This window comes from Typopeltis vanoorti, chromosome 5, assembly GCF_054136105.1.
Source record: "Typopeltis vanoorti isolate ZY-2024b chromosome 5, IOZ_Tvanoo_1.0, whole genome shotgun sequence".
In the NCBI taxonomy this organism is placed as follows: domain Eukaryota; kingdom Metazoa; phylum Arthropoda; class Arachnida; order Uropygi; family Thelyphonidae; genus Typopeltis; species Typopeltis vanoorti.
Genome location: NC_143553.1, coordinates 15,681,070 through 15,815,448, shown reverse-complemented (window position 1 = coordinate 15,815,448; position 134,379 = coordinate 15,681,070). Strand labels below are relative to the sequence as shown.

General features: G+C 36.3%; 1 protein-coding gene across 1 annotated transcript; it reads left to right on the top strand.

Moving 5' to 3' along the window:
- Window positions 1–16,414: 16,414 nt before the first annotated feature.
- On the top strand, window positions 16,415–75,127 carry LOC150106239 (uncharacterized). The gene is made up of 5 exons (XM_090392259.1): window positions 16,415–16,507; window positions 55,696–55,825; window positions 66,154–66,296; window positions 68,711–68,855; window positions 73,592–75,127. The coding sequence occupies exons 1-5, from the start codon at window positions 16,465–16,467 to the stop codon at window positions 73,812–73,814; spliced, it is 684 nt and encodes a 227-aa protein (XP_090248385.1). The 5' UTR covers window positions 16,415–16,464; the 3' UTR covers window positions 73,815–75,127.
- Window positions 75,128–134,379: the final 59,252 nt, after the last annotated feature.

Sequence of the window (134,379 nt, the reverse complement as noted above, 5' to 3'; positions counted from 1 at the left end):
CTAGTCAACTTCAGTTGCCAGATCTCGATATTTAGTAATTCTTTCCAGTTCTTTGTTGTTAATACTGTTATCACTGGGTTCTGCGATGTTAATAATTGAAACTTGTCGATGTTCAATAATTGTGATGTCAGGTCGATTGTGTTTCAAAGACCGATTGAAACACAATCGTATTTTAAAATCCCAGAGAATTTTTGCTGTATTGTTTTCCAATACCGTCTCTATTTTATGCTGCCACCAGTTATCAGATGTAGGAAGCCATATATTTTGCATACATGCCAATGAATTATTTTGGCTACTTGATCATGGCAGTATTTATAGCCAGTTTGGGCTAACTTACTGCAGGTACTGATCAAATGTTCTACAGTTTCATCTTTCTGATAGCATAAACTGCATTGACTGTTATTATTGATGTTATCAATTTTTGCTTTGATTGCATTAGTTTGAAATGCATGTTCTTGAGCTGCTAGAATAAATTCTTCTGTTTCTTTTTTAATATATATCCTTATTTGTAGACATCAGTATCTCGAAGAAACTGGTCATACAAGGATTTATTTTTCCAACGCACATATCGATTATTTTGCTATTCCTGTTTTTTTTTTGTTTTTTTTCAAATCGACTTTATTTCGTATTACTTTCAGAAGGCCTTCTTGTGAAATAGCTTGAAGAATCTGCTCAGTGCTGTTGTCGATGTAATTGTTTAAACTACTTTCTTCTTCTTCAACTGTTGGTCTCACTTGTGGCAGACCTCGTCCACTTATTCTTCTTCATATAGACAGCTAGTCAACATCGCTTCGTGAATGTAATGCATGATATATAGTCATTAATTTTCTAATTTTTTGGCCCAATTTGCCAACATCTTATTTTGTCCAACCTATTATATTGTCTGAAGAGTTCATTGCTCGAATTGTGTTCAACCCATTAAGTTCTGTACTCAGAATGCCCCTTACTTTATTGATATATTCTACAGCTGCTGCTTGCTGTTTAACTTTTGAGTGGAGAATATCACTGGTGTCTGTATTGTGATCTTTAGTTGAAATTGCTTTTATATATTTCTTCTAGTCAAAATTAAAAATTCTAGCTTCATTAATTTTTCCTCATTTGATTGATAAAATTGCGCATTTTTCCCAACCAAATTCCATTTTGATGTTGTGACTGAAAATACGAACTGTCTTAAGTATTGAGTCCATTTGCTCTGCCGATTTTCCATATAACTTCAAGTCATCCATATACAACAGATGGGAGATTTTAATATTATTTTTAGGAATTTCATATCCAAGTTTTGTTTTCTTCAAAATTATAGACCAAGGTATCAAAGAAATGTTAAAGATTAACGGTGACGGAATCACCTTGGAAAATTCCACGTCTAATACTAATATCTCCGAATTGTTCATTATTAACTATTGAAGTTGTTTTCCATGATTTCTTGGCAGCAGCTAGTCCGGGTAGAACTTGCCCTAGCAATGACAGAAGTACTACAAAAACACCCAAAACAAGTTGGAGGAGAAAGGAAGGATTCACTAAGCATCATTCTCTAGTCTAAGGACCTCAAGTAAATACTTCATTTCTGTACCTATATCAAATGGAAAAAATTGTCTTAATCGAGGTCGTAAACAGATTGCCGTATTCGAAGTTTCTATACACAAGTTTTTTGCTCAGTCTGGAGTGATTCTTCTAGCCGTGTAAGTTTCAAACCTAGCACGTTTCACGTGCTAGGTTTGAAACTTACACGGCTGGAAGACACGTGAAACGTTGATTCTGTTTAACAATAACATCATTTTTGGTCAGAATCTCCTACTCGGACAATGGCAAGAGAGCACTGTCGTATGTTCATCTTTTTTCAAAATGATTCATAATGATCCAAATGTGATTCTGATCGATTAGCTACTCAGTAATTTCTATTTTCATAAATGAGTTCCTTGATCAAGATTGATTTCATCTGTCTCGTTCATCGATACAGTTTCCCAAAGTGAAATATCATCAGGAGAAGTTCCTACATTTCTAAATTCGGAAAATCAATCAAATATTGAATTTTTCTTTTGTTTTTATTCCAAAAAACATATTTTAATTTTAACATCCTTAAATTTTTTGCAGTGTTTCTATGTTTAATTAGAAACTTCAGATATGTGAGCTGTTCTTTGAAATTCGCTACTTTTTTTTTTTTTTGGTACCAGATTGTAATTTCCAAATGGCATAGCACATTTCTATTTTCCTCCACCTAATAGAGAAGTTTTTTCACTATCTTTTAATCCTATTGTAATAAGCGAGTGATTGGAAGCCACTCTGGAATTTTTGATCACTCCTAGTACTGTTACCGATCTCCTGATTTTTTTTAAGTCGCTGCTTTGAATCAGTGAAACACAGTGAATATGCCTCCAGCAACAAACAGTAACAAAAAAGTGGTATAAATTGCTAACCATTTGTGAGTAAGATAGTACATATTATTAGTAGACATGCTATACCTTTCAGTGGCTTGGTAACACAACATATCAAGATATCGGCAAGACGAATGTTGGTTTGTTAAAGGTTTTCACATTTTTTTTTTTAGGTTAAAAGGTTATTGTTGTTGCTGTTTTGAATTACAGCCGAAGCAACTCAGAATACGATGCCAGTGAGTTATGTCTAAGGTAAGCATGTTCTCTGGGGCAGATTTGACTATTTCTGTGGATGAAAACTCATCCACCTCCATATCACACCGACTAACTTACTTTCGTCTGAAAATTCCTTACGAAGTTCTTCAGGTTCTAAACCAGTTCCAATCCATGTCTTTACAACCGAAGTATATCACAGCTATCAACTGATCTAAGCTGTACACGTAGGCTTAGAGGGAAACAGAGCGACTATGGACAAAAGAGCCAGCTCATTTGAAAAAATTCATAGGCAGAAACTGCCCATCGGAGTGATCACGACCGGAGTGAGCGTTAAAGAGAACAGTTATCGAATATACCAGTTTGCTCTCACATCGAAGATTTTAGACTTCTGATACCTTCATTTAATTTTGGTTTTGTAAAAGCAAGTGTTTTTTCTCAGGCAAAGGTGAGTTAGCTAGTCTTATGCGAAGTTTTCAAAGATTTTCTTCCAGAAAATCTCATTCCGATAAACAGGCGAATCTTGGGGCTCATAGGTTTAGTCGCTTCGCTCATAATTCAAATCAAACTGCTCACAATAGAAGCAGCGAAGAAGAAGAATGTGAGTGCTTTGGAAGTGAATTTTTTTAACGGGTGCGTAACTTGTCATATATATATACTTGTACAAATATATATAAATGTATAGGGCTCTACAAATAACACTCACCCCATGACGAGTAGATTTTGCCAACTGGCGAGTAGCTGCACCCTACAGAAAGCAGACATTTTATTTAATAAAAAAATAACTTGCTAAGCAAAATCTTTTTAACGTTAAAGAAACAGTTACACCATCACAAAGACTAAGCACTTTATAGAATTCCTGTTAACTTAGTGGGACATGTCATTTAAAAAAATGGAGGCATCTTACAAATGTAACACATTTATTTTAAAATATTCTTAATATACAACAGTGTAGAACACGCAGCTGCGTACAAAATCATGTTAAGACTTGTCGAAACATGATTTTGTACGAATCACAAAAGATCCCGAAGAATTTGGGAACAGGAACACCGCAATTGGACAAACGAGGATTGGGCTTGTTTACTTTTTTAGTGAGGAATCCAGGTTCAGTCTGCAACCAGATAACCGACGTATCTTGATATGTCGTGAAAGTGGAACAAGAAATAAACCACAGTTTGTTCGTGAAAGACCCAGCATCAAGGTGGGAGTTTGATAGTATGGGCTGGAATAAGTATAGGTGGCCATACTGATCTCGATTTTATCCGAAACGGTTCCTTTACAGCCGAAAGGTATCGCGATGAGATTTTAGAACTTATAGTTCGTCCATATGCTGCTGCAATTGACCAAGAATTCCTTTTTATGGATGACAATGCTCGTCCACACCGTGCAAATTTGGTACAAGAGTGGTTTGAGGAAGAAGGTATTGAACGAATGAACTGGGTTGCCTGTTCACCGGATTGTAATCCAATCAAACATGCCTGGTGTTATATACTCTTTTTCTATATTTTCCCTTTTAGCCTTTTAAGGTTAGTCTATACTTAACTCGTTGTTCTCTTAAATCTTTCCCCTTTTTAAACAAACAAAATCTTTGGCCACTCTTAAGTTTAATCACTTGTAGGATACTTAATGATTAGGGCTTTGTCCTAGAATGAGACGCGGCCATTAAACATATCTTCTGAGACAGTCCACCTGATAAGCATTGACAAATTTATTTTTTAACTGCGCCAGCCCAATACCGAAGATAGATGAGACTCTTATCCAGGATGGCTCTCTCAGAGTGATACACAGTAACTAAACTACAATAAATATCTAACTTCTGTTCACTATATTCTTGTATGCAGTTGTGGTCCGCTTCATGAAATTATACACGTGGGTTCTTCCCGCTAAGTTCGATAATATTTTTTTATGAGTTGCTGTTTGAATTCATATACTAAACCAGATCAGGCAGGCACTAAGAAACATATTTACTAATCAAAGAAATGATACATGAAAGTCTTACTACTAGGTAATCTGAATCAAATTTTAGTAAGACCTCTGGTTCATTACTACTACATGAACAAATTTGCTTGGACCACCTCTATATGTAACTTAACATTATCTCATCACAAGTTATCACACATTCTACACTCACGTGGTCACTAGGTATATCACTTAACACAACACAATTAATTCATACAAAATAAATAGAGCCCTTCTAGGCAGACAGTTCTCAAACAAAGATTGGTCTATACCAAGTTGGAGACAGTTCCCAAAGTTCCATATAATAAGTCCACTACACAAATGTTCTTTGGAAAACACACAATTCCTTAACTGGAAAATATAACACAAGGGTCTACATTACCGTCTCTGAAATGATACTCGTTCCTTTCTTCTGCTTTATCTGGGCATCAAGGCTTTTTCTCAGTCTGCTGCTCATCTGGTCACCTTCGACAACTGTACGGCCCAGATTCTCAGTGGGAAAGGCGATATGGCTCAGGAACTTAGCCAGAACAGATGGCATCTACCTGGTTCTTCCGTGGCATGATGTAGCATAGCTATCCTAGTCTAAGGAAATAGCTAGCCCTATTCCGTATGCTGCGGCAGACGACTCATACCTTCCACGGCCAGCCTGGAACTTCTCCGTAGGGGCGGACTGGACCAACGTCCGAGAGGTCAGGAAACAGGAACAAAAAAGCCTTGAGTGGGAGTTACTTGACCTTTTTGTTTTCATGCTCTTCCCAGCATTTCTCGTATATCGCGATGCCCGCCAACGCGGTCACGTGGGTCTTCGTCACGGCGTCCAGCTCCTTCCACTACATCGCACGTGCCTTTGGCGTGTTTTCTTAGAAAACACTTTAGTTTCTCTTTATCATAATTCCCCCCCCCCTCGGCACATGTAACACTGGACTGTCAAAAGGTGACCCTTGGACTCGGCTTACAGACTTTACTATCTTTTAACACATAAAGTGGGGTTCTTAAATTAATTCAATACATTAAATAATTTCTCTATCAGACCCTTATATATAACAGGTTAGGTCTTACAATTTTCTTTCATTTGTAATATACTTTCTTACTCCTATCTTAGTGTTATATACATATATATATACATTTCCAGTTTATGGCCAACACACCACATTCTCTGCCTGTTTTCAAAGAGAGTTGTTCCTGAATAATTAAATGGTAATTCCTTTCTTGGTTTATTCAGGAGACAACACTGGGATGCTTTAGGTAGGTGCGTATCTGCTCGACTGCTGCCACCACGATCACTTCAAGAGATCGAAATTGCTCTCACAGAAGAGTGGGGAAATATCCCACAAGAACTGTTTGATCATTTTATCCGGTCCATGCAATCAGATGTAGCGCTGTTTTGGGTGTTAATGGAGACCATACGCCCTACTAAAAATTAACAAAAGCGTTTTTGGCTATTCTTGTTAAAATTATTTCACGCTAAAATGTATAATTTGTTAAATTTGTAATAAATATCGATTATTTAAACAATATATCATCATTTACATCCTATCCGTAAGTAAGAAATATTTATTCATGTACAAAGTACCCAATAGTTATAATTATTTGCAGAAATTTATAATTATCCGACAGAATCAGATATTCTGAAACATTTATTATCACCGATAAATTCAAACAGACCGTTTACAGGCCTCATATAATTTTAACAACTCTGGGGGTCCTCCTAATTCACTTGCAAGGCTCTTCTCAGCAAATAATGAGAACACGTGATATAAATAATGAGATCTGTACAAATCGCACATTTCGTAACTAGCTCTCCTTGAATTTAGTTTTCTTTTTCTTTCTTTTTATTTATTTACTTTTTACCTATATTAAACGTCCAATATCTTCCAAGATATTATAATACAGAGTGTCCCAAAATTCACGCAAGATTTAAATTTAGCGCCATTTGTGCGGTGAAGTGTTGCCAACGAGAAAAAAAAAAGACAGCATGACAGCTGACAGTTCAGGGTTATTAAGAATGGAGCGCTACACGAAAGAACAACGCATTTTCATTGTTGAGCAATATTTTAAAAATAATGAAGGTTTGGCAGCTACAGTTCGTAATTTTCGTACAAAATATGGTCGGAATAGTGATTTAACTTCATCAACTGTGAAAATATTAATTAAAAAATTCAAGGAAACTGGATCAATTAGTGATCTTATACACTCTGGCCGTCCTTCAACAAGTAGTTCAACAGAAAACATCGAAGCAGTTCGTGAGAGTGTTGCTGAGAGTCCAGGAATATCAATTCGGCACCGTGGTCTTGAATTGGGCATTTCGAGAAGCTCTCACGAAAAATTTGTATCTTTATGCTTACAAAGTTCAATTGACTCAAGAACTGAAGCCTACTGACCACACACAGCGAAGAGAGTTCGTTGAATGGATTATGGAACAACAATAAGTGGATGCTTATTTTTCGAACAAAATCATCTTCAGCGATGAGGCTCATTTTCATCTTAACGGCTTCGTTAATCGACAAAATTGTCGCATTTGGCGTTCAGAAAATCCACGAGTGATTGTTGAGAAACAAATGCATCCACAACGTGTCACTGTTTGGTGCGGAGTTTGGACTGGAGGCATCATCAGTCCATTCTTCTTCGAAAATGCGGCTAGTAAGGCAATAACAGTAACAGTTAATGGTGCTCGCTATCGCGACATGATAATCCAGTTTTTTGTGCCTAAATTGCAAGATATGGATGTGGACGACATGTGGTTTCAACAAGACGGTGCCACATGCCATACAGCCCGAGAAACAATTCAATTACTGCATGAGTCATTTCCTGGTCGTGTAATTTACCGTTTTGGTGATCAGAATTGGCCGCGCAGATCACGTGACTTAACGCCGTTGTACTTTTTTCTTTGGGGTTTTTTGAAGTCTAAGGTTTATGCCAACAAGCTCACGACCACCCACGCCTTGAAGGAGGAAATTGGGCGCTGTATCAACGAAATTCAGCCACATTTATGCAAAACGGTCATGGAAAATCTCGACAAAAGAGTGCGTATGTGCCAGCAAAGCCGTGGAGGCCATTTACCCGATATGCTATTCCATGCATAACCCTATACTGTATACTTTATGAATCAATAAGAAATTACAATTTTTAATTAAAAACCTGTGTTTTCTATCAAAATTACTTCTTGTGTGAATTTTGGGACATCCTGTATAAGTAAACTTTGAAAAAAGTCTAAAAACAAGAAGATTGTAAATGCTGTATATAGATGCAGCAGAGAACTAAACATGTGTTTAGTTCTCTGCTAAACACCTTAAGCATTTTGAACATTCATTTGAATTGTTTCTGTAACCTATGGTCTAACAATATTATTTACATAGAAATTTAACCTTCTGTCCTGTTAGGATTTACCCCAAATATCAGTAATGGTATTACCATTCCAAACACGCAACGTCCGATGTCCCTTTGAATTTTAGCCAGCGAGGAGTAAAGAATCATGACAATTGTGATATCAGAATGCATGCGCCTCATTAAATGTTTCTAATTGTCATAAACGGCTGTGCTCGCTTTTATTCCACTTTAATTATTCCATGGCTTGTAAATGGCCCGTGATCATCGCATTCCATAGAAGAGAGATTATTATTTTCCATCAATTAATTCCTCTCACTTCGCTCCTATATAAATCCATTAAGACGTTACCTTGACATCTCTGAACTAATAAATGATTATTTTAGAATAAATTCTAATTCATCTTCGTTAATCTCTTCGCTTTCTATTTTCTGAAAAAAAAAATATACCGTTTACAAGCATTCAGATCAAGTGTTAATAAATTACGTCTTCCTTCTGGATCCTCCACTCATCCACAGAGAATGAGCGCCTCTCTGGATCAACAAGGGGGATCACCATTGAACAAAATATTTAGTTGCAGAGAGCACACTTCAGGAAGAGGAACGAAAATGAAATATCACAGTGCATAAAATTCAATGCTTCAAGGAGCGAAATTATGACGATGTTAATAATAGATAATGTAATTTTCATTACGTACTACAGCTATCGTACAGGAACACAAACCTGCACTTCGCTACTAACTATATTATGTTCAAGATATGGATGATGACTCGAGCACTCAGCAAGACCTGTACCACTCCTATTGACCCTCCCTCATCAGACATTCCAAAACTTAACCATTTTATGACACATCTGCTAAAATACAAGCCCAGTCGCCATTCTTGCCTCACCCACGCATAACAAGAAGCACGTAAGTGTCTAAATTACGAATTAACGTCATGCAAGCATATTCTGAACAAATGATAGTTTTCGGTGTTCAGTGGCTTCACTGCCGTACAACGAACCCTCCCATTACGGAACTTTGAGAGTTCAATCAGTAGAAAGACAATCGGAAAAAAAAAAGTTGCCCAGAGATTGCCAAAAATCCTATTACGCTGCTGTCTCTGTGTCAGTTACATTTGAAATATCCACGCACAAACTCGTGAAATATTGTAATCATATATCGAGATCAAGTACATATTCTTTTCAGGCAGTGTCTTTCTTTCCACTTAATTTCTTTCTTTCTTTCTTTGGACTTTTTATCCTCTCTCTCTCTCTCTCTCTCTCTCTCTCTCTCTCTTACTTATTTTCATATAGCTATTTTGAATAATGTTACAACAGTATTAATGTTATATTCCTACCCTCGTTTTTACGATGGCTTTTTTTTTTTTGTATTTCAATGATATGCAGTATTGTCTCTATTAACAGCGAAGTAGTCTTGATCGCATGGTGTATATAGAGAAGAATCTTCTAAGATGCACATCAATAGAAGACCTTCTCACATTTCTAAGCAGTTAAGGTGTTTAATCACTCCTCAGCTTCATCGAACATCCCCCGCTACCCACCCATCCGCACAAACACACACATACACAGAGACGTCGTAAGAATGGCACAGGAGAAGAAGTAAATTTGGTTTATTGTTTGCACAGACTTCATCAGAGTTAGGACTACTTTTATTAGTTTGTCGCAGTCGTCCATATGAAGAAGACGGGCGACATAAAAAACAGAATTTGTATCCTAACTCCCCTCTGATCTGATTTTCCCTTTCAGTCGTTTCCGATTATGGGTGACTCTGTAGGCATTGCCCACAAAGTATTCCTGGCGAGATTTTTACAGGGTAGTTCACCATTGCTTTCCCCAACCTCCAATTTTTTTTTCGGGCTCAGGACCGGATTATGGCTGGGAAGTATTCATGACTGTAATCCGTGTGTTTACGGAACCGGTTTGTCTGTTCTAGGGGAAGAAAAACCCGAGTTTCCGGGTGAAAAAAAACCCTACCTCCGTATGAGACCGGTTAACTCACCTTTAGTCGAAAGATATTAGATAAAGGTTCCTCACGTCACGTGACGGACGGGAATCGAACCCAGGTCTTTCCGACCAAAACGCTTCGTCTATACTGACTGAGCTACAGAAGCTCTTCGTAACTCCCCTTTACGTAATAAATGTTAAAACTTAGTAGGCCTCGGCAGAACCTAATGATTCAGCGCAGAATATAATTTGGAACTCTGTCCTAAATTATAATGTTTTCCTGCCTCATACATGCGCCTCTCTGTGGCGCCCTGTTGTTAAAAATGAAACCGAGCCGTATCTCCGCCTCTCACCCCTGTTCAATTCCGTTACATCTCAGTTTGCCCGTTCTTCTTTCGAAGATACTTTTGCCAATTGGTTCGAGAGAAAACTCCATTGCTATGAAAGTGCTATTTGTTACTTATTTTAGAAACATTGTCATCTAAAAGTTTCTAAGGAATGGGCAACAAAGTTTCCTTGGGAAAGGATAGTAAGTCTAATAATAATAAGAAGAATAAGAAGAAAATAAATGTTATTAAATAAATAAATATCTCCCAGTTACTAAGAATTTAAACTTTGAATTCTTAGTAACCATCAGGTTTTTAAATGTTGAAATGATGAAGGGTTCTCTAGTGAAACTACTTACTGTTCATTGGACTAGGATTGCATATACCTTGGGTATGTTGTACCAGTTGAGTGCAATTGCCGTATTACCGGTTTGCAAGACAATTGCATCAAGTCCTCTACTATCAATTTTCAAAAGACTGCTTCAGATGCGTTTTCTGGCATGGCGGTGTGAAGCTCAAACTCGATAATGTCCATGGGTCCAGTTTGGTTCCAATATTCCAGTGTAGGTACCGAATAGGCTAAGCGCCATGTGAGGTTTGAGAATATCTCCTCCGGCTCTCACACTCCTCAACTCCATGAAGGATAGAAAGGGGGAGGGGAGGCCGCTTGTCTGTGGTGGGACTTCTTATGCTGTTGTGGATAAGACTCATTGTTCCTCCCTTATGCTATTGAGGGAGGAACAATGAGTATTTCAAGAAGTGAGGTTACCTTTCGACCACATCCGCTGCTGTCGTTCTTAAGATAGTAGAAAGGGAGAGACCTCTCTAATGGTTGAAAAGAAGATTTGGTTGTGTTATGTTTATGTGGTTTTTCATGATGTTAACTATTGAAGATGAACAGGCTCCTGACCGCCCTTCGAAAAGTGAGACAAAGCTTGATGTATGGCATCCAGTTGGTTTTATTCCATACGAGTCGGTAGATATCTGATTGTATTTTTTGATGAATCTTTTCTGGGAGAGCTAGAATCTTTAGTGTATGCCAGAGCATCTCAGAAGGTATTTGACTGACGATTATTACTCTCCTTCGGATTAATAATGGCTCGTACTTCGGCACATTATACCAGTAATTGAATCTTTGCATTAGTATGTCCCAGTTTCTGTTGGCATATAAATGTGTATTTTCCAAGGTAGAGTCCAAAATATTTGTTCCCAAAATGGGACCAGTTTCCATATGTAGAGGAGTTCTGTTTTGCCTTCTGTAATGCTGCGCTACAGCCTGATGGTTTTGTATGGATTTTGTTTCGTTCCTGAATGTGCCTGATACAGTTGATAATGATGATGTGCTGTTTGTATGTGTGAGAAGTCTTCGGCCTGAGGGACTACAATAGTCAAGGTCAGCTTGGTAGGAATGTGTGTGTAACGAATAGGATTGGTAAACAAATCCCCCCCCCCAGAAAGAAATTGCCAACCCTATTCGATCCTATACTATGATCTCCTGGTGTATTAAAGGGCATTAAAGACTGGCATGTATCTAGTAGTAACAATACACTTATTGCCAGATATTACCTCCATTCTTGTTCGTAGTTAGTAGTAACTGATACGAACATCAAGGTTGTTTTCCGCAACCAAAAATTAGCGTGAGTTCAATGTCTGTGTTGAGATTAGTCACAACTTACTAATTTTTACGTTCATTTTTGATAGATGTTTTTCCCCATTTTATAGTCAGAAGTTAAAATAGAAAAATATAGCAAAAAAATAAAAATAAAATAAAATAAAAAACTTCTGATGTATTAGGCACGTATTGGTTTTCATAAATGAATTTTTAACTTGCCTGATTTTGTATAATAATAATAATAATAATAATAATAATAATATATTATTATTATTATTATTATTATTATTATTATTTATTGACATAATTGATATACAGTCAAAACAAGATTCAAACAACATTATTTAAACAACAATTTGTGATATAGAACAATTTAGATTCTACCCAAGAATCTAAGAATAGTCTGTCCGACAGCGTCGTAAAATATGGACTGTATCAAGTAATGTTGTTTTTATAGGTCATATGGGGTCACTTCGTTGATGTTTAATTGCTGTAAATAGTTGGAAAGCTTCTTTGAAATTGCGTCAAGTGCACCGATAACTATTGGGATAACTTTCTTGTGTTTAAGCCACAGCCTGCTAACTTCGATTGTCATATCTCGATATTTAGTAATTTTTTTCCAGCTCTTTGTTGTTATCACTGGGTGCTGCGATATCGATAATCCAAACCTGTTGATGTTCGATAATTGTGATGTCAGGTCTATCGTGTTCCAAATTCCGATCAGTTTGTATTCTAATGTCCCAGAGAATTTTTGCTGTTTCGTTTTCCAATACAGTCTCTGTTTTATGCTACCACCAGTTATCACATACAGGAAAGATATATTTTTTGCATACATGCCAATGAATTATTTTGGCCACTTGATCATGGCGGTATTTATAGTCAGTTTGAGCTATCTTACTGCAGGCACTGCTTAGATGTTCTACAGTCTCATCTTTCTGACCGCATGATCTGCATTTACTGTTATTATTGATGTTCAAAATTTTTGCTTTGATTGCATTAGTTTGTAATGCCTGTTCTTGAGCTGCTAGAATAAATCCTTCTGTTTCTTTTTGAATGTATCCGTATTGTAGCTATTGCCACGTCATGTTCACGTCAATTTTGTCCTCAGCACCAGCGCACATATCAGTTATTTTGCTGTTCCTTTTGGTAATCGCATTTGTTTCCTGTTGCTTTCAGAAGACGTCTTGTACAAATGCTTGAAGCATTTGCTCAGAGCTATTGTCGATGTAACTTTTTAAGCTAATTTTAATTTCTCTTCTTCCACAGTCTCTCTCACTTGCTGTAGACCCCGTCCACCTATTCTCCTCGGTAGGTACAACCGGTCAACATCACTTCGTGGATGTAATGCATGATGCATAGTCATTAGTTTTCTAGTTTTGCGGTCTAATTTGTCCAGGTGTTCTTTTGTCCAATCTATTATGCCAGCTGTGTATTGAATCACTAGTATAACCCACGAATTCATTGGTCTAATTGTATTTAATCCATTTAGTTTTGTTTTTCAGAATATTTCTAACTCTTTTTGTGTATTCTGCTGCCGCCTTTTGTTGAACTTTCGAGTGGCGAATGTAATATTCCTAGGTATTTATATTGTTCGTCAGCTGAAATGCTTTTATATATTTCTCTTGATCAAAATTAAAATTGCCAGTGTTATTAAGTTTTCCTCGTTTAATAGATAACATTGCGCTTTATGTAAACCAAATTCCATTTTGATATCCTGACTGAAAATTCGAACTGTATTCAGTAAAGAGTCTATTTGCTGGGCCGATTTTCCATATAACTTCAAGTCATCCATATACAATAGACGGGAAATTTTAATATTACATTTATTATTATTATTATTATTATTATTATTATTATTATTATTATTATTATTATTATTGTTATTATTATTATTATTATTATCTGAGACCTCCAGATAATCAAGTTCCCATCGACGGAGGCTATAAACACCCAAACCAGCTATCATACCGTCCCTTAAATTCATTCACACTGGATGCACTCACTACCCCTAAGGACAAATTATTCCACTGACTCACTGCTCTCTGGGAGAAAAACCTAGCTCTTACCCCTTTCTTGACTGAAAAAACTTAACTTCCATGGATGCCACTGTGTTCTCTCCCCACCTTCCATATAACGAAAAATTTCATCAGAGTCCAATCCACATACTCGCAATCTGTCCTAATAATCTAAATCCCATAATCCAGATATAATCTGTGTAACTGTTCTGTGCGCACCTTTTCCACAGATTCTTTATCCTCTTGGAACGCTGGAGACCAAATCTGCGCACAATAATCCAAGTGTGGTCTTATCAAAGCCTTATAAAGAGGAAAAATGACTTCTTTATCCTTATCCATGGTTCGCTTCAACATCGCAGTTATCCTCTGAGTGGTATTTGCAACTTTTACTATGAGACCTTTGAATTTTAAATTCTTATCCACCGATACGCCAAGATTTTTTGCATCTTCAGTTTCTTGTAGCATAATCCCAGCTAATATAACATGTCGCTGGAACTCTAATCACGCCCAAGTTCATAAATTTACACTTACTAACATTAAATTGACAGCTATTTTCGTTTTTTCCAAATTTCCAGTCTATTCAAATCATTTTGTAATTGCTGAATATCAGTAGCATCCCTGATTGCTCTGCCTATCTTCGCATCATCGGCAAACAATTACACATCTTATGTTAGATCCTTCCTGATGTCATTAATGTATAGATTGAACAATAATGACCCATGGACTGAACCCTGAGGTACACCAGTACCTGGCAGATTCACACCCTTATACCACTTTTTGATATCTGTCTGTCAATCATCCCCTGATCCAAATGAAGAATTTATATTATAATCTCATATTCTCCAGTTTATGTAACAGCCTTTCGTGTGGTATCATATGAAATGCCTTAGAAAAATCCAACATCATCATAGTGCATCCATCCCCTTTATCCAACTCGGCCATGACATTGTTATAAAATATGGGCAAATTGCTAAAACATGACCTTCCTTTAGTTAACCCAAGCTGTTCCTTGCAGAGTATAGCATGTTTGTCTACCCATTTCTATATGCGAGTTCTTACCAGCTTCTCTAAAATCTTCACTAGCACAGCAGAGATACTGATAGGTCGATAGTTAGACACATCAGTTTTTTGCCTTATCCTTGTACAATGGAACTATCATACATTCTTTCCGTTCCTGTGGTATCATTCATGAGCTGAGACTCAAGTTATATAAACATGTGAAAGGCGTAGCCAATTCGACTGAACATTCCTTTAGCAAACAGGCTGATATTCCATCTGTCCCTATAGACAAATTCTTATCCAAGTTATGCAACAGCTCTTCAACCTCATTTCATGAACCTCTAACTCTTCATCCACTGTAGCAGTAGCACTGTGCACCATGTTGCATACACCTGGTTGATATATCTTGCAAAGTGAGCACTCATTAACTGAGCAATCTCATTAGCTTCCGACACTCGAGTACCATTGGCATTCAAGTTAAATAAAATTCTTTTGGATTGTCTTTAGCTTGCATGGCCAATTTCTTTTCATACTCCGTTTTAGCTTTTCTCACAATACTTGTTACTTTTCTGGCTTGAGCTTTATATATTTCATAAATCCTCTCACTGTTATTCTCACGATATTCTTTCCACATCATCTTCTTCTTGTGGATTTCTAGCTTAATTAGGTTGCACATCCATTTCACACCCAACCTATTTACTCTTCGAACACTAGGGATACATTCAGATACCGCCTCATTCAAGCACTTTTTCAAAGATTCCCATGCATTGCTGACATTTTCCCCATTCAGTAACTGATACCATGGGACCAAAGATGGTATTCTCCTAAGTTGATCATAATTTCCAGCTTTGTAGTTAAGCATGTAGCCTGTTTAAATCGGGGCATCAATACAATCAGATACTTCCCAAGAAAGCATGATCACTGTCATCAATTGGTGGTAAAACAGCCATATTCACAATTAAAAGTTACAAGATTCACTTATTAAGATTTTTGGCAAACTCGTTAAAATGAACAAATAACAAAGAACGAAACAAACAAACGAAAAAAGAACCAAAGAAAAGTTCTCCTTCACTGCCTATAGATCCCTTTTATATCATCAACAATCTAAACCATTATGGCAGTATATTTTTTCCATCAATTCATTAGAATGCCTTTTCAAATCGCTTTTCTATTAGATCGTCTTCTTTAGGAAAGTGTGAGCTGTCATTCTAAATAAATTAAAATTTGATTTCAGATTTTGTGAAGAATTAACGAGATTTAGAGTCAAATCCCTAATAAAACTGTGAGCATCCTTCCAGGTCGTAAGTATTAAATACCAAGTAATTCATGTTTAATCTCGGGAGGTTACGTAATCTGGCTTAACATTATCAGTTAAAAGCGCGAAGGTTTAACGCCAACGTCTGTTTTGCCGACTTCATTAAAAAACAAAACAAAAAAAAAAACAACCATTTCATTATTTTGTATTTACGTACGTGTGTAGTGGAGGAGAGTGATTTAATTTATTTCCAAGCGTCATATTGTGGTTTTGTAATAACTGCTCGTTCTTCATAAATATTCCAAAACGTGTTGTGCACGTGTAGTTGATGCGTCATGAATTTCGTCATCATAGCACATACACATGCTAGTAGTTAGGGCATGTTCCAGTTGGCTTTCTCATTCTTAAAGGAGTTGGTTGTCGGCACAGGAAAAGCAACATGGATGTATCACTTCCATTCTTAATTCTGCTATCCTTAGCGGGTGAGTTTGATCTTGTTTGAGTTCATATGTTGCATGGTCACTTAATTTTACATAATATAACAGGTGAAATACGTATGAGTTTAGTTTCGTACTTATGTTGAAGGTCTCGGGAACTACTTTCCCAGTTAAACAGCCATCCATTGTGACCTGGCAACGTTCCAGGCGAACACTGGTTTATCAGCGTAGCCGTGATTTGAGACCTTCGAATGAGATTAAGCCTGCTTCAAGAACTAAAGCTTTAACTTACTGGCAGTCACTTTAATAAATGTTTCATTTCGTCAAACATTTATTGAAAGTGTTTTTGGGACGTAAAACGTCGATTTAAAAAAAAAATTGACCTTCTTATTAACGAAAATTATAACTGTGTGCATTACTTTCTGTAATTTATGAGAACTATATTTTCTAGGACTCCCTGCTTGGCACAGCAAAATGTATTCATATAAGTTGCAATTTTGGCTGCTGGTTCCTTTTGTGGAATGTATGTATAGGCAGTAAAATAACTGTAAAATAAAAATTTTTGCGCCTGCAGAAAAATGCAAATTATGCTAAATGACCTTCTTCCAGTCGAGGAAGGTCATTTAGCTTTAATTTTTCTATTTTATTTTATTTATTGTTTTATTCGTTTATGTATTCTAGTATAAATTGTTTCGATCCTGAATTTTTGTCTCCGCCCTAGTTACTGCATTGGCTTTGCAACATATGTAAGAAGAGATCGACAGTGAATGTTGATTCGGTTCAAATGGAGGTTGATTCGAATAGAGCTCACAGGATGTATTTTAAAAAAGTACGATTAAAGTATACTAGAAGTTTAAAAAAAAATCAAATAGCATACCCAGGCGCGCGCGATTGTCTCCATATCATTTCGATTAAAATTCGATTTTATACTTCGTCTTAAATTATCATAATGCAAGCGAATTCTTCAAGTAATATATTAAAGTAAATTAAACTCCGACAGTGCTAGTTTGAAATAAATCTTTTTTAAATGATATTTAAGCATGTTTTGAATATAATACATGTGGGATATAATATTTACGACCAAAATGAACGCACACGAATAACAAATAGACACACCACACACACACACACACAGAGAGAGAGAGAGAGAGAGAGAGAGAGAGATAAATGTGCATAATAACTTGACTTTCCTGGACACGAGCTTAATCAACGCATTTGCAAATTAATTGCCGTGCTTTCCACACAGTGATGACGTACATAATGGTTTACAACCTGTTTTCATGTAACTTCTTGAAATGTTTTTCTGTAATTTGAGCGCGCAGACCAATCCACCCACTCACCCACCGTTTAATGAATAAGTGATAACAACATCATGTGACGAAGGATTTTTACGAAGGACCTTTCATGCATCTACTTGTTCAGCAAAGTACCTTTGCACATGGTTTCATCAAGATTTCTTTTACATGTGTAGGAAAAATCGGCCTGTTTATTAATTCTGCAATTCACAAACTAAATATGCCACATTGAAATCCAGTTTACATTCTGTTAATGCTATGACATTAGATGTTTTCTTTTAATTTCATATTCATTTGATCTAAGATTGTGAGTTGGCACTTAATAAAACAACATAAGATGTTCGCAATTAATACACTTTTGTTTTAGTACATGTTATTCTTATAAACAAAATAAGAAAATGTTAAGAAGAAATATGAATTAAAGTAAAATAACTTCAGTAAAAAAGCATCGCTTCGTGTGACCTCTGCTTATTATTGGACACATTGAAGCGGCTTGAAAAAAGTTTTATCATTTGTCGCCGTAAGAAAAAAAATCACATCAACTGTGCTTATTACTTAAAATTTAGACTTGAGAAAACAAAGTTGCGTTTGACGCAGAAGGAGGCGAAACGATTACTGTCAAAGGTGGGGGAGAATTAATTTAATCGTAGGACCTTAGTTACTGTTCAATTAATATACCGTATGCGAAACGAATAGTCAATGACTCTCTAGAATAACTGGCTTAAGGGTCATTTGTCGAAGTTTTACTAGAATGGCGCGTAGTTTAATGAAAGCCTTTTGGTATGCACTGGAAACAGGAAACGGAATTAATTTTCAGTGAGCTTTTCTTTTGCGCTCTAAATCGAGGCATACATGAGATGAGATGACGGGAATTAAAATGAATATTGCTCACTGCGATAGCGGGGATACGAGAAGAGACTCCCTGCGTCCACTGCATACAAGTGCGAATTATTTAAGATTAAATTAACTAAACATAATAATAATGCAATGCTGCTGTTGCGCTTTTTTATTTGCCCCAATAAAAATAATCATTTTTATGAAATAATAAAAACTAAATAATAAAAATTATTTTTATAAAATGGAGCAACAAAATGTTGGGGGGGAAGCAAACGTCATAAAGGCACCACTTATAAATTAGTGTTTTTTAATCTTTTTTGTGCCTTTACTCACTCACTTTAAAGGACACGAGGATAGAGAAAAAATATATAAAAATCTTTAATGCAAAGATTCTTTAAATTAAAGGAATTTAAGTCTAAAATGAAAATTCCTGTTGTAAATTTCAGTATTTTCTTTCACAAACTATCGCTGATGTAATAATTGAATGCTGTCCACACAGAAACACACTTAATTTAAGACGCAATTTTGGCAAACCTCCCATTCTGTATTTCAAGAAAACCTTGAAGAAACCTTCCTGCACTCAACCGCATTCACTCTCGAATCCACCAGCTTTTACTTTAGTGGCGCCGCTTCCCAAGGGATCCTGTAGTATCGCTAATCAATAGTATCACTGCATGTGGTTATGCATTATCCTTGCACACGTATGAAGCTTATCCCATAATCCGGTGTTTTCAGATTTCCTTTAGGTGAAATTCCAGCTGAGACCGAACTTTCACTGCGGCCTTGGAAGGATTAAAACTGTTCTAAGTTAAACTTCTCAGTGCAGTGAAATAGAAACAGCATTCAATAAATTTAGAGCAGTATAAGAGGAAAGACGTCCATGAAATGCTCTTCCTTATTGAATCATGTGTATGAACAGGGATATTTATAAAGAACTGTTCACTCATTGGGATGAAGACTATTAAATGAAAGTAAGCCAGGCTCTGTTCTGTTTCCTTATATAAAAAAAAAAACACTTTAAAGAAATGCCCTGATGCGATTTTTATCGCATTAAAAAAGAATTACGCGATGATGTGCCAGGAAGTTAATGAAGGGATATAATGAAAACTCCCTCGATGAGTCTCGACTGCAGGTGTTTGTAATAATAACAAAAATAAAACTTTTTTTTTCTTCGCTTCTTATTTTCTCACGAGTAAATAGAAACTCCATCGATAAGGGTAGCGTCCAATTTCTACTTCAAATTATGTACATTTCCAGAGGTATATTTGGAAGATACTCAGAATGGCTATTGCCCCTGTCTCGTGTTAATTAAGAAGAAAACTGAAAATCAAATAAAAATTTGGACATTGGCAATTTGGCTAACAGTTGAGATGCTTATTCATTGATAGGATAAAGGCAAAGTGAGTGTTTCCAGTCGCTTTACTTGTTTTGCTAATTCACCAAACGAAGGTGAATTAGCCAGCCTCATACGGAAGTGTGATCGGCTTTTCATCCCGGATACCTTACAGTGAAAAGAAGTAATCATTAAAAATAACACATTGGCCAAATAGCTAATTTCTAACCCCCAAATCAACTGTTTTGCAGGACGAAAAATTCTGAATTACTAGGAGGAAGGTCTGCCACAACAGCAATCGAGCTCGCATTCGGTTCAAATGTTCAACTGAAGTTTCTAAAGTCCTAGACAGGATTTGAATCCAGATCACTTTAAATGTTAAGACAACGGTATGGAGGTACTTTACGTGAATCCCACCCACAAGAGGCTGTCAGCCTATAGTACAATAGATTTTACCGATTGTAAAATCAGAAAATCCTGGTCGAAAGACCAAACATGAAACTTTTTAAAACCACTTCAGACCAGCATTAAGCAGGGTCAACGTGGTCTGGCATCAGTCGATGGTATTCATCTGCCATTCTAAAGATATTTAGATTGGCAGATTTGGCAGAGTGGGATTTGAATCCACAGTCTGTTGGTTCAAAGTGAGAACAGTAATTATACAACGAGCCGGGTCTGCAATTTTTCTGCAGTGCAGACAGAAATAGAAATCTTTCCTTCCAAGAACTTCAACTACGACCACTTAACTTCTGTTGTTTTCTTCTCTTCTAGACCGGAAGTTTTTCACTGCTCAGTTCTTTCAATTCAAATGCTTCATCTCCTTGCTAAGATCACTTGATTGATGTCGTTGGTGGGTAATATGTAAATGTGTTCCCTACTAGGTTCAATTCGTCTTAGCGTGTGTTCTAGCGGGATATTTACCGACCCTGCTTTAGTCTAAAGCGCTCAACATTAGGACTGCCTAGTTTGGGAGAAGTTTTTGTAAGTTTGTACGTTATAATCCATCTCATTCTATATCTTGGCGACTCTTCGAACAGATCTTACTTTGTCTAAGCAAATTTTGTACTCTGATACCTTCAGAAATGCTCTACACTTCCGACACTACAATTCTCTTTACTTTCTTTATGAAAAGCGAAGTTTTAGCTTTAAAACCGATTCCGCGAATGTTAAATTTGATCTTCAGCGAAAAGTGTTAGTGAATACAAATCAAGTCTTGGTACTTTTCTACGGAGATCGAGTCACCAGAAAATAGCCAAATGTTTGGTGAGACAGTCGTGTTGCGAGAATTTTAAGATTGAGAATGAAGAACAATTGCAATCGCTTGTTGGGATATATACAAAAAAAGTACGTAATCATAAAAAGTTCCTCTCTCTAGCGCTAAGTCTTGGAGGAGGGGCTTTCTTCTGCTCGCTCTTTACTAAGCCTCTGCTGTGAATCCCAGTTGTCGCATTCGAAACAGTGGAATAGTATTATTAACAGTAGTAGTAGTAGTAGTAAAAAAGTTAATGGCTGAAAGCTAGTTTTCCTACAACACTACTACGTCAGTGAAAAAGCACTCACATTTATACCAAAAAAAAGTTATCACTCAATAGATCACGTTCGTGTAAGTCTATAGAAACAGTGCGAGAAAATGAACCTCCGTGATATTTTACAAAGATCCGTAAAGAAACCTTTAGGAAACATTGATAAATTTTGAATGAGATAGCTGCACTTTTCTTGTATGTTATTCTTTCCTTCCTTTTTTTCTTCCACTTCACTCATCAAGAAATTGATTTTGTCTACTTGCGATCCTCTGAATATAACAGGATTTCCAAGAAGTATGCATATTTCTTGACTGCTTTAGTCTACATTAAGAGAATACATTTTTCTCTTACTTATAAAAATAATGAAATAAAACACAAAATTCCTTTCCAATAGTCTTGAATTACTTCATGTATATCTGAACAATTATTTGTTCATCCGTTGATCCGCTTTCAACTTATTGTAACCCAAAGGCTTTCAGAACTGATTCTTAAGCACATTACATTTCTTTCTCTCTTTCTTTTTCTCATTTCTTTCTCTCTTTCTTTTTCTCATTTCTTTCTTTCTTTTTTTTTAGAGTAGGTCTCAACCACAGAAGGTTTTAAACTTTATAGAACATCAGATAACCTGGGAGCCCGCCTCTAGATACTAAGCGCGGTCTTTTTTATGCACTTCCGGCATTTCATAAAGATCCACACTGCAGTGCGATTCAAACGCCGCCGTTTGTTACAAAGCGGCGACGTTATTCACTCGGCCACTCATCAAACTTTGAGCCCATTAATGTATCGTTTACGGGTTCTGCAGCTAAAAAGTGCTCTGCTTACTGTTAATTAAGCATACCCCAAAACAAAATGAAGATTATCGTTAGAGAAAATCTGTCAGTGTTCGTTTCATTTTACGGCAATAAGACTACAGGAATAATACGTTGTCTGTTTATTGCAGATGGTTCTCTGGCCAGTTAAAAAAAAGTCACATGGTATATTAGACCAACTAACTCACCTTTAAATAGAGCCTTCGTAGCTTAGTCGGTTTCAACTATTCACTTTGGTCGAAAAGAACTAGGTTCGAATCCCGTCTAGCAAGCGAAGAACTTTCATCAGTGCTTTCAATTGAACACGAGTTAGCCAGTCTCATAGGGGGATGAACAGATTTTCCTCCCGGAAACTCGGGTTTTTCATCTCAAAAACAGGCAAATCGCTCAGTAAAACACACGTAATTTCCATATAAAATACACTAGAGGCAAATGGCTAACTCCGCCTATCCTGGAATAATGGTTAAGAAATCTAAGGGAGCTTGGAAGGCTAGGAGCGCTTAAGGGCCTTTAGAAAAAAACCATAGGAAGAAGAAACTCACCTTTAATTGAAAACATATTATAAATGTTCCCCGCTTTCTAGACTACTTGAATTCGAACTGAAGTCTTATAAGAAATGGTATTGTTAAGACTTTTCAGGAACTTCTTTACTTCTGTTGCTTTTTCCTTTCCATATATTCTAATAGGATGCAGAAGAGAAGATATGACTACTGATATGACACCTTTTAAAAATAGATTGCAAATTTCTTCTCCAGACGTTCACTGCATGCCATAATGAATTTCCTTTCTTCAGATTTCCCCACCAATTTCAGACTATACTAAGGATCTGTACTTTTTTTTCCCCAACGTCCTTTTCCCATTCATAAATGTTTATCACCACTCAAATTTCATCCATAGATTGGCTGATAACAATGTATACTCCGTTCGTCTTTATTATTCTGCAGACATAGCAATGTATCCCAAGTTACAAGATCTTCCATAATTGATTTCCTAAAACACTTATTTCTGGCTACATTTCAGAGAGAAATGAGGACAACCTTGTTAATTTCAATGCCGCTAAAACACACAATTTTCCGTTAATTCATGCAAGAAAGCTGTACTTCATCTCTCTCTCTCTCTCTCTCTCTCTCTCTCTCTCTTCTTGTACCAAAATGTACCTGAAGACTGTCCCAAGTATAATGCACATCACATGCAATGCCTTTTTTTGTATCCGAAAAATATTAGGTGCGCTTTTCATTTCAACATTATTTCTCAACTGTGGCCACTACTCTATGTGCCTCTTCTACAGATATTTTCATGAGAGCTCTGTCCCAGAATTGACTGACACCATTACTCCACTTCCCTCAAAACCATAAACACACGCGCATCTTCTGGTCATCATTCATTCATTCATTCGTTCACTGTTCAGCTTGCAAATCGAATCAACTTCTTATCTTCCTCTTTCATACCTTCTATTCTCTGGAATTTTCACAATGGGTTACAACATTCAGTTAATTGGAAACATATCAAGACGTTCCTTCTTTCTTTTTGACCATTGGTTCGCACTGCTATACTACTCTGTTGTAGTATACATTTCACAGCCTTTAGTGTGATATATATCACTATGACTATAATCATTATCGAACCCTACTAGATGAACACCTATTCAAGATGACTCCAGGAATGTCTGTCAATGGCTTTTCTGTCCCATTCCTGTAAATCTGATGATTTCATGAGATCATCGTGATTTTGGTCGGCACTGTGTTCGTTTTTTTCCCGTGGAATGTAATCCAGTGTTTCTTTTGTCCACTGTTGGTCTTGTCTTCTAGTAATATATCTAGCCCATTGCCATTTCAGACGTTTCACGCTTTTTATAATGTCAGAGACTTTTGGTTGATTTCCTGTGCAAGTATTCCTTTTGCGATTTAGTTCTGTGATACAACACGTACATCTCTCCATACTATACTATGCTGTTCTTAATTTTTGAGTTTCTTTGCATTGAATGTCCATGTTTTGCAGCCATATGTCAACATAGGGAAATGCACTGGTTTACACTTTCCTTTTTGGGCATAGCTGTAATCGGCATTTCAATACAGACTGTAATTTTCGAAATGCTTTCGGGACAAGTATGCTTCAAATTTTGATTTCTTCAATGCTATTTTGGTTCATTGATATCCGTTGTCTTAAGAATATATAATGATTAACTTCTTCGATTTCATCACCATTGATTTTTTTTTTGTTTAGATTTCTTGTTGCACATAACCTATTATTATTATTCCTCCCCTTCTCTTTTTATCTTGCGGTATGGAGGATTTTTCTACATTTAACCTCTACCGTATCGAGGATAAGGTGGTTGGCCCTATACCTCCAGTGTGTGTGTCATATGTCTGTATATTCGTGCATTCACGGGTCAGTTTGCCTGTTCTGGGGAACGAAAAACCCAAGTTTCCGGGAGAACCCCCCCCCCCTTCCGCATGAGACCGGCTAACTTACCTTTCATCGATAGAGACCAGATTAAGGTTCCATGCGTCATTGACCGGAATCGAGCCCAGGTCTTTGCCATTAAAGGGCTTCGTCTATACTGTGACTGAGCTACGGAGGCTCCTGTTGCAAATGACTATTGAACATAAATTGGATATTTTTTTATAAGCTAGCTGTTTTTCTAGCAGTTGCCATGTTGCTGTTGCATTGGTGTGTGCTGATCTGATGGTACTTACATATGGTTCTTTAAAATGTTGATTCCGTAGTGCTTAAATACTGCACAAGTTTTACCAAATCAAAGGCTTTTTCAGAATCAGTAAAACCAAAACATAATCGTAGTTGATATTCATTACCGTTCGATAATCTTTTGTACAGCTTGAATATATTGAATGTGCTTAAGAAGACAGTTAGAAACCTTAACTATTCTTTTGGCTATTCTAGGTCGAGTTGTATAAAGCTTCTGAACTAAGACGTTTGTTAACATTTTGTAAATCACAGATAATACTCTGATCGGTCAAAAGTTCATGAAGTCTTCTAATTGAAGACTTGTGATACACCTTTTTTTTACATATCACAGTAAAGGGAGCTTTTTTTCATGCTCTTGGAACGTCATTTTTATTCACACATAGAGCGAAAAGTTTGGCCAACATTTGTAGATTACTCACTCACCTGCAGCATTTCCGTTTTGCTCGCTGTTTCCCATAACCTCTTCTGGTAGAATTTGTGGCTATTCAATTATTCAATACTTTGTTTTCATTTATTTTTCATCATATATATATATATATACAGGCTGATCAAAATTAAAGTCCTGTTTAAGACTTTGTGGAGCGATACCCAGTGATCCATATGTTGCGAAACTTTGCAGGAATACTCGTGAGGCATGTGGAAGCAATATCTAAAAGATTAAAACTAGTTCCGAAATTCACCACTAGGAGCGGTGTGTAATGTACCGAATATAGAAGTAGTAGTTTTTCTGTGTGTGGGTAAGAAGGAGAAAAGCGACATGAGTATAAATAACTCATTTTTTTTCACTTCCATTATGCATTCATGGGCTGTACTGTTCAATGTGCTGCCTTTCTCGGTACGCCACAAACTGCATCCTTTGAGCAGCGTGTTAACGGCAGAATGCAGCTAGTCGGGACTGATGTTGCACGCATGCTGCGTTATACTGTCTTTCAGAGATGGAAAAATGAAAACTTTCATTTCATTTCATTTTCATTTCGCTCTGAGGATTTCCCGAGAAATCCTCAGAGCCAGAAGTCATAGGGAGTCAGATTAGGTGAACGAGGCGGCCGTGCAGTGAGAAACGCACGGCTGATCACTCTGGCTTCCGTTAAATGTTACCGAAGAACCTGTGTATGGATCGACCGATATTTACAGGGGCCCCACCTGCATGAAGATGACTGAATGCATGCACAGAAGCTGAAGCAGCTGTGGCTCAACAAAATTGTTTATCATAATGTTGCGATACCTCGGCAGTAACTGAGCAGGTCACAGAATCCAATTTGCGAATGTCCTCAAAGAAGAATGGTCCAATGATAAACGAAGCTGTAAACCAGCACCAGACAATAACTTTGGGTGAATGCAAAGGAATTTGTTGGATTGTATACGAGTTTTGCATAGGTCATACCAGGCAACTGTAGATATTCACAGCTCTGTTCAGGTGAAAGTGAGCCTTATCTCCCCCACAAAATCATCCACGGCAACGCAACGTCCACTCCACTTTAGCACGGAATGTTAAAGTGAATGTCAGTCGACGCTCAAAGTTCTGCGGGCGCTACTTCTGTGGTGCCAGGGTTATCTTAAATTGGTAGAAATGCAGAATCTTCCGTAGAATTTTCCAGATTTGTCTAAGGCACATCCATGTGCCTTACACAATACTGTATACTTGATACAGCAGGAACCAACTCATGGCCTATCCACAGTAGCAGCTTCCAACTTCATTCACTTCTTGTGAACTGATTGGTTTGCGACCTCTGCCAGGTCTAACTCCCAACGATTCTGTTTCTTCAAAACAACTAATAATTCTTCGCAGAGCACGTGGAGATAGTGGACCTCGCCGACATTTGTTCAGGCGATGAAATTCGCGGAGGGCAGCAATAGCATTGCAATTGTTTAGGTAGTATAGCTTCACGAGCAACGTTGGAGCAAGGTTAGTGCATCACTGGGGAAGGTATTATCAACCAGAATGAATGAAAAAAATCCGGTGTCCATATTTTTAAACACTCCTGGAATCTGCCGAGTTCCGTAATATGCAAATTCCGTGCATTTGGTGTTCACAACGCCCCCCCCCCCCCGCCTTGCGTTGATTGAAACTACTTTTTTTTTTTCTTTCTCAGATATCGCTTCCTCATGAAGCATAATGTATTCCTACAAAGTTTGGCAGCATTTGGATTACTGGATGGCGCTCAACAAGGCCATGAATAGGGATACTTTAATTTTGCTCACCCTGAGCGTCTGTGTGTGTGTATATATAATCAAAATCCTCGATAATAATACATTTCTTTACTTGCCCATTCTAATATTTAAATTTTCCACTACTGTTATTTCCTGTTATATATATATTAGTTCTCCCCATCTTTATCATTTTCCAAATCGAAACTCATAATCATAGTCTCAACCTTGGGATTTGCAAGAGAGTATAATCTTGAGAGTTACTTCCTTTTAATAGTAGTGTCACTCGGCTTTTATTCTAATTCACTAGTTTTTCTTGTATTCTTCATCTCGCCGAACTCTAGGCGTGCATCAAGGATGACAGCATGTTTCTAACATTTGATGCAAATAGAGCTTAATTTGACCTGGACTTTACCATATAAATCATTTAAACAGTAGCGTCATAAATGTTAACTGGCACTGCCAGTTAACATTTATGAATCGCGCCTTTTAATAAATTGCCAAAAAATAAACGCGATGGTAGTATTTTTTTTTAACCCTTTAATATTCCGGAGTTTTGACCTGGTAACCTAGAACCAGTGACCGATCTCAAAATTTGTACAAATAGATTAAATTTTGGTCATGTATTTCTAGGTTGGGTTTCCTAAAATTTGAGGACGTGTTTCACGGGACTTCCGGATTTTAAATTATTTTCGGAAGTATGAAGGGAAATCCCTCATCCGTTTGAGTAAGTGTGAAACGGACATGAATACTGGGGTTGTCGTATTCAAATTGATTGACACGACTACTTTTTCCCTTCCCCGTGAAACAAACTGCTACGCACCATCAAAAGAACGGATCAGAATACTCATATAAGAATAAAGATTCCGCTACCCTCAAGATTAACATCAAGCTGCTTGTATTTCTGCCAGCCGTCACAGTAACCGACATTTCTGTTCTATTTCCGGCAATGTTTTTATTTGCTTGGCCGAATGCCAGCAATGCTTACCACATCAGGGAGAGTTAAGATGGTGTACCGAGTCTTTAGTTTTATAGGGTAGCGTGCACACGTTCACTATTTTCGGAAGAAGGTTAGTGTAACTCTGGAAGATTTTTTCGAAGTCGTGGAAATAGCGGATTGTCGCACAGATTTTTGCCAACATTAGAAAAATAAAATATGATATATGAAATAAATTGCGAAACCATTGCCGAAATGACTCGAAAAAACTGACACAAAATTAATCTTTCCTAACAAAAATAAATAAATTACATTTCATAAAAAAATTATGATTTACAAGAATAAATCCATTCGGATGTTTTATCTTGGAAACTTATTTTTATACTCCACAGTTTCTTCAGTACTGTTTTTATCCACACGTAATGTACAATGAAATTTTTCAAATTGCCAACCGCCTTTGAAATAACCATCATTTCACTAAAACAGTGGTGGTACTAGGAGAAATTTACTGTGAGGTTTCCTACTTCTAATGGGCATAGAAAAATTACGATGATAGCAACTTGTACACTGCCCAACTTAGGTGGTAAACTTGAATCCTTCACTTTTTTACCGCTTCAATATTTAGGATGATTTTAGAAACTCATTTAGGACGCGAGAAACATTTACGACATTTCAACAGAACGTGAATTAGCCGGTTTGATAGCGTTGATACTTTATGAGAATGGCTAATAATTCACTCACTTGCAAAATACTCAAACTGACCTTAGAACACACGAAGTTGACTGACAGTGCATTCGCTTCGTGGCTCTATCTGCTCCGATCTGATGTTAAATAGAAACAACAAAAGCTGCACTTTGATTAAACTCTTGGCAAAGCAACTTTTGGTGACGGGCTGCATGTCCCTTGTTTTAGATCGAATTAATTGCCATTAGGGGAAATTTTGATGCCAATATTCGCTTTTAATCGAGTCTTTCGTAGATTATGTAATTAGAAGTACTAGTCCACGCACGCTCTTCTAAACTGTCAAAAAGTTTCTGTTATAATTAACTTTTTTTTTTTTTGCTTTTTTTAAATAAGTATTGGAATTCCGATTTAAGACTTCATGTTTCATTTGGTACGGTTCTTGGGGGAGGGGAGTGTTTCTAATTAACATTTCACTCGAATCTTAATACAGGTAAACGTTACTGGCGTTTTTGTTCTATATTTTAGGGAGGGAAAAAAATGCTGAGCATACAAAAGAATAACATAAGGACTATTCACTCCCAAATTTTGCATACTATAAATTAACAGAGCAGTCTTAAAAGGTCTTGCAGTTTAGCTTTTGTGTCGACTTGACCCCACCCTCTTGCTGAATGAATGCAATAAACAGGTAGAGTCGTTCTGAAACTCTAACAAGTGAGCTTCTTGACTCATAGACTGTATGATACTATCCTTTCTCAACTCCCACGCAGATTGTTTGCATTCGGTTTTCTTTATTTTCTTTAGCCAACAGTCGATTTCCTATTTAGGCAAATAAGGAAGTGCGTTAGCAAACGACCTGACGGTGGGTGTCGGCCTTGATTATAACCGGAGGCAAAAGAGAATACTCGCAATATCTTAAAAGAGTTAAAACTGTGAGGGGGATGCAGCAGTCAGGTTTCTACAAGAAAAGTTTAGCGTCCTTGGCCGAGAGGCTGTGCGATTGCCTGCAGTAATGCTTATCTGCTTCGCCCACCTATTGTCATGAGGACAATTCTTAACATAACAACACAATAAAACGTGGAGAATCACTAAGCTCTTCTGATGATGTTAATTAATTTGCTACACTGTCAGGTGTAAAATGAGCTGGGAGGCTTTTGTACTTCTGTCATCGATGTCTCAAACATAATCTGAGAAAACAGCTTAATTACAGAACATCTGGCACTCTTTTTTTTTTTTCTCAAAGAATATAACAAAACAAGTTTCAAAAAAAATGCAAAGAAATATTCGCGAGCATTTTTAGAACTTCTTGATAAGAGCAGCGTTGATGAAAGAAGGAATTTATTTAACATTTACTTTGATGTGGGATTAAACAAACTCATATTTGTTGCTTCCATATCTTACAGGCATTTATTAATTTATCGCACTGTGATTGGGGATCGTACTGTGATTCTATCAAATAAAATTAAAACGCCGAAAAGATAGACAGTAACGTCGACAGGGTGTAGCATAGAGGCAGCCTGCCTCACGACGCGGCTTAATAAGGGCGCTCGTTCAGCCATATTGCGGTAGGCGCCGTCGCTGCTAACCATTCCTGTTAGCGTAGCAAGTGCGGAAAGAAGTTTTTCCAAGCTTAAACTGATTAAAAATCATTTGCTAACAGTAATGACCCGAGAAAGATTGGTTGGTCTAGCATCTATATCGATAAAGGCGGACATAGCTTATAATTTAAATTTAAGAGCTTATAAACAGTTTTATTGCGCGATATCCCCGCAGAGCAAACATCTAATTAATATTATTATGTAATCGTTTTGCATTAATGTTTCTCTTGTAATAAAAGAATAGCAATTCGAGATTTTCTTATAGTTTTGTCCTATAATCCATCAGGGGCGATTATAACTGTTTGCCTCAGGGCGCGATCTAATCTGGCGACGCTGAAGATAACCCACGTGTCATCGACTTTTTAAGAAATGAATGTCCAAAAGGCTAAAGAATGTGCATTGCTATTAGAAAATCATGAAATACTGATTTGTTTACTCCTTAAGCTTTTCTAAATTCATAAAATAAACACGAAGAATCTAATTGACTTTTCATTGATGTTCAGAATTGGGTTGTTTGGACAACTAAGGCTATGAGACCAAAGTATTGTGTCTATTAATTGCATGCGTTCTTCTGGCCGGTTTGCCTGTTTTGCGCGATGGACAATCAGACTTTTCGGAAGGAAAAACTGCCCCACCTATATGAGACCTACTAAAGATATAAAATATAATCTTCAAAACTGGATTTTTATCATGTGACAGTCTTCTGTTTGTTTTCACATAGTTCGACCTCGAGTCAGTTTCCTTATCTGATGTTTTGTGAGGAACAAAGGAGACGACATCCAAGTGGCCATTAGCTCAATGGTCAGACAGTCAATGCAATACCAAAGGGCAAACAGACCAACGGATCGACAGAAATAAAAAGTTTGGCAATTTCACTGTAGAGCAGTAAAATGCAAAGAGTTTAGTTTCAAACAGAAAGTTTTATAAACATTTTATTTAATTTTTTAAAAAAATGTGCGTGTGTGTGCGTGTGCGCGCGCGCTTTGTGTCATACTAATTATAGTCATTAGTTGGATTGGATACGTGAATCGCATAATTAAGATATGGAACGTGCGATTTCTAAAATTAGGCAACATCATAACTTTTTCAAGTTATAAAAAAAATGTAATAACACTTAATTATTTGATTTTTTTTTTTTTCTGTGGTCATGGAAAACGTTCAGTATATACGTACTTTAAAACCTGTTTAAATGCTTCATGTTATTTGTGAGTTGAATGATTATCGGTTGTATTATATTTCGCTGCCTTAATATAAGTACAGTATAATATTAAAAACGGTATTTAAAATTAAGGGGATATTAAATCCCACATAGTTTTAAAACCGAATAAGAAACTCAAAGATTGGAATCAGAGAGTTACTATATTCGGCAAGAAACTCTCTGATTCCAATCTTTGAGTTTCTTATTCAGTTTTAAAACTATGTGGGATTTAATATCCCCTTAATTTTAGTAATGTTTTCATTGCCGAAATGAAGCTTATTAGCTCTTTATATTTAAGTAAAAACGGTATATTATTTAGCTAAGCGGGAAAAATAAAACAGATGTCTATTTTTCTTGAATACTTCGTACCGGCGACAAATTACAAATCACCATGCAACTAAGCGAAGGGAGCTCACAAATGCTAGTCAATGAGCACAAATACTAGTACTGGAAATGGGTGTGGTATATAGTTAACTGATCAGCAGAGAAATTATTTTCGCAGACTGACATGTTAGTCGTCAGTCAGTTCAAGCAGTTTAGAGCTTTCTGGATTAACAGTGTTGACCTCATTAAAATATAGATGTGCTGTGTTGAAAAGAACATTAAATAGCCAAGCAGAGAATAAACCAGCTCAGGGAGTCCACAGCTGTAAAAAGAAAAAAAAAAGTGTCGGAGCATTATGCAATGAACTTCATACTTAACCGCTTTGATTTCGATATGTACTGCTGCGTAAAAGCCAAACATCACCACTAAGCACAGTTAAATACAAGTTTCAATTCGGTGCAGTTAAATTAAATACCACCGCTGACTGAGCTTCCCTAACTCAGTTGGTAACGATTATACCCTTTAGTTCGAAAGACTTCAGATTGGAATCTATCCCGGATGTGAAGAATTTCTTCTTAAAGCTTTTCACCGGAAAGTGATTTAGACGTAGCAGCAGGGTTTTTCTCCCACTAAACAAGCCAGAGAAAGCACAGTTATCAGACAAAACACATTTGCGAGGTAGATTAGTGTGGGACTGCATGAGGGAAATTAGATAGATGCGGAACTGTGTTGTGTAAAGGGTTATCCCACGATATACTAGGATCATCACATTGGATGCGGCGTGTAATAATAATAATATAATAAATGAAAAATAAAAAGGAACAGAAAACCTTAAGCATACATGTGATAAAAATGGCAGCTGTTTTATGTGCTTTCTGTTGTTTTTAATAAATTACTCTTTTAATAAACGAAGTCTAATATTTCTATGGTTTAGAAAACGTTCATGTAACTTCCGTTACGGATATCCCATGTTTGCTAACGAGAAGTGGATTTTATGAAACTAAACAATACAACCCGATAAGTTTCGTAATTCGGACTTACATCATCAAGAATACAAAACTTGTTAAAAAACTACAAGAAATAATTGCATAAGAGATTTATCACGAACTCCGACAGTCTAGTAACACATAAGCGTATAATACTTATCAATAGCGTTCTTTTCTTTTCGAAGTTTTCCATACATAGATTTGTAAGCACTGGTGAAAAGGGGAAAAATCCATGCCTAGTAGCTCTACTCACATACATATAAAAAACGGCATTAGATGCCGTTTTTTATGTGTGTGTGGAGCTACTAGACTTCTCAGATATTTTGCTAAGCTGGAGGTTGGGAAATCTCTCGCATCAACAATACGATGCAATGGAACATCTGGTTTAGGATTTTTGACGCTCCATAAATTTAAGCATTGATGTCTGTTTTATGTGCTTGAGTTCATCACCACTGTTGCATTTTCTTTATCTGTTTTGACTATAACGAATGTTTTTGTAGTTTCGTAATTCTTTGAGAGTCTTCAATTCTGATTTGGGAATATTTCTCGGTGGTATCGAGATATCTGTTGGAAACAGGCTCGATAGGGATGAGAGAAAATTGACTGGAAGCAATGAAAGATCGAGAGCAAAGTCTAAATATACCCTCCTATGCTTATACACCAATACAAGAGGTATAAGAGAGTACTTTTAAAACTACTGTTTGTTAAGGTAAAAATAGAAAAGGTTATCATAAAGGGGAACTTTAACTTTCCCTATATACACTGGAAGGAAGAAATAGTACATGCGAAAAAGGAAGGATACTGTATGCGTTGTTAAGGGATCAATATCTCATACGCTCAGTGATGGAGGGAACTCGTAGCCTAAATATATTAGCTTTGGCAATGAAGTCGTATGATGTCATTGTAGACAATTTATTAACTTGCTACCAGTTGGAGACAGTGATCATAGTCTTGACCTGGAGGATACGAAGCGTGGCGAAAGGTGCCAACGTTTCCGGAATGAGAGAGAGAGAGAGAGAGAGTACATGTGGAACTATACGGCAGGAAATTAGGATAGGTTAAAAACAGCTTAAAACTTGAATGGACGAGAAAAGCATTTTTTGTAGGTGCTCTACTTGGATAACCGTTTGGACAGCCGGAGAGAGAGTGGGCTCCCCATCAGGGTCCCTTCAACTTTGTAAATTCTGTTTTGATCAATAAAATAGAATAAGTGAATAACAAAGTCGAACAATTTGACTATATCGGTAGGAAAGGTCTGTGAGAGCAGCCGGGAGCAATCTTCCAGAGGCAGATTAATCAATAAGTACTCATTATCGAAGCAAACCATTACATCTGTCGGAAGAAGATAGAGAGATTTCTCACTTTAACTAGGAAATCTGGGGAATTATTAATGTAAGAACGCGAGTTGCCAATTTGGTACTGTAATAGATGGGGTAAACATTTAGCCTATGCGATAAGAGGAGAATCTATACAATCCACGATTGGATGTAGAAGTTGTAAAAGATGTGTTGCATAAGAGAGCGAGGAGTGACTTTTTAGCTTGGAGAGCGGTTGTACTGTGAGCAGTACAGTAACGAGGATATGAAGCGCCTGTGTCTAACTTGCACCCCCCCTTACCCAAAAATGACAAAAATTTAAATGTAACAAGTTAAATTTTACTAAATGCAATATGTTAAATACTTACTATTAACCCCATCAAAATGAGTTGCAGAATTTGTGTGTCTAAAGCGGCGTATTGCCGAAATTTAAAAATACAATAAAAAATAGCGTGCTTAAGGGTCAAAGCTGTATAACTGAGAGGAGACCTCCACATAGCCTTTAAAGGAATGGCGAGAACCGACCAGGGCTTCTGACCTAATGTCCAATCCTCACCGTCTCGTGGTGCACCCTGTTGGGTATCTACTTTGATACTGAACGAACGAGGATGGGCTGGCAATTTGGGATTTAGCCGACCAAATTGTATTCTTATTGGTTAAACCAAAATAAAAAATGATGGTACAACATGACAAAATTTCATGCCGGCTGGGGCGTCGCCCGGTTAAACAAGGCCCCCGTTGTTTTCGCCAGGGAACCAAGGCGAACAGCGAAAAGTCAGCTACTGGAACAAATCTGAAAACAAACCCCAACTCAACATCACCAGAGTTAAAGATCGGTACTATCAACGTAAGAAGCCTGAATGGCAAAGAAATGGAGCTAGCTGAGTAATTAGATAAGTACCAGATCAACATAATAGGGGTGACTGAAACAAAAAAGACCAAAACTGGTGAGATCTTTCTGAGCAATAAATACAAAATGTTATATTCAGGCAATGACAATCAAGGAAAAGGAGTAGCCACAGTATTCAACACAAAATACGAGGCTAATCTTCTTGAATGGCAGTCAGTCTCAAGTAGAGTAATGTGGGCAAATATGAGAATGGGAAACTGGACAATGAGACTTATTTGTGCCTATGGTCCCACAGAAGGTTCTACTAAGGTAGAAGTGGAGGAATTTTTTGACGCTTTAGAAAAAGCAACTGACACAATGAAAATGGAAAAGTTGGTCCTTGTTGGGGATCTAAACAGCAGAGTAGGAAGTGATTGTCAGACATACAAAAATATTTTGGGAAAATTTGGAGAAAAGAGCAAAGCTAATAATAATGGCAAATATCTGTTGGATTTCTGCTCAGGACATGGACTGGTTATTACTAACACCATGTTCCAACATAAAAATGTGCACAAATTCACATGGAGAGAAGAGGCTAGGAATAAGAAAAGTCTCATTGACTATGTTATTGTTGATAGTGATGTTTTCTCCCTGTTGCAGGACACCAGAGTGTACAGAGGATTTGAAATTGGAAGTGATCACCATTTAGTCTTGAGCAGGATAAAATTGAATTTCATATTGAAAAGAATAACATGTAAGAAAGTTTTAAAGCGAATAAAAGTTGAGCAGCTCTCAGATGTGAACTGTAGACTAAAATACAGAAAGATTATTGAAAAGAAATTGAAAGAGTTTGAGAACAGGAATCCAACCTTGGAGATTCAGTGGCAAACTCGAAGAAAACATTGATTGATTCTGCCAGAGAGGCATGTGGTGAGGTTGCGTGCAAGGATAAAAAAATCAGAACTCCCTGGTGGACACAGGAAGTTAATGAGGAAGTGAAGCAAAAGAAGAAAGCATATCAAAAGGTCCTGGAAAATAAGTCAGCTTTTACTCTTACAGAATACAGAGACAAATGTAAGAAAGCTAAACAGTGTGTAAAACTAGCTAAACAAAAGTCATGGGAGGACTTCGCAAGAATATAGAAAATAAATATCAAGAAGGTGGCAAAATATTCTGGAGGTTGTTGAAGAAGCTTAGGAATGGAGGAAAGAGTGCTGTAAAAGGAGTTAGAGATGATAAAGGTGACATGAAAACGGTAGAAAAAGATATCCTTGAAGTATGGAGTAATTACTTTGAAAAACTTCTAAATGATACAAGCAGTGATAACAGCACAGTGATAAAAACATTGACCAGGCATGCAGTCAGGAATACATATCCATACTTGAAGTAGAAAAAGTCATCAAAGGTTTGAAATGTGGAAAGGCAGCAGGAATAGATGATATTCGACCAGAAATGCTGAAGTATGGTGGTATAAGAGTCTTACAGTGGCTCCACTGCATAGTTCAGAAGGCCTGGACAGAGGGACGAATTCCCGATAATTGGAGTAGAGCTCTCATAGTACCCATATATAAAAAGGGAAATAAAACTGCATGTGAGAATTACAGAGGTATTTCCCTACTGAGTGTTCCTGGCAAGATCTATGCAAGTATACTTGAGAAACGGTTGAGAAGAATTGTGGAAGAAACGCTTGGTGAAGAACAAGCTGGATTTAGGCCAAATAGAGACTGTCAGGATCAGATCTTCACTTTACGACAAATAGTCGAGAAAGCATAGGAATATAACAATGATCTGTATTTAAGTTTTGTCGATTTTGGAAAAGGCATATGACAAGGTGCCAAGAGAGAAGCTATTCAATACGCTGCAGATATATGGTGTTAATGGGGCATTATATCAAGCTATACTTCGTCTTTATTTGAGTTGTAAGTCCGCAGTTAGAATTGAAGGAAGTACGGGAAGATGGTTTAATGTTAAATCTGGTGTGAGACAAGGATGTACATTATCCCTTCTGTTATTCATTATCTATATGGATCACATTATGAAGGAAAGTGGTATTAAACCTGATATCAAAATTGTAGATGTTAATGTCAGCTCTTTGCTTTATGCGGATGACGTTATACTTCTAAATAAATCCGCTACAAGTCTGCAAGATTCTCTGACTAAGTTCAATTGCTGTTGTAATAGATATGGTATGAAGGTTAGCAATAAAAAGACAAAGACAATGAAAATAGGCAGAATCATTGATAATGTAAACTGTGTTGTGAATGGAGAACCTGTGGAACAAGTAAAACATTTCAGCTACTTAGGCACGATTTTTACTGAAGATGGTAAATTAAATATAGAAATAGACAACAGAATCAGCAAAGCTGGTATGGTGGGAAGTCAATTAAATAAATTCATATGGAATAAGAGAAAAATTAGTCGGAACACTAAATTAGCTGTATACAAGACAGTGTTCAAACCAGTTTTAACTTATGGATCTGAGAGCTGGGTCAGAAGTAAAATTCTTGAACAAAGACTAGAGACCGCAGATATGAGAGTCCTGAGAATGATTAGAGGCGTGAACAGATGGCATCAATGGCAATATCATATTAAAAATGATGATATTAGGAAAGAACTTGACGTTGTCAGCATCCAGGAATGCGTTAACAGAGTTAATCTCAGGTGGTGTGTTCACTTAAATAGAATGGGAGAGGAAAGATTAGCAAAACAAGTGTTCTCTGCCAGGTTGGCAGGAAAACGACCCAGAGGAAGACCAAGATATAGGTGGAGTGATACAGTACAAAGTGCTTTAGACGATAGAAATATAAGATCTGATAATGTTGGAGTCTTGACAAGTAACAGACTGATTTGGAGGAAAATTGTAGATAGGAAGTTAGTAATGATGTAATTTTTCATGTAGTACTGTCATATCCTGTACACCCCTTGAGGTTACATGGCAGGAATTTGATGATGATGATGATGATGATGATAAAAAATAGCGGACTTTTATATCTATTTATTTATTTTTATTTTTTACGTTTTGCGCCCCAAATCCAGTTGCGCCCGTGGCGGGCGCTTCTTTCGCCACTACCACGTTACGGCACTGTTGGTGATTGACATGCTTTGCCGAATGAGGTGATTGAGATATATAAATTGTTGAGAGGAACTTACCAGATAGATATCCGTGATATTTTTGAAATGGTTGAAGGAGGGAAGGGGGAGAGGGAAAAGAGGTTATTCTTGGAACTTGTACGAAGGTGTGTTGCATAAGAGAGTGAAGGATGACTTTTTTGCGTATATAGTGATTAGTGAGTGGCATGCTTTGTAGAATGAGGTAGTGAATGCACAAGCATTGAATCAATTTAAGAGAAGGTATTATAGATATTGTGTCTGTTGGTTGCATCTTACCACTACCTTCTTTGATGGGTCTTAATTCCAGGAGGTGTTTGAAATAATAATAATAATGATTTTAACAGTGAAATTCATAAAAAAATTTCCTGTTGAATAAGATTCAAATTTTTTACAGTACAGGAAAATCTCGCTTAACGCGAATTCGATATGCGCGATTGAGTGAAATGATACCATTTCTTGCTTTAAGCGAGTGATTAATCAGTTAACGCAATTTTTTCACGTTATGCGAAATTTGCCGTTACGCGAAATTTTTTGTCGCCAATCTGCAGGAGCGGAAATGCTGGAAGTCATTAAGATACATGAAAGTGGCGCTAGTAATACAATGATTGTGCCAGAGCTGGGATACAACGAGTCTACAGTTTGAAGTATATTAAATAAGAGCAAAGAATATAAAAAAACAAGGAAAAGTTGCTACTGCTTCTTTAAGCATGAAGATCACCCGAAATAGAAGCCATTTAATGATCGAGATGGAGCGTCTTCTATCACTCTTTATTGAGGATTGTAACCGAAAAAGAATACCTCTTAGTACAGGGAATATTGAGGCAAAAGCTCTCAATATTTTTACCTCATTGAAAGAGACCAAATTTCAAGAGGAATGTGAAAGCTGTACTGCGAGTTTAGGATGGTTTGGCCGTTTTAAAAATCGTTTTAAAAATCGAAGATTTTCCTTTATTTATACAATAACAATATATTACATATATTGTTATTGTATAAAGCGCGGTAACTACAACACATAATATAATATAATATATATATATATATATATATATATATATATATATATATATATATATATATATATTGTGCTGATCTCGGTTGAGATGTAATGCCTCAGCTTGCATCATCGAAGCTTTTTTAGTAAGCTTATCTGAGGATGACACCAGTTAGTTAGTGGTTTGATTGCTGTGTTGGAAGTAGGCTGATATTTGATAGGTCTGTTATTCACAACTGCTGTAGGATAAGAAACACACACACACACACACACACACACACACACACACACACACACACACACACACACACACACACACACACACACGCAATAATTGGGAATATCATAACGCATCACTGAAAAGCCTGAACTAATATATTGTGATTCATTAAGTTTGTATGGTATTTTGGGTGCGTGTTTCTTGTTCGTAGTATGTCCTTAAAGTTCTTTTCAGGCTATTGTAGTTTGTAAGGTTCCTGTTCAAAAGGTAGTTTATTTAACATGTATGTTATTTAACTAGAATTTAGAAGCTTTGAGTGGTCTTTCCGAAGTGATTATTGTGATTTATATGTGATATATTTCTGACTGTGCTGTTGGCATCGAAATAATGTTTTAGCAAAGCTGCATAGTGACATAAATGTTTTGCTGTCAGTATTTTGTTCTGCCATTACAGTGTGTATAAAGTCGATATTGTTTATTTGTTCCCAAAAGATCAGTTTTGTCATTTTGTACTGTAGCGACATTAATCTATTTAGTTTTTAGGGTGCACAGAAAGCAGTTGTTATGACGTATCTTGGTATATTTTGGCATAGTGCCTTGTATATTAGTGTTTTTTGGTGTGTGGGAACTATGTCTTTTAATCTGTAGTGTTTGCCACTTATTGTTCGGAGTTTGTTGTGTAGATGTTTTATATGGCTATTCCAGTTCATATCTGCATCGAGGTAAATTCCAAGGTATCGTATTGTTTCAACCTGAGTGATTGTAGTGGTTTTGCTGTTCTGTGTGTTTTGTATGTTGGAAAGTGGATGTTGGATGGTTATATATTTGTTATCAACTGGTCGAGTCAGTGGATTTCTGAATATCATTAATTTTGTCTTTTCTGAGTTTAAGTGTATGGAGTTTTTCGTGAGCCAGTCTATGATCAGATTTATATCATGTTGCATATTTGTTTAGGCTATGCTTGCGTTATTATGGATGGATATTATAGCTGAATCGTGCAGTTTAGCAACCGAATTTTATTATCTTTGATGATTTTGTACTCTACTGCAAAGTGCGGTTTGGTCTGATACGTGTGATCTGTTTTTATTTTAAAGCTGGTTTCTAAACCACCTGTTCAGAAGCCCATCTATTCCAACATGTCTTAGCTTTTTTTAAGATAATGTTTGATGCGTGAGTGTGTCGAATGCTTCAGTCAGATCGATTAATAATTTTTAATAATAAGGGACATTATTTTCTCTCAAGTAAATTACATGTTATTACATGCATATACCCTGTACAATTTAGACAACAATTCTACATTTTAATACTTGTGGTTCAGTACAAACTTTAAATAATATTTTGCATAACGTGCAATTCGTATAAACTAATTATCCATGTATTGTTATTATTAATGACTATCACAGTGATAATTACCAAATATAATTCACAGTTACACAAGTTAATTAATAATATACATTGCAGTTACCATCTTTTTCTTTAAAAATTTGAGAAAGTTTGATTGTACACTGTATTTACATTTACAATTAAAATATATTTCCTACTCTTTCGTACAATCATACAATACAAAGTAACTTAATTATTTACAAAGATTTTAGTAATATTAATTTGATTTAATTTGATTTGTTTATTGCATTATATTTTCATATATTACATATTATATTATGCAAAGTAATATTGATGTATTAAATAAACAGATTATTACGTTACTACATTACTTTTAGTCATTTTAATATTAGTATTAATATAATTATGTTTATGCAATAAATACTTCGTTTTTTGTTTCATTTAAAATAAGGTTTATGAAAGGCTAAGAACATTATTTGAATAATAAAATATATTGGAGTATGTGTGTGTGTGTGTGTGTGTGTGTCTTATGTCAAGTAAAGGAATGGAAATGATATATTAATGAAAGGAGTTCCTTCCACTTGGCTCCAATGTTAATAATTTTAGATTAGGTTACATGCATCATAGGATAATGTGATTTACGGAACCGAAATGATATATTTATGAAAATGAGTTCGATGCCAATATTCGCAGTAATTAGTTCGGCTTTTAATATTCCGTTAATATTCGCAGTAAATTTCGAAGTCAATATCCATTGACTTCGAAACTTGAGTTAGCTTTTCTAAAGCCAGTGGGATTAACGATTAAATAACCTTTTTTCTTTTTATTAGCGTTTGTTACTGTGGTTAACATGTTTTATGTGAAACGTGTGGTAACCGTTGCAGTTCTAAGTGTGCTGATACAATTTCCATAGTTCGGCTTTTAATATTCCGTAACTGTTCACATGTTTTACCTTATATGGCAAGTTATTGAGTAATGTGTGTATAAGATGCTCCCTCACGGATGGTCCATAAAAATTGTTATAACACCTGGTTGTATAGAGGTTGTGTTTGGTCTGGTTATGCAATACATTTTTTTGTTATTATGGTGTGTCATTGAAATAGTGTGCTTAGTAATTGTTGAAATAGTGTAGTGCCTTATGTTCTTTATACTCAGGATTTTGTGTTTTAACCTTAGGGGTTCGGTTATTTCTTGGTGTGTATTGGGTCTCCAAAGCACCGTTGAAACGATTCTTCGGCGAAGTTTTTGTGAATTTGATAAGTGTCTGTTTACTATGTTTGCGTAGACAGTTATACCATACCGTACTATGGTATAACAAATTTCACAAATTCTATGATATATGATTATTTTTCCCCGTTGGCTGGTATTAAATCCTTTTCTTCGAAGAGTTTTGCAGCTAGCGTGCATAGTTTTTTTATGAATGTATTCTATGTTTAGTCCATTTAAGGTGGTTGTCAATGTGTAAACCGAGGTATTTAGTGTGAGTTGCAGGTGTGATTTCAGAAGAGTGGCAGCTTCCATGGTAAATGCAATGGTATGTGTGACTTTATCGTTAATCGTTCAGGGTGCATAATTCTTGTGTTCTTTATTAACAGCATTTGCGTTTTAGCGTTGTTTACTATAATAGAACTGTGGCAGAAGTAGACAGTTATTCTGTTTAGGTCATGTTGTGCTTTGGAGAGAGAGCAGTGGTATTTGTCTGCGTGTACTGTTAGTAGTGCTGTGTCGTCTGCGTACTGATATATTTGGCTTTGTATGGCCAAGATTGCTATTTGAGAGCTGTATTTCTATTTTCGGTTGTAGTGTGTGCTTAATTTTGTTATTTGCATTCTGTCTCTGAGATAATTCCTAAATCAGTTATGCAATGTCCCTCTTATTCCAGCTGATTTCCAACAGTAGTTCATGGTCAAGTGTATCAAAAGCTTTGGTAAGATCAAGGAGTATGAGGATAAGAAATTTGTTTTAATCAAAAGCTTTATTTAGTTCGTTTGTAATGTCCTTATATTCGGGTTCATGTTGTAATGGCTTAATAAGTCAAGATATGTGTTAGTGGTTGTAGAGCCACGGTCAAGGGTGTTAATGCTAATATTACCTATTAGGATAAGTCTCTCTGTTGCGTAAGTTGTGATGTTATTTAGCCATATGTTCTAATTCTTGTAGGAAACTGAGAAGGTTTCTATCTGCGGATCTGCATATCGTGTTTATCGTATATTTGTGGTTGTAGTTAGTCATGATTTCTAAATGTAATGTTGTTGCATGTTCGAAAGTGGTTATGGTTTCGGTCATATTGTGCTTTTCTCTTAGAAATGCGATTATGCCTCCTCCTCTTTTTTGTGGCCTGCATAATGTGTAACGTTGGTAATGTTTAATGGTATACGCAGATGCTTTTGTATCACATGTAGCAACTTCGGTCAAGATTAGAACATCGATATGTGTCAGGAGGTTGTTGAGCAGGGTTGATAGCTTAAGCCAGTATTTCTTTATGCTTCTTATATTTGTGTGTGGTATGGTGAGTTCAGAATTTATATAAAAGTTATATATCCAATTATTTAAAGATTCGAATACAGCACAGTTAACGTTTTCCTTTTGAATATGTTCGGCGGCATTTATTGTAGCCAAATTACTGTGAGACGATAGTGTAAAGCTTGCTCTATATAGTGTGGAAGGGAGGAGGGGAATAAAGCATTACATTGAGATACTCGTTAAATCGATGTGTGACACGAACAGCGACACGAGATTACATGAATGCCAGTATTTTTGTTCTTTCACATAAAGACCTGGGAATCCTTAATCCATAGAAACTTATAGATTTTTCTATTTTTGTTCTCTTGCTTGGTACAATAGATTTTTATAGTACACGATCCAGTGTTCTGTTGTGTAGATTGGAATTGAGGGTTGCCTTGCCTGTTATTGAGAACTGATATTGTTTATTTTGCCTTCTTGCACGCAGCTAGAATGCGCTCTCTCAAGCTTTTTCTGGTGAAGCCTGCGATTACAGGAGTTGGTCTCTCTTTATTTTGTCGTGGTCCTCGATTTACAGAGCGATGCCAGTGATTGTGACCGGTACTCCGATTGCTGCGCCAAGTGATTGTATTAGAGAGTTCAGATCTTCTGACTCTGCTTTGGTGTCCCATATATTTACAGTTCTTTTCTTCATTCTTTCTGCAAGACATTTTCCATTTGAGGATTTCACCTCTTTTCTCAACTTATCGTTCTCGCACTTAAGAAGTTGCTGCTCTTCCATTACTGCTAAGAGATCAGATTTAATAGCGCGCACACTTCCAAGCATTTCTTCCACATGTCGTTGTTGTATTATAAATAGTTTTCGTAATCCTTAAATTTTTGGTTGATTTACTCCATGTGGGAATTAAGTATTTCTTTCACCATGAATAATAATAATAATAATAATAATAATAATAATAAATAATAATAATAATAATAATAATTCGGTTTAAGTAAAATTCCGAAGTTTGATTGCGAATGAGATCTGTAGAATCTCCAGGAAAATGCGTAATAGCTACTAGGTGTGATATGATGTTCACTTTTCAGATTACCTGGAGTTAAACAAAGTTAAACGGTTATTTTTCATACGAGATAAAATATGAGAAAACAGACTGATTACACATATCGCGTGATCTAGTTGTTTTTGTGTCTTTCTTTTTTTTCCATTGTAGACAATTGCACTTGTTTCAATAAAAAGAAATACTGTAGGCGCTATTTCTTTTTATTGAAAAACGATAAGACTTTGCTGGATGTAAGTGTGTCTACAATGTCCCATAAATTCTGCTGTTAGAAACGTTGCTAATTCCGTGTGCGCGGAGAGTATTCGAGATCAATATTCGAAAGTTCCAATCTTATAGCTGAGATTCTTACTTTTAAAATGATGGCCTGGTTGTCCGAGTGGATAGAATAAGCAGACAAGGTGTTCGAATCTTCACTCTATCCATGCCCATGCGGGGGGGGGGGGTGATTCGAACCCCTTGTCTGCTTATTCTATCCACTCGGACAACCAGGCCATCATTTTAAAAGTAAGAATCTCAGCTATAAGATTGGAACTTTCGAATATTGATCTCGAATACTCTCCGCGCACACGGAATTAGCAACGTTTCTAACAGCAGAATTTATGGGACATTGTAGATACACTTACATCCAGCAAAGTCTTATCGTTTTTCAATAAAAAGAAATAGCGCCTACAGTATTTCTTTTTATTGAAACAAGTGCAATTGTCTACAATGGAAAAAAAAGAAAGACACAAAAACAACTAGATCACGCGATATGTGTAATCAGTCTGTTTTCTCATATTTTATCTCGTATGAAAAATAACCGTTTAACTTTGTTTAACTCCAGGTAATCTGAAAAGTGAACATCATATCACACCGAGTAGCTATTACGCATTTTCCTGGAGATTCTACAGACCTCATTCGCAATCAAACTTCGGAATTTTACTTAAACCGAATTATTATTATTATTATTATTTATTATTATTATTATTATTACCTAAAGTAAATTATTATTATAATTTACTTTAGGCAATAGATCAATTTCATAGCCTTTTGAGATAATAACAGATGTCTCAATGGCTGAGAAAGTTCCTTGATTGTCCTCAAGAGCAATAGTTTTGTAATTCCTCTGTCCACTCTCCATACTCAATTAAGATAGGTTTAATTCTTTCTTGGGTGGAAACTTATTTGAAGTGTAATATTTCCGTTTGGTCGGATGCAACTGTATTGAATACTCATGTAGATGAAGAAAAACGCACTGGATTAGAACTCTTGCAATTTTACTATAAACAAAATTATTTAAAATGACCTCGGCTTTTAATCTACTCTTAAACTTTTTAGGTATTCCCAATTAATTGACCCTTAAATTAACTAGAAATATTACACTGAACAGAAGCTAAGAGACCTTAACTATATAGTACTACCGCTTTGTTTCAAGTAAATTCACAGAAATTCTAGCTGTTGTCACTTTCCTTTCATTCCGAGAACTGCCTAATTGGAATTTTTATATACTTCTGATTGCTATTATACTAGTTGTCAGTGTTTACTAAAAACAGTTTGTGTAATGACATCAACAGATGATTCCTACTAATTACGTTCCTGCAAAATGTACCGAGAAATTGTTTATAACTGTTAATAGTGTGTAACACGTGCGTTATGAAATAAAGCTACTGCTCTTGAACATTAATCAGCCAGAAATGTGGCACCTCAGAGACAGGAAGGTCATTGTGACGTAGTCGAGGACAAATAGTAGAGTACGAGGTTATGTCGGCAAGACGTGCATTAAGCTAGCCATATAGAGTACGTATACATGCACACTTGAGGAAGAGGGGGGGGAGGAGATTCAAATAGTATTCAAGTAGTGTTTTGAATGGGTAATAGTGGAATTATGGAAAGAGATTTCTCTCAGAAAGAAATAAAATATATATGCACTCAGAGTAAAATAATTTGTGGTTGGTAGAAATATAGTAACTTTTATTTTTAGAAAACCTTCATTTTAAAATCATGTTTGACTGTTGCTCATTCATTCGTATGAAAGAGAAAGCAAATCAGAGATTACGAAACGCTGACCTGGTGTCATTTTTAGCTGCGTTTCACAAAATGTGTGAGAGAACTTAACTAGATTTGTTTTCTTTATTCTTATGCATTCATATATTTATTCCACCCTGTCTGAAAAGGCACAAAAAGACTATGGTTCTTATTGTAGGACTGAAGTGACCAAAACCATGTCTGAACTATTAAGCGAATTCCCGAGCCATTTTTCTGCATCCAAGTTTTGGTTTCACGCAATCACTTTCAGTGACAACATTTACCAAAACGATTCGAAATGGTGCAATGCAATAATTCCGCTCTAATAGAGTGAAACTGAATAAAATTTAATAGAGAGAATCCCTACCAAAATTTGTCGAGTTAGCTGAAGCTTAGTTTCACTGAGCCCATTCATTTTTAGTGGCCAAATGAGCTGTTATGGGGAATAAGTCAAATACGGTTTTCACTTCAACTGTTATGATAATAAATACTATTAATTACTGCGTCAATATTCTGGAAATCGCGAATCTCGCCCTTCTTTTGCGATTATCTCTAGTCATTTCCAAATGTGTTTATTCTGAGATTGAATTGAAAATGATGAAATAAACAAAACTCTCAACAGCTTATATATCGTAATTTGTATCACAATTCTGTATCCTAATTGTATCATTTTTGCAACTAAAGTGGGTCGGCTTAATTCAAAATAGGAATTGCTTGAAATATTTTAGTAAAGATCATACCAGATTTCGCTATATTCCGTCCTGGTGAGAGGTATAACTACGAATTTGCGGCAATATTGAGTCACTATCACTGTCTCCTCCCTACTTTCCACCTGTTACCTGTTATTTTCGACGCAGACACGTTTTACCGAGATGAAATTTCTTAAATATTTCAGTTATATTGAGGAACTCATTCAGAGCAGAAACAATATCGCCAAAAACTGTTCTTAACTTTTTCGGTGTCTGAAAACGAGGAAAAAATCGTTTATGATGCATAAAGTTGGTACAATAGCAGTGTTTAAATTTAAAACAGACCTACGAAAAAACTTCATTTGAAACAAAATAATTCACTGGAAAGTTTTGGCAGTTTTAGCAGATTAGACAACGCTCACAAAAATAGTACATAAGCAAAAAATAAAAATTATACTTATTTGACAGGATAGCACAGCATTTATGTACAGAAAAGTAACTTTTTCTACTTTCTAGTTTTTGTCAGAATACAATTTCCCGCAAACAAACAATAATAACAATATGTTTTAAAATAAAGATAAGCCTTTAAAAAAAAAAAAGATATGCCTTTACGAGCTTGTATAGCTCCTTGAGCTATACAAGCTCGTCCGGAACAGGCTTGTGCATACACCCATGGTCGTGTGGGAGACCAGTCGGTTGGAGAGCCCGTGTGAGCGCGTAATAATAAAGATCATATATCAAGAAATAGGAATTTCCTATTTTGTCCTACGACTCACGATATGTAAGAACATAGTTCATATAACATTTGAGCGTATTTAGCTTTATTTGTCAAATGCAAACAGAAACAGTTGAGTATCAAACGTGTTTGTTGTGTGTGTGCGTGCGAAAGCAATTACTGTCACGTCTATTTCTGTTTTCAGTAGCTCTATGAGTCATCCTTCCATCCTTCCGGGTGTTGACGAACACGATGCCTGTTAATCAGCTTTACTGTTTCTTGGTGTGTTAACGCACTCGAAAAGCATTTTCTGGATTATCACTCTTGATGAGGTTGCTGATGGCCCACTGTGCTTTTTTATTCATTTATTTATTGTTTTATTTATTTATTTATTGTTTTATTATATTTATTTATTTATTTTTTGCTACGCTACTATTGAAATATTCTAAATATTCATGGCAGCCAAAATAGCTTCTCTAAATTGAACTTTGTCACATCGCTCACCTCGCCATTACCAAATCAACCAACTACTTGACTTCACGTTTCTTTATTAATAAACCATCAAAATAAATAAATAAAATAAATAATAAAATAAATATTAAAAATAAATAAACAAAAGATTGTAAGCCAATCAATTATATTTTTCAAACCACTTGGAGTTTCCTATAAGCGAATTGGTGCTCGCACACCGCACGATGACTTGCATCTGGCACCTAAATGACATTCACAAACCCATCACCAAGATGCGCGTTGATTGAATTGCTGACTAAAGACCAGTTACTCTACTCTATCTTTATTTCCTCTCCTACTATCTGCTGACTCTCAGCCTATCTTACTCTACAGGCCAATGATGAAGTTTGTTGAACTCACGAAATATATATGTTACTCTATCTATTCGATCAACTAGATCTGAGTAATTTCGATTAACGAAGCATCGGATGAAATATTCGCTTTTGTCGTGGGCAAAGATTTGTTCCACTCTCCCTCTCTCTCTTTCTCTCTCTCTCTCTCTCTCTCTCTCTCTCTCACACACACACACACACACACACACACACACACACACACACACACACACACACACACACACATTTTATAATATTTGTATGGATAATTCTTTTCTATACACAATCTGTTGATCCTATCCTTTTGTAAAAGGAGTCTTTCCACAAACAGACACACTTTTGTGTGTAAGAAGAATCATAGAAAATAACTCTCGACCTAATTTTGGAATGTAATGTTCCATTACATTTTCCCCTTTCCCTCCTCTTGCAGATGCATTTAATGGGCTCATTTCACATTTTAATAGAAATAATACAGAATGCGTATGATAAAGGCATACTACCAGAAGACGTCATAAAATCTATTTGCATTCCGATACCAAAAAAGAATAATGCAGCAGAATGTAAAGATTTCAGAATAATTAGTATCATATCCAATACTTCGCAAATATATCATAAAAAACAGAATCTTTTCTAGAATTAAAGTGAAAAACGAGAAGGATTCATGCCAGGAAAAAGTACAATTAATGAAATTTATGAATTAAAAATTGTTGTTGAAAGATCAACAGAAATAAATAATAACATATATCTCTGCTAATATAGACTTTCATAAAGTATTTGAAAGAGTAAGCCATAAAATTAAATAGAAATATTAAAAAGACATCCAAACTGATACAAAAGATCTCAGAATAATAAGAGAATTATACTGGAATCAGAAGACACAAATTATAAACGACATTAATAATGAAACAATAGATAATACCAAAAGAGGAGTGAGACAATGGTGTATAATATCCCCTATACTTTCAATACATATATGCAGTGAAATGATAATGAAATAACATGAAGAAATTGAAATGAGAATAAAAATGAATGGCAATAGAATCAGCAATATTAGATTTACTGATGATTTGGCGTTCACAGCGAAATCAAAAATAGACTTACAAAATATGGTTGAAATACTAACCAAAAAGAGTCAGAATTATGGCTTAGTATTAAATACAGATAAAACCAATTATATAGTAATAAGCAAAAAACAGCAATAAAACACAAATTTAAGAGTATGAACAGAATTCGTTCAAAAAGTAAAGGCTTATAATTATTTAAGAGAAATTATTACAGAAGATGGAACAACAGTTATGGAAATAAAATCAAGAATAGCCAAGGTAAAAGAAGCATTCTGGAATAGTAAATTAGTAATGACCTTTGGAATAAATAAACAGACTAAAATAAAAATAATAAAATCCTATCTATGGGCTACATATGGATGAGACACGTGGATATATGCAGAATCCATAATCAAGAAACTGCAGGCCTTTGAGATGTGGTGCTATAGGAGAGCACTGAAGATATCTTGGAACGAGAAAAAGCCAATGAAGAAGTATTGAAGTTAATGGGAACTAAAAGAGCACTCATATAAGACCTTATGAAGAGAAAGTGCAAGATGGCAGGATGCATATTAAGAGAATCAGCGGGGAAAACGTCTCTGAAAATACTGGAGAGAAAATTAAAGGGAAGAGGATCTCCTGGTAGTCCAAGAACTTCTTGGGTTGATAATGTAAAGAAATGGATGGTTAACAAGAACTATTACGTGATCAATAGGATGTCAGAGGATTGGACACTCTGGCGTACCATGATTGCTAACCTCCAAGTTGGAGAGGCTACTTAAGAAGAAGAAGAATATTTTATTATTGCAGTACAGAATATTGAAGAAATAATTTACGTAAAGAAGGCTTTTATTGAGAAAAATAAAAATCCTTGTAAAGGCATACGCCGGTCATACGTCGCTTAGGTTCCAGACCTCCGTCGTATAGCGATATCATGACTCTCTCCTCCCCCTTTCCATCCGTTTGCAGATACATACAATGGTCTCATAACATTTTTAAGGAGTTTAATTTTTATCTGTATATATATATATACAGGGTGTTCGGGATAAATTTGACATATTTATAATTAATTATATTTTTCCGTAAGTTACATGTATTAACACACACTTCTCTTCATTTAAAAGTTTGGACCCTTCTTCATTCATATACAAGATGTCAGAAAGGATGGATAGCTGGAACCCACCTGAATCATGGAAGAGAATAACTTGTATCATGATGATTCGTGCCCGCCATCAAAATAAGGATATTACGACTGCTGCCCAATGCTCCCTGAATACAGTAAAAACAATCAGGCATGAACTAGAGACTTGCAATGGTGACTACGAAGATGTAGCAAGAAGAAAGATCCCTAGCAGACGATCTGATTGCGTTCGTACAGCAGAATTCCTCGGAAATCTGCAGGAACAGGTGTTGAAGAACCCTGGCATTGGAATTCGGGCTTTGTTCGTGGAGTTGCTAACTGTAGTCAAGCCCTGGATAACAAGGGTAGCCAATGGTAGGCCGTATGTATGGCAGCAGGATTCGGCCCCTTGCCACACCTCTGGGAAAAGTCAAAAATGGTTGTCTGAAAATTTCTACGACTTCACCAGTCCAAATGTTTGGCCTCCAAACTCCCCAGACCTTAACCCCATGGATTATTTTGTATGGGGCGCAGTTGAAAAAGACACCAATCGCACTTCCAGTAATACAAAAGCCCAGTTAATGGATAAAATTAAAACAGTTTTTGCGGCCCTTCCCAGGGAGACTGTAGCATCAGCTTGTTCGAGGTTCCGAAGCAGAATTGGAGCTGTGATCGATGCTAATGGTGGTTATTTTGAGTAAATCTTGTTGATAGTATTGTAATTAACTCTGCCTGTAATGTTTTTTTGTCAATTCATTAAATTTAATAGATACAAAGAAGATTTTCTTTTTCCTTACCAAACTGTCAAATTTATCCCGAACACCCTGTATATATATATATATATATATATATATATATATAATGTATAAAACTGACGTAAATAAATAAAGCATTTATTAACGTCAGTTCCGAAAAATAAAAGAAAATATAATAATATTTACGAACGAAAAGTTAGAAATGAATAACTGCAGTTAAGGATAACTACAGTAATTAAAAAAGTTACCGATAACAAGCGTAGCATTAATTCTGATTCTATTACCATGAACAACTGTCACAACAGTTGTTTAAGGTAAGTTTAGTCTACTGCCTATCTCACTGTTCGATACGCCATTGTGTCACTTAGTATATAATGTAAAAGGTTTACGAGTCTTCTTTCTTTTCACTGGAAGCAAAGTACCCTTACTTTGATGTACCTCACTTTTTTTTTTTTAAACATATCCCGCGATGAATGGAATCTGTGAATAACACACGATACGTGGTAATCATATCTTATTAATGTACGATAGGTTGCGCGCGTAGGTAGTATCTGCGTTAAACTGTGTAATCCTGACTTTGGTGACATCGAATGGTAACTATGGTGGAAGCCAATAAGAGGATCAACTCGGAAACAGTTGCCCTTCTAGAATGGTTATGTGCAAATGTCTCAGAAATTCGTGGAATGTAGTGATGAAAAAATCCCAAAAAACTTGTCATCTTTTATCACGTGGTCGAAAACACATGATCGACATGAGAGGTAGACGAAGGATCCATAACATCATAAGGTTCAATAGACGTACCACTGGGTACGTTTATTGGACAGTTTCCCTCCGTGGTATATATACCAGGGATGGGAAACTGCAAAAAATAAGGATTAGAGTTTCAGATTAAGGATTTTAGAAATATTGATTTCAGATATGTTTTCCGATTCGTTTTTAATTATTTCGGTTTCGGTTTCGATTTCAGTTTTTCAGACTCCTTTAATTTTTCTCCACAGTGTCCCACGCCCCCACGCTTACCGATAGATGAACTCCCTTCAAGCACAACCTGCCAGTGTAGTTGCCCGCGACATTACTCATCATTTGATCAGGAAGCTTCCTGAAACACGCTTACCATCTAGTTCGGTTCCGTACACTAACTGACGGCCAGCATTACTGCTGCACCCTCGAAGGATGAGGAGGTACCTGATCTGTGCAGCGTATGTTTGCAATGCCTTCGATAGGTATCACTCACACTGCGTGTGTAAGGTTCAGAGGGGAGAGGGTTCAGAAGCAAAACCCTTTCTCTAGGAACCTAGCATGGCCGCAACCACTTCAGGTCCCCAATCAGCAAGGTGGTGGTATTTCGCCTGGCGTTGAAAATCATGTACCACTTAGGAGTGGTTATTTACGTCAACCAGGAAGGTATCCCTTTGCATCGGAAATAATCGCCGTCGCCCCTTTCTTAAATGGAGACGGGTCACGAAACAGCGGAGTTGACGTGACCAGGAGAGGAACTGTATATTGCGTATCATCTGTCCAAAGTGGCGCATAGTGTGTGTGTGTGTGTGTGTGTGTGTGTGTGTGTGTGTGTGTGTGTGTGTGTGTGTGTGTGTGTGTGTGCCATTCTCAACAAAAATACAGTTTTCGATTTAAGACGTGTCCCGTTCCGACACGATAATAATTACTTTACATGTCTGAATGCTAAAATGTTTATATCTGTTTTTGTTATATTTTTAACTAATTTTATTCTTCGTTTATAGTGAAACAATACCGTTTACAAATTATAACATAAAATTACTGCGTGCAGTAATGTACTGTAACAAATAAAGAGACATAAGTGTACAGTCCCTCTGTTCATTTCCCACTAAAATAATCAGATAGAAACGTATCGGGCAAGAGTAAGTTTTCAAAGCTGCTTTTTTTTAATTGTGTGGTTCATCGGAAGAAGGCAGGAGAGGTTAGGCCATTGGCGACAAGTGCTTCGAAGTCAAAAATTGCAACCACACATTCTAATGATAGTTCATCATATGCATAACTAGGGGAAGATTTCTGGCTTATCTTCAGGGAGCGTAGTGACAGTAGAAGAGGAGAGCTTCTTTAATAATATGAACATTCCGTCCAACTTAGTCATTCACAGTTTGTCTTTGCTGTTCTGCATAAATCTGAGTGTAGCAAGCATTTGCATCATTCTGACTACTTTTGCTCCAAGTTAGGATCTGTTTCCTCAAACAACCGAATTGCTTTATTAACAGAGGGCCTCTGCCAATTTTTTTTTTTCTGTAAACTTTTTTTGGGAATTAGCTTCTTCTTAAGAAGAAGCTGATTCCCCTCCCCAAATGTTCTGATTTTTCTATCTCTACTACTTGGTTTAATCCTTTATCCAAGTGTAAGCAAACAAAGTTTGTCATGCTTCTATCTGTACAAGCCTTCATTTCAGAGCTTATTCCACAGTTTTCACCAACTGCTCGACTTAATTGTCACCCTTCAACTGTTTAGCTGGTAACACTATCTTATCACCAAATGGATTTTCGTTGTCGGACCCTCTGGGCGTATGAGTATATATTTCTAATAACTTTTCCGAAGCTTCTTCCACTTATGCCGTAAGTTTTGATATATATATATATATATATATATATTACTTTTTTCCATAATCTGTAAACTCTACTCTGGAGACGTAACATGGAACTTTTTCAAGCCACTTCAGAACTCCAATAATTCGGGAAGTGGTCTCACAGCGGGGATGATATTCATCTCTCTCTCTCTCTCTCACCCAAAGACAATCACAAAAATCCATGTCCAGTTGCTGTCCATTACTTGATTGTTAATGCATACATATGTCATCAATCAATCCTCAATGATAGCCTTTTGTTTATATGCATTTATATCATTATTCGTTCAGTGCGATGTAATAGATCTGCCGAAGGGTAGTTTTTTTTCTGCAAATAAGGAATTGCATTCAACGTGTAATCGAAATATAAAATTGGAAAGTCGGGATTTATTGAAGAGAGGAATTCAAAGACGTGTTAAATGCTCAAGAAGACGTCAAGAAAATGCAACAAGGCTCAAAGTAGAGGATAGAGAACCCTACCCTTCAAGAAAATAAACATGAATATATATCACCTGGAACTATCGCTATACTCTACTGCGTTTTTGCTATGATTTTTTGCATTAAATTATTTGTCCACCGGATTGTTCTTCCGAGATGCCTGTGAAATCACTGATGGCCCGGTGCCAGTTGTCATTGACGACTAAGAGTGTAAATTGGCTGTCCAACACTCTTCATAAAATAATTACGACTAAACGCCTTCGCCTACTTTCTATAATAAAAGGTGTTAGAATATTTATTTTTATTTTATTTTTTATTGGGGAAAAATTCAGAATACCTGATTAAATATCACCTGTCAAATCCAGATCGCAAGGTTATTTTGTTTGTAAAGTGATGTATACATAGTTCGCCATCTTAAACAAATGAAAGAAATAACTTCTAGTTTATAGTTGAGATTAATCGATAATTTATGGCTCAGATTTGCATATATTTTATCTTTCATGTCTTTATTATTGTCTATTTTCTAACCATGTAGGATTAATTCAATATTATCCACTTTTTCAATTTAACGATATTTACGCTTGATAAATCTTCATATGTAAAATGCGCCGTGCGGTTTAGAGAAAAAAACATTTCTTAAACCACTTGCATCACCTGTTACGGCGAAAATGAAATTAAAAAAAGTGTATTTCAAGGACTCAGTCAAAAATGAAACATACGGAAGAACTCCAACTCATCTAATTCAATAAACGGTGACTTTTTTTTTTTTTTATAAAAGAGTAGACGCTTTTGTTATTTTTTTTTTTTAGAAAAAATATTAAAGAAAAAAAAAAGGATGCTGATTTTTACCCCCACGGTTTAAATCTGAAAAAACAACCAGTCTGAAATTATACATATTTTGTGTAATTCCCTCCCATGAAAGTTCGTAAACCTATTAATTAATTCATTAATATCGTGGACTGAGTAATTCTACTCTGGCAACAAACGGGGTCCTGCTTCAAGCCATTTCAGGCCTTACACACCAGGGGAATAAAATTATTTATCTCCTAAAAATATTCAGAGACATCCACGCCACTTCATAATTAGAATTTGATTGGCGAGCAGCGACGCTATCAGTAAATATGTGACTGTATTTGATTCAGTTAGATGATCGTGTCTTCATTCACTCTATGGCCGTATGTGGGGAAGGGGATATCTCGGAAATATCAACAAAGTTATTACCATTCTTATTTCAAAACTGCTTTAACTTAGAAATATCAACAAGGTTTTAAACGTATTTATTGTGTTGTCAAATTTGGTTTCATTTTCTCTTTCGCATTTCTTCGTAGGCTATAGGAAGGTCAGGTGCCAAACAGATTGGTGTAGCAGCGATGTGTGCTATATACAGCTGACAACGCTAAGCGAGAAACCTGACTTAATTTTTGCCACCACCGCTGAAGGCCTGAAGACAGAATGCAGGTAATGAACCTTACTGTCTTGACACTATTCGGAAATAATTCATTGTCCGATTCTGCTGTGCACATATCAGTTGATGAGCAGCTGCTTTGTTAATTTTTTTTTCGATAATTAGCAATACCGATAGATTATTAACCCATCAGCATTTCTAAATGTGTGCAAATAGACTTCGGTTTCGACGTGTCTTTCAAGTAATTTTATATTCAGCTATTGTTCGTTATTTATCGCACTGCTTTCAACGAATCTTGAAACTTGCTTCGAGAAATATTTTAATATTTATTTTAATGTTCAGTAATATTTTTTTCCAAGAATAGACTCAGTTGAGGAAAGCGATGAGGTGCCACACTCAAAAATCGTCAAAACAAAGGACAGAGAAAGAAAAGACCGTAAATCTATTGCATTCCAGTAATTTGGGGATGCAAATCCCAGAGATTAGTACAGATGGGCCCATTATGGGTACATAATCCAGGAATCCTATTCTAGAGACCAAACACAGCACTCTATAGCGGCACCTCTTTGTGGTCTCACACCGGATCTTGAAAATCATCTACCACATTCCTAGACGACTATGCCCTTGTAGGATGCAACCACTTCCTGAACATCAGAATTCGGATATTATCCACTAGACTAGGATAGGTAATTTTTATGGCCAGGGTTCAACAAATTATGCGGAATCTTACTCACTACGAAAAACAAGTACTCGCCCAAGACTCTCCATTTATTAATATATCCCAATAAGTCAACAGGGGTTCCATGAGTGGTAGTGCTATCATTCTTTAGAAAACGTTTCCTTTATGCGAGAACCATTCCAAGAAGGAGAATTCTCGTCAATAAATAATAAGAATCCGCGGAACAGTCAAACACAAAGTTGATTTTTTTGGAAAGTATCATTTGCTATACCGACCTGATTGACTGAGTGGTTAGTGCATCTGCTTTGGCAGCTAAAAAAACCTGCAACATGGCTGCGGGCTCGATGCCTTGGGTGTGCCTGTTTATGATCTCTCCCTAAAAGTATACCCAAGTCCACCCCCCTCCCCCCTCTCCAACGGTTTCTTAACTTTAAGAAACCTTTTTTTCTTAAAGTTAAGACAAATGTTTAGAAAGTTATTGTTTATGAAATTTAAAAAATTCTTTTTTACTCAGCAAGCAGTTACCACCCACTTGTGAAAATATACTTGCAACGGGCGAATAGCAAAATAGCGAAAGCCCAGCCAATAATATATGCGCATATTTATGTGTAATTCAATGACTCCTCTTTTAATCACCACTTGATTACACTTACCCTTAAAGTAGCAGGATGATACTGACATTCGGCGTCAGTATCAAAAGAATACAATGTAAAACGACAATGTGAGACAAAGCATGCGTCCAATTTCGATCACCTTCAAGGGCGGCTTCGTGTAGACAAAGTGAACCGTCTCCAAATTGATTTAAAATGCCAGTAGTGTACGTTTAAAAGGCAGAGGGAAGAGAGCGAGGCGTGTGTCAAAGTAAATTATATAAGAGCTGAAAAAATTGCTAAAAAATTAAAAGCCTTCTTGGACGGCGAATTTGTGAAAGAGTGTCTCATCGCTACTGGGGATATTCTGTGCCCAAATAATAAGGAAGTGTTTAAAAAACCTAGTTTGTCTGGGGTAACTGTAGCACGACGTGTCGAAGAACTTGCCAATGACATTGAAGGAACTTTAAAAGAACGATCGTCCGAATTTACGTCATATTCACTTGATTTAGATGAGAACACAGATGTGAAGGATACAGCACAACTGGCTATATTTGTCCGTGGCATTGATCAACAATTCAGTGTGACAGAAGAACTGCTAGCGCTCGTACCTATGAAGGGAACGACGAAAGGCACTGATATTCTTGAAGCCGCCAAAAAAAGCCGTCGAAACGCTCCAGCGTTTCGACCTCAGCTTAATCAACCTCGAGGATGTGGTAACTGATGGTGCCCCTGCTATGGTGGGAAAGAACGAAAAGTTTGTTGCGCTGCTACGGAAAGAGCCAGAACTAGAAGGTAAAGATTTCGTTCATTATCACTGTTTAATCCACCAGGAGAATTTGTGCGCGAAAACTATTGGATTTGAGAATGTCATGAAAGTTATTGTGACTGTCGTCAATATTATTAGGGCAAGAGGATTGAATCATCGTCAATTCCAAGAGTTTTTGACCCAAGAGTGCGAAGCGGATCACGGCGATGTGGTTTATTATAGTGATGTGCATTGGTTGAGCAGAGGGAAGATTCTGAAAAGAGTCTTTGACTTACGGAGCGAAATACAGCAGTTCATGCAAACCAAGGGGAATCCGATTGCGGAAATTAACGATCCGAAATGAATGACAGACTTTGCCTTTGTGACCGACATCTCGTTGCCTATGAATGACCTAAATACGCGGCTACAATCCAAAGAACAACTGGTGTACACACTGTTTGATCACATCAAAGCTTTTGTGGCCAAGCTCAAACTTTGGGAGGCATAACTCGCAAGAAAGACTTAACTCATTTTCAGCTTCTCGGTGAGTCCAACTGTTTGTCTCTTGATGAATACGCTACAAAATTAGCCGTGTTGCGAAGTGAGTTCGAAGAGAGATTTAGTGTGTTTCGTAACCAACAGTTTTCTTTAGATTTATTTTCGATGCCATTCAGTGTCAATGCTGCCGAAATGCCAGACTCAGTACAAATAGAGCTGCTTGAAACTCCAAAACAGCATTTCTTTGAGAGAAAAATGATTCAATGTGCCCTTGCTTACATTCTACAAAGACTACACTTCTGAGGACGCATTCTCTAATCTTCGCCGGCATACTTTGAAGATGTGCGCTTTGTTAGGAAGCACATACTTATGTGAGCAGTTCTTCTCCAGAATGAAGCATATGAAGTCCAAGACAAGAACTCAGATTAGAGACCAACATCTCGAGAATACTCTGCGCATAGTGACTTCCAACATTGGTGCAAACATCGACAAGCTGGTCAAGGAAAAATTGCCAAGTTTCCCATTGACATTGTAAAAAATGAATGTTTTCTTCATTAAATTATCTTTTTTCGAGTATTGATTGTATTTACTTATCATGAACCCGACTCCTACCTACGCTCTTAAAGCTGAGTTTGTTTATTTTTATAGAATTTTATGTAAAGTATCAAATGCACAGCGTTCCTTGGGAATCTGGAAAGCATCTTACAATTCTAAATACCGCAGTATAGCTTAGTGGCCCGCGGGCTTCATTGCAAGTTTTAATGCGGCCCGCACTGTCTGAAAGGTTGAAGACCGCTGGTATAGAGAAAGCTTTTTTTATGATAATTCCAAAAATTAGTTAACGCATGATGAGGCTCGTACGGGAAGTACGGAACCATCTTATGAAACCAGTATGATGCTGTTGGTTGTAATATATTCTTCTGTAAATTTCGAGTATTCTCCTGACCGGTTTACCTGATTGAGCAACGTAAAACCCGAGTTTCGGGAGGGAGAAACGTTGCTACCTCCGTATTAGGCCGGATAATTCATCTTCGCTTGAATAACCCTGACAAAGGCTCTTGGCTCCTAGACGGGTTCAAACCCAGGTCTTTCCAACCAAAGGACATCGTTGAAGTCGACTGAGCTACACAGTTCCACCAATGAACGGTTATAAATGCACAACATACTGGTACCGAGGATAGATAATTTAGTAACAACTCTAACTAAATGCTACTTTCTCATGACTTTAAGTCATTAACATGCAAGATGGTGGTTTCACACTGAGCGAGGAAATCATCCACCATCTAAGCGTGGTATATAGCATGGCTGCCACATACCATTCGCCTTGCTCCCTAAGGTGGGCGGTGGATTTAGTATTCATTTTCCGTGAGGATGCAGTTAATACTATTCGCTCTAGTCTTGAAGACAGCGCCATACTTGCTTAGCCATGTGTAGCACGCGCGCTATTTTGTCAACATTGAAGTTTGTTCTCGACGGCCGTGCTTATTGCTTTCTGTAATTTTTAAAGAAATGTGGAGATCATTCCATCGGCTACGTCTTTGATTTGTACACGTGCGTTGCTTGGAATGGCAGAGTTCGCTGTAATATTGTTATCCGACGTGGTTAATATTCTATGTCAGTCAGAATTTCAGCATCATTTGCATTCATATTTGAACTATCATATCAAACAGTTCTCCAACGCCGAAACAACCATTCGCAGATAAATGTCACTTTGTATGACAGTTTGGAATTACACCACTTCTCTGTTCCTTTGGTGTAGAACAGAATCGACTCCACGTTGGGAATCCAGTAACAGCCAAAGCAGTGTCGATATTTTTCCGAAAAAAATAATAAAAACACACAAAAAAATTCGTGTTTCATTTATATATTCCGAAATGTTTACAACAACATGTATCGCAGGGCAAATAAAATGTTCGAAAAGACAAGGTCCCAGATATCGTAATCGAAGAAGCACAATGCAAGCATTTCTAATTATTATATCGAAAGACTATTTCTTGATAGTTATTTTAATAGAGAGTACTTCATTCAAAGACATTTTTTTCTCAAATATATATTTTAATTATGAATTGTTTGAAGGATTTGAAAAAAAAATGTTTATCCAAATTCCTGCGAAGTGTGATCCACAAAACGAGGTATTAAGATGAAATATGTTAGATATTGTCTCTTAGACTGGATCTTACTATTGCCTCTCTCGATGAATCTTGACTCCATGGGGTGTTTTAATAATAATAATAATAATAATAATAATGTCTCAACACAATCAGATTTCAAATGACTTCATCCCAACCCACACGTGTCACATTGTGCTTTGATTTTGCAATCTCTCCAGTGTGTGTGTGTGTGTGTGTGTGTGTGTGTGTGTGTGTGTGTGTGAGAGAGAGAGAGAGAGAGAGAGAGAGAGATTGATGTGAACACCTCCTTGAAGAGATTTTCCTAAGGAGGATCTATGTGCATCCAATCTTCTTTTTCTGACAGGTACAGGGATTCTAGGACACTTAAGGATTTCAACTTAATGCTCTTTCGATAATCTAAATATTTGGAAATTCTCTTAAATATACAAGAAAGCCAGTAAAAGAGAGTGAGAGAGAGAGAGAGAGAGAGAGAGAGAGAGAGAGAGAGGGAAGAGGAGGTTTCATAAGCACGAAGACCGTGGAGAGGAGAGTGCTTCAGTGAAATTCCCAGTGTTGAGATTTTAAACACAATTCTTTTGTAATTTTTTTAAATGCATTCTGCTGAAATAGCTTGCTCGAGTTATATTCGTACTTTGACTTCCACATGTTCCTCTAAACCAGTGTTTCTTAAACTTCAGATATCCGTGTACCCCTTCTTAAATTTTCATTATTATCAAGTACCCCCTTATCAAAATAATAATTATAATAAAAAAAAAATAAATGAATAAAAATTATATTTTATTGTAAATGATATTTTATTTGAATTTATGTGATGGACATATAAACAAAAAATATGATTTATTTTTAATAGAATAAAATTTATAAAGATACTATAAATTTTTACTTAATTTAAATAATTTATCATCAGTGAGAGGGATACAATATCAACGTTTTCTTGTTGCTTACAGCTACTTGTATCTGCTATATTGTTCTCTTTTGTGCGTTTCATAAATCCAGTCTTTAACCAATGATTACTTATGCAATTAAAGCTAAAATAATTACCGTATTTACTCGAATATAACTTGCATTTGCATTTTTTTTTTCAAAATTAAAGCAAAAAATCGTAATGCAAGATATATGCGGGGATTTTCGGAATCTAAGGTTTTCAGAAAAAAACTGAAAATGGGTATGACTTACCAAGAAGCTCCTATTCGCCATCACTATTTCTGGCCTCGAGAGCGGTTTCCTTGTGTGTATCGTCAAAGTCGTCTACCCAAATAGCGTCATCTTCTTTCCCATTATTTCAAGCAAAAATTGGCAGTAATTTACAAGACTTCAGATCAATCCTTCACAAATGACTAATGAGAAGTGAAAGCAGAGCGTGAAACAGACAGCAATTGTAGGCTAGTAGAGACAGAGCAGCTAAGAAGACTGCATGTGATTGATGTGGTATTAACAAAAGATTGCGCTATCCAAAGACAAAAACAAGCCGACAATTGAGTTGGCTCTCATTTCAACAATTGAGTTGAAATGCTAATTCTCTTCAATCGAATTCCATATCTGAAACACATTCAGTATATATTTCTTAACATGTTCACAACGGGGATGGTGACAAACAAAACCATATGTTGCCAGAGCAACATGGATTTGCTTGAGTCTGTACAGCGGTTTCTGTGGGATGGGACATTTAGTGCTGTTTTTATATATATATATATATATATATATATATATATATATATATATATATATATATATATATATAGATATATATAGATATATTTTATATATAGATATATTTATATATTTTATATTTATATATATTTATATATTTTATATTTATATATATTTATATATATATATATATATAATTTATTAAGAAATATATACATTTACATTAATTCTTTTTTTTCTTAATAATGATTCCATGCGTTAATGATGCATAGCCGAAAATTGCCACGTACCCCTGATTTCACGTATCCCCGGGAGTACGCATGCCACACTTTGAGAAACATAGTCAATCGTTATGCGACTTTCTTGAAAAGTGAATTATTACATAAGTGAATAATCTTTTTTATTTTGTTTAAGTGAAAAGTAGACCAGTACTCTGAAGGCATGGTTTTTGATGCTTTCAGAACAAGGAAATTTGAAAACTCAACGTTTTTATTCGTTATTCTAAGCCTGCTGTGTTTCTCAACGTGGGGCGTACGCCCCACAGGGGAACAATTTGAATATTTTGGGAGGCAATTAGAAAATGTGCATATACATATTTATACATATTTATATTATACTTTTTCAGAACTTGGCTGACTATTATGCTAGAGGGGGATATCAAAATCTTTGAGACGTTGAGGTGGGGCATGATCCAAAAAACGTTGAGAAGCACTGTAATCTAAGGGTATTGTTTATTTGATGCTCTAGAGCCTTGTTCTTCAACCTGTGGTTCGCGGAAATTTCCTGGCGGTCGCCCAAAAATTTCTTCGTCTCTCAGAAGCGACGCTCCTGCCACGTATATCAAATTTTCTAAACTAAGCAACAGCAGATGTCGCACTAGCTAAAATTTGTAATTTTATAACATTAGATTTAATAAATAAAATACTATCTGCATTGGTTTATGTTTCTGTCTTAGACGGCAGCCGGTCATCAAAATATTTCTCTTATTTTCCCCTGTCCGTAAGTTTAAAAAGGGTTGAAGAACGCTGCTCTAGAGAGTGTCTCTAGCGGAGAAGCTAACCACGATTCTCATTAGATAGAAAGATGTGCATGCTTTTGGTCTGGGACGAAGAGCCTTTATATGAAAGTTCTTTTTTTTTTTTTTTTTTTTTTTTTTGTAAACTGAAGATGAACTAGCGTTTATCAAATCATGTCGCTCGGGTTTGTCATTCTGCAAAAAAAAAAAAAAAAACAGTCTGCCTTGAGAATGCATGCAATTTACAGGCAAAAGCATTTTAATTGGTGTGTACTTGGCGATCCTTATGTTCATACATTAGTTGTTTAATTACTCGATAATCTTATTCATTAGCAAAAAAAAAAGTTATTTTTTAACCACTGGTATATCGCGTTTTTTTTTTTTTTTTTTGTGCCATTCCTTAAGTTCAACAATATAGAATCTCGATTCGAAATTGCAGAAACATTATTTTACTGGCTCATCACAATTTGTAATTATGCAATTACAGTCAGAATGGATTTTGATCATTTCTCTGTACTCGACACAGTACAGCACTCGAAGCTGTTTGCTTCGATTGCTATCTTCATGGTGGATGCATTGTTGCACTTCTTTCAATGACTGCACATGCCTTGGTTTTAAATTAAGAAAACCTTGTCTTCTAGAATGTTAATATTCTAAAGATCGGCTACCCATTTTTAGCTATATTTTATATAAGAGAAACTATAGTTCGCCCACCGTTTGTAGATCTCTCCTTGGCATTTTGCCAAGAATAGTCGATTCATGCTGAAGGGGAGAAAGAAATGAAGGATGTACGAAATGGTCGCCAACATGCGAAATCACGTGCTTTCTTGTCTGTCGCTATACTAGTACTAGCTTGATTTTTGTTGTTCTCTTTTTGCATTATTTTTTTATTATTAATTTGTATGATGGATCCAGTACAGTCTACAAGTTCTATTGTTACACGTTTCAGTAGCTCTTGCAAAAGAATATTGAATAATGTGCTGACATTCTGCGAAAAAGAATCGTCAGAAGGCCGTCTTCTTGTTCCCCTTTCTCAAGTCATAAAACGTGCAAGTGCGGGCGCATCGGGGTCGACTGTTAAAAGAATTCGTAGGGAATCAAAAGGTGAAGGTAAGCCAAAATTTAAATCTCCTAAAAAAAAGCGCCAGAGAAAGAAAACCATCGAAACCGTAGCTTTGAATGATTTTGATGTAGACGTTATAAGAAGAACTATTCACGAATTTTACGTAGTCGAAAAAAGAGTGCCAACTGTTCCGAAATTGATTCCTGTGCTTAAAGAAAAAATTAATTTTCCTTGGAAAACAGAAACTTTAAGGAAAATACTTCATGAAATCGGATTTTGTTTTAAAAAGTCACAGAATAAAAGGAAACTTATCATGGACCGAAGTGACATTGTTTTATCTAGAACGCAGTATTTGCACGTATTAACACTCTACGTACATTTTTCCAACGGTTATACAATCAAAATAGTTACACTTTAAAAACAGCAATGTTAGTAAAAGAAAAGCTAAATTTTCCGACATGTAATAATAAACAAACTCAGTTTGTTTATTATTACATCCCAGAAGACAGACTGATTACCCTATTATCGGAATGGATTCTCCTTTTTCTGACATGCGCAGAAGTGTCGAGGGACCTCAAATCGGTGGGCGAACTATAAAGGGTTTTTTTTTTTTTTTTTTTTTTTTTTTTGGCAGTGTGGACAATATACTTGTCTTATTTATAAATATATACTCACATAACATTCGATTATGACCATCCTCATTCACAACAGAACAAACAAACCCAATAAACATGGCGTAAAAGTTCGTGTTGCACAGTATGTATGCTGTCAGTGTGTTATTTACGTATATGGTTGTGCAAATCAATCGGAGTGGTAACATTGCAGCCAGTAATAAATAAAAGGTAACGATATCACGAATTCGAAAATAACGATAGTTGGAATTTGACAGTCGGGTGCTTACATCTCAGATATGAAATACCTTGTTGAGAGTTCATGACCCAGACGGTTAAGGCACTAAACAGCGTAAAACCAACGTTCGTTTAACGAAACTGTAAATGAAGAAGTACATGCTCGTAGTGAGCGAAGGATGCGATTCCTCGTATTGGCCAATCGACGGGTTATGTTGCCAGAGCTGTCGTCGCCATACAACGTAGGAGGGCGCAAGAACAATATTTCAGATGACCATGGGCCGTACAGTACTTATATAAGGAGTTCCAGAGCCAAAAGCTCAAAAGTTACTCTCTCACCACTTAAGGTCATCGTCGTAAGAGGCTGCTGTGGTGTCACCAGCAATCCGGTGGATAAGAGAGGAATACAATTATAAGAGTGTGCTGGTTGGAGGAATCACCATGGAGATTGACTGCTATGCGTATGGAACACAAACATGAACTGGTGGGTCCTCCAATGCATTGTTCCACCGTCCACGCAAGTAGATGCAATAGAATGGTTTTGTTGGTGAAATTTGGAATTCCTGTTGCATATCGACTAGCGTGTTCATAATAGATCACGTGCACTCTGTCGTTTTGCACTTGCTCAGTGACGGAGACGAAGTTCTGTGGTAATAATGCATCACGTCACCGTGCCCACGCTTCAAAGAAATATTTCGAGAAACACGTAGAGGTCATCAAGACATCACCCATCTTGAAGGGCAGGCGAAACTCAATCCAGTTAAACATCTCTGGAATATTCTGTGAGAGACTAAACCCCTCTCCATCCAAAGTGTTCGGAATTCCTTGCAGATATTATGACTACGTACGCATTCCTTATTACAGATATATTGGAACCAATGCAACAACAACAACTCGTGTAATGGTAACAAGCATAATATTAATCAAGTGGTCGTGATTCAATGTTACGTCAATACAATAATTGCTAATTTATTTAAACTCGTGTTTTAAGTTTAAACAGTTTAGTAATAATTAGTTTTAGTTTAGTTTAGTGATTAGGCCACAGATAACTGATTAAGCAAAGGCAAAAAGATTTAAAATTTCATACATTCATGTGTCGTGTATATATTTAAGTGTACATTTGTTCACAGAAAATTATTTTTTCTCTGCACTCTTTAGCAAGGCGGAGAGCGCAGTTAGTTGCCTCAACACATACTCGATGCAATGCCTCGATGAAGGAGGAAGAGCACAATTGGCGAGTAGCATAGGTGGCCACAGAGAACTGATTAGGCAGTTATGCACGGATCGAGAATTCAAATCAAGTAAGAAATAAGAATGTTCAAAATGTGTGTTTTCCTAAAAATGTGTATGATTAAGTTGTCATCAAAATGTATATTGCAGAGCAGCAGCCTTGCCAACCACTCATTTCAGACTCCATGGGTCTGGTTTTCTTCACGGAGGTATTTTTACATGTAAACGATGTCTGTTTTAAATAATTAGAGCATATGTGTAAAATAAATTTTTACTTATTTTTGTTATTTCTCTGTTTCATTGTAGGATCTGAACACGCGCTTGCAATGAGAGGAATGCTTCGTGGTGTAGGAAGACAGATCGAAGTGTTGGTATAACACTGAAAACGTCTATAATTGTTGGCACTACTGCCTGTACATGGACGACGGTATTTTAAATCGACATTTTGAATAACTCCATCTTGCATAGACTGTAAAAGTTCTAAGCACTATTTGTTCGCTGATTAGAGAACTTTGGGCATACTTACTTTATCAGATGTTTTGAAATTAATAACATATCATACTCTCTCCAATTCAGCACAACCTTCACGATTTAATTTAAAAAAAAAAACATCTGGACCATCTGTCCAAAAACGTTTTCGACGAGGATTTATTAAAAATAAATAAACTGTTACGACGATTCTGGTCGACGACGAGAGTTCTCTCGTAAAAAAGTTCTTTTGTAGAAAAAGTTTCCACTTTCTGAGTTAGTCGATCTCTGGAAAGTAGCGTTTCTCTCTTCAACCAGTTTCTCCCTCGTAGGGTTTCTCTCCAAAATGAAAATCGACTTTTTAACTCCGCACTCAGAAAAATCAACGGCAGAACACGCACTATTTATGAATGTTAGGATTCACGAGACGATGTCAGCTGTTTGCCTTATTCCCTCATCTAAAATTACCAACACCCAAAATCTTAGCTTTCATTGATAGCTAATAAATCAATGGGCAGCCAATCTCCACGGCTATTTATATTTTTATGAATATATTTACACTTCAAGAATAATTGAAGAATAATAAGAATAATTGAGTATGAACTACAAAAATCGTTACGCAGTCTAAATAATCTGATAAAAACATTTGGTATGAAATATCAACATATAAAACAAAAGCCATGGCCTTCAAAGGTGCTAATCCAATAAGAAACAAAATAGTAATAAACAAAATAATAGAGCAAGTAAATGCATTCAAATATTTAGGATGCACAATGTCATATAAAGAAGCTGATATAGAACCGAAGATATTAAACTTTTTAAAAGTAACAGAAGTTATATATAAAAATTTTAAACTCAATTATGTACAAAATGACACACGAATAAGAATCTATGATACAGTAGCTAAACCGACCTTATTTTATAGCAGTGAGATATGAAAAAAAAAGATAAAAGAAGAATTGAATCATCCGAAATGAAATTTCTGCGCAGAACTGAGAGAGTCACAATAATGGACAAAATGAGAAGCAGCGAAATCAGAAAAAAATTTGGAATTACAACCTTCCTAAATGAAACAGTTATTTGTATAGAGAAAAATGGAAAGAACAAGTACAGAAAATGAATAGAAGCAGAATACCTAAACACATTCTGAATTACCACTCGAAAGGTACCCGATGCAGAGGAAGACCTTTAAAAAGATGGAATTGAGTCCAGAACAGGCCACTTGACCTATAACCCTGGAAAGAAGAAGACGATACTTTTGTTCATGCATCTCAAAAAGGGCAGTTGCTCAAGATGCGTTCTTGTTTTAAATTGCGCAGAATTCGCGTAGTCAAACTGAATCCAGAAATACCATTTTCGCATATAATTTTGTTTTTCATAATCTTCCTATTAAATTGGCCCCAAATAAGACGTCTTGTCCAGATAACAAACGATATTAAACTTCATCCAGCCTGAAAAAAAAAAATGATTGTAATTTTGAACACACACACACACACACACACACACACACACTATGATCAATTAAAAATAGAATCCAAAACTAAATTTTTTGCTCATTTCATTAAGTTCTCTTCTGCATCAGTGGACACATTGCAATATCAGAATTTCGACATGTTTGCTTCTCTGCGCCGGAGATGGTTTGAATGAAACAAAAACTGGAACTGCTTCACAAATTTTTATAAGGGTTTCATACCAATTTCAACACAATTCGTCCAGCTAGAAACCAGAAAAGACTTGTGGATGGACGAATGGACAAGGAAAAAGTAATTGAATGGATGCATTCACGCATTTTGCGATGATCGTCTGAAAAAAAAAAAGGTTGGGGAGAACTTTTCTTTTTCGCAAAAATAAATTTCTGTTTTTATAAACAACGTTGGCAATCGGAATTTTTTGAATTAGCATTAATTAAGTTTCAGAAATGAGCTTATGTATGTATGTATACCCCCCCCCCCACACACAAAATCTTCAACAATGCTACGAATTAGTAAATGAGGCACTTACAAAAAATGATTTTCAGGTTACTTGTTCCACGTGCAGTGTTTCCAGGGTATTTCGAAGGAGCTCGAATACTGCACAGAGAAACATCTAAGAAATTTAAAAGATATCGAAAACATTTTCCTGACGAACGTGACCTTAGAAGAAAAACTCTTTGCAACATGCTGGTGAGTAAAACATAGTTTAGGCAATGAAAGTAACTCCTTTTGTTTCAGTTTATTTTATTTTGTTATTGTTGTTGTTGCACGCAACCAATTAATCTATTTGTAACGTTATTAATACGCGCCAATATTAACTTCCCATCTATGCAGTTGTGATAGGAGGAGGATTTTCATTAGTATTTTTAAAATTCATTTTTTGTTTTAAGAAAGTATTAATTTTCAAAGACTACAGATTCTTAAGCTCATTTATCCACTGGAGAGCCATTTGAGAATGCATATTTCCTTCACTTGAGAATTTTAAGAACCGACCTCTTAATCAAATAGCCATTTACAGTATAAAAAAACTGATAAGGAAAGATCACAGATGATAAAAGAAAAAAGAAGTTCGGGACCCATGTTACAAAATTAATAAAGAAAATGCCAAGGATTAATACGATGTTAAGAAAGGCACCAACTTACAAAGGTAAAGAAATAATTTTCCTCTCTATTAAGCTCTAATTCTACAATATGTGAACTGCAATATCCTCAGATTTTGTTACTTAATTTCGGGAAGAGGAAGATAAAGAGGGGATGGATGATGAATAGGATGATGATGATGAATTAAGTGAATGCATGGATTACAAAGTTTGACAAACAGGAAAAAAACGAGACATTGATTGATAGAAGAAAGAAAGAGAGAGAGAGAGAGAGAGGGGGAGAGAGAGAGAGAGAGAGAGAGAGAGAGAGAGAGAGAGAGAGAGAGAGAGAGAGAGAAACAAGATGGGAATGGATTTTATGGGAGTGATGCAAATTGAAGATTTTAATACGTATATGGGCAGGTTGTAGTTGGATAAGTGTTGCACACAAAGGTGTGAGTGGTGGCCGAGCGACGGGCTCACTGCCCTAAAATGCTTACCAGAGGGAATGACGTATGCATAATTACACTTGTATCCCGCTATCATGAACCCTAAACCTCAAATGGAAGCTACCAAAATAATAATAAGATAATTCATAATGTAGTCAGCTTTTTGATGTTATCTTCCCAAGGAGTGCACATAAATGCATGATGATGATGATCATCATCATCATCATGCGTATCAAGGATTTAGGCCTAGCGTGGCCTGTTCCGGCCTTAGAAGTCATCGTTGAATCGTTTAAGAGGACGTCCTCATTTTCTTTTTCCTAATGGCTTGTACTTTAAGACTTGTTTTGGTAATCTTTCTGTTTTCATTCTTTGAACGTGTTTCATCCATTTATTTTTACATATTTTAATTTTTTTTTTATTACTGGTTCTTGGTTTAATTCTTTCATAATTTCTTCATTTCTTTTGTGATCAAATAGGGTATACTTTGAAGTTTTTCTCATAAACTTCATTTCAGCTGTTATTAATCTTTGTTTGTCTTTTTGTTTTATTGTCCAGATTTCGCTTCCATACATTAAGACTGGTAGGGCTAATGTATTGTATGCTTTTAGTCCGGTTTGTTTTTGAACTAGGTTTAGTTCAAATATAGAGCTAATTGCACCTGTTATTTTTAAATATTTTGCAATTTTTACGTTTATATCTTTTTCATTTTCATAAGTGATCGTACATCCTAGGTAGTTAAATGAATTCACCTGTTCTAAGATCTTGTTATCTATTACTATTTTTGTTCTTGCTGGATCTTGTCCTTTAAAGGCCATAGTTTTTGATTTTTCTATTGATATAATCATACCATAATCTTTGGCTATCTCATTTAGATCTAAAATAGCTTTCTGTAACTAATCTTCAAAATTTGTAATTATTATTTGGTCGTCGGCAAAGAGGAGAATGTTTAAGTTCACTGTAGGAGAAAGTTTAATTCCCTGATGTTAATTTTTATTCCATTTTATTATTATTTCATTTAAGTAAATATTAAAAAGTGTTGCTGAGAGGGGACATCCCTTTCGGACCCCTTGGTTTATTTCTCTCGTATGTGATAGCTCGTGATTTAATTTAATTTGTATTTGATTATTTTCATATATAAGATAGCTTTTAGGATGTTATTTGGTATTTGTGTTTCTTTTAATATGTTAATTAATATGTTTCTTTTAACTTTGTCAAATGCTTTTTCAAAGTCAATAAATGCCATATGTGTTTCTAAATTGTATTCTCTTCTTTTCTCTGTTATTAATTTTAGGCAAAAGGCCGGGTCTGTACATAATATGCATGATATAAACATCAATAAGTAGCAAGCTTATGCTATAATGAACAACAGCTATCGTACTGGAAAACGAACTTTTAATTGGTTATATATAATTCTGTATATTTCTTAAATATATAAAAATAATAATAAAAAAAATCTTCCCTTTATAATCAGATTATCGAAGTTCGGCTAAATTTTGGAAGTGTAGGAAATAAAATATAGTTGATCCCAAAATTATATATAAACTACTTCAAGTGATAAGCAAAGTTTAAAATCATTTACTGCTAACTACATTTGTAAAGAGGACGCCATCGTTATAAGAGAAACAACAGCATATTTGGAGACAACAGCATGATTGAAGAGGCGTCAAGCATAATCATCACAGAAAGATTTGTACGATATGATTCGTATACGTTTCATGAGAAAAAACAGTGCTTATAAAGTGTAATAATTGTTTGTGGGAGCCTCCGTAGATCACTTGGTATAGACGGCACTATGGTTGGAAAAACCCGGGTTCGAATCTCATGTATGATATGATGAATCTTTACAGATATTTTCATCAAATGGTGAGTTAGCCGGTTTCATACGGAGGTGAAGGTTTTTTCGTCCCTAAAAAACCAGGCAAAACTCCCCAAGAACACGTAGATCTACAGACATACCTACTTGCCCTTTGGAGAAAGCAGTGGTGTGCAGACCGCACTAATTCCCCGTGACAAAGAAAACAAATTTGTTAGTTTTCTGAACTTAACACGAGCTATTAATGAAATTAGCACCAACGTTTATATTTATTATATTTTTATTTTAGTTTAAATAGTGTAGTGTATATTATGTAATTAAAAGAAATATATTCTGATGAGAAAACAAACTAACAAATACACTTGCAGCAGAAATGCCCTCACGTTCTATGCAAAGCAAACGTGTCCAATCCACAGAGGAAAATGAAATTACCGAGTTTCTAGTTTACTGAGTGAAATTGTGCTGCTTGGAAGATTTAGCATTTGCCTGATCAGCGAGGATAGGGAAGCTCGTCAATGAAACAAACGTGGAATAAACATTTGAAGACCACACGTCATTTTGCTGCTTTCACTTTAACGGGATGCATTTTAATTAATGTACGAGGTGCCTTTTTTCGCAGCCAATTCCGAAACTTTACTTTTCACAGCCAATCGTCACACTTCAATGCATATGAATTATTAACTTTCTTACAAAATGTTTAATATACGGGATTATATGAAGAAATACTTTCCGTTTAAATATTGAGAGATTTTATGAATACTTTCTCCTTTGTTTCCACTTTGTTTTGTTATTGTTTAGCACAATAACATTGGACTATTAAAAACTGACTATATACAGTCAGTTTCTAATAGTCCGTTAGTTTATATACACTATCCACCAATAATTGTCCGGACGCTCCCTGTTATTTGAAGTTATGGAATATTCCAAGTTTGTTAATAGCATAAAAACCGATGTACACATAGTAGGAAGCAGTATTTCATCGTAGTTGACTACAGGTGACGTGGCAACACGACGTGAACTCAGTGACTTTGACAGAGGTGTCATCGTGGGTTGTCACATTGGTGACATGTTCATACATTGCCGCTCAACTGGAGCATCCAAAATCAACAGTTGGTGATGTGATAAACAAATGGAGATGTTCTGGCATCACTAGTGTACGCAAAAGCCGACTAGAATCGGCACAGACCATCAGTGATGAGGTCCAGAGCGCCAGTAACACCATGGTGGGCACTAATACTGTACGAAAAGAACTCCATTTACTAGGCTTCCACGGAAGAGAGCGGCATACAAACCGAACATCATAACAACGAACAAGGAGGCTCGTCTGGTCTGCTGCAAAGAGCGTGTGAGCTTGGCAATTGACCAGTGGGAAACGATACTCGGGAGCGATGAATCAAGGTTCACCTGTTTCCAGTCTGATGGCAGGTGTGGAAGTAGCCTAGTGAACGCTTGTTACCACAGTGTGTTGTACCCACAGTAAAGTTTGGTGGTGGAAGAATAATGGTGTGGGGTTCATCCAGATGGTTTGGAGTGGGACCACTGATCGTCATTGTCCATGGTTCCTTGAAGGCAGCTCAGTACCTTGATATTCTGGATAATCAGGTGCTGACTACACTGTGGAGTTTTTACGGAACGGACCCGTGATACTATCAAGACAACGCCTTATACCACAAAGCTTGCAGCTGTAATGGAATGGTATGAAGAAATGGGTGTTAAACGACTGGCTGGCCTGCGCAGAGTCCTGACCTCAACCCCATCGAACACCTGTGGGACGAATTGAGCTGCGATTGAGATCCAGAGCAGCACGTCGTCGATCTGTCGCTGAACTCAATGCTGCTTTGATGGAATTATTGGAGACAAATTCCAGTCTGCCACACATTGGTGAAAAACCTTCCTCCAAGGGTGCAGGAGGTGATCAAAGCCAAAGATAGATATACCTGATATTAGGGTTCGCCTGCCGATATCAATCGTAATTTGCTAAGGTGTCCGGACAATTATTGGTAGATAGTGTATATAGTCAGTTTTTAAATTAAATCCTACTACTACAAGGTGTTTAAGAAAATTCTTGCATTTTTATCTTTTCAGTGCTTTCGATGGCTACTATCGGTGTTTGAAAGGACTGGTCGAACCGAATTGTGGAGCGGAAGCAAGCGAGCTTGTGAAAAGAATCATCTTTACGAGGGGTGGGTACTTCTTTAACGAAATGTGCCAAGATTACTATAAAGAGTGTACAGGTGGAAGCGGAATATTTATCTCATCTTTCTGGATGGTGATGGGCATTGCGATATTGTCCGCAATGCTACAGTGAATTAAACAAATGAATAAAAATTAGGGATGTATTTTTATTACCTTTTGTATAGTTGGGATATCTTGTTTGGTTAAACAAAGCACGAGCTTTGGTGAGTGTTCGCATCAGAGTTGACTAATCACACCTGAAGGTGCTACGCTTCATCCGCTTTTATATTACAGCATGTCAGAGTCGTGTGATTTTGTGCTTACCATGACGTCATTTTTGTGTAAAATCTTCATCAAGTCTATTGCTACATCACTGTTCGTCGTAATGACAATGTCTGCCATCTTCATTCTTTCCTTATTACCTTTACTAATTCTGATGTACACTGCCATTCTCTGCTTGTATCGGCGTTACCCCCAGAAGCAATTACATGGGTATGAATGTGTGTTTCAAATTATTCGCCCATTATTTCGAGGTGTTCATTAATTCATTGTTAATTATGATATTTCCGGTAAAGAATCTTCGTCAGTGATAGAATGATAAATACCCATCGTCTGTAGTTTGTACAACTGCTGTTGAATACGACTTTTAATAGTTACTAACATACTGCATATTCTTTGGTTGTTATAAGTATCTAAGATGGTTCATTTTCAGTATTCTTCCTGAAAATGTATTCGGAAATTAAAAAAAAAAGGAAAAACAATGCTTAGAATATTCCGTACACTAAACGATCGTGCCGCCATTATTATTATTATTATTGTTTTCCTTATACACGTACTTATTTTCATTTGGCAGCACTTTTTTAATTCCATCATGCATCAGTCACATAACAAAAGTTTCAGCAAACGTCTCAAATAGATTGGAATAATTACTAATGATAATAATAACAATGATCGTAGAGGATGTAAACATTAATTTCAATTGGTTTTAGATTGGATTTGTGCTTGCCTTCTTATACAGCAACTTCATTGTATAGAAAAATGCCATTGTCTTGTAATGTGTGTGTGTGTGTGTGTTTATGCACATTATTCTATTTTCAACTTCGGATTAACTCTTCTTATATCTCAATTCGTAAATCTGAACTAATCGTTAATTTTTATTACACGATGGAGATCATCATCATCCTTTAATGTTATTTTATTAAAATATTATTCATATTTCTTTGCGAATTATATAATCAGTACTTGAGAGATCTAAAATTTATTTATTGAACTGTTGGCATGTACATTGGTGACGAATATGAGGTCAAGAGAAAGATCTCACTGTCCATAATTTATGTGACATAACAAAAAAATCTTCGAGGTCAGCTGCAATTCTTAGTAAAAGATGTTCTTTTAAAATGTATCTAAGCACAATTTGTACTTCTTAAAATAAAGTTGATGCACATTTTTTGTCTATTTACTTTTCATCGAGATGTAAGAAAAATAACATTGACTCAAACTTCCCTAACTCTTTCTGGAACTTTTCCTCCTCAAGGCAATGTGCAAGGTTCCCTGTTAATGTTTCAAGCGCACTGTTGTATAATTCACTCCTCAAAGATATAACAGACAATTCTTTTAATTATGCTCAACTATTTTAGGGTTTCGTTCACCCTCTGTTAGTATAGTTTAACCCCACCCATTTTTTTTTTTTTTTCGTGTAAATAGATTACTTCTTTTTGGAACAGATGATCAGGGCCGCGCCGTGCGGTTGTGCAGATTGTGCACCGCACAAGGGCGCTTGAAGATAGGGGCGCCATTTCCCCACAGGAAATAATAAAAAAATTATATAAATTTTCTTATTATTGAATTATATCGTACTATATAAATTACACAATTACAAATGATAGTTAATGCAATAAAAATGAAATTTTAAATCAGTCAAATTATTATGAATTCTTAATAATCTAACGATATTTTTAACTTAATACGTCACCAGTTTTATTATAATTTGTTTGAAGTGAAACGTTATCAATATTATCACAGATTTTATTTCACAGAGTAAGCATCGACTCAGCGAAAATTTTATAAATATTCTCGATTGTTTATCATATTTTTAGTGAAAATTGTTAGTTTAAGACAGACCGTGAATTCATTCTTACGCTGTGCTTTGCCCAGTACCGTCGACAGGGTCTAGCACAGAGGCAGCTGGTTTACAGCACTGCTTAATAAGGACGCTCTTTCAGCCGTATTACGGCAACAAGATATTTTACAAAAATACAGCGTTTAGTTTACCAAATAAAAAAGGAGCCATTTCCCATATATATATATATATATATATATATATATATATATATATATATATATATATATATATATATATACAGGGATGTTCAACCTGTCGATGGCGATCGACCGGTAGATCGCAGAGCGATTTTTGGTCGATCTCTTGTGTATTCCTCCTCACTTACAAATTTAATTAAACCTGAAAACATAATATTTTATTTATCATTATTTTGTATTATTTTTAATTCACTTTAAGTGTATTGCTATTATTTATTTATTTTTCGTTAAAATTGTCAAATCAGTAATTTTCTTATAAGTCCGGGTAAATGAATTAATTTGGATCAGTGGAAGTCACAGCGAGCCGAGTGAATACGATTATAAGCAAAGTGTAAAAACTCGATTGTAACTTAAATATTAAATAATTCAAACACATTACATCGATTTTTTACTTAGGTTAAGTCCTATGTGAATATTGTAAAAAAATAAACTTTGTTTGTCTCGGTATAGTTAGATGTTTTTGTAAATAACTCTTTTCAAGCTAACTGTATATACTGCTTTAATAAGAATATATTAGAGTGTTAAAAACAAAGGCAATGTTTTTATTGCCGAAGCTGTACATGGCGGCATTAGAAAAATTGTTATTAAAACTTGTATGTATGAGAAAGGCTTGCAGGCTCGAAGTGTAAACATCACCGAAGTCAGTCAGAGAGAGTTCAAACAACTTTCCGATGGCCGGCAACCTACAATCAAAAGAAAGCAAAGGAGAACAAAAGGCGTGCTGAACTTGAAACTTAAGATGAAAGACTCATACCGATTCTTTGGTGGTTGCCAAACTTCATGCGAGGTCTCAGAGGAAACCCAATAAAAAGGGACTGAAGCAAGCAAAAGGGGTCCCGGTTCCAGAATTGCTGTCAGAGAGGAGACCGCCCGGTCCAGAGTCGCCGTCAGAGAGACGGCCCGGATCCACGTTGCTTGAGAGAGGAGTTTCCCACTTCCAGAAAGGAGCTTCTCGGTTCGAGACGTCGCTAGAGAGAGACTACTTCTAGGCCTCAGACAAGGTTTTAAATTGCTGAAAGGAAGAGTTCTAATTGCCGGAGAAAAGTTTCCAGGCCAGGTTAATGTCAGACATTCACCAGGGTGTTGCGTTTTCATTAAATTAGACGAATCAAACCACTTCAATGGTATTGCTCAGTTAATGGTATTTATTCGCATGGTATTTCAAGATTATTCAAGTAAAGAAGAACTTTTGAAAATTATACCATTATTGGGAAGGACTAGGGGAGAAGACATTTTTTTGGCATTTGATGAATTTGTGAAACAACACAAACTTCCGCTTTTTAAACTTGTGTCTATTACTGCTGATGGTGCTCCTGCAATGATAGGTAATAAATCAGGCTTCATTTCATTATGTAAAAACGATGACAAATATCCAGATTTTTGAACGTACCACTGTATTATTCACCAACAAGTACTGTGTAGTAAACGATTAAACACAAAAGATGTTTTGGATATTACATTTAAAATTGTAAATTATGTTCGAAGAAAATCCCTGCAACGGCGGTTATTTAAATTACAGGTAGATGATGACAGAGAACTTCTGTTGTACAATAATGTTCGCTGGCTCAGCAGAAGTCAATTTTTAGAAAGATTACTTGTATTAATTAACGATATAAAAATTTTTCTTGATGAAATAGGAGATATTTATCCACAACTGAGTGATAAAAGATAGTTGTTACACTTATCATTTTTAGTAGGTTTCTGTAAGAATTTAAGCAATTTAAATTTAGAGTTCCAAGGTAGAGATAAAAATTTAATTGACATGTTAAGTTCAATAAAAACTTTCCAACAATATTTACTTTTATTAAAGAAAATATAAATGACCGCGAATTTAGACATCTCCCATATTTATTAAAATTATTTGAACAAAATCAAGAAATGCTTCGCTATGATTTAATAGAATTTATTCATGAAATAGAATTAGTTGAGGAAGAAATAAATTCAAGATTTAAAGATTTTAATAAAACTGAAATTATTATATCTTTTATCAATAATCCATTTCAAGAAAACTTGAACATCACAGGCTGCTTGATATAAACCAAGCTGAAGTAGAACTTGAAATAATAAACATTCAGAATAGTTTACATTTAAAATCAATAAACAATGAAGTCATTTGGAAGTATGCACATGAAAAATTCCCAATATTAACTGATATTGCGCGAAACATTCTGTCGTGTTTCGGATCGACATACTTGTCAAAATCCACTTTTTCAAATATGACCGTCATAAAAAATCAATTAAGAAACCAAATTACAAATGATCATTTGGATGATTGTCTGCGATTGGCCCCTTCTTCATATCAACCTGACTATGAAAATATTTCGAAATCCAAACAATGCCAAATTTCACATTAACTGTTTTTTTTTTTTTTAATCAACCAACATTTCCTGTAACTTGTGAGTTTGTATTCAATCTGTTTTTTTTTTCCTAACTTTGGTTTTCCAAAATAGAGAAATAAATATTTTATTCCAATATATATATATATATAAATATATATATATTTATATATATATATATATATATATATATATATATATATGGGAATAAATTTTTAACTTGGGTATATTGTATATTAGGATAACCAAGCAATTTTATATATGCTTGGTCATTTTAGCTCCTAATCCCAAGTATGCAAACAATTAAGTTTGCGCCTGAAACAAAGTTCAAGTCTAAAGATGGTACAACACCAGGGCAACTCATTGTAAAGGTGGTTAAAGCTTTGATCACTATTCTTAGTATTTTCCCATTATGGGTAGTGACCCCACCCATAATGCATTGCAGTATACATCTTCTAGTGAGATGTGCTTTACATTATGGGAAAATACTAAGAATAGTGATCAAAGCTTTAACCACCTTTACAATGAGTTGCCCTGGTGTTGTACCATCTTTAGACTTGAACTTTGTTTCAGGCGCAAACTTAATTGTTTGCATACTTGGGATTAGGAGCTAAAATGACCAAGCATATATAAAATTGCTTGGTTATCCTAATATATATATATATATAAACAAAAATTGCATTTATGTTAAAGATACCAAGCAATTTTATAAGCTAGGTTTTTTAATCCTTTTCCCCAAGTAATTGGTTTTTGTGTTTCTGAAGTATAATGGCTATTGAGGATGGCATATTGATTACTGCAGGGAGCGCATTATCGCTCCAATGTGAAATTCAGGGCGATAGAAACTCGCAATTTGAGTAGGAGAATTCATGCATAATATAATTTAATATATATATATATATGTTAAAAATACCAAGTCTTGCACTACCTGTAGGATCAGTAGAGACTTGCATCACTTGCAGGCGCAAACTTGACTTGTTTGTCTGTTTGCTTACTTGGGAAATGGAGTAAAACCTGGTTTAAAATTGCTTGGTATTTTTAACATTTACTATACCCAAGGTAAAATACTTTCTACACAAACACACACACACACATATATATATATATATATATATATATATATATACAGGGATAAATTTGACATATTTATAATTAATTATATTTTTCCGTAAGTTACATGTATTAACACACACTTCTCTTCATTTAAAAGTTTGGACCCTTCTTCATTCATATACAAGATGTCAGAAAGGATGGATAGCTGGAACCCACCTGAATCATGGAAGAGAATAACTTGTATCATGATGATTCGTGCCCGCCATCAAAATAAGGATATTACGACTGCTGCCCAATGCTCCCTGAATACAGTAAAAACAATCAGGCATGAACTAGAGACTTGCAATGGTGACTACGAGGATGTAGCAAGAAGAAAGATCCCTAGCAGACGATCTGATTGCGTTCGTACAGCAGAATTCCTCGCAAATCTGCAGGAACAGGTGTTGACGAACCCTGGCATTGGAATTCGGGCTTTGTTCGTGGAGTTGCTAACTGTAGTCAAGCCCTGGATAACAAGGGTAGCCAATGGTAGGCCGTATGTATGGCAGCAGGATTCGGCCCCTTGCCACACCTCTGGGAAAAGTCAAAAATGGTTGTCTGAAAATTTCTACGACTTCACCAGTCCAAATGTTTGGCCTCCAAACTCCCCAGACCTTAACCCCATGGATTATTTTGTATGGGGCGCAGTTGAAAAAGACACCAATCGCACTTCCAGTAATACAAAAGCCCAGTTAATGGATAAAATTAAAACAGTTTTTGCGGCCCTTCCCAGGGAGACTGTAGCATCAGCTTGTTCGAGGTTCCGAAGCAGAATTGAAGCTGTGATCGATGCTAATGGTGGTTATTTTGAGTAAATCTTGTTGATAGTATTGTAATTAACTCTGCCTGTAGTGTTTTTTTGTCAATTCATTAAATTTAATAGATACAAAGAAGATTTTCTTTTTCCTTACCAAACTGTCAAATTTATCCCGAACACCCTGTATATATATATATATATGTGTGTGTGTGTGTTTGTGTGTATATATATATATATATATATATATATATATATATATATAATAATTTATATAATAAATATAAATTCTGTTGTATTTATATATTAAGGAATAAACATTTTTGAAAATTTTTATTATTAAAAATTCCTTATTAATGAATTTTAGTGATTACAATGTTCTACTACTGTTAAATAAAATTTATTTTTATGTATGCGTATAAATTGTTTTGTACTTTTAACAAAGTAAAATTTTTCGCAAATATTTTTCATGGAAACTTATTTTATTGGGGCGCTGAAAAATGTTTTCCACAAGGGCGCCTCCTACCCACGGCGCGGCACTGCAGATGATACGATATAGTTGGGAAGGGAAGCTGTTAAGAAACGATCAAAACTGTTGGGAGAGTGAAGAGGATTATGTCTTGATGTGGTTACCAAACGGATGGGTTGTACTATATCACTGGTTGCAGAAAATAATTCCATATCTCTAAGCTTGGCCAGTGAAATACAGGATTAAATGTCTGAAAGTGTATCGTTGGTGCATAATTGGTAGCGAAAGTTAATGAACTAACATACTGTTCTATCTCTTCTCACTGTACTTCCCCACTGTCTAATTAATTGTTTCATCAAAATCATGTACTGTGTCGCCAATACTGAGAACACACGCATTTCTTTCCATAACTTAACGTGACCTTCGATGCACCACGCCGTACTACTTTGACTACTTCCAAGATTTGGTCTCGCAGAGCGAGACCGTATCTTCGAAGTAGGGTTATGTGCTGGTTGATAGAGAAGCCTTCTGGTGTCTTGCTGTCAGTTTCGGTCCGTGAATGTAATGGCCAGCCTCGGAAATGCCTTTACTGCTGAATTCTCGAATGGAATGGCTCCGGATTTTCACAGTATGTTTGACCTGCGTTTGAAGGGTGCTGCTTACGCTGCATGAAAAATTCAGGATGTGATGAAAGAAAAGGATCGTTTGCTCTCTAGAGGAAACATGGCATCGACCACTTCCTGTCTTCAAAAATGAAGACCTTTTTTTCTTTTTCAAAAAAATAAAAAATAAATAAAGCATTTAATCCTTAGGAAAATTGTTCTCTGCGTCTTTTTCTTTTCCTTTAATCACGCAAACAATTTTGGAAGGATCTTAGCAGCATGCATACTTTACATAATGCAAACAGGGCTGAAAGCGCTGTATGCGGCCCTCTTGTGGGTTTTGTTTTCACAAGCGAAAAATAAAATAACAATTTTAATCGAATGCGTATTAGATATTTTAATTCTATCACTAATCGATAGTCTCGATGTTGGTAATTTTATTTGGTGTTTTTACATCACTATATACCCACGTGTTTTTCAAATATTAGATGTGTCAAAGAAGCGTTCTTACACTGTTTTGTTCCAACACGCATGCTCCTGGCGCTCACGGAGAACGTGAGCGAGCGATTAGTGCGCAATTAGTGTTATGCGTTTGCTCAGCTTTCGAGGTTGTGTCGCTACTGCTCACCAAATGTATTGTGATGCGGCATTCCGATAAATCTTTCTTTTTTTTCCCTATTTTTTTAATGTGGCCCTTGGATTACCTAAGGTTGGACAGCCCTGATGTATGGTATGCAAAGTGCTGTGCTTTTGTTTGATTGAGTTCATCATGTTTAAATGAAGTCCTTATTCTCGCTTCCTTTCTGTTTACCTCACTGTGACCTCCAAGTTTGTTTAACATGCACTTCCTCTACCAGAATGCTAACTTTCCCTACAACATAAACAGTTCACTGGTTTTCCCGAATTCATCTTATGACATGAATGCAAAGTTAAATCAGTGTTAAAATAGGATGAAAGACACTGTACAGTTAAATTGAGGATCATTCTATTTGTTCGTCTTTATTTCTGAAAGGCCCAAATTTATTACTAAAATTTCGATTCCCAAATGCTTTCTTTAAAAAATACATCGTTCAAACGAAGAATTTTCAAGGTGAAGAATTTGTTCAGAAATAAATGCCACAGTAATTTACAAATACTACTGATGTGCAGATCCCGTTTTGTCTTTATAATGGCACTTTTTTTTTTTTTTTTTACAAACGCATGCATTTTGTTGTCTGCTAAAATAATCAAACTGCTCCTGTTCAGCTTTTATTAAAATATTTAAGAAATATTTGGAACAGATGACCAGACATGGAGGGGTGTGGTTGTGAGGAATGGAGACCCTGACCTTAACGCGAATGGGTTGAAATTATTGGACTTCTGCTGTACTAACAGCTTTTCCATAATGAACACCTTCTTCCAGCACCGAGAAGCCCATAAGTATACCTGGTACAGGGATACACTTGGACAAAGGTCTCTGATTGACTTCTTTATAGTCTCAGCAGACCTATTTTTCCTCAGTGCTGAACGTTCGTGTGAGGAGAGGAACAGAACTGTCAACTGACCACCACCTTGTTGTCTACACTCTACGGTTTCAGAAACCAGATGCTACCATCAATGCTGGTAGACCTAAGCAGCTATACCGCGTGAAATGGGAGGCATTAGAAAATTAAGCTATAATGAAGAAATTTGCAGATGTTAAAACTCCCCCAGGTTCAAAGAGATTCCCAAACTTACTGTAGATGTTGAGAATGAGTGGGAGTTGTTCATAACAGCTGTCGCTGTATCCGCACTCTCATGCTGTGGCAGAAAGCTGCTCGGCGTGGCGACGGGCAGTGAGAAAAGGACACCTTGATGGAACCAAGAGGACCAAAAAGCTGTCCGAGCAAAAAAAGGAGGCCTACTTAACATGGCTTAGGGTCAGGTCATCTGAGATGCATTTCAGGTACAGTGAGGCTCAAAAAGCTGCTGCTGAGGCAGTAAAGACAGCAAAGCAGAAGACTTGGGAATCCTTTAGAAAAAGATTAGACTCATCCTATGTAAATGCAAACCAAGTATTCTGGCAGACCATCCGCCGCCTTCGAGGGAGGAAATCGTGCACAGTAAGGGCAATTAAGGCCTCTGATGGTGCACTTTTAACAACTGAGAGGGGTATCCTCCACAGATGGAGGGAATACTTCGAGAGCCTTCTCAACCCAGGTGGCACAGCAGCTGTGGACATCCAAGAAGTGCAGATCAGGCCAATGACTAGTCTCACAGCAGAAGGGATCCATTTAGCAATTAAATCAATAAAATCGGGCAGGGCTGCTGGTGATGATGAAATTCTGCCCGGAATGATAAAAGCCTTAAATCGAGACGGGGGTTCTCTGGCTGACTTGAGTGTGTCAGGCTGCTTGGATATCTGGACGAGCACCAAAGCAATATCAGACAGTCATAATAATACCAGTCTTTAAGAAGGGAGACCACAGAAATTGTAGCAACTATCGTGGCATCTCTGCTCAGCCTGCCTGGGAAAATATATGCTGGTACTTGGAAACAAGGTGCAGGAACAGAGTTGAGTCAAAGCTCCAGGAAGAATAATGTGACTTTCGTCTTGGTAGAAGCATAACTGACAAAATCTTCACTTTAAGGCAAGTCTTTGAGAAATTTCTGGAATATGTCAAGAATGTCTACACATGTTTTGTGGACTTGGAGAAGGCATATGACCGGGTTCCTCGGGATAAGCTTTGGCAAGTAGTACAGGAGTATGGAGTGGATGGCCAACTATTAGCTGCCATCAAGTCCCTGTATGAATGCCCAGAGTTTTGTGTCAGGGTAAACAGCACAAAGTCTGGACCTTTCACAGTCTCTGTTGGTGTCTGCCAAGGGTGTGTTCTGTCACCCCTCTTTTTCATAATATTTATGGACTGGATTGATAGGCACAGCCAAGGCAGTGAGTGTGTAAGAATTGTAATATGTAGAATTGGTAGTCTGCTTTTTGTAGATGACCTAGTTCTGCTTAGCTCTTCTACAGATGACGTCCAGCAGATTCTGGATAGGTTTGTAGCTGATTGTGCAGAAGCCGGGATGAAGATCAGTGTGGCCAAAACTGAAACATTTGTGGTCTCAAGACAACCATCCCAGTGCCCTCTACATATGAGTGGAGTCCCACTGAGGCAGGTGGAGAAGTTTAAATATCTTGGGTCCATATTCACGAATGATGGAAAGTTGGACATAGAGCTAGATACTCGAATTGGCTCAGCAAGCGCAATATTGCGGGAGCTTGGCCGTTCGGTAGTATTGAAGCGGAAGCTAAGCCAGAAGGCAAAGCTGGCTGTCTTCAATACAGTCTATGTCTCCATCCTCACCTATGATAATGAGAGCTGGGTAATGACCGAAAGAATGTGGACGAATCCAAGCGGCTGAAATGAGGTTCCTGCGAGTGTTTGCGGGGCTGACAAGACTCGACAGAGTCAGGGGCTCTGCAATTCGGGAAATCCTCAATATCCAACCGTTGCTTCTTCGTGTTGAGAGATCACTGTTACGATGGTACGGGCACCTGGTCAGAATGTCACAAGAGAGACTCCCCCAGCAGGCCCTCTTTGCCAAGCCAGAGGGTGGGAGGCCACGTGGAAGGCCAAAGATTCGCTGGATAGATTATATCCAGAACCTTGGGTGGACACGTTTTGGAGTCCCACTAGAACACTTGAGCTTGGTGGCGGAGGATGCTGAACATTGAAAGTTCCTCTTGTAGCTGCTTCCCCCCACAACCCAATTAGGAAAGGTGGGCCTTGAAGATGGATGGATGGATGGATTAAGAAATAATTTATTATTAATAAAAGTATTAATTGATTTTGCGAACCACTACGTTAAAAGCAAATTAAAATAAGAATTTAAAAGATGATTCGTTACAAAGTTTCGCAAAAAAAAAAGTTAATTCTGTACTTCAGTTTTGGAGCCCGTTATGGAGAATGCTGCTGCTGCGGAAGTGGCGTTGCACAGTTTTTGGCATTTGAAAGTGAAATATGTTTACACATATTTATGTACGAAGTTGTTATTTGGTAAATTCCCATGTATAAGGAAAAGAAGAAAAGAAACGACACTTTCCCTAAAATCTTAGTTCATACTTCTCAAGGAAATCTTCACTTTCTTTGAGAATTATAAACAACTTTTTAACATAACGCTATTAAACGACAGTCATTGGACAGATACATTTTTATACATACACCGAATGGCCACTTTATTAGGAACACCTCCCTATTTAGAAAAATGTACAGTTCCTGTAAGCGTCAATCATGGGTAAAAGATGAGTAAAAGGTGCGACTTACGAGGGTGGTCTGAAAAGTTCTCGGCCTGACAATGAAAAAAAAAAACTTATAATTTCAAAATTATTTTTATTTTTTAACATAATCTCCCAGCGATGCTCCGGCGTCATTATGACGTCCCTGTATTCCTTCTCAGTAAGATCGGAAAAATACTCCTCTACAACTGCAATCACCTCTTGATTCGAAGAAAAACGCTGACCAGCCAGGAAGAGTTTTAATTTTGGAAAGAGATAGAAGTCAGAGGGAGCCAAATCTTGGGAACAGGGTGGATGTTCCAACAATTCATAGTGCAGGTTCCTTAATTTTCTCATTGCCAAAATACCTTTGTGGGCAGGCGCATTGCCTAATGAAAGATCTTTTTTTTTTCTTCTGCAAACTGGGTCTTTTCTCATGAATTTATTCGTCTAGTCTGGTTAAAAGTTCGGAATAATATTCCCCGGTTATTGTTTGAAAAGGGTACTTTTCAAGATAATTAATAAACAAAATGCCTTTAGCATCCCACAACAACGATATCATGACCTTTCCTGCTGATGGAACCTGTTTTGTCTTCTTTGGCGCTGAACACCGGTTTCTGTCCACTGTTTTGAGTGCTGTTTGGATTCTGGTGTGTAATGGTGAATCCAAGTCTAATCCATAGAATAAATAGACTCGCAAAATCAGTTTTATTCTTGAAAAATCGCACCAAGCACTGTTCAGAATTTCATGAGAGTGCATTTTTGATCTGCTATGAGCAAGCGAGGTACCCATCTTGCACAAAGCTTTTTCATATGCAATTCTTTATGGAAAATATATCCTACACGTTCTTCTGAAATGCTTATAGTCTCAGCAATTTTACGCACTTTCACTCGCCGGTCATCCAATACCATATTGTACACTTGATCAATGATTTCTGGTTTTGTTACACTTTTTGGACATCCTTCACGTGGATCACCTTCAAGGCTAGTAAGGCCACGTTTAAAGTCGGCAGCCCATTTCTTAATTGTCGAAAACGAAGGAGAAGAGTGCCCGTAAACTTTTGTGAACTTCGAATGAATTTCTTTTTGCGTTAAACCTTCTTTTACGAAGAGTTTTCTAACCTCACGATACTCAATTTTATCCATTTCTAGGGATTCAGACAGCTGTAATGCTACTTGATAGAATGACTTGCAGTTTCACATGGATGCTTATGACAGATGTACTAACTTAGAAAAAAATCTTGCGATACTGTTGCCATCTATGTTTGAGGCCAAGAACTTTTCAGGCCACCCTCGTAAGTGACTTCGAGCGTGGTATGATTGTTGATGGCAGACGCTTCAAAATGTCTACTCCTCTGGTGTTTTCATGCACAGGTGTTTGGAGTGTACCAGGAGTGGTGTAATAACCAGTCAAGTAATCCTGTGGGGGAAGCAGCTCATTGATGCACAAGGTCTGAGAAGAATTCCAAGGATTGTGAAACGTTACAGGAGGGCCACAACCTGTCAAATAACAGCTCAGCATTATACTGGTGGTCGGAACACCATCTCGGAATCTATAGTTCATCATATGCTGGTCACAGATGGGGCACACGCGCAGGTGACTATCTTGGGTTCCAGTGCCATCAGCCAAGAACAGGAGCATGCGGCTTCAGCGGGCACGAGCAGGTCATAAATACTGGACAGCTGACCAGTAGAAAAATATTGCCTGGACTGACGAGTCCCGGTTAGTACTGTATCATGCTTATATGATAGAACCTGAATGTGACGGCATCAACACGAGGCCATGGACCCATACTTCCAAGTAGCAACAGCTCAGGCTTGCAGTCGGGACGTAAGGATGGTACACGTTAGGTCTTCTGACATCAGATGAACACGGCCTGGATGTCACAGCCTATCTTAACGTCGCCACTGATCATATTCGCCCATTCATGGTTGCAGTTTACCCAAATGGGTACTTCCAGCAAAAAAAAAATGTGCCATGCCACAAACTGCGGAGTGTTGAAGTAATTCAAGGAACGCAACTGCGACTTTCCTTTACTTGAGTGGCCAGCTCAATCCCCGAACCTCAACCCAATAGATCATTCTGTGGAATGAGGTGGAACGAGCAGCTCGCATCAGCAACGTGCCGCCATTCAGTCTGAAAACAATACGGCGATGCCATTATGACAGAGTGGACAAACCACCCAGAGGAACGTTTTAGGCACTTCGGTGAATCTGCCTCCGAGAACAGAAGCCGTTCTTAAGGCAAAATGCGATCCCGCTCATTATTAAATGCTGTTCTTAATAAAGTCGCCACTCACTGAAGATACATGAAGAGAAATCGCATGATGGAGTCAGTACAAGCATGAGTGGAGATTCAATTAATGAATTTATAAAAAATAAAAAATAAAAAATAAAAAAAACTACATCGCCAAGTAAGAAATTCAAGTCTTCACTCGTGAGTGAAGAATTCAATTTCTTTGTTGGTTAAAGAAATACGATATTTACAATATTTTTTAAACTTTGATTTATTTTCTTTACACGGGTAACGAAAACAAATTTAAAAGACCAGATCGAAAGAAAAAAAAAGAAAAATCTCCTTTCGTTACCTTATGACGAGTTATTGTGAACGAAGGAATCGCGACCCGCCGTCTGACTAAGTGGGAAGCAAACAAAATTTTTCATGAAAATAGATGGAGGACATAAACGAAGTTTAGGCTGTTGTTGATCGCAATCAGGCGAACTGAAGACTGCCTCGTTTCCAATTATGCGCATCTCTAATTTCTGCCTACTTAGTTTCATTTTATGAAGGAAGAAGTGAAAATGGCTGTCATATCATCTAACCTAACAATGTGCAGATTTTTCATATCACACACTAAAAACGTTTTCTAACATATGCGAAACTTGATGATTTTACGGATCATTTGCAATGAAATGATGTAAATCATAGGATCGCGTAATACAATGTTACCTGACTTTTACGTCGAGATGAGTAATTGTGTGCGATAACTGAATTATGATAGATGCTAACTGTTCTATTGTGGATTTACTCTGGATTCTACTCTGGACTGACCTGGGCAAAGTTCTTTCCACACCACCAAGAACGGCTCCCTTCATGGCTCCCATAGTCTTCCGACAAAAAGAAATCCGAAGAATCTTCAATTATCTGAGCACAAACAAGGCATCTGGCCCTGATGGTATCCCACCTATTGTGTAAAAAAATTGTGCCCCAGAACTAACACCTATCCTGTATCGCCTCTTCGATCTATTCTATCCAACTGGCATCTACCCTACAAATGGAAGTAGGTCCACATCCAGCTCATCGCAAAGAAAGGTGACAAAGTCAACCAATGAACAGTTTTAAAATTATGGAGAAGGTCATCAACAGCCAACTATTGAACCACCTAGAGTCACACCAACTAATTTAGTTGATATAACTCTAGTGCTGAATTTAGTGCTGACCTTGCTTTCACAACCCACTTATGGACTCAAGCCATGGCGAAATTTAGAGAAAGAAACTCATGTGGCTGCTTTGACATTTCAAAGGTATTTGATCAGGTTTGGCACAGGGGCCCACTTAATACTGCCATTCTATGGTCCGCCTTCCTTACTCTGCAAGTGGATCGCCAATTTTCTCACTGGTCGCTCACTAACATCCCTGCGTTGTTATCATAACAGATAACAACGCAGGGATGCAGTGCCCACAGCTCTGTTCTTTCACCTACACTCTTCCTCTTGTATAAAATGACCTCCTCTCACAGACTCAAATGCTATCCATAGCTTTGCTAATGACAGTACACTCCATTCCTCCTTTTTATTTGATAAATCTTGTAGTTCTCAAGTATTACATCCTCAGAATTTACTATGGCCTGAAGTCAGATCTCTGACTTCAGGAATATAGCTAAGTGACCTGAATTCAGATCTCTTAGCTATATTCCAATGGCACAAGGACCACCTTGTAAACTTCAATGCCACCAAAACTCAGTCCTGTCTGATCTCTAGCAAGAAAGAGCTCACGTCATAAAGATAAAGAGAAAGATTACTGAAGATAAAGACCCCTTTATCTTCAGCAATACCATCATCATCATCATCATCATGCGTATCAAGGTTTTAGGCCCAGCATGGCATGTTCCGGCCTTAGAAGTCATCGTTGAATCATTAAAGAGGACGTCCTGGTTTTCATTTTCCTAATGGCTTGTACTTTAAGGCTTGTTTTGGTAATCTTTCTGTTTTCATTCTTTGAACGGGTTCCATCCATTTATGTTCATATTTTTTTTATTTTTTCTATTACTGGTTCTTGGTTTAATTCTTTCATAATTTCTTCGTTTCTTTTGTGATCAAATAGGGTATACTTTGCAGTTTTTCTCATAAACTTCATTTCTACTGTTGTTAATCTTTGTTTGTCTTTTTGTTTTATTGTCCAGCTTTCACTTCCATACATTAAGACTGGTACGGCTAATGTATTGTATACTTTTAGTCTAGTTTGTTTTTGAACTAGGTTTGGTTTAAACATTGAGTTAATTACACCTATTATGTTTAAATATTTTGCAATTTTTACGTTTATATCGTTTTCCTTTTCATATGTGATCATACATCCTAGGTAGTTAAATGAATTCACCTGTTCTAAGATCTTGTTATCTATTACTATTTTAGTTCTTGCTGGATCTTGTCCTTTAAAGGCCATAGTTTTTGATTTTTCTGTTGATATTATCATATCACAATCTTTGGCTATCTCACTTTTGATCTAAAATAGCTTTCTGTAAGTTATCTTCAGAATTTGTAATTATTATTTGGTCGTCGGCAAAAAGGAGAGTGTTTAAGTTCACTGTAGGAGAAAGTTTAATTCCTTGATGCAAATTTTTATTCCATTTTATTATTATTTCATTTAAGTAGATATTAAAAAGAGTTGCTGAGAGGGGACATCCCTGTCGGACCCCTTTTTTTTATCTCTCTCGTATATGATAGCTCGTGATTTAATTTTATTTGTATTTGAGCAATACTTTCTGCAATACTGAAATATCCAAACATGATCGGATTTCTCTTCTTGGACTTAACTGCTTTTACGATCTTTCTTGGCACAACCACATTTCAATTGTTGCTTCGGAGCCGCCAAAAAAACTTGGTCTATTTTTTCGCACAAGTCACTACTTCACACCTTCACAGCTGCTAACTCTATACAAAGCCCAAATCCAACCAGCCATGGAATATTGCTCTCATATTTGGGGTGGAGCACCAATTACTCTCTCTTAGATTGCTCGATTCTATCGAGAAGATGGCAATTCCGGTATTTGATGATCTCTCTCTCTCTCTCTCTCTCTCTGAGACCCACTTCAACCTCTCTCGCATTTACGTTCAGTTTTTGTCTTGTGCCTCTCCTACAGATACTTTCATGGGCAGTGCTCTGCCGAATTGGCCACTATTATTCCCCAGTGTCCTCCAAAATCATTAAAACAAGAGCCACTAACCAACAGTCCATCATAACTCACCAAATCAACTTCACTGCCTCATCTTTTTTCTTTCTTTCTTCGTGCAGCTTCCTCAGTGAGAGGGTGCAGCACCATGTCCTTCCAGTTCTCTCTGTTGGTGGCTTTCCTTTTTTGTTACTGCATAGCCATGTAATCTTGTCCATGATCTTATATCTTCAAGCCATGTCCGTTTTTTTACCTTTTCATACTTTTCCCATAATTTTTCCTTGTAAAACTGTTAGTTATCCTGCCAATCTCATCTTTCTCTGGATCATTTCCTGTAATAAAGATCTCGGTGTTCTCATTCTCTGTAGGACATCTGTATTTGTAGCGAAATCATCTGTCCATCAGATTTTCAGAGCTCTCCTATAGCACCACATTTCAAAAGCCATTATCTGTTATCTTACTCACTTCTTGAATACCCAGATCTCACTTCCATATGTGAAAACGGCCACACTAATGTTCTTATCATTCTTTTCTTTATCTCGATACTTCTGAGATTCACAGAACTTCTGAGCAGATTTTTATTTTTCCAGAATGCATCTTTAACTATGGCTGTTCTTATTTTTATTTCTTTATCTTGCTTTCCATCTGCAGTAAAGTAGATGCTTAAATATTCGCATTCTGTTGTATGTTCAATTTTCATATTGTTTATGAATATTTCTGGCTAAGATCTGTTTTCTTTTGAGATTTTCAAATATTTGGTCTTTTTTTGCATTAATATCTAATCCGAACTGTTTACCTTCTTCAATTAGTAGTTACAGTAATTTGATTAATTTGGTTCTGTTTTCTGCTATTAGAATGGTATCATCAGCATATCTAAGATTGTTGTATTTTACACTATTGATACTAATTCCTATTTTTTGTTTTTCAATCTTTTTCATCACTGTCTCACTATAGATATCAAATAGATTTGGTGAAAGGATACAACCTTGTCTAACTCCTCTTTTTATTTTCACTTCAGAAGTATCAGAGTTAAACAGCTGCATTTTCTGTTTAGTGTAAACATTTTTATAATCTTAAGCACATGATCTTCTATGTCTAATTTATCTAACATATTGAACATTTTATTATGTTTTACCAGGTCGAAGGCCTTCTGCAAGTCTATGAAGCATATGTTCTTATTTCTTTCAAGGGATCTTTCTATTAGTATTATTAGCTCCTATCCCTCTTCTGAAGCCTTTCTGTTCACTCAATTCACCGCTTAAGGCTCTTTCAATTTCTTTGTTAACAATGGTTGAAATAATTTTAGATGCATGGGATATTAGGATCACAATTCTGCAATCCTCGGAATTTTGTGCGTTATTTTTCTTTGGAATTGGTATGCAGATAAATGTTATAAAATCTTCAGGTAATTCTATTGTTATATAGATGTCCTGAATGGATTCCACTAAATAGTTGTTATTGTTGCCAGTAAAAGCTTTCAGCTGCTCAGCAGGGGATTTATTATTAGGACGATTCTTAATTATGTGTTGTATCTCCTTTCTTGTTGCTAGAGAGGTATCTGTTGCTACGTTTAACTTAAAGTGTCGTGAATCATGTTACCATTATCATCATCATAGAGATCTGATAAGAACTCCGCCCATCTTCCATTTATCTTTTCCTTATCAATGATTATGTTCCCATCTTTGTTCTTGATGTTATTAGACTGTGTACCTTTTGCTTTTCTATTCAGTTCTTTAACTTTCAGGAATGCTTCTCTGGTTTTGTTCTTATTTTGTAATTCTTCTATCTCGGTGCACTGCCTATTTATCCAGTTTTCTTTCAATCTCCTGCATAACTATTTGATTCTTTTATCCAATGTTTTATATCTTAACCTTTCTTCTTCATATTCTCCTCTTTTCCATGTTCCTCTTTCATCGATAAGGTCGATTATTTCTTGTGTTATCCATGAATTTTTCTTTCTTCATGTTCTTCAGGTTTTTAGCAGATGTTATGATAGCTGCTTGTAGTTTATTCCACTGAGAGGGTTCATTTTCGTTTTGCAAATGTGTAAACAGCAGTTCTGCAATATTTTCATTAAATTTTGATCTTTTATTCCATCTATGTTTGTTCTTTGGAACGGTTTCCCCCACTCTTCCTTCCCCAAAGATTACACCCTTCAGCTGTTGAAGCAAAATATGAACAGACCCCTCCTCCTTTCTTCTATTCCTCCTGCCTCCCCCAACAGCACTAATGTGCTTATAGGACTTTAGACCTTTCGTGTGTGGATCAGATATATAAATTAATAATAATAAATTATAATCGTACAGAGCCGTCCACCCTTCCCGGTGACTGCCCAACGGAGAGGCATTTTTAGTTAACATAAATAGTATTTCATATTTTTAAAATTCGCGAATAAAAATACTATAATCAAATTTCGTACTATTTTAAATTTTGTTAAAGAATTTACAAGCAAATGAATCGTTTTATTTTTCATCTCTGTAGTCTTAGTTCCATTGATTTCAATTCAACCGTTTTACCATTCAGCGCTATGGATGTGGCTCCATCTATTAACGAAAGTCGCTACTAACAGGATGATATGACATGATATGAATAAATAAATTGGTTACATTCATAACTACTATATAAGTAGTTACGAATGTTGATAACCTATATACTATATACCAAAAATACTATACGGATATAAATAAACGGAAAAAGAATTGGAAGACCAAGAAAGCGATCGCATGCGACCGCAACAGGGCCCTTGACCTAAAATCCGTGATAGAAAGAAGAAGAATTCGCAACATTCTGAGCAACCGTTTGCTGAGTTCATACACAGCAGCTCCTGCTATGTATCTGTTCTGTGGCCATTAATCCACGCATCAGCTTTCCTACTTTTGTCTCGTTAATTCGGTTGAACACCCCTTTATCTTCTGCTTACAGTACTCCAAAACTAGCGCTAATCCCCTCTTAATTTTTATGCAAGTAGCTTCCCCTACAGAAAATTCAGAGTTTGTCTACTTGTAAGGAAATCACGTTTCTGTAGTACCGTCCCATTATATGACAGGGGTCTGTTATCCCTCCACTCCATTTAAGACCTTTCACTTTTAAAAACACTTCATGTAGCTCCCGTAATGCGAAGCTGCTAAAACTCAGTAGGAAAACTACCGAATATGAAACAGTGTCCTTGCTTCTTATGTTACACACACACACACACACACACACACACACGCACGCACGCACGCACGCACGCACACACACACACAGAGGAAATGTTAATAAAATAAAATTTACAAAATAAGTAAATGATAAGCTAAAATAATTTCCTAATAAATAAATTCACCGTCATGTAGTTCAGCTCTTCTCTTCACCTGCCCCTCGTTTCACAAAGTAAGTTCGGCAACGAGGAAATTAAGTGATGAGTTACTGTATTTCATTCTCAGTTCGGCAAATCGTTAAGTGTTCTTTTAAAAATCAAGTAAGTTATTCTTGTCGAAGTTTCTGGAACATAAAAGTACATAGACACTTGAATGTAAACAATAATTTATTAGCTTAAATGAATTATTTACTCCGATGTTTCGCTAGCGTAATCTAGCATTATCAGACGCAATTTAACACTACATAATCAGTAAGACAACTAAAATGACCTGGATAACAAGGACAGTTAAGTGCGTGCAGGGCGATAATGGCGCTCTTGGTGGGGATTCTGATTATTTAATTTATTAATTGAATAATCAGAATCTGGAACAAATCTCAATGCACTACTGACTTACCCCGATGGGATTAGCTGGTACTTGTGGCTGCATGTAGTAACCAGGTTTCATGTAATAATATTATGAAATGTAATATTATTATGGAATCATCATCATAAACATAGTTGAGCATATCATATTCTTAATGCATCCAGGATACAATACGCACTTGCATGGTTTCTATGTATGCTATTATTCTTTTTATTATTATTTTTTTTAAATTGCAATTTGAGGTAGGAAACGTGGTACTTTTTTGAAGGCGCTATGAATAACTATGCGATGATCGCTAAACTCTTCAGCTCATAGCAGAGTCTGTTGTCGGCCATTGTAGGGAAAAAACAAGGGATCACACTTGGAAGTGTGATCTATACTAAAGAACTTACTCCATACTCATAAGGGTGCATGGTGCAGGTTCTTTACTTGGAGAGTGGTGAATGAGTGGAATGGATTGCCAGAGGTGGTTCTGAGCACCCAACAGTAAGTAAGTTTAATGAGGTGTATAATAGATCTCGTTTAATGGATAATGTGGGTCTCCCACGATGAATCTTTTGATTCCCTCGAGTATCTGTATAATCTTTTATAGATTGATTATTTAATACAGATATTTTACTTCTCTACAAAAATTCGGTATACGTTTTACAAGTTAATACATTCTTTTTAATATATTTGTTTGTTTCGGTAAGTGGCAATTCTGCTTTCTTCCTCAAAGCTTCTGCAGAGCTTATCTGAGGAAGATAGTAGATGGCATTGACTTCGTAATTTTGTTTCAACACCCGTAGCCAGCCAGGTGTAGATTTAACTATATATATGTATGTGCTTGTAAAGTTACATATGAAGATATATATATATATATATATATATATGTGTGTGTGTGTGTGTGTGTGTGTGTGTGTGTGTGTGTGTGTGTGTGTGTGTGTGTGTGTGTGTGTGTGTGTGTGTCTTTCTGGTTAACATGTAGAGGAGAGTACATGTGCCCGCAGACTACTACTGCTTGAGCAGAGTTTAACTTTCTTGCAGGGGGAGGTGTTTGGAATTGCATATGACATGTTTGTGTCCTTGTAATGGTGTTTGAGAGAGGGGTTTGTTACAGGTGTGTGTGTGTGAGAGAGAGAGAGAGAGAGAGAGAGAGAGAGAGAGAGAGAGAGAGAGAAAGAGAAAGAGAGAGAGAGAGAGTAATTTCACTTTAATTTTCAGTCTCGCTATAATATTTATCTAGCACCTGTTTCAGCTCTCTGTAAGTCCCTAGGTTTCTGTCCTAGGACTGGACATAGGTTGGTTGAGTGTTTCTTGATATCTTTCAGTCTGATTCCGTCTATTCCTGGTCGTTTGTTAGGGATAATTTGTTGAATTGCAAGTGACAGTTCTTCTTTTGTTACTGTGTGGACCACATTGACTGTGTTGCTCGTGGTCCTAGTGGAGAATATTTCTTTGTGTGCGGAAAGAATGTTTCCTGTAGTTTTTAGACAGTTCGGGAAATGCTGCTTAAAGTTGTTTGCCAATTTTTGGGGGGAATTTTGGACTTGCAAGCAAATTTAGGCAGTAGTTTTGTGTGTATTATCCAGCATTTCGTTGATCAGGTGCCAGGTTTCCTTTATGTCGTTCTGAGTTGTTGTTAATTTGTTTCTTTCTACGATAGTTTCTTTTTGCTGTTCTAACCTGTGTTGTTAAGTGATTCCATTTTCTTTTGTTTTCAGCTAGCAGAACGGTATTGTTATGTGACCTTTTAAGTGATTTCCGTAGGGCATCCTTTCTTTGTGTGTTGTCTGTTATCCATGGATTGGGATAATAATACGTCTGGTTTGGGAGCGTATTTTTATTTTTGTTAATGTTTTGTTATATAGTTTATTAAATGTAAGTTTAAGATTACTATAAACAGCATCAGCAGAGTCTAAAGATGCTGCCTGCATTCATTCTGTTTTTCTGATTTCGTCGTTTACCATAGTTTCGCTTATTATGCTATGATACTGTTTTGTAGTCTCAGTGAGTTTTAACGGTTCTGGTCCAGTGTGTAACTGTAATGCAGTGACATAATGGTCTGCCGGTTTGCACGTTATGACGGCTGCTGTATAGCTGTTTGGAGGGGCCCGTATATTTATGTGGTCAATGTAGGATGAAGTGATTGTATTTTCGACTCTTCTCGTGCATACGACTGTATGGATGAGGTTACGTTATATGCTGATAAGAGGTCTAGGTATTGTGCTGTGTTGTTATTTGAGTTCATAATGTATATATTCATGTCACCTATCATTATCAGGTATGCTGAGGCGCCTTCTTCCATGGCAGAAAGCCATCTATTTAATTCATCTAGAAATTTTGTGGTGGTTAAATTAGGTGGTCTCCATATTGCGTTTATTATCAAGAAGTTCTCTTGTTTGATATTTTTAACTTCGATGCATGTATTTTCTGCAAATTCTAATTTTTAGTTTATTTTTATTACTTCTAATTTATGTTTGGTGAATATTATTAACCCGCCGTCTCCTTTAGTTTGCCTGCAGTGTTTGTATTGTTGAAAGTTTGGCATTTGATAGATGGCTGCCTCTTCGTTTGTTGGAGATACTTCTGTTAGTATTAAAATATCTATGCTGTCTATATCTTCCTTCACAAAAGCTTGCAAGGTCAGCCAGTATATTTGAATGCTACTGATGCTGATATGGAGAATAGAAAGTACTTTTTTTGGGTTAGTCACTTTTTTCCCATTCGTTATCGAGTTTAGAATGTGGCAGCTACTACAGTATGTTTCAGGGTGATTACATCTGCTTGGTTGTCTGCGTTCATTGTAGGTTGGCATGTTGTTCCCTTCTTTACGACTGATCAGTGTTCCTTTTAATGTGGCAGCCTGTTGAAGTCTTCTATGGATTTCATTTGGGTTGGGTTTGCATCTTGTTTCTTTTTAAGAAATATTTTGCTCTCTTATCCATATAAACTGGTAATTTGTTTTCTGTTTTTACTTTCCTTGTTTGGTAGAATAGTTTCTGATAATATGGTGCTAAGTATTCGGAAACGTATTTTGGGGTTCCATTCAGATCCTTGACTACTTGTTTTTTAATTCTGCCAGCTTTCATTAGGTTACTTTTGTTGAGCTGTTAGTGGGTCGCACCACGATGGGACGAAATCGGGAAAAACCTTCTCTTTTCCTTTTTTGAGGTAATCGTTGTACCGACTGGATAGCTTTTGATTCTATGGGAGCCAATTTTCTGGCTTAGTTGGATTATGTCTTTTAAATCTTCTTCAGTAGCAATTTCTGGGAGACCATCTATGAGGAGATCATTTTCATGCTGTTGTTGGTTTAGGAGTTCGTAATGTTGTTTTAAAGAATTTAGTTCTTGTCGTAGTTCCGTTGTCTCTTTAATTAAGTTATGCTGTCTTTCCGTTAGCTCTTTAACCCAGTTTTTAATTTCTCTAATGGCCTGCAATACGTTTTCTACTGAACTGTTATTAAATTTGATAAATTCCTCATATTGGTTGAATTTTTCGGTAATTTCTGCGGTATTTTTTTCAAATAGTTCTCCAACGAATTTGATTAAGCAGTAAGACTATTACACTTTTTTTATATATAATCTTTGTCAAGTAGCTTTATTTTATCCTCCTACATGTTTCGACAATCATTTTCTATTGGCATCCTCAGGGAATACAAACTACTAAGCTAAAATGACGGTTACAGACTAGGTTATAACTGATGGCTCTAATTCATACAAAAATTAGTATTGTGCGTGACAATGTGCGTGTCTCGTTAACGTGATTTATTCGTTATGGCTCATGACGTAATTGTTATGAAAGTTCATTTCTTTGATGTTTAATGATCTGATAAAAGTTTTCCAAATTTCTGGTAAAATTAGACCTTGATTCTTGTTTAGGTTTTCAGTTTTACGGGCGACTGTAGCTGCTTCTTTAAAGGTTCTTGAATGGTAGTTATCTTCTATGTATGGCGTAAGGCTCTTATCCCACTCAATGTGATGGTTAGTAGAGGCAAAGTGGCATGAAAGGCCTGAAGTGTCACGCACAATACCAATTTTTTGAATGAATTAGAACCATCAGTTATAACCTAGTCTGTAACCTTCATTTTAGCTTACTAGTTTGTATTTCCTGAGGATGCCAATAGAAAAAATTGGCAAAACATGTAGGAGGATAAAATAAAGCTACTTGACAAAGATTATATATAAAAAAAGTGTAATAATCTTATGAATAATTGTCAAAAAAAAATTCAACATATTGGTTAAGCAGTCTTTTCGGTTTTGTAATCTGTTTTCTATTAATCCATTCAAAGTGGGCTCACCTGAGTTTCCGTTGTTGTACTCCTTGTTTTTCATTTCCTCTGCTGTTGATTTAAGTTTTTTGTTATCCAAAGATTTTGTGTTGTTTTTGAACGAATTCTGACTTTCTTTGTAGATTTCTTATATATTTCCTCCAGTGTGATTTTAATGTTGTTATAGAAGATATCTGATGCCAGGTGTTCCCAGTCTATTTTTCTTATTTCGTGGTTGACTACTTCTTTGTCTATTATTGTTTTCTGTCGCTTTTCTTCTGTGGGACATTGCATGGATATTGTCTTGGTGTGCAGGTTTAGAGTGGTGAAGTAATGGCCTGCTACTTTGCACTTTATGACTGATGCAGTGTAACTGTTTGGTTGTGATCGGACGTTTATATGATCTAGGCAGGAGGCAGTGATAGTCAGAAAAAAAAATCAGCTAACGCCTTTTTTATTCCCGTATACGAGAGTAGGCGAGGCCATTTAGCCCTATCTAACTTTGGAGACAGTGGGCAATTCAATCTCCACTGGTACCAATCAGAGATAGATGGCCCAAGACTATCACTAATTAGGCGGTACACAGTGAAGAGAGACGGCTCAAATGTGCCGCCATGTCGTGGTCTCTAACCCTAACACAATATATTTAATGTCTGAAATAATGTGGGTTCTACGGTCGATTTTCTTGAGTTTACGGGACGAAAAACCCGCTTGCCCGTGCCAGAGATCGACTAACTCGGGAACCGGTCGAAAAAAGGCTTAGAAAAATTTCCTCTAGTCGCCGACTAGACTCGAAACCAATCTTCCTTCGTGCGGCCAAGCGAAGTGGTATGCAAACGCCACATCCACTGAGCTACACAGGCTCGTGGCAGTGATAGTATTTCCGAATATTTCTTCTCTAGTACATGATGTTATTGTTGATATTAGATTATACATGGATACGTGTCTAGGTATTGTATACAGCGTTGTTCTGCTTTTCGTTTGCAATATTTATGTTTATGTCGCCAATTATCATTAGGTATTCGGTTGAGCATATTTCTTGGCTTGAAATAATAATAATAATAGTAGTAGTAGTAATTTTTTCCTAATAATAATTTTTTAAATATAATAATTGTTTTATTGATCCCAAAAATATTTGCACATATACAATAATGTTTATTTTGTACAGCAACTAAGCACTGCAGATTAGTTCATTTTCCACATTAGATTTCTATTAAAAAAATTCAATAATTTTTATTATTAAACTTATCATTATATATTATGCGTTGACAAAACATAGTGTTCAGGTTTTTTAACAATGAGATTCATACAAATTTTCCTCTTTTTTGTATAATGTGTTAATAATCGTTACAGTAGTTGGTAATTTAATAGTTGCAGTTGAATAAGATTACATTTTTACAGTATTTATAAAATAAAAAATTAATTACAGTATATATATTTACAATTTTTGCATTAATGTAATTAAATGTAATAAATGGATTTGTTTTCTTCATTTTGTTGGTCTCGGTTGAGATGTAATATCTCAGCTTTCATCCTTGAAGCTTTTTAGTAAGCTTATCTGAGGATGACACCGGTTAGTTCTTGTTTTGGTTTGATTACTGTGTGGGACTTAGTCTGATATTCACTACAACAGTAGGATGAGAAATTCATTCACACATATGCACACGCAGGGACTCCCGGATGCACACGCATGCACGCGCGCGTGCACACACACACACACACACACACACACGCACACACACGCGCGCGCGCGCACACACACACACACAAAAATTATTTGGAATGTCATTACCCATCATTGAACTGGAAAGCCTGAACTAATATATTGTGTTTCACTAAGTTGCTAAGGTTTGTAGGGTGCGTATTTCTTATTCAGAGTATGGCCATAAGGCTCTTTTCAGGCTACTGTAGTTAGTAAGGTTCCTGTATTCAAAAGGTAGGTTATTTATCATGTCTGGGATGTAGAAGCTTCTAGTAGCCTTTCTGTAGTAACTGTTATATTTATATGTGAAATAATTAGTTGCTGAGGTCTTGTTATATGGTATGTATTTCTGGCTATCCTGTAGTGGTCATCAAAATAATATTTTAGCATAGCTGCATGGTGACAAAAAGTGTTTTGTTGTTAGTTGCGTGTATATAAAGCAAGTATTGTCTCTTTGTTCCCAAACGATCAGTTTTATCATTTTGTACTGTACCGACATTAATCTATTTAGTTTGTAGTGTGCACAGACGCATACGTTGTTATGGCGCATCTTAGTCTATTTTGGCATAGTCCTTTTGTATATTAGTGTTTTCAGGAGTGTGAGAACGATGTCTTTTAACCTGTAGAGTTTGCCAGTTATTGTTCGGAGTTTGTTTTGTAAATGGTTTATGTGGATATTCCAGTTCATATCTGCATCAAAGTAAATTCCAAGGTATCGTGTCATTTCAACCTGAGTTGTTGTTGTAGTTTTACTGTTCATATATATAGAGAGAGAGCTTGTCATTCCGTTTTTCGTTCCGTAAACTCAAGAAAATCGACCGCGGAAGCTACATTATTTCACATAATTATTTCACATATTAAATATATTGTGTTAGGATTAGGGACCACGAGATGGTGGCACTTCTTGAGACGTCTCTCCTCACTGTGTGCCACTTAATTAATGATAGCCTTGGGTCAGCTATCTCTGATTGGGTACCAGTGGAGACTGAACTGTCCACTCAGTCTCCAAAAGTTAGATAGGGCTAAAACGGCCTTGCCTACTCCCTATACGGGAATAAAAAGGTGTTAGCTGATTACATATATATATATATATATATATATATATATATATATATATAAGGTTCGATGTGAGAGTGTGTCAAATGCTTTAGTCAAATCGATAAAGAGTACCATGGCAATTTTGTTTTTATCTAAAGCATACCGCCTTAGTTACGTCCATAATGTCTTCCAAGAGAGATGTTGTTCCCTTATTTTTCTGAAAACGGTATTGTGCATTGGGGATAATATGAAAGTTCTCTGTATATGTTGCGAGTTTCCTTAGGACGATCCGCTGCATAATTCGATTGATAATTGGTAATTTTGCTATTGGTCTGTAATTACTGATTAAATTTATTTTTCCATGTTTGTTGGTGTGATTATGGCAATCTTTAACATACTTGGTATTTGTCCGCTTTTAGATAATTTATTTATTAATTTTAGTTGGATAAGGTCTATGCTAATTGCGTGTTTCTTGATATCCTCAGGTCTTATACCATCGATTTCTGGGTCTTTTTTGGTTTGATTGATATATTACAGAGAGAAGCTCCGATTCTTTTATGGTTGGGAACCATAATGTCTGTTTTGCTTGTGGTCCAAGTGAAAGATCACGTTTTGTGATTGGAGGGATATTTCTTTGTAGTTCTTGGATTGAGTTTACATAGTATTGGTTAAAGTCATTTGCTAGTTGTTGGATAGGTTTTGCGTCTTTCATGAAGCTGTGTTTTATGGTTGCCAGAGACGATGGTATTGGGAGCACAATCTATCATCTCGTTGATCAGATGTCAGGTTTGTTTTATGATATTTTGTGCGGAGGTTAATTTGTCTCTGTCGTGGTTACTTTTTGCATTTCTTATTTGCGTTGTAAGGTGATTCCTTGTTATCTTATATTCGGTTTTTAAAGCTTCATTATTTTAGATATCACTCTTTAATTGTTTCCATAGGATGTCTTTTCTGTGTATATCTAGCTAATGTTTTGCGTTATCCAAGGATTTTGGCTTGTTTTTGAGCGAAAATGACTTTCTTTGCAGTTTTCTTATATATTTCCTCCAGTGTGAGTTTAATGTTGTTGTTGTTGTAAATATAAGGTGTCTATTGAATCTGTTGACGCCATGTGTTTCCAATCGATTTTTCTTATTTCGTGGTTGACTATTTCTTGTTCTATTATTGTTTTGTGTTGCTTTTCATATGTGGAGTGTTGCATGGATATTATCTTAGTGTGCAGGTTTAGAGCCGTGAAGTAATGGTCTGCTACTTTGCACTTTATGACTGTGCAGTGTAACTATTTGGTGGTGCACGAATGTTTATATGATCTAATCAAGAAGCAGTGATAGTATTTCGACTATTTTTTTCTGTGGTACATATTGTTATGGTTGGATATTAGGTTATACATATGTAACGTATCTAGGTATTGTACAGTGTTGTTATGGTTTTCGTTTGCAATATTTATGTGTATATCACCAATTATCATTAGATACTGAATTGAGTATAATTCTTGTCGTGAAAGCAGGCAATTGAGTTTGTGCAAGAATTTTATCACGTTTAAGTTTGGTTGCTTGTAAATATTATTTAGTATTAAGGGGTGCTGTCGACTGACGGTATTAATGATTTTGATGCAAAGGATTTCAGCATGCTCAAAGTGATAAGCAGTTTCTGTTGCTATTAATTTATGTTCGGTAAATATTAATATTCCACCCCCTCTTTTTGTTTGGCGGCAGGATCTATGCTGTTGAAAGCCTGGAATTTGGAAGGTAACAGATACTTCAGTTAGGACCAATATTTCAATAAAACCGGTGTAATTCATCAAATAATCCTGTAACATTAACTAATGTTTTCGAACGCTTCTGATATTAATATGCAGGATGGAGAGTGCTCTCGTTTGAACTGTGTGTCGTTTCCATGCATCGATAATTGCCGACCGATATATTCTGGTGTTGTTACATCTTTCTGATTGTTCACATTCATTTTTTTTTTTTTAATTATTTGTTTTATTGAGGCCTTCTTTTTGATCTTCTCCAGGTAAGCTGAATAATGTAAAGATAATGCTGAAGATAACGTGACTGTAAAGATGGCGACATGCTTTGTTCTTCACTTGTTGGTGACTAAGGTCCACGCTGTGTTCAATTTTCAGCACTCAAATTTTGGATTCTATTACCTGATTTCGGTGAATTATATATTACTGTCTTCAACGTGACAAGTAGAATTACTTTCCAATACTTTTAAATTAAAAACAGAAGTTAGAACCTTTTTAAAACTATAAAAACGTAAGCAGCGATATCACCGTGTACCCGTTTGTATGCCACACATCGCCCTCTAATAATAATATTAATAATGATTTTCTCGCAGTACCCACGGATAACAACATCAACAACAAAGAATTGGAAAAATTCACTAAATATCGATATCCGGCAATCTAAGTTGGCCGACTGTCTTAAATACACCATCTCAGAGATCCCAGTAGTTATCGGTGCAATTAGTGCAATTTCGAAGAATCTGTCCAACTATTTACAGCAATTAAACATGGGCGAAGTAACCCCATATGACCTACAGAAAACCGTATTACTTGGAATTGTCCATATTTTACGACGCTACCTGACACTCTATTCTTAGATTCATAGAATCTGAATTGCTCTATATTACCAGTCAAGCTTTTGTTTGAATGATAACTTGTTTTGATTGTTTCAGTTGTATAATTAATAATAATAATTTTCTTATTGCTTTGGACTTGGGATCTTCATCAAGAGCTAAGTTAGAATGGATTGTTTAGAAATGCTTGATGCAACTAACGCCATGTTATGAAAATATATAATGCCTATCATTTTGTTATTATTATTATTAGTAGTAATAGTAGTAATAGTAGTAGTAGTAGTAGTAGTAGTAGTAGTAGTAGTAGCAAGCAGGAAATTTCTAGTCTTCTTTCTCCAATCTGTAGCTAATTTAGACAAGCAACAACGTGGCGCCATCTAGGTGAACTTAGTGAAACCTCTAGTAACAGGCTGAGTACAAAATTTTCAAACAATTAAGTGAATGCCAATAGGGGAAAAAAATTCTACTTGCGCTGCGCCAAATCTTCCACAATCTTTTTGTTACTTTACATACGTTTCCACAAATAATAATCTCACGTAACATTCATTTCTTTAATATTATTATATATAACATAAATCTGGATTTTCTAAGAAATGGTGTTATACCACAGTAACTCTGCTATTGCTTAGCTATTGATTGACTACACCGAATTCTAGCGGTAACAGACATGAAAACGTAATGGTCATCTTGGTTGTTCGAGTGAACAGCATACATGCTCTTCATCTCAAACAGGCTCGAATCAGTTGTTCAAATCCGATCACGGGGCATGGATATTTGTGAATGACTTTATACGATAGATTTTCAATCTTTCGTGGACGAAATTCACAGAGATGAAAAAAAGCCGTGTTAAAAACTGATTTTGACTTTTCATTAGATATGAAAACAGTTTTTGTTTGGTGAAAATAATAAAAAAATCACCAAATTCTTGTCTGTTTAATTTTCGCTAATTATAAAGTGATTAGTGGTTTTGAATAGTTATTTGGAGAATATATCCACTGTGTGAACCATTCAAAAAAAAATAAATAAATAAGAAGAAGAAGAAGAAGAAGAAGAAGAAATCAATAAATAATAAGAATAGGAAGAACAGTAAAAACAACATTGATTTTGTGAAAAAATAAATAGTTTCATTAATTTTTGTTACTAGAATTGGTCCTTTATATTACACATATTCTGTGTTTTCTTAAAGTTAAAAAAATGTACATAAAGTTATTCTTTTATTAAACCAAAAATATCCTATTTGGTCCAATCTGTAGCTAACAGCCAGCGGGCAAAATCTGCTCACCATGGGAGAGTGCATTTGTTGAGCTCTGGTAATAAGCATTATAAAATGTTGCCCCCCCCCCCGAGATTGAAAGTGGTTCTAGCAAGCAAGTTATTTCTTTACTGATAAGAACAGCATCTTGAAATCAATTGTTCATCCCAAATACGTCCTTCCGCATATGGTTGGCATTCAAAAGGAATATCAACCAGAAATTGAAGTCGTCCTGTCACTTTCTGAAGGCATTTTACTACACGTTTCAGGAAACCTCCGAATCTCAGTCAGTATCGCCGGTACCCTTTAGACGAAAGACCTCTGTTCGAATAAACTCCAGTAATTTTTACTTAAAAGTGAATTAGCCAGTTTCATGCGGAGTTGGCGGGGAGTTTTCTCCCAGAAACTCGGGTATTTCATTCCATGAAACAGACGAACCGGTCAAAGAACACATTCGATTAACTGATGTAATATTGACCTTATTGACTTAGTTGCTCCGATCATAATCGCGAATAGCCGCAAATCCTTTCGGTTTTATCCATTTTACGACTTCTTTATTCCTAAAATACATGCTGCACAACAATATCTTTAAAAGTTTTAATGCATTATAGACTGAAATAGCTCTCCCTAATGCTAATCACCAATCTGGAGAACAGCGTTTGTATCCGAATAAAAAAAAAAGAGAAAAACTTGCCAACCCGATCTTTTAAAATATTCGATGATTCACTTTAAGCGATAAAAGTTGCGCAAGACTTCTCCAATGCAGGTCTCGTTAAGAGACTGCATTATGTTAATCACTCAACTCTCGAACAGCGATCGACACTGCCATCAAATATGAATGTTATGAACATTTGAATTTACGCTGCTTAAATCCCGGAGCTACTTAATTAAAATTCATAAGTAAAAGCAGAAAAATTCACCGACAGCTGCCGATTAAAACATTTACAGCGAAGTATGTGCCGATATCCACCTTATATACGAAACCTCAGTTTTAATAAAGTAAACTAAACCAAGGTATCAAATTCCTTAATCTGCATTGCAAACATCCAAGAGAATGAATAAAGAAAGAACAGAATATAGAAACTCTGCTATGCACTTAAGTGGGTTATGAGAGAAAAAGAAATAAAGAAATAGAGCTGAAAGGAAAGATATGAAGATAAGGGAGTGAAAGACCAATTTGCACGAAATTCTCAAGGCGAGGAACTGTGAAAGACTTGAAGCCAATAGAAAACGCAGTCGAAATTATTATTTGTAGGGTATTTATGTATAAATATAGTCAACGTTTTGTTGCTGCAAGTTAGATCTAGAGAGAGAGAGAGAGAGATCGGAGATATGAAATGAATTTGTTTATGGAATATTAACACATCAGTAATATTTATGCAGTCTTAATTTAAAACTTTGTATTTCTAGGTGTTTCCCGCTATCTGTTGATAGTAAAAAAAAAAAAAAAAGCGAGCATATTCATTGAAGCTCACGGGAATAACGAAACAAACCAGCATTTCTTTGAAATGATACCATCGAAAGACGAACAATATGCGATTTTTTATTGTTTCGTGAAAAACAATCTAAAAAACCCCTCATGTCTTTCACATCAAATGCGCATTTCAGATCTCCGTGAGCATCGTGCTTTTAAAATAGTGCATTCAAGGAAGACCATATTTAAGAAAACAAAGGATTCTGCGGTTTGAATTTCATTTTATTTTTCTTGTAAGCAGAGCATTTATCATTGTAGTAATTCCATCCTTCGCTTCTATCCATCAACAGTGGACACAGTTTCTCGTGTGTGTGTGTGTGTGTGTGTGTGTGTGTGTGTGTGTGTGTGTGTGTGTGTGTGTGTGTGTGTGTGTGTGTGTGTGTGTGTGTGTGTGTGTGTGTGTGTGTGTGTGTGTGTGTGTGTGTGTGTGTGTGTTGTCCTTATTCTACGTTGAAAAAAAGTTTCGCTCTTTAATGTCTTCCTTCTTCTCTTCTTTCCTAAAAGCGTACTTTGATAATTTACCTTCATTTCCCGTTTCTCGTTTCATTTCCTGGCTCGTAAGCCATCCCTCATCTGGGATCATCGATTGGTGTACTGTTGCACACATCGAAACGCATCCTCCCTCGTAAAACAACGGCGACTTTTCTTGGAGAAAAACAGAGTTGGACTATTCTTGTTCTTTATTGTGGAGAAATACAACTCCGCCTGGCAAAAACAAACTAACGCAGTTCCGTAATGAGGGTGACATCAAAACAAGCCATTCGTATGTGATTCAATTAATCTCAATAGTAGTAATATTATTTTGAGCGCTGCTGTTAATTAATTCGTAACTATTAGTGATTTTCTAAACTGTGAGCTCGATATTAGTGCATGCTACAAAGTAGCAAAATGTTTGCGCCCAAACTGAACGTTTTCGAGCAGTGTTCGGGATGCACGCTTACAGTTATTGTCTAATTCAGGCTTTCTAATAAAGTCCAACTCCGTGTTTACCGAAGAAAAATGTTGAATAGATTAGGAATACAGTGCATACCATATCGTCACTGCATTCACCTTTCGCGATTTTGATTTTTGGATTTATTCTGAAATCATTACGCATTTACGAGTGGACAGTCATTGGAAAAGTGTCATTTTGTGAAGATGGGGAAAGTGTTTAAGTCAAATGGTGTCATGTCACAAAAAATAACAAAATTGCCGGTTTCAGAGGTTAAACATTCCAGAAAATGTTTCGGTCTGTTTAAAACAGTATCAGGAGTGATCGGATTAGGATTACGCCGAGGAACAAGAAATTTACAAGATTTCAGTTCATTCTTTCAAAGCAAGCTCCATCTGCAGCAATAATAATAATAATAATAATAATAATAATAATAATAATAATAATAATAATAATAATAATAATAATAACCGGTTGTATCTACCAAGGAGAATAGGTGGACTGGGTCTGCTGCAAATGAGACAGACTGTGGAAGAAGATGAAATGGTTTAATAAATTACATCGACAATAGCTCTTAGCCAATGCTTCAAGCAATTACACAAGAGGGCCTTCTAAAAGCAACAGGAAACAAATCCGATTACAAAAAGGAACAGCAAAATAACTGATATGTGCGCTGGAAAAATAAACTCTTGCATGGCCAATTTCTTCGAGATACTGAGGACAAAATTGGCGTGAACAAGACGTGGCAATGGCTACAATACGGATACATTAAAAAAAAAAAAAGAAACGGAAGGATTTATTCTAGTAGCTGAAGAACAGCCATTACAAAGTAATGCAATGAAAGCAAAAATTTTGAACATCAATAATAACAGCAAATGCGGATTATGCGATCAGAAAGATGAGACTGTAGAACATCTAATCAGTGCCTGCAGCAAAATAGCTCAAACTGACTATAAATACCGCCATGATCAAGTGGCCAAAATAGTTCATTGGCATGTATGCAAAAATATGGCTTTTCTACTTCTGATAAGTGGTGGCAGCATAAAATAGAGACTGTATTGGAAAACGAAACAGCAAAAATTCTCTGGGACTTTAGAATACAAACTGATTGGCATTTGGAACACAATAGACCTGACATCAAAATTATCGGACATCGACCCGTTTGGATTATCGATATCGCAGTACCCAGTGATAACAACTTTAACAACAAAAAACTAAAAGTAATTATTAAAATTCGAGATCTGGCAATCGAAATTGGCTGGCTGTGGCTTAAACATAATAATCATGATGTTGGATGAGTGCAGACGCGCGAGCATCATCATAACGGACAAGCTCTTCACATGTAGCTGCGACTTGAGTTGCTCAGATGGTCATGTGTGGACGTCGATGTTCGGTCAGAACTTAGATCACATTCAATCGAAGTACTTCCGTCTTCAAACAGATGCAAGTGCTCGATTTGGGAAGGTCCCATGGCATCGTTTGCGAAGGTTGTTTTCAGTAAATTACAAGTCGCACTGCCATTTTCTCACTTTAAAGGCAAAATTTAATGCGTTTCGACGCCCTTTACAGACATTGCAAAAGTTCAAGACTCCAATCATAGGTTTAATTTTATTGGCTTACTGAGATGACTACACGCACACCGACCTGCTATTCGTGAAGTAAATAGTCTAAAATAAGTGCTGCGTTCCGTTCTTATGAAGGAGCAAGATGTTCATAATGATCTCCTGTTGTTATTTGAAATTATCCTAGCAACAGAAGCAGCAATCACATGGAAATAAACATCCAGTCTGGATGCTTTTCGAAGAGACCTCGATCTTATTGTATTGAAATTAATTACCAAAGTTACAAAAATGAACAAATTTGTTTTCTCATAGAAAAAACAATGCGAAACCTCCGTGTACAATGAAAAACGCAGTCTGAAGATCAGTCGGCATGTGACAGATAAATAGAAAGAAGGGGAAAATCTCTAAATTTTTTAACAATATTTAAGGAGGAGATCTTTCCTAGACAAATTCGCTACGCCAAGGTTGGATGTCTATTTGGCCAGTGATGCAATTGCTCCAGAATTGCAAAATTTCGAGTCCTTCAGCAAGAATCAAAGTGTTCCCCTGTTCTGAAGACTGTTTCAAAATCATGAAAAAAAGCATCCTTTTTTTTATTATACAAAATTATCTGCAAATAATTCGGTACAAAAATTTGAGTTCGTTTTCTTAATGCAAATGTGAATTTCAAAATCCACCTTTAGTCGTCAATAACCAACGGAAGATGGATCAAACTGGCTAAGGTGATGACTGACAATAGAACGTCGATGGAAAACCATTTCTTTTCTTAATGACGATCAAGAGAAGCTCAGTGTAATAGACCTACTGTAAAGTTTCGATGATATCAAAACCTATTTGAAGATATCTGGATGTACTGGTATAACTGATTGAATAAGAATTGGCCAAATGAAAGATCTTTCGACATGTTTATGGACACAAATGAAAAGTCCAGACTTTTCGGCACTGAAATATGAGATGAATTGATTATGCTTACTATTAGCGCTTCTTGCTGTGTTGAAACGATTTGGTTGCAAAAAAAAGTGTGTTCACCTTTCTGCAACCGTGTTTTTAAGCATGTTTAAGCCAATAGAGGTGGGAGATGGAAGGATTTTTTCCCTTCGGAAACTCTGGTTTTTACTTCCTGCAACTTTTCATGCAGTAAACAGACATGGGATTAGACCCGCTGTTGTTATCAGGTTTACAAAAGCGAAGTTTTTCTAATACCCACAGGCCTATTACAGCCTAAAGATATAATTTAAAGATAAATGAGGTGGAATTTTAAGTATCAAATCTAAAAAAAAAAAAAAAAACCGAAGAAGGAGAACTCTGTAACTTGAAATCCTAATCTTATTATTCGAGGCATTAAAATCAAGTTTTTCTTTGGAGGCACTTGCTTAGATTATTAACTAGTCTTCCTAAACTATTAAACAGAGCTGACTTCGGTCAATAAGATTAGTTATTTCTCAAACCACTGAACTGATAAACAAACACACTTTTGTATGGCCATGAATTATTAAAGAAGTGTTCTTAGATGACCTCATAATGTTTTTTTTCTTCTTCTGGAATAGCTGCAGAGGTTATTTTCATATATTCACGACATCATCATCGTTACCACGTAATGACCGCGCTCATTTCAGACGCTAAAGGAGCATCCGTGAAATATTCGTTACTCTCAGGCGGTAAACGCTAATCTGTGGCATTGTCATGTTTCGCTTCATAAGGCGTAAAACATCACCGTCATTATCGTATTTGAACGGTGTTACACACAAATAAAACTACAAATCCTAAAGTCAAATGAAGCAGAGGTCTTAGAATGGAAACATTTTTTCCCTTTCATTCCCTTCAGCTTTCGTGTTTCATCTTTCTTCACTCGTGATCATGTTTTTTTTCCCTTGAGTTTTCAGTTTATCCTTTTTTTTTCACATCAGAATTATCTTAACACAACGTTTATAGGATTCTAATTGATGCTATCAGTCACCAAAATTCCGTAGCTTTATTATTTATTCGCCTACCCGTCTTGACCTACCTCAATTATGCGACACGTCAAGCTAACTTATTTTGTCTTCAGTAATGAAATTAAACTGAAGCTCATAAATGAATAGTAGGTATTTAATTTCAGCCGGTTTATTAGAAATAAAAATAATATAACTTTAGATTAGGTATTTATTTGACTGAATCGTCAAAATATTGAAAAACAATGGTATTATTTTTTGCGGTTTTAACGTGTGTAAAGCTTAAATAATAATAATAAAAAATCATCAAGTTTTTGAACGAGTTGCATTTCTCATATTGATGAAAAATTTTGTTTACACCTCAATATTAAACATTCAACAAAATCATCAGCAGCCAGTCAACAAAATTAAGTACAGAATATGTGATACCCATTAAAGAATGCCGCTTTAATGGGTATCATGTTTTAAATGAAATATTTTCTAAACGAAATAAGTAATATTTTCCTATTATAATATGGTCGCTTACCTACTCAAAAAGTTTTGTATGCACGCGCATCCCTCCTATTTTAATCAGTAGATGTCAAGATGGCGACTCTTAAAAAAAGACGCGGACTGTATTTTATGGTACGCAAAATTTGAGTCAGTGATGATTCATGTGCAACGCGAATTTAGGCGAATCTATCAGGCGACTCCATTTGATGATAAATGCACCAATATATCAACTTCTTCACTACTCGCAAGAAAAAAGTTAGAAAGATTGTAATGAGACTTAAAGTTCCGACTCCTGGCCACGATCGCAGAAATGTCAGCACAGTGCAAGAGTGCCAAATATATTTATTAGAAGCTTCAGTTTATATTTTTAATTTATCGCTGATGACTGGCACGTTTCCAACAGAATTTAAGAAAGCTTGGACAATATATCAGGACTATAAAAAAAGGATGCCAAAATGACCTTTAAAGTTACATACCTTGGCTACAAATTAATTAATAAAAATAAGGTTATTAATTAAAAAAATTATTTTGCAAGAGCCAGTTTGGAATGAGACAGAAGCGTAGTACTGAGCAACGTCACAAACTCAATTTCTATTCCTTGTGAGATCAACATACAACAACTTTAACTCTATTTTTCTTTACACTTACAGAAAGCTTTCCACAAGGATTTTATTAGATTTTACTACAATAAGAACAAATACTACTACTTCGTGCTGGTTAAGGTTCTTATTGTTGTTCACTACCACTGTTACGCACTACTACTAAACCGAGTCGGAACCTATCACAGCACACTAATGCCTGTAATTTATCCACAAAATAACTTGATATGCAATCTAACACTGAACCTCCGTAGGTCAGTCAGTTTAGACGAAGCCCTTTGGTCGGGAAGACCTGGGTTCGATTCCTGTCAGTGACACGAGGAATCTTTACCTGGTCTCTGTCGACGAAAGGTGAGCTAGCAGGTCTCATACGAGGGTGGGGGATTTTTTCACCCTGAAACTCGGGTTTTTCAGAACAGGAAAACCTGCCCCGTGAACACACACGGATTACAGTCATAAATACGTCCTAGCCATATGCCGGTCCTGAGCCCGGATAAAATTGCGGGGAGGGTTGGGGAAAGCAATGATGAACTTCCCTTACTTTCTGGGCAATGCCTACAAAGTTACCTACGGTTGGAAAACGACTGAAAGGGAAAATCACATCCGATCTAACACTAAGTATAGGATACCACAATGAGTTTCATAAACCTGTTGTTAATTTTACACCACTTAATCAACTTATATCCTGCTGCACATAATAGTGCTAATCAGCCTGCAAACATCAGAGAGGATGCCCTCTTCTGAAAACCGTGCATGAAATACGTAATTAGCAAACAAAAATAAATAATACATAAACTCTGAATCCATTTGGTCCTTAAAAGGCTTTAACAGTCTTAAGAAACAAAGCCAGTGATAAGCAAGTACACAAACCTAATTTTTGGAATACTTTATTTAAATTCGATATTAATTAATGTCCCAGTAGTGTATCAGCTGATCCGGACGCTCTTACCGTGTCGCACATCGTTTTGTATATTAATAATCCCGTATTTATTGATACTGTTTGTCACTGAAACTAGCTTTGTTACTGCGCATTTTGTTGTATGTAATGACATGCGCTGTATATTTATAACCAGGTTGAGCTGTTGCTTTTAGATTACACACGCTCTTTTGACACCTGCATTCACTTCGAAGATGATGTGAAGGTCTGACCAGCAACCGTATGATGACTGTCAAAATTTATGACTTCCGATCCAGCAGCGTAGCAGAATTTTGCATTTGCTCGCAGAAACCAATAAATATGCGAAAATCTTTGACGTATGCTTTGGATTCACAGCCATGTCATCCAGATGAATTCTTCCCGTGTTCAAAGAATCCCACGTGCATCTTATGCCACTAGAGTCTTCATCGGTTTGGGTATGAAGTACAAAAAATAGTTGAACTTTACTTCAAGTCCCTGAAGTTTAAATGTTACACAAACAGATAATGAAAAAGTGCGCACTCTGAAAGCGTTTGTGTTTATAACATCCCTGTTTCCAAGGTGGGGGGAGGGGGAATCTGAATGATCTGAGAGGCTAGGTTCACTGATATTGGCACTGCTGGCTCATAACTTGGACAGCGATTAATCCCCTAAGTAATGTCACTTCAGAAGCTGTTACAGGAAGCAGAACATTTATATTTTAAAACAAGTATTCGTCTCCCTGACCTCATTTTGCATGAAACTTATTTTTTAAAAGAAAAGCAAGCTTTCAACTAGGTGATCGAAGGTACGGTTTTCTGTTTAATATCACAGATCAGAGAGAAGATGAATTCGAAAACAAGTCTGTTTTTCTAGGAAAAAATAACGTTCTTAACAGTGAATTTGAATCTTTTTCTTTTATCTTAAAGAGGTTACAATTTTATTATAATCCTTTAGCAGTTCGAGTTCTCAATTCCTTTCAAGCCTTAATTCATAATTAATGTGCGTCATTATTTAAAACTTAAAGAGTGCATTTTGCAAAGCATCTGCTGTCTCTAACGCTCCGTGTGATAATGAACTTCCCACCACCGTTTAATTTATCACACTCGGTTCTATTTCACCGCCGCAATGACCTCACGATTCTGTTTCTCTAAAGAATTAAATACTCAGTAGAACATTAGAATTGAGTTTTTTACGAACACAATTTCAGACGTGATTGGCAAATGACGAAAGCATTGTAGGGCATGAGGTGCTGTTAATGCATCTCAAATTAATGTGGTCGCCATTCTGCCGCGTGCATTGTTAATCATTATTAGTATCCCGTTAAAACTGATATCCCGCAATGTGGTTGCGTGTCTCTATTATGAGGTTTCTTCATTTGTAATAGATGAGTGTATCTGCTCAGCTATGCAATTAATTGACGGCTTTCTTCCTTTCTCTCTCTCTCTCTCCTCGCAACTTATTTCTTACGTAAAGAGTTCAGGAATGTGCAAGATTTCAAATCATCCAACTCTCTGAAATTAGTGTGATCGCCGCATTAAAGGGCCTAGAATTGCTTATGCCATATAATACATTGCATTATATGGCATAAGCGGATTGTGTGGAATTCTTTTGATGTTTTCTCTCTTACGAGCAGAGTTTCTTTTTAAAGTGAACTTAAAATTGCACTGACTTTACGACCAAATCACTGGCATATTGGAAAGTTATTTTTAATCTTCTTTCGTAAATCACAAGCAGCTTTTAGATTCCTTTTCCATCCATTCTCATATGATGATTCTGCTCTAACAAAATCGAATTTAAAATACATTTTATTATTTAAACTATTTCAGGTTATTTTCTTTGTTTTCTTTTCGATATCTCTTAGTTTCGATTTAAATTAGACCATTCAGTATCATTCATAAAGTGGGATGAGGCTGCCATGAAAAATAGCGTTTAAATCTACTCTTGAAGTTTTCTATTCGTTTCCTTTGTGGTAGTCCCGACGATATAACATGTATTTCTTTCTACTTGTCCGTTTTTATTAAACATTTGGGGAAATATTTCAGTAAGCGTTCTGTACACATGTTCGATGCTATTGTAACTTTTCTGTGATTCGCCATTACTTGAATAGGTGTTAGTTTAATTCTTCTCTGAAAAATTAAACTAATAAGGTCTCAAGGAGAGCTAAGATGCTATATCACGTGATTATAGATAGTATACAGACCTAGTGATGTGAGTGCTGGATCCTCACTAACAGCCAGGGGAAAGAAGTAGAGTTGTGGAAATGGATTACTTTAGACGAAGTGTGAGAGCCACCCGTAGAGATCCTCTAAGGAATGCACATGTTCGAACACAGATGCAAGTTGAACAGCCTGTTACGGATAGGATAGTTGCACGTGCTTTGAAATGGCATGGACGTCCAGAGAATGATGTCTATTTTTCCAAATATTTGCCTATGTTTAATAGCCTCTTCATAATTTAACTTTCTGGTGATGGTGCTTAAGTAATTAATTTGTTAATTAGCCTGCTCCAATTTATTTTCTTCCACTTTCAAGTTAAACTCTTCTCTGTTCTGTTTGTTGACATTCTTTTGATTTTATTAAAATTTCTCTACATTGCAGAGTTATCGCTGTTTTCTTTATATAATTATTATAAATATGTAAGCTTAAAGAGGTTGTTGGTGTACAGTTTGCGCAGCATTCCAGAATGCGGCATTTTATTATTATGTAGGAAAATTATTCTTCCTTCTGTCCAATCATTAGAGGTTCCTTTAATAGATTAAGACTTGATTGAATAACTGCACTAAATAATGCTTTACTCTTTCTTCCCCCATACTTTCATAGTCAGCCCAAATTTCTTTTTTTTTCTTCACTTCATCAGTCAGACTCTCTCTTTTGTGTTTCGTATTTAGTGGTAAAGATTTATTATATGTTTCCATAAGCTCTTTTATTTTCTGATTCTCTCCCAAGCTCTTCAAGGAAGACAAAGGGTTTGTCAGATATGACAGTAAAAAAGAAAACACGATTGAAATCTGATGCCAAAGTACAAGAAAAAAAGACTCATGCCGGCTCGGACGTCGCCCGGTCAAACAAGGTCCGCGTCCTTATTTGAACGATTACTCCCAAATTGAGTAATCAGGGTTGCATCGAAAAATCAGCTACTGAAAACAATGACAAAAAAATCAAACTCAAGCCTGTAAAGGATGGAATATCAATTGGCACATAGAATGTCCATACACTCTGGGCAACTGGAAAATTGCACTTGCTTTAAGAAGAAATGAAGAAATACATATTTGATATATTGGGTATTTCAGAAATGAGATGGACATTGTCAGGAGAATCAAATGGTGGAAGAGTTCTCTGCTCAGGAAATGAAAATAAGCATGAAGCAGGCGTGGGTTTCCTGCTAAGTAACAAGGTCTGTCAGGCAATGATAGGATACAAACCAGTTAGTGAAAGAATAATGGTTGCAAGATTCAGTGCCCAACCATTTAATATCACAACCTTTCAAATATATGCACCCACTGCAGAGAGTACAGATGAAAACATTGAGAGATTTTATAGGGATCTACAACCTGTAATTGATGAGGTGCCGATGCAGGATATACTCATCATTGTAAGAGACTGGAATGTAAAGATTGGCAAAAATAACACAGGATGGGAAAATGTTATGGAAAAATTTGGATATGAAGAAAGAAATGAATGTGGAGAGTTGCTTCTAGAATTTGTCACGGATAACAACCTGATGATTTGCAGTATCAAATTCCAACAAAGAGATTGCTGTAAATGGACGTTGCGTACCTTCGATGGCAAACACAGGAATATGATCGACCAGATATTAATAGACCAGAAATGGAGAACCTCATTTCAAAGTGCAGATCATTCCAAGGAGCTGATATTGATTCGGACCACAGCTTAGTGATTGCGAATATAAGACTAAAACTGAAACAGAAGTACAAAGGAAAGTTCCAAAAAGCTAGAGATATCTCAAAACTAAATGAAGATAGGCTAAGAACAGCATATCAGAACATACTGGAAACTGAGCTTAAGACCCCAAGTGAAAAACAAATATAAATACAAGTGCAGAATGACTGACTACAGTGCTAAAAAGCAGTAGAGGAAGTAATTCCTGAAAGAGAAAAGATCAACAAGAAATGGATAACTCAGGAAACCCTAAAATTGGTACAAGAGAAAAGAGAACTGAAATTTAAAAGAGATAATTCAGAGACAGCAGATGAGTTATACCGTCAAAAATGCAGCAAGCAGCAAGATCTGATAAAGCCAAATGGTTGGAGGACCAGTTCAAAGACATTGAACAGTACTATGGAGAACACAAAACTAGAGAGGTCTACAAACTTATAAGAAATGTCAATAGCAAGTTGCAAACAAGATCAGTAGCAGTCAAAGATGAAAATGGTAAAGTATTGATTGACAAGACCGAAATCATACACAGATGGACAAGATATTTCAGCGAACTATATAAAAATCAACTGAATGATACTGCAACAGAAGTAATCGAAGAAATAAAAGCAATCTCTCCACCAGCAGAGATGTTTGAAAATGACATCTTGGAAGAGGAGGTGAATAAGGCTATAAAACATCTCAAGAACAACAAGAGTCCTGGAAATGACAACATAGTACGCGAGATGCTAAAATATGGGGAAGAATCAGTTGCAAAAGAAATACATGAGCTATGTAATGAAATATGGAGATCAGGGTATGCCCACGAAGAGTGGAAAAAATCGGTCTTGGTTGTTCTTCATAAGAAAGGCAGTGCTTTAGAATGCACCGATTACAGAACTATTGCATTAATGAGTTATCTTGGAAAAGTGCTGATGAAAATACTAACAGAACGCCTGAAGGGGCATATGGTGGCACATCTTCCGGAAGAGCAAGCCGGATTTCGACAAGATCGAAGTACAGTGCAACAAATACTCGCATTAAGACTGATAGCAGAGAAAGCTCAAAGAAAGAACAAAAAGATATATTGCTGTTTCGTGGACTTCCGAAAAGCATTTGATAATATTGACCAAAATATAACATGGGCTGTCCTGGAATCCTATGGTGTGGACAATAAATTGATCCCCCTGCTGAAAGATATAAACAGCCAAGCACAAGCAAAAATCAGAATAGCAGCTGAGACTGGAGATTGGTTTGCCACTAGTCAAGGCACAAGACAAGGGGACCCAATATCACCAATCATCTTCATCACACATCTGGGAAGAACACTAGATAAGATTAGAGAAGAAGGTGGAGGCATTTCAATAAATGGAATGAGAATAAACTACCTCTGCTTTGCAGATGACATCGTCCTGATTGAATAAGACGCAGCAAAGCTGGAACAGACATTGCAAACACTATACACAGAAGGAAAAAGATATGGACTAAATGTCAACTTTGAAAAAACTAAAACAATGATATTCGGACAACAGGAGTTACTGAACAGAGTTATGATAAACAGATTTCAACTGCAAAATGTGGAACACTTCACATATCTTGGATGGCACATGACGCATAACTTGGACCCCAAAAAAGAGATAAAAATTAGAATAGCCAGAGCAACAACTATTTTAAAAGCCAAGGACAAAATATGGAAGAGCCGAGCTATAAAGATGCAAACTAAACTGCGCATTGTAGAAATCTGTATCTTCAGCAGCATGCTCTATGAATGCGAAGCCTGGGTACTCCTGAGAGAATCTGAAAGGAGGATATTGGCATTTGAGAGGAAGTGCTATAGAAAGATCTTGAGAATAAGCTGGATCCAGAAAGTGAACAATGAGGAAATCTACGGACGAATACAACCAAAAGAAAACCTGATCCCGAAAATAATCAAAAAGAAACTACGTCTATTTGGCCATATATGTAGAATGAATGATGAGAGAAAATTAAAAACGTTGCTGTTTGGAATGATTGAAGGAAAGAACAAAAGAAGAAGACCAAAACAGAGAATTGGGCGATGACATCGTCAAATGGTGTGGAAACTCTATACACAAATTGAGTCATCTTGCACAAAACAGAATACAATGACAGAATCATATCAAGATGGCAGCAGACACCTACCGGCATTGGACCCATGGTTGTTGTTGATGATGATGATGATGATGAATTATTATGTTTCCATAAGCTCTTTTATTTTCCCATTTGCCAATTTTGCAACAAGATGGAGAGTTGTATATTGATGTATATATTTATCTAATTTCATTCTGCTTCTCTACATTTAGATGGGATTTTATTCTTTAACGGTTTGTGATTTTGTTTATAATTCAGGCGTACTTTCTTTTATTTTCTTCTTTTGATTCTACAGATCTGTAATTTCAGATATAAGTTACCAATTAATGTCGCCTGTATCTTTTATTTTTGTAATATTTGTTTTACTGCATCCACTATTGTATTTTTTGCCTTTATCTCAAAATGGCGTGTTCTCAGGGGTTTCTATTTCTCATTTCATAATCTTTTTTTTTTTAGTGAACTTTGTATATTGGATTCTTTTGATTTCTAAATAATGAGTTTTTAAAGGTATTTTCCTATTGCTGATTTATTTTTGATTGAAGTTTAATTTTGCCGATAGAATTTCGTGGCCAGAATTCATATCTATTTTCTTCAAGGAATACAATCTACGATCGAGAAGGGAAAGTATTTTGAATTTCTCGGTAGTAGAATAAGAAGAGAAGAGATAATATCGTTCATTATCGTCCGTTATCTTAAAAAAATCGAATCTTTCGATTTAAAAAAAAATATTCTTAAATGATTAGCTTCAGTAAATCATTATCCCCAAAGCCGTACACGGTAATGTAAAATGATCTGAGAGGAAATCTTATTCTCTCATTTTATTTGCTGGCCTCTTTGGCAGAGTGGATGGATATTGTATTATCCGCACTCCTTCCGACAAGCTGTAAGTTCGAAGCTCATCGCAAGCATGGATGATTGAGAATGTCTTTAATGGTAAATGAATTTCATCTACCACCAAAGACATTATCTGTATGTGAGGCTGCAGCTCTGATTATTGGAGCCCTGAAGCAGTTTGAAAAGTTCTGTGTTTGCTTTGTAGAGCAGAGTTCCGGATTAACCCTCAGCCTGTCGGAAGCACTGAAAGTAAGAACTTTGTGGGAAGCATGAGATCGAATCATAATTTTGTTAATCACATAAATTGATTCTGCTAGGAAGACAAGGGGTGAAGATGTCTGCAAAAATAGAAAAATAAGAACTCTGTAGTGGATGCAAGACGTTAGAGGCAGTGTTAGAAAAGAAGTAGCTCTATCAAAAGTTCCTGGTAAGTTGGCAGACGCCCTGAACGAATACGTAGAAAGGTGTATGAGAACTAGTATTTGATAATATATTTTTATTTATTTATTTATTTATTTACTTATTTATTTTTGTATTCTCTGTGGAATACAAAATTCTCTCAGCTGGATTGAAAATCAGATCTCTTTTCACTCATTCAAACTGTCTTTCAAAGCGTAATGGAGCTTCCAATATACACGTGCACAACTTCCTTATTGGAACAGATTTTCGCTTTTGTGGTAATCACAATTTTGTTGGTTTCTCTTCTGACAGTTTTATATCACAAGTCACAACTTCTTGAATATCTGAAATCGCATGATGTCAATGAAAAAATCTCATTTTAAGAACTTTCACGAATGCCGTATTTCCTCAAGTAGAGGAAGAGACAGCGTTTCCCGGATGTTGCCATTTTCTCAGCATCTTTAAATAATACAATTTGTGAGGTTTTTTTTTTGTCTTTTTTTCGTTAAGATAATCGAGAAATAGATTACAATCCAAGACCTGCTCATTCGCGCGAGCTTTGCGGTATGCAAATCCGCCCTAGAATACCACGTTGCATCTTTCCTGACAATAAATAAAGACAAATGATGTTGGTTACTAGCAAATTTTAGCTTATGTCAATTAGAAATTTATTTCAGATTAGTGCTGAATTTTCCTTTCTTTCTTTCTCGTGTAAACATCACTTTGTGTTAAGAAGTATACTTAAATGAGACGTGACGATTACTTATTTACAGACAATTTAGGATGATATTTGTCGTGACATAAATGCCGTTATCACCCAATTGCTGTTTTGCGGAAGGAATAATCTGGATTAAAAGGAGAAACTGTTGCCCCGTTGAGTTAGTTAAGACTTTTTTTTTAACAAATGTCCGCAAATCTGATTTCAGTTAATCTTCTCACTTTATTTGAAACAAAAAAATTGACGTGAATAATTTATAAATTTATTCAATATCTTAGGAAAAAATTGCTATCAGAATTGTGGACATTTGTTTAAAAAACAGTCTCACTTAACTTTATTCTTATTTCTTGTGACAGATGAGAGTTATATGCTTAGTATTATTAGTGTTATGCTATTAAATGGCATGCTAGAAGTATAAATACAAAACTGATATTCCGAAGAATTAGTAAGCAATCTTCATTAGATTTTGTTCTTTGCATGTGATCTCATAAGTTTCAACAAACCTCTCTTTTCAACTGCATCCACTCCTTTGCATAAGCCTTCTGTGTAAATAGCTAATATTGCTTCCCTGCGACAATAACCGCCATTTATATTATTGTATAACATAAAATAAAATAAAATAATAATAACTGAACACATTCCATCTCATATTGTCGTGATATGCATTTCTCGCCAGTAGATCAGCCCATGATCGACTTAGATGTAGTATGTGCCCATGACGAACTTAGATGCTATATGTATGTATTTCGGCACGAGCATACAGCCTAGTGGCTAACGTATCCGTCCTCCAAACAGGACTATGGGTTATACCAAGTAGACCAGGAAGTTTTGTAGATGCCTTTAGGCAGGAGATGAATTTCATCTCCTGGCGTGAGACATCCTGCTTATTGTAGACCTGAAGTGACTAGAAAACTCTTCGTATTTAGTCTCTAGAGAAGAGTTTCTGAATAATGTAAGCCTTAATTCCAACCACAATACGCAATAAAGGTCAACAGTCTTGCATCGGCAGAATTCACTATAAAAAGGTAGTTAGTAGGAGGAGCCTCCCCCCCCGCCTACAGCTAATAAAAACTGTTTAAACATTTTCTTAATAATTCTTTCTTCAAAATATTATAGGAAATGGTCATCGCGTCGACTCTTTTAGACTAGCATATTCATTGGGAAAATCCTGTCCTTAGCTCCAAGGAAACAGTCGCTACAAGATATATTGAAGACACATTTTAAATCTGATCACATGACATTCTTCACTTCCTTTCTGAAATGACCTTCAGCATAAATTTAGGTTCATTTACTCCAAGGAGATGAAAGGACGAAGTATCCAGATACTCTATTCAGAAAAGCCACTCATGCGGTTTCTATATCTGCGAACAACCACACGCCACCATCCCACCATCTAGAAGATCGAAATAATTAAAAGAGCGCTTTAATCACAAACGCATAAATGATAATACACTTTACAGAAAGAATACATTTGTCATCATCTAAAGACCTTTTCAAGTATTTCTGCATATAAATAACAAGATCAATCTCTTTCGTGTAATATGAAAACATCACTCAAATGCTGCAATGTGGTATATGATCAGATTGATTTCCAAAATCATATAGCCAAAGATTCAATACATTCGTAAGAGGTAGTATTTTGTATATTGACATTATATTATACATTATTGGTCTGACAATTCTTCTGGTATATCTTGAACTTGAAACTTCAGTGGACTTCATTTCACAGTAATATGTAAAACATGTAATAAAGCCAACTTTATTACTTTCGGTATATTAGTTTGTTTCGGTTTATTTGCCAAAGATAAGAACACTAAAAGAGTTACCATTTTAGTAGGAATGATAATCGGAATTCATTTAGGGAGGAATTGTACTGCGCTACCATTAATCATTTGATGAGAGCCATTGTTCCTTCAGAATGCCGTTTGACTCATCTACCCGTGAGGCTTTAAATAATCTGAGTTTCGAAATGCGAGTAGTCACAAGCATGCAAGTAATGCGTTTCCACATTACGTAGAGAATTGTAAACAACGAAATTTTATGCTGCACTCCCAGCTTTTTGCTGTTTGTTAACAATAGCGAATTTGCACGGTGGATTGGCATTGACTAAGCCAAAAACTGTAGTGCAGCGAGAAAATACTATACAATTCGGATACCGGAAGATTTTATTTTTATTTTTTATTTTATTTTATTTTTACTTGACTGTGTTTATCACGATGAAGAAATTTGGAGACTCAAGCGTATTGACGTGTGTGTGTGTGTGGGGGGGGGGGGTTGTGATATGGATTCTATTCACTACTCGAAGTGTACAAATTCATGACTTCTAGGTTCTTCCTTGATGTTTTGGACAATTGTTCATGTCGCATAAGGATGTTTCAGTATTACTGAAACTTATGAAGTATTAAAGGAATGACATCATCATCATCACAAACATTCTATAAGAAATTAGCATAAAATCTTCCGCAACACATTCAAACGGCCGTAGGAAGGACAGTACCATACAAATAAGCATTTACACAAAGGCTACACGCAGGAATCGATTTACATGGTCGGTAGCATTATTAAATCCCTAAGAATTTAGCCATTATCCAAACTCTAGAACCAGAAGATTTCTGTAGATTCATTCAATAATTGTAACACCTAAGAAGAACGTTTCTACAGAAAGTTCCTCAACAAAACACTAGCATCAAACCATCAGCAGAGTTTCACAGCGGGGAGCACATCGCCCACATTTTAAAAACTACAACCAGTTTCAATCTTTGTTGCCAGTCAAAGCAACAAATACCTGTTCCTTCAAACCAAGGAGTATACTTTACATAGGCATAAATTTATCCAACAACAGATACATCTGCTAGAAGCTAAGAAAAACGTGTCTTGATGGAACAACGATGAGCTTGAACAACCAGTTTAGAATGCATTCAAACCAGCTGGAAGTAGAGATACTCTAATATAAGTTACATATTCATGCTGGTTTAACATAGTCATGCTGGTTTTAATTTGTGTTTGCTTTCATAGTTCTCTTACGAATCAAAAACGCATCTCAAATGTGATGCAATAAAATCTATCTGGTATTCCATTTTTAATGTCTTTCACATAAAACACGATATAAGATTTATTATGCATATCTATATTAGTAAATTTGATTCCAGCTTCTTAAAAATAGAAAAAGAAAAGTAACCAAGCCTGTCCTGACTGTAGAAAAGTTTCCTCATTTATGAAGGTCATACCGAATTGCATGTGACACCCGCTGTGAGCCACGCTAACAATATCTTAACTTCAGAAAGGAAGTATTTAATGAAACGCCTTTAACATTGGATGTTATAAGGTGCGATGAAGGAAGTGATAAATGTGGCTCCATTCCACCAATAACCGGGATACAAAGTCAATAGCTAAATGGCGCTACGTAACACTTTATCACTATTTATTGCTCAGCTATATCCTGTTTCGGCTGCAACAGGACACAATGTTTCGGAAATTCCAATCCACCAAATGTTATACGAAACGTCAGTTTTTCTATAATGATTCTTGTATTGCTGCTTCATTAAACCTCCTTAGGAAATTAATCATGGAAATCCTTTACTAAATTTAAGTGATTTCGAAAATAATTATATTTTGGAAGTAGTGAAAAAAAAATTCATTTATTTATTTATTTAAATGAAAACGTGTATACCATCCGTGAAAAGTTGAAAGCTATCGTACCATCAGAACCGTGTTTGGGTTCATGATCCACTTCTCTCTGTAAAGACGGAAAGGCACACGTTTTCAGGCACTTTAATCCGTCCCCATTAAGCAGGGTCACACGGGACGATCAAATTCAACTACCACCTACGATTTCCACAAGCATCTGCACACACGATGGATTCGAACCCACAGCCCGCTGGTTGGGGAACACAGATGGTATCCATTCCGTCCAGTAAGCAGTCAATATTCATAAAACTGAAGTGAAGGATGTTTTTATAATGATGCCCCATTTTTCGACCAAATAAACACATTAAGCCAAGAAAAAAACCTTTTGAGCCTCCATTTCATCAAAGCACAATATTCTTGTGAAAACGAGTTTCTCGTTTGTATTTCTTCGTTGATACAAAATAATGTGAAATAATTTTTAGTCTTTCAGTCAATAAATATGCAGCTAAGATATATTACTCCTTACATGCTTTAACCTGATTAAAACCATAATCAGTCCCCAGAAATGCCCAAGTAACTTCTTAACCAGTTAGTGATATATAAAACTAAAAGCTCATGCGAATAAAAAAACGAAAGAAAGAAAAAGAAGAAGAAGAACTAAAAGTATGAGTACTAATTTTTTGATTCGACTTGATAATGTAAAGAATACCATAATTCAGGGTATGCCGCAGTGATTACTGACGTCTATACATATACGCATGAAAGGTGATAGCACATTAGTACCATCGGTAATTTAACAGATGTGGTCTGGAAATCCTGCTCTGGAGACCAAACGTAATCTCAGGTCAAGCTAGATTTGGTATTCAGAGCATCAACCATCCAAATCTTAAAAATCCATACCACAGTGCGATCTGAATCTGCAGACAATTGGTTGGAGAATGAAGAAGCCATCGTCCAAGGATGATGGCACAGAGATACTAGGATGGCACAGACATAGACTTCTTGTTTCCTATGTGTTACTCTTCATCCCATCACTCTTGAACCGCCTAAGTGGTCTAACAATTCCACCGAAGGAACGCTGGATGCAGAGTTTCATCTTGGAATACTACAATATCAGTGAGTATTGCAATATTCCAAGATTATATTGATTAACTGCGCTGGTGTAGGTGGTTGAATAACAGGGGACGCCTATAATACAATTTAGAGTGACAAACTTTCTTCACAACGGACTGTGTTCCAAATAATTTTTGAATGCTTGAGTTCTGGAGATAACGCACACAAGGTCCAAGGTTTCTTAAGAATAGTGCAATACTTTAATACTAAAATGTTTACAGGGCTAAAACAGTGATAGCGTTTCATTGAACCGCTCAACCTTTCTCTGGGGTTAATCCATGAGAGGCGAAAACACACACTTCTCCCGATCTCTTATTCATTCAGTTCTCGATTAGCATGGAGTGTAAAAATAAAATCCAACTCACTGACGGCGAATTCTTAGTGATCGAAAGATGAGATCCGTCTTGATTAATTACGTCTATGTTAGCTGAAAATAGATGGTTATATTCTTGGATTTGACATGAATGCTTCTTGTCATTGTTGGTTCTTCATTATCTTGCCAATTGACTACATTTTCCAAATTGTATGTTAAAATCTAGTTTTGTACAAAGTATTATTAAAGCTGTTTTATTTTCAGTAGATACGGTTCATCTCCACCTACATATCTCTACTAGGAAATATTTATAAAGTCATTATTATTTTTTAAATGACCTAAATGGCCATTTTCATGTTTCATACGCGAAAGTTTTTAATCCTCCAGTACCTGATAGACCAAGATTAGCATTCTAATCTGAAAACGTTTCGCAACAAAGCATGCTACTAATATTATAACTGCATCTTTCCTGTGGAGGAGGCTTTTATCCGATACTCCACCGAAACTTGTTAATGATACTACGGCCAGTTATGAATGATGGTTTTCTATTAATTATGATCTCTCTCTCTCTCTCTCTCTCTCTCTCTCTCTGGCTATATCTGTCTATTGTCTATGAGCCATCCTAAGCAGTCGTCACAGAAGCTATTAGAGTATTCATGAGAGAGGATCCAAACGAATACCCCTAACCACTCATAAAAGTCTTGAAACACCAATTAAAACACAAGTATAATTAAAAACAGCATACAACTCTCCACTACCGAAATATAATCTTTAGGCAAGGATGGATTCACATCAAAGTTCTTTAGATTTTCTAGGATAAAGTTGGACCACTCCTCATAACACTATAATACCTGGAAGAAACTCACTCTAATGGATTCTCATAATGAACTACTACAACGTCATAAGCAAGTATGATCCCCCCCCCCCAAAAAAAAACGAGTTCTTATTATTGATCTTCTCAACTGGAGACCTATATTTCTATTGGGACATTATCTACATTGCCGATATTCAGAACGAAAACCTAATACTAATTAGCCTCGAACAAGGCTTTTTAAGAATATTGAATACGAATACCTTTTAGAAGCTTTTAGATTACAGTGATATGGCTTTTTACCAGAGAATTACTATAAAGGAAGCATAGCTTACTTTCAGCTTGAAAGTAAACAACCACTTCACATGACGTTTGCACTACTTAAAACGGATCTCATCTTTCAGCAATATTATATACATTAGCCACATAACTCTTCCTAATGAAATTACATACAGTCCACTATCCAGTCGAAACCAAGGCCTGATAGTGTGATATTCCGTCACGATCAAGATAAGAAAAGAGCAAGAAATTAACGTAATTTACGAAGCTCAAAAAATGAAAGCAGAAGCCTGGGGAACAAAATTAAATACACGAAAAAGCAACGATCAATCAACAGGGAACTGGAAACCCAGAATCGACGCTCAGTTAAATGCAGTCGGTCAGATGAAAGGCAAAAATACCTGGGGAGTTTACCAGTCACCCTCCAAACCACAGCATGAGGAACTGGATAGAGCTATACAACTATTTCAACAGTCCTGGGGCAATCGTGCAATGTAAGAGCAACCTCTCCACTCTGAGGATGAGTGATCATCATAAACCAGATAGCAGCCATACTCTGCCACACTCTCAAAATTCTTACACCACCTGAAGTCTTCCTACATAATATTAAATAATCAATTGAAATCAACATGACTTCTTTCAGAATCGATTTCTACCTGAAGACTTCGCAGATGAACACACTACTGACCTACTGTATAATATATTCTTCAAAAAGCTATCCGATATTTCCAGCTATCCACAATCTTCAGAGTGGCTGACGCATCAATACCTTCTCAACTGTCGAGTTTTTTTCGAGATGCACTCAGTGCTGAAAAGAACTGAACTACACATTAAAAGGATCATCCCTGTCAACTCTGCTAAGAGAACTCCTGTTCAAAAATCAACACATCTTAAACCCCAGTACAGGAAATCTACAGCTCGCTAATATCACTGGACTTAGACATCCTACCTCACCAGAACTATGCGTGCCAATGTTCTCTATGGAACGTTGCACCATCTAGTGCAACGTTCCATAGAGACTTCAAGCAGAAAGCTGACGCAGAAATCCAGGAAACTGTGGGACAACATCTTGCAGAAACCAACGAAGCTGCATAGGTTCAAACTAATGGACTCGAATCTCCGCACTTACTGCAACACACCTGAAACATTGGAACACATATATCTCGTCTATCCCATAAATGTGGAAATGATCAGATATGGTTTGGACACTATCTGTACTACTTGTAGTTAATCACGTAACCTAGAAGACTACTGGAATATACTTCAAACAGACCACAACAGACACTTAAGATGCAGGTACCTCTTCATCACTGCAAATGCCACCATCCACAGTTTCCACTCTAAATCACACAAACAACAAGGATCACTCATCGCTCATTCAATCCAGCGAAACCCTCAAATGGAGAATCTAAATAAAATTGTACAGCAGACAACCCCTAGAACATCCTTACCACAGAGAAAAAGGAACTTTATCCCAGAATCGGACTTTCTTCTGGATAGTCCCACGAACGCACCTTTCCAGTTCGCAGAATAATCACCTGCACAAGAAAACTCTCTTTCCCTTCGAAGCGCAGCAGAATATCTTCTTGGTTCTTTTGACGAACTATGTGTTTGTACCTAAGATGAAAAGCCAAACAGCTATTTTTTTCTGGCGAAGTTGATAAATTAAGGGGATAAAAATCCCTTATTGTTTTTTCAGCCAGTATGCGAAACTCTAAGATCGAAAACTACGATCTAAACGTTTCATGCCGACGAACTATCGGCGAATCCAAGCGTAAGTGACCACTTGGTAGTACCACATCAAGGCAATATGTTATAATATAATACAGTGGCACACTTTTCTGGCATTCGTATAGCGAAGGTATGTAAGTTCTTTTCACTTAAACTTTGATATCATCTAAGTCTAGCTACTCACTGATGAGACCTCAAAAAAGGTTGAAACCGGTCTGGGTAGTGACCTCTCCTCATAATGTAAAGCAGTACTACATCTCCTAGGAGCTGTGTGTTTTTACATTATGATAAAATATCAAGAATAGTGAGAGATCTTGCTCCACCTTTGCATCGAGTTGCCTTGGTGTGGTATTACCAAGTGGTCACTTACGCTTGGAATCACCGATAGTTAGTCGGCATGCAATGTTTAGATCGTAGTTTTCGATCTTAGAGATTCGCATACTGGCTGAAAAAAACAATAAGGGATTTTTATTCCCTTAATTTATTGAACTATATGTTTCTTTTATAGACGAGAATCCATCCAGAACTGTAGTGTGTTCTCCGCATCAAGCGACTTATTATTCCTTTATTGTTTCTTAATTTTTGTTTTTATGTAATTTAAAAATAATCTTTATCCTTCCATATTTTTTTGTAAAATGTAAATATTGTGTTGTCTCCAGTTCAAATGGATATTTTTTACCGTTTAATAAAAAAGAGAAAAAAATTAAACTTGTGTGCAATCTCAATAATGAGCACAGATTGCAAAATTATTTCCAGATTCTAAAATAATTGCAAACTAACTGAAGCTCACACTTCTGAAGTCATTGGCCGTTACCAAAATTATTCTATTCAGGAAGATTAAGACATGATAACCTACATTTAACCTGAGATCTCATTCGCATTTCAACACAATATGGAAAATTAGCACTGATCAGGGAAAAAACTTTACCACAGAGTAGAACACGAATACTTTTTGATTCCCTGAGAGCATTTAGGTATGCTTCACCCATTATTGAAACAAACTCCTAAAACAGGGATGCAGTTTTCTTTTTTAGTTCTCTCCATTGATAAAGCATGGGTGTCATTTTGCTCTCTAGACAACTGCCCATTGAGCTTACATTGAAAATACAAGACACTATGTGCTCTCCAAACGAACCATTTATGAGGTGCTTAAGGGCACACTTTGGCAACAAATCTATAATATACTCAACTAGACACAACTGCACAATATCTTCAAGTAGGTTCTAAGAAAATGGAATAAAATACGTGCAAATTCTTCCCGCAGAAGAAGAGTTCTAATTATGAACCGCGAATGTGCTCTTCAGAGTACTGACCTTCTCTTTGAAGACTTTCTTCATAACATCGAAAATATAATCACACTTCCTCTGAAACCTAACCATCTCGACAACCTACTCAGCACTCTGCAAGCCGGGGCTTGATCTCCCTCGAAAACAAAATCACATCTTTCGGGATCATCTTTCTCCTCAAGACCTTTTAAAGCAAACGAACAACATCAGAGAATTTACACGAACACAATCCTCCGAATGATCAGTACGACACCGTCACCTTTCAAATTCCCTTAATTTTACTGATGCTCTGCAAAACTGCAAAACTAAAAAACTTCATCACACAGCGAGAAGTTCAACCGAGTCAGCTTTGCATACAGCTCTTCTCAAACAGAAACATAGCACGCTCCACAACTGGCCATTATTTACTTTTTACTACATGGCACTGCGCAGAATAAAAATTATAAGAGACCTCTTGGCCCAGAACCAAAAGTGGAGAAAACTATCAGTTGCCTACCGCCGAAACCCTCCCAGTCACAAACTAAAAAAAAAAACATCGGCAGATGTAAACATATATCATCACATCCGCCTCCGAGATTACGACCTTCTTGTGGAAACTTCCATGAAAGTACCTTTCAACTTGTGTCATCTGAAGTCACTAACCTTTACCATTTATATATTATTCTTCATCTCCATCTCCCCCCCCCTCTGCAATTTTCTCAGTTTTCAATGGAACCCCTCATACAAAACCAGGTTTACTAAACCAGGTGCAGACATTTTGGTGAGAGTTCAGGCACAACTACTTGCTTACTCCTACTGAGCTCCACAAATGTCAACTTAAAGATTGGGATCTTTTTCTCTTTTGCAACATCCCAGGTACGTTGAAACATACGTGTGACCTAAACAAAGCAATTAGAAATCAATGTTATCTACTCCATACAGATACGAAGAGATAGCACACTGAGTTGGGACAACACGTCATGGGAACTTAACACATTACAGAACAGGCTCTTCCTTGAATATCAGAGGAAAAGAAGAACTGTGCGAAAAAATGATACCAGTTGAATTGAATCCAGAACCAATTGGCATCCTTTTCTGGATTGCACCTCACACAGCTGTAAGATAGTGATCATTAACAGTAATGTTTCCTTTGTTACAAGAAAGACTGATCCTTTCTCTCATTCTCTTATCATTACCTGTTTCTGTCCTTGTGTATATTAATGATATGTGAATAGTTTTTTTTTTTGTTTGTTTCTATTCATCCAAATGTATATTTTACCAAGGTAAATTAAAAATAAATCAATCGCCTTTTTATAGCTACAAGTGATCCATAATGTATCCAACCACAGTCTCTGAACGAATGGTGGTTTTTTTTTTTCTCTCTCTCTCTCTCATGAAAGAGCGAATACTACTAATTTTTTTGCTGGTGGATTTCATCGTGCAGAATGATGCCCAGATGATTTGTTTCATCGTCTGCATTTTTTATAATAAAAAAGAAGCTACAGTTTATCTAATGATATTAATTATAGTATTTTCGAAATTTCTTCTAATCATTGTACTTCTTACGTACATTGCGTGTTTAGTCTTATTTTGATTTTATTTTATTTTCCTGCTTGCGTTTTTACAGCTAGCGCATTCACACTGCTGTTGCATCCTTCAATAATTGATTTTACCTTCTCGTACTCGTAACGTTTTGGAAAAAGATCAAATGAATCTTCATAAAACAATTTTTTGTAGGCGTTACAATTACTTGGATTCCTTTTAAGTGAACTTTGCTTGTGATACGAACGCTTGAATCCGCAATCTTCGGTAAGTGCACAAAGCGAGAACTGGAGGTCGTATTATGAAGTTCGAGTGCCAATTTAGCAGAGCATCATCGACGCCGGATGGATTAGCTCATCCATCATTTTACGAGTTCGTATTTTTTACTCGGGCATTCGGCCATTTAGCTATCGAGCATTTTTCCTCACAGAAAAAAAAAAGGAAGCTCTCACCTATTTCTCTTGTGTGGATATTCAGTGTATGTCAAATTTTTTGGGAAAAAATGATCGCAGAGAGAAAATGCAGCACGCTTTGTGTTAGTGTTTCATGTCAGAAACCTAAATTAGATTTTAATGTCAAACAGCATAAATCTTAATGGTGATGCAGAATGTCTGGAAGTCTCCTCTCTAAAAAAAAAAAAAAAGAAAAAAAGAAAAGAAAAATGTGCTTGTAGTGATGACATTATGCGCAGGTTCTAGATGACGATATGCGCTTATAGGAAGCCACCTGGAAAGAGTATTAATATCAGATATCTGCATAATTACCGGCCATTATATTCATACCTGAAGGCTATTCCTAGTGGCTTCCGCTTTAGACTAAATCAGGGTGGCAGAGCGTATTTCAAGTGTTAAATTTCAATAACACCTGACACTATATCGATAAGAATTAAAGAATAAAGTGAGATAAACAAACGAACGCCTTGTACTTGTGTCTCTCGCGGAAGAAGACAAATGACTCTAGGTTCTGTGTGCATCATCTACCAGCTCCTCCCTCGTCACGTGATTGACTTATTGATAACGCGTTGGCACGATGCCAAAATCACCATCCTTGACAGCTGGCAGACACTCTTGTCACAGGAGGGAGGATGGAAATTAAAGACTTTCAGAGAAAGAGCGAAGCGACACGGGATGCGGCTACGCGAACACTACCTAGTGGGAAGCGAGGTAACCGTTGGTTACGTCAGCATGTGCAGTGCGGAACATTCATCATGACGGTACAGTACGATTCTTATAGGAAGGAGGATGGGAATCTTCATCTAGAAAAGGAAAACCAGTTGTATTTTCAACCCTTGAAGAGAGCAAAGAAAAGGACACAAAGGTGTGCAAAATATTATTGTACACTAAACAGGAACTACTCTTAAAATAGCGGATATTTCCTTGTTATTAGTACAGTTAATCATCCCCTGATATTCATTTTCAATGTTTACCCGTGTCTATTTTGAGTTTATGCTGTATGCGACTGAACTGTGCTATTTACAAATCTGTTTTGTGAATCTATTGAATCTCTCGAGATAATTTATTCTTCTTGGCCACAAAGAAGCATTAAAATCAATGAAAATAATGAAAATTCTGTTTTTATTTTATATTTTTTCTAATGAAAATTGTTTTTTTTTTGTTTAAGATGATGTTTTTACCTAACACATTAAAAATCTAGCATACTAATAATCGAAAATAAGTCTCTCTCTCTCTCTCTCTCTCTCTCTCTCTCTTACTCTCTCTTACTCCGAGCACTGAAAAACGTTGTGAATTCCTTTTCAATTGCTTCATTTTGTGAATAATACAAGAATTTTTATGATCAGTCTAATGTCAGCAATTTTTTTTAACTTCTTTTAATTCCCAAAATGATTCTTCCTATTGGTCTTTGGCATTTTGTAAGAGGTTTTTTTTTTCTTTCTTTCTCATCCCTCCCCCTTTTTTTTTTTGTCGAGAACTATGTTTGGGAACGGTATGTTATTGTGAGCAATAATAGAATTGAACACCCTTTTAAGATAGACGGACAAGTCACTATTCATTCATTGGCCTAATCTCCGATAATTATTTCATGCTTTCTTTATTATGGAGGTATACTTGTTGGCCTTGTCAATTGTCAATATCCTCGAACGATATTACGAGGATATTATCTTTGTTATCAGCCTATTACACACCACTTCTGGCTAAAAACCTTCCTAAGTTTTCCCCTCTTTCCTCTTCCGGACCGACCCCACCCAGTTGTTTATTGCGGATTCTTCGATCTCATTCCTCCATCGATTCAATTACGCTTATTTGTTCCAGATGGAAATACTCCGCACATATTCACAGCTGATACTTTCAGCAAAATAAGAATTTCGAGTTGCCATTAATTCCTTTATTGAACGGATGCTTGACTTTTGATGGAAATAGCCTGGATTATTTTGATATAATTAACGTTAACCATATTTTAGATATGGCATCTCATGGATGGCATTCTGT

Bases quoted from the DNA above. Each gene is read 5' to 3' on its own strand.
- LOC150106239 (XM_090392259.1), top strand. From the start codon at position 16,465: ATGGATGTATCACTTCCATTCTTAATTCTGCTATCCTTAGCGG. The intron at 16,508-55,695 runs GTGAGTTTGATC...ATTTCTTCGTAG, and splicing joins AATTCTGCTATCCTTAGCGG to GCTATAGGAAGGTCAGGTGC. The intron at 68,856-73,591 runs GTGAGTAAAACA...TTATCTTTTCAG, and splicing joins AAACTCTTTGCAACATGCTG to TGCTTTCGATGGCTACTATC.